Raw genomic sequence first — 144,179 nt, 5'->3', positions numbered from 1 at the left:
AATTGTCTAATTACCCAGCAAACTGCTTAGGGAATTGTCTATGCTAAATTCATTGTCTAACCAATGTGTATCGAATATATATTACTGCCAAAATGCCTTTTTCCTCCCTAACCTCTTTGATCCAGAAATAAAAGATTAAAGGTTCTGCTGTCGGTTATTGAGTTGAGAGTTATTGAGTCATAGTAATATAGTAACATAGTTGATGAGGTTGAAAAAAGACACCAGTCCATCAAGTTGAACCTATTTTGGATCTCCAGCAATCCTGCACTTATATTTGAAATTGATCCAGAGTAAGCAACCACCAATGTGTTTCAATTGTGAAAATCCCCCCAGACTCAATATTGCAGTCCTATTTTTACCCTATATCCAGTACTAGCTTTCATTTTTATCCCTGGATACAGTTTTCTGCTAAAAATTTGTCTAACCCCTTCTTAAACATATCTATTGAATTTGTCATCACAACCTTACCTGGCAATGAATTCCATATCTTGACTGCCCTTACTGTAAAGAACCCCTTCCTTTGCTGGTTGTGAAATTCCCTCTCCTCTAACCTTAGGGGGTGACCGCGTGTCCTGTGCATAGTCCTTGGGGTAAAAAGTTCCCATGAAAGTTCTCTGTATTGACCCTTACTGGATTTGTACATAGTAATCATATCTCCGCTTGGATGCCTCTTTTCTAAAGTAAACATGCCTAAACTGACTAACCTTTCCCCATAACTTAATGACTCCATACCCTTTATCAATTTTGTCACCCTTTTCTGAACCCTTTCTAGTTCCAAATTATCTTTTTTATAGAGTGGTGCCCAGAACTGTACTGCATATTCAAGATGAGGTGTTACCAATGATTTATACAGTAGCAAAATTACTCTGTATAAATTGTTGGTAAGACCACATTAGTCCTACCAGTACCATTGCTCCTTTGTCACCAATATTCCTTCTCAGACCAACTGAATAGGAATTGCGAGGAAGGAGGAAGAACAACATTGAAGAAAAATAAGTAAGTCCTTACATTGTAGTCACTCCATTCCTACAGGGTGTTACACTCAGTAAAGAGAGGAAGCCTGCACCTTGATTGCAGGGCCAGATCACTCAATGGGCAACCTAGGTGTCTATGTTTTGTTTTTTTAAATTACAGACCAGGTTTATTGGGGCTGGGCCTGGCCTAAAGGGGACGTGTCCTGCCATTGCTTTGCTTATTATGTGCTGCTCCACAGTTCAGCAATCTGTTCCTCCCCTTACTTCCATCCCCCTTTTTCCTGTCTTCAAAGCATTCAAGGATTGGAAAGTGTCTTGGGGGGATTAATATAAAGTGGGGATTGATGGTGGCAGCATTATTGTTATGTGTGGTGCAACAGCTACGACAGACCCGCTCAAGCCCAGAAAATCAGAGCTAAGGCCACTTCGAGCATGTATGGGTTAGTGCATGTGAAGTGAGGCCCCACTTTTACCAAAATGTTGTCAATAACACTTCTAGTGAACACAAATTTAGGATAATTCTTATTGGAAGGGTCTTGTATGTGTAAGCTTTCAATAAACTGCAATTTAGTATTGAGACTTGCCAAGTGTTTTTGGTTCTTATTATAGTGGGATTCGTAACTAATAATCGTACCTCTGATAACAGCATTGTGAGCATCCCAAATTAATGAGAATCAGTTTAGCGTGTATGGTGACACAATGGTCAAATGTCGTACCAAAGTGCTGATTGTCTGCTTATTTGGCTGGTCGTACTGTTTCATATTTTCTGACCAATCTACCTAACGATCATGTAGTGTGTATAGCTTTCCGATCGATCCATGACCAAGTGCCGATAGTTCCTCGAGCTGCAACTCCTTTGGGGGCGTGTATATGTTAATTTCTGATGCCTCTACCAGTCCCACATGGTGCGGTGTCCATACGTCACTCATTTTGCAATTAGGGGCTCCTAGCAGTAAAGCAATAGCAGGTGGGTCATTCCATATCAGATCACCCCAAAAAAATGAAATGTCCACCACCCATCTCAGATTTGTTCGAAATTTTTTTTAGTTAAGAGAGGATGTCAAAACAACTATTTCTGCAAAATATCTCCACTGTCTGACAATTAGTTGATTAAATATTGATTTTTCAATTTCTTAAATAATTTACTAATCGCAGCTTCGTTGTCTAGTTTATTTGAAGTATCACAAGTGTATATTATGGAATCACCACAACATTTGGACCCCTAAGGTAACTCTTCCTCCCGAATCCAAAAATTCAAACCAAATTACTTTATCTGCCTCGTGTTTTTGCGTAACGGCAAAAACCCACGGTTTTCGAATAGACTTATAAACGCTAGGTATACATTACTACCACAAAAAAAAAATCACTCGGGTACTCTGTTTCATAGTGAAGAAAAAAAATAATGAAGTTGATGCTCGATTACTGTAATTTACATAATTTACACATTGTTAAAAGCCATACCAAAAAAGTGAACTAAACTGAGGCAATGGAATAAAACTCCCATACAGGAAATGAAACAAAATGATGGGAAGGGGATTTCCATTAGAGAAACCAAAACTGAAACTTTCCAGAGAAAGAGAGAGGGAGAAACAGAAAGATAGTGAGTCATGGCAGCTGCTCATGAAAAGTACACATTTGGTAGTCTTTTAAATACGTACAGCCATATTACTGTCTACTCAAAAACCATTGGAGTACATAGCCGGGACCAAGTTACAGGTGAAGAAAAATAACTTTTGATTCTGAGAACTGAAGTTTTAAATGCAGTAACCAATGATCCTGGAACCTCAGTCTGTTACCATCATGAAAAGCTTGTGCTGCTAAGATAAGAAGAATTTCAGAAAATATGCTGTAATTCTTTGTTGTCTCACAAAAAAAGAGCCAGAAAAAGTTTAAAAGTTGTGTCAATGAAGTGGGCCAAAGACATGGTGACTGTCAGCTTCATGCTGTTATGAAGCTGACAGTCACCAGACAGTTTCAGGACAGAAACGTTGCCCAAAATGCAGAATTCAACTGCTACACTGTAAAGAACAAACAGACATAGATATGCCAACAGAAATGGAATCACAGGCGCAGCAATGGCGCCACCCAGGGAAAGGTGGGGGCAGGTCAAGAGGTGGGACGGAGCGAGGGTATTAAGAGGGGAAGGGGGGAGGAAGTGGGTACAATCGTTTTCAGTCTCCCACCCAACCCATACAGTTGTATGTGGTCAAAAAAGAAAATAAATAATAAATAAAAAAAAGGAAAAAAAAAAAAAATAATAATAAAAAAAAAGAGAAAATGAAAATAGGAAGTTTATCTATGTTGTGGTCTATAAGCACAGTAGAAAGAACTATCTTTCAAGCCATTTTGTCACAGTTGGAGGGGCAGAAAAGCGGTGAGCAAGGCTTAAAAAAGGGGGAGCTAGCAGCCTGGGTAAAGCGCCGCACGCCTGGCTCCAGCTTCAACGGTTGGGCCAATACGGGCGGCGTTCCAGGTTTTCCGATATTGGAGAGGGCTGGTCTCTGGAGGACGTTGTTGCGGTGCCTACAGGGTAGGCAGAACACGTCCTATTTATTCTAGATGGAATTTTACCAAATAGAATATTTGGTAAAATTTTAATAGCCTTGGACGCCGCTTGTCTGCCGGATACAGGAATGTTTAATAAAGCTGTGACTGGAATAATTTTTGCCAAAACAATTGTCTCCGAGTTTTCTTTGAGTGCTATGAGTGGGACGCCGGTGGGTCAGCCTATATCCCTTATAAGTTGAATCCCCGATAGAGGGTGTAACTGAACCAGCAGAAACAGATGAGCTGAATGAAAGTATTATAAAGCTTGGTTGTTCACCAGTAAAATTGCATGGGGTAAAGAGAAGACACCGGGAGACATATGCTAAGAGAAAGAAAGAGCAGCCAAGTACAGTCATTCAAGAGAACCTTACTGAAATGTTGTCTCTTCCTAGCACATCACTAGAATCACCCCAGTAAGCAAATGTTCAGGTTGTGATGATTTACAGAGTGTGATATATGAATTAAAGCAAAAGTGTGAAGAGACGCCACGACAAGAAGTAATAAAAATATTACCTCTGGCACCAAACAGCTGGACAGTTAAGCAGACTGCAGAAGAATTTAATGTCTAGAAACAGCAAAGACTGTGGCAGGAACACGTTCTCATCACAGATTTCGGCCTATTAGTAATGATGAGCTACACATATATCGATTGTCATCAGACGACATAAAGACAGGAGGAACCAGAGTTAGTGTCACTATGACCAGTTACAAAAAATGTAGACAAAAGTGATCTGCAACTTGGAACATACATAGCAGCAGTGTATAACACCTGGTACATTGGGCATATCATTCAATGCAATGAGGAGGAACAAGATGTACTGATACACTTCATGAAACTAAACCAATCAACAAATGTGCTGTCCTGGCCTTCGAGAGATAAGTGTTTTGTTCCTTTTATTCACGTCCTCTGTGTAATGGAAGTGCCCACTATCCAAGGAGGTACTGGAAGGCAGTATAAACTTTCTGCTGACACTTTAAGGAAAATTACAGACCGTTACAACAAGTTCCAAACAAGGGAAAAATAATGAGATTGTTGACTCAAATTCAGTTATGGACTAAAGTTATGTCAAAGGTTAAAAATTTCATGGTTTCTTGTGTAAATTATGTATGCGGTACAACAGTAATCGAACATCAACTTCATTATTTTTTTTCTCCACTATGAAACAGAGTACCCTGCTGTTTTTTTTGTAGTAGTAATGTATACCTTTTTTAAACACTCCCCAAAAAAATGGTATCCCTAATGTTGATTGAACCTAGCATTTATAATTGTATTCGAAAAACGTGTGTTTCTGCCGTAACGCAAAACACGATGCAGATAAAGTAATTTGTTTTGAATTTTTGGATTCGGGAGGAAGAGTTACCTTAGGGGTCCAAATATTGTGGTGATTCCTTAATAAACACCCATGATACTTCAAATAAACTGGATAAAGAAACAGCAATTAGTAAATTAATAAATTGAAAAATTAATATTTAATCAACTAATTGTCAGATAGTCAAGATATTTGGCAGAAATAGTTGTTTTGACAACCTCTCTTAACTAAAAAAAAAATCAAACAAATCTGAGATGGGTGGTGGACACCCCTGGTTGAACTGACATGGAATGACCCAGGTGTCTATTGCATTAATGCATATAACATATGTCTGCCAGTATAACTATAAACTTTGTCAGTCTAGTCTTATAAAAATCATTTCATTTATATGTGTATTGCTTATGTCTGCCTCCTTGATTATAGCTAATGCTATATGTCACTTTATTGTACACTAAATACACATAAATACGTAGAAGTAGTAGAAAAAAAGTTAAATATGTGTATTACATTTGTCTGCCTGCATAATTAAATATATATTTGTATATAACACACGTTTTTGTGTTTCCAATAGATGTGTATTTTACATATGTCTGGTTGCATATTAGTACACCTGTGTAAACAGGGCCATCTTTTCCATTGGGCACGATGGGCAGCTGCCCGGGGGCCCCACGGGCTAGGGGGCTCCATAGGCACGGCTCTTAATGAGAATAAATAATCCTGCAAAAGGAAAAAAACCTGCAAAAAAAACCTTCAAGGGTCACTGAGCAAGTACATCTATCTATCTCTATCTCTATATATCTATATCTATATCTGTATTCATCTATATATCTATATCTAGGGGCCCTGGTGCACTGCTTTGCCCGGGGGCCCATAATGTTGTTAAGATGGCCCTGTGTGTAAATTGTTCTGCATCTTGCACTTGTGTTCTGTAAAACCCTTAACATGTACATTTAAAATGTTTTATAATTGAACCTTTATTTATTAATGCATGTATTTGTAAAATACACAGAATAAACCACACATTGTATATCTAACAGATTTATTGTTGAATTATGCTTCAAAAAATAACATGTGAAAAATAATAGCAAAATAAAACATTTAAATTTTTTTTTTATCATTACTATAACATTTTACTTTTTAATGCTGAAAGTGCCTAGTGCTTTGTGGCATAAGCTTCTGAAAAAACTAAACCTTTTCTATTTTATTTTTTTTACATCATTGATGTTTATCAAGCTTTTCCATCTTCTCTACCACACCCTGCAAAAGACTACTAACATTCTTTTCTCCCTCAGAACTTTTGTCCGATATGACAATGGTATCTACGAGAAAAGGAAAAAGAAAAGTTTAGCATTTAACTTCTATATCTGTAATAAAGTTTAGTTCGTTTCCAACACCAAGTAGAGTCCCACTATGCTCCACTTCTACACTGCTTGCAATAACTTTATTTTGCAGTCCCTCTTATTGTATTTCTGCAAAGGTACACTTTACCTCTATAGGTTCTGTAAAACAGGCGCCATTTTGGTTATTATAACGGTATAAGTTTCTTGCCAAAACATTTTACAGCCTCCACATGTGACTTTAAATACCTTCTTTTAATACTTTTAAATCATTTATTTTTTCTTCTACTTCGGTATCTATTTTTCAGCTTTAATAAGTACATGTTCAGCTTTAAGATTTTCAGTACCTACGCAGCACATGTCATTGTGCATTCTTCTTTCTGGAAACAATACAAAATCTTTAATATACTATTGTCAGTCATTTATCAACAAATTCACTTACAAGTCCTTCAAACAGTCAATCTCACTTTTTTTTAATGTTTCTACGAATTTGCATCAGTCTCCGTTGTTCTTTATCTTTTAGGTCTGACCAACGCTTCTGTACTTCAAATTTATTTATTTTCTTTCCAAATTTCTCCTTAATTTGTTTTAGTAATTTCTGCATTATTAGTTCTGGTATTAACTCTTCTGTATTTTCTCTTTTGGCAGTCGTAGTACTGGTAGTCGTAGTACTGGTCCAGTACTTTTACCATCATCTCCACCTTTCTCAGGCTCATTGCCTTTGATTTTTAACGCCCGTATATTGTATTTCTTCTTCTCCACCCCCCTCCACTACTTCTACAATTTTTTCTCTACTTCTCGCACCCCCACCATCTGCCCGTCATCTGCCATCTTGTGATACCCCTCGGTGCTAGACAGGCTCCTAATTAATTTTATACACTCAGACATGGGCGTTCGTTTCAGTTGTGGACCAATGGTGGTACCTGTACAGAATGGAGCATTGTGGGTGAAAGCCATTTGTGTTTAATTACCTTGTGTTTGGCGAATATATCAATATATTTAACCCCTAGTGGTCTGAGAAATACGAATGGATAATACGTTTGATTTACACCTTGCATCCATTGCCATACAAGGTAAGTTGTGATTATGAATTTTTTTCTTGTACAATTTGTGCTTATCGTAACTCTGCATAAATATATAATTTGTGAATGGTAATATGTATATATGCAAAATACTTTGGTTATACTTATTAGTATTATTTATGATATACTAGTACATAACATAGTACTGAAAATATTTTATAAATATAGTACCATATATTGTATTTTTCTTTAAATTATCAATGAACAAAAGATGAACATGACTCTTTCTTTTTATTTTTAAACAGAACTTGAAATTGTCATATGACCGAAATGTTGAGTTCATGAGGGATTTCACTGACACTTATAGGGCGCACCCCTGTTTGTGGAAAATAAAATCAAAGGAATATTGTAACAGAATCTTACGTAATCTGGCTATGCAAGAACTTGTGAAAGTGTGTCTGCCACATTACCCTGGAGCAAATTTGGAATGGGCAAATAGCAAAATGCAGAACCTTCAGACTGTATACAAAAAAAAACTAAATAAGGTTGAGGCCCCCCCAAAAAAATCAGGGGCAGGTGCAGATGATGTTTATGTGCCAATGCTGTGGTACTTTGACCTTCTGCACTTCATTCATAAAAATGAAATTACACGCCAGTCCACCTGCAGCTTGGATACGGACAGTAGTTCTCCTACTGATGTGGTCCAAGCAGATGATATACTCCTAATGTAACTGTAAGTAAAGTATACTTTGCTGTTGCTGTGTAACAGGTTTATTACAGTAGAAGTACATAACAGAAAAGTTTGCACACATAACATGCTTATGCACAATTGTTACATACACTCATTCTACCATGGCACAGAACCTTCCCCATTAAAATATTTAAGGTATGCATCCCTGTTTAATTTTGCACTGGCACTTGCATTTCTAAGGTGGCCTGACTCTAGAGGTGTCAAGCCAAATGCAGATTAATAGCAGAATGGGAAAACTTTGAATCTGCTACTGAGAATTCCAAATGCATTATCAACAACACGCCTAGCTCGTGACATTCTATAATTAAATGTCCGCCTAAAGTTTCAATACATTGTTGTGCAATGCAAAATGCTTCATCCACCACAAACACAAAATTTAGTTCATATGTTTGTATTACTTCTGGTTGGAATATTAAGTTCATAGCTTTTTAATTTTGCATGAAAAGGAGTCTGCTCCAATGCACCGCATCATCAGACACTTTCCCATTTTTACCAATGTCCACAGACTAGAATTCATAATTCACATCCACTATAGCCATCAGAATGATGCTGAAAAATCCTTTAATTATAATAAAAAGATCCACTGTTGGATGGAGGCATAGTTCGGACAAGTTTCCCATCAATGGTACCACCACAGTTTGAAGAATTCCAGTGCTTCTTAAATTCGTCACTTGCCATTGTTCTACCGTTGCAGGAAACTGAAACATAAAGATGAGTGAAAGAGTTGAATTACATGCATTTAATATTGTACTCTTTTTTTTTTTTTTTTCTCATCTTTTCAATGCTGAGCCAGCTGACCTGTCACAAGATCTCATGATTGAATTTGCTGACCAAGAAGAGACAACTACAGCTATTGTGCAGGGAACCCAGGTGACAGTCAACAGCCATGATGTACTGTAATTCCACTACAAACGCAACAGAAGAGGAAAAATAAAAGGTTCCATAAGGTTGATGAAAGGGATGTGCTAACTACAAAGATGGTGGAATGCGCAAACACTTCGATGGCCAAAAAACCTGAACCACACACTTTTGACCTACTTGGATAAACGCTAGCAAGCAAAATGAAAAGTGCTAGTAGACCGATAAAAGTGGAAGTGGGCCATTTGGTGTGCGACCTCTTGTGTAGGGCTATCAAGGAACATTTACTTTCATAGCTCCCGCTGCTGGAACTTAGGTTTGCCATGTCAGCATGGGAGCAAGCGAGAGGAGAGGAGAGAAACCTAACAGCTGGGACGCCGGCACCTCTCTGCGCATGTGCACACCACCGAAGAAGACGCAGCGGTTTTCATCGCAAGTTCCATTCAACACTGCCCCCTGATCCAGAGAGGGGAGGTAAGAAACCTGATCGTGGCTCACTCAGCAAAATGTAAGTCCACCCTCTACCCAAAATTCTTTGCTGCCTGGACTTTACAGACTGCCCGCTGCCGTGTGCATATACAAACTTTATGTCAGAAGTAGACAACCTACAGATTTGTATCAGGCTTTTTTCAGACTACAAGCCATTATTGCTTATGTCCAACAAGCATTACTGCTCGTTGGACATTTCTGGGAACCTATGGAACATTTACCATGTCATTGGGACTGTGACAGCTCCTGTCCAACCTGCGTTATTTCCACAAAGGACTTTGCCTATATATCATTTTCCGTTGCTACAGGCTTTGGAATGTGTAACATATAACACACCAATATATACTTTTTTGCCTGATTTGTCTCTGTATCTATGTTCTGGCCAGAATTACTAATTTATATTGTATATATTATTGAATTAAATTATTTTAACACTACACTACTATAGCGCCGAGGACTCCTTCACCTTTCATATTTGTCTCTAGGGACAGGGGTTTCCCTATTTTTCTCTGACAGCTTCATCTACATACTAGGAGCACTGCACTCTATCCCATATTTTTTTGCACCTAACCCAAGACTCTCTGTTATCTTTACTTGAATTTGGGGAATCTTTAAAGGTATTTCGCCAAGTCTCCACGGAAACTTGACTACAGGGCCCTCCAGGCGGCTATGGAGTGGTCAGACCATCGGCTAGTGTGTATTGTGGACGGCAAGAGGTGGCGCGAGAGAAGATTGCACCCCAGCAACATATCAGTCCTCAAGTAGGGTTTTGTCTGAGCATGAGTAAAAAGTATAATCACGCATAGTTGGATTGAGAGTTCAATAGGCATCAAAAAGTCCAGACTCTTTCAAACTTAATGAGGTCTCTGCTAATGGGATGAAGAGCTGCGAGTGTTATGGGATCTGTCTAGAACTTGGTCTAGAACGGTATTCAAGTCTCAACCCAGCCAGACATAGACCCTTGGCCACTTCCTGGGTACTGAAGAAAAGGCAATGGCCAACATTGGATGCATATCAGTCAGCTCGAGTAATCAGAGCCTAGACTCCTATGAGAACGATATATCTATGGTCAGAATCCAAGGAGCAGTAATATAGTTCAAATGGAGGTGAATTGCGGAGCAATATTGCAACACCGTTGTGTTTGGTTTGACTGGAGTAATAGATGGCTGCATGAAAGCGCTTAGATGCTAGTGAAGGATGAGCAGTAACGGTGTTTGAAATGTGTCCCCTTGACAGAGCCGGATTACCTCAATGGGCTTTCGGGCTACAGGCAGCTGGGGAGCCCTAAGGAAGATTTTTATGCTGTATGTGGCCATTCCCGTCAGGCAGCTGACAGCAAATCTGATGCTGTTAGCTGCCTACTGTCCCTGTTCCTAACATCTCTATGTCATAGTCTCACGTGACCTCCTCACTAAGAATCGCACTGCGCACCGCGTCCTCACTGACAGTGCAATAAGAAGAGGTGCCGCCCAGAGCCTGCTGCAGCGAAGAGGAGACAACCAAAGAACACAGCAAGTAGGTAAGTGCTAAGTTAAGGTAAGTATTAGGAGGGGGGACATGTTTAATATTATGAGAAAGGGGACAAGTAATATTGGATGGTGTCTTCAAAGTACCCGTAGCCCAGGGGCCTATAATTTCTTAATCCGGCCCTGCTCCTGGATGAGGACTATATTGGCTCGTAGTGTATGTAGCAATGGATAAAAGAGTGAACTTTATTTAGGCGAGTTCAGGCCTTTAAAATTAAGGGTGACACTTTTGACCAGCGTGAGGATCAGCTTTAAGTTCTATTTAAGTCTAATTCTCCTTTGATTCTCACTGATTCGGGTGATGACAAGAGAACCTGACTGTAAAGTGGGTCTGTTGTGCTGGAAGGATGAGTAAATGCTACGGATATTGAGTGTGTCGGAGTTCAGAGAGGAAGGCTTCGGAAAGCAGAGAGAAAGACTGGCAATGCTGAGGAAGGCTGGGTGGGTTAGGATTGTGTGTTCAGTCTAATACCTCTTTGACCAGAGAGAAGATACTGCTAACCTTTTCTTCATGTGTCTCGAAGACTGAAAGTGGGTTCTCACTCGGAGAGGCACCCTGAGAGGTTTGAGATTCCAGAGTCCCAAGTGTAGCAGAGTGAGGTAACGCTGGTACCGTAAAGCGTGCGATTATGCTGGTGTGACTACAGCAGTATAGAGGCAGAGAAGTGAGGGAGAATGACAATCCCACTGCACAAGAATATCAGGTCTTATGCCAAGTGAAACTACTGCCTATGCAACTAAGTGAACTGTGCTAGAGAGTAATGTTGGAAGATGTAGTTAAAGATCTACCTCATCATTTGTTTTCATCAAATGAGATGGGCTGGTGCCCATTTATTTTGACTCTGATAACAGTACACTGCTACTCCAGCTGCACTACAGATACCTTGCTGCATGTGCAGGGACACCTGTTTGCCTTAGATGAGAGAGACTAAGCTACACCCAGGTGGTTGGTGTAAACGTACTACAGAGGTAGGTGTAGTAGAGAGATACACCACCATCTTATGATATGTGGCTGCGTCAAGTACCTTGATGCGGCCGGAGTAAAAATTAGAGATGTTCACTGACCCCTGTATTCTGGTTTTGGTTTTGGATCTGTATTAAGTTCATGCTTTGGTTTTGATTTTGGCAAAACCGCCCTTGCATGTTTTGGATCCCTATTTTTTTTGTAAAATCCCTATTTTTCTTTCCTAAAATCACATATTTTGCTTTTTTTCCCCCCTACATTATTATTAACCTAAATAACACAAATTTCAAGTCATTTGCAGTTAATTTTGACCATCTCACTGGTCACAATATTATTTTCATACACTTTCAAACAAAGACTGCGGCGACCTGGCTGGATGCTAAGCGATAGAGCAATGACTGAAACACACGGCAGAAAACATTGGCACACAGCAGTGGCAAAAAAGAAAAGTGGTGCAAGATGGAATTGTCCTTGGATCAAGAAACCAGTTATGGTTCATTTGATCGCTCCACGTGTTTCTTGGATAACTGAGGAATTTCTACAGCTAATACATGGCAACGAGTGCTGACAGCATCTCCTGCACGTCCCTGTCATTTTTTAAAAAGCTCTGGACCACCAAGTTTATTGTGTGAGCAACACAGGAAATGTGATGGAATTCACCCAGCTGTAATGCTCTCACAATATTAATGGTGTTATCAGAAATTACATATCCTGAGAAGAGTCCAAGCGGGATAAGTCATGTTGCAATGACATCCCTTAGTTTCTGTAACAGATTGTCAGCTGTATGCCTCTTAGTGAAGCCGGTGATACACAGAGTAGCCTGCCTCTGACAAATGTGACGTACTTCGGTACATGATGCTGCTGTTCCTGCTGGTGAAGTCGAATCACCAACCCAGTGGGCTGTCACAGTCATATAATCTTTAGTTTGCCCAGTTCCACTTGTTCACATATCTGTGGTTAGGTGTACAGTGGGTAGAATGGTATTTTGTAGCCCAATAATTAAATTTTTACGAACCTTCTGGTAGACGTGAGGAATAGCTTTTCTAGTAAAATGATGTTGTGATGGAATTTGGTAACGGGGACACAAGACCTCAAGTAACTGTCTAAAACCAGCTGCATTAATAGTGGATATTGAATGTATATCTAATACTAGCATAGTAGCCATGGCGTTTGTGATCCGCTTTGCGACCGGGCGACAGCTTTCATACTTACTTCCTCTTGCAAAGGATTGTTTAACAGTCAATTGTTGTAAACTACTAGTAGTCTTCTTCTTGGTCTGCTTCTGGGATGAAGATTCACCCCTAGCAGCAGCAGCAGTGGGAGTATGCACACATCTGCAGAAATGCTGAAAGGAGCCTTCTTTATGGGTACACTATCACAATGCTCAGAATTACGCATAACACTCGTGGATAGACTCTCCTCAGGGATTTGTGTCATTTCTGAATCTGAACATACATATTCCTCTAATGCCTTACTATTTTCTTCCAGCTCGGCTTTTACACGTAATTGTAATTGAACACCACTTCTGGAGTCCGAATGACAAGGTCTTGCTTGGTCATGACTAACCTTACAAGAAGATGCCTCAGTGACAGTTGCAGAACTAGCACTCATAGAGAAAGGCAAATGCATCATTCTTTCCTTGCCACTGCGGGTGTAGAATGGCATGTTGACAATTTTATTTTTTTCGGCAGATAACTTTGCCTGGATTACAGGTCTTTTTTCGTGACCAAGGTGAAAGGTGTTTTTTTACATTTTTGTTTTCCTGACTTACAAGCACTAAGCACTTTGACATAGGCTTTACCAGATGACGTAGAGGGATTCTATCATCATGACTGGTGCCAGCAGCTGCTTGGTGCTCCTGCTCTTCTGTGTACTGCTGTGAATTCATATTGATAACACCGTACACTTTGACTGCAAATTCAGAAGACCAAGCCTGCAAGCCTTAATATTTCTATTTCAGCAATGACAATTAGCAATGGTGCAATGAAGCTCTCCTCTTTGTGTGTTACCTATATAACACAGTATAATGTGACTGCAGATATACACCAAGACTGGCAGCCCTATTATTTGTATTTCAGCAATGACAATTAGTAATGGAGCAATGGAGCTCTCCTCTTTGTGTGTTACCTATATAACACAGTACAATGTGGCTGCAGATTTACACCAAGACTGCCAGCCAGCCCTATTATTTGTATTTCAGCAATGACAATTAGTAATGGAGCAATGGAGCTCTCCTCTTTGTGTGTTACCTATATAACACAGCACAATGTGACTGCAGATTTACACCAAGCCTGCCAGACCTATTAATTCTATTTCAGCAATGACAATTAGCAATGGACCTCTTCTGAATGTCACTGAAGACTTTGAAGAACACTGCTACCCCTCCTCTCTTTCTTTTTTACCTATGATGCTGCCCAACTGCTCTAGAGACTGCCAAGAACTGTGCTACCCCTTCTGTGTCCCTCTGTGAAATGACGCTGGATTGCCATGGAGGGCGGTACTTCTAGAATCCAAAACTCGCGAGATCCGACGACGTAACAATGACGTTTTGCCTCATTTTCAATTCCGATGGCGCGAAAACACCGAGCCGCCATCTCGGCTCGGTAATCGGATCTGGTAAATTCGGGTGTGTTCGGTTCTCGGGGACCCGAGCCTGAGCATCTCTAGTAAAAATATGTAACCAGCTACAATAGCCTGGGCTGGTTACCAGGGTTAAATATGGGCATGGGCTCCGCCTGAAAAGCTGCAACCAGCACCAAGCTCTGCTGGTCACACTATAACAGGGAGTGGTGAATGCCAGTATAACTGTAGAATGTCACAATAGATTAAGTTCTGTTGTGGAACTACAAGTCCCATAAAGCTATGGCAATCATTGACTGCTATGGCATGGTGGTGCTTGTAGAACTACAGGCACCAGCATGCCTATGGCTGCCACGGCATGCCTGGACTTGTGGAACTAAAAGTGCCAGCAAACCCATCTAGTGACAGTTGATAAAACTAATCTAAATTTTTATATAGCTTCTGTATTAGAAGCAAAGGTTAATCCACAAGTTAGTCAAGAAGCCCCTGTCTTTTTCCAAAAGTTATTTAGATTTCTTGATAGCAAATTACTCCGGTGCAGATGAACCTAATTAAAAAAGGACAATAAATAGAGTGTACTGTATTAATCAGTGCACCAGTATTATTTGTGCAATTGTACAAAGTTTATTCTCACCGATAACGGGTGAGAAATGTGTTTTTTAATCAAGTTAAACTTGTTATTCCTTCATGACGTGTTTTTGTGTCTTTTACTCTAGAACCATAAAAGAAAACACAATTGAACCTAAGGTGGTACAAAAATCAAAGACTGCAATTTTTAAATTTATTTTAACAAAAAAAAAAAATCCTGAAAAGCTTTTTCTTCAACCCCTAAATCTTCTGACTTCATTCCTGAAGTAGTCCAAAAGTTTTAAAAATACAAAACAAAGAACACAATAATGTTGCATAGTCCTTGTAGTGCCACAAAGCAAATTAATTGACCTTAAATGGTCAATACCCTTCAGTCAATAAGAACAGGCTTTCCCACAGACCAGCTAATTAGACGCATGCCTCTCTGATTGGAATTTGTATTGCAGCTCCACAACGAGTGTCATTTTATTATGATTTTATTTTTAATCCCATTGAACCTCAGGAAAGGAAAAAGGATTAAAAATATGGTAGAAGTAGGTATGCGCTCAATTGTACCAAATAAATGAGATGAAAAACCTAATGAATATATTCAAATAGGAAATGAGGGAGATGTTGTTATGTAGATATAATGATAAGTAAATTGATGAGGGAAGGGGATAGTGGCTTAAATCACACACAAATTACATAAATTACATTTAAAGGAATTACATAAAACCATAAGAGTATATAAATGCAAAACAGAAGGTATCTTCTAAACCAATGTGAAACATAAAAATATGACAGCTAAAAACAATCACTAAATCACTATATTGGTCTATTGCCACAGCCAACAATGATAATAACAAAAATCAGAAAATATGAGACACAAATCACTAACAATACACAATAAAAAAAATGCAGAAATGGTTATCTAAACAAAGAACACAATTCAATGTCTCTCAGGATGTGAACGGATGATGTATCCGAGTGGCAGGTATAATGTCTTATAAGAGAAGAATTGTGGTCTGTGTTATAAATACGTTCTATGAATGTAGTCATTAAGGGTTTTGATCAACCCTTTAAGGATGATGAAGGAATTTATAAAATCCATGATGAAGAGTATAAAGTATCCAATGTAACGTAGATATGAAGCTGATTGAAACACTCAGGTTATTATGCTTTTTATATTAAAAAGATTGTAGACACTTGCTGTTATGATGAAGTTACATATGAGCCTGAGGCCCCAGCGTGAACGGCTGTCAGCGGTATAAATCTTGGAAGGCTGTCAGTAATAAGGAGAGTAAAAGATCCACAGCATACGCGAAAGTAGGAAGAACAATGGTGTCGTGTGCGTTCCACCGTGGAACACACGCGCTGCTATGTGTCCTGTTTCTGGTCGGAAAGAAAGGGGAGTGACCAACGCGTTTCGTCCAATAAGGACTTTCTCAAGGGCATGTGATGCTCAGTTGGAGTTGGTAATGTTTATATACTCCTCCTATTCGGCTGTGGACATTACCTAGTGGTCCTTTTGTTTGACAGACAGACTGTATAAATTATCCTGCGGACATACTAGGAAGGGATACACTTGGTTTGCTGCTCTTGCACTTCTGAGAGAGCGCATCCCCTTCACACTCATTTTTAAGAAAAAGAATTGCCTATGGCAGTGAAGGGACCCCTGCTGTAACACATACCTGCCGACTTTCTTCAGCTCCCTTCCGGGAGCCAGCCAGTGGAGGTGGGGCGTGAGGGGGGCGGGACGACCAAAATCGCGTCATTTTGGCCCCGCCAAATGCAGCGATTCACCGGGAATCGCGGCGTTTGGGATCTCATTCTGCCCACTTCACTAGGTAGTGGGCAGAATTCAGGAGATTTCCACACTCGCCCGGGAGTCCGGGAGACCCTCGCAAAATGCGGGAGTATCCCGGACATTCCAGGAGAGTTGGCAAGTATGCTGTAACAGGCTTGCAGGTTTCAGGTGCGCTCTCTCAAATGCCTCTTTCTATCCAGCACTACTTTCAGAGCAATCAGCTGTAGTATTGTCACTCACCGGACCGTGAGTGCCTCTTCCCGGACATTTAGGAACCGTGGCCGTCCTCCATCCTGAGGGTCTGCGCATGCGCAGCCCTTTCCTATACTTCAGTGTATGTCCCTTTAACTCAATTGGCAGATCAGGCAACACTCCCTATATTAAGCACCTGTGGTCAACACCACGTTGCCTGATCTTGGAGTCTCATTCCCCATGAGTCTCTGAAGGTGTTCCTATGTTTCCTCGTGTATTCAGCGCTGCTGATTCCTGTGGTTTCCAAACCACTTCTACCTCTGTGGTTTCCAAACCACTTCTACTACTGTGGTTTCCATACCACTTCTACCATCAACTGTATCATCGTGACTGTTGGCTGATTCCTATCCGCTGCCTCCGTGCACTACAGTCTTCTATACCACTTCAACGCTATCATATTCCATTGTGACTGTTTGCTGATTCCTATCCGCTGCCTCCGTGCACTACAGTCTTCTATACCACTTCAACGCTATCATATTCCATTGTGACTGTTTGCTGATTCCTACCCGCTGCCTCCGTGCACTACAGCCTTCTCTCCACATCCACTCACCTGTTCATCATCAAGTCTGTGAGCTGATTCCTATCCGCTGCCTCCGTGCACTACAGTCTCCAGCTTGCAACTCGTCTGTGTTCATCATCGTGACTGTTAGCTGATTCCTATCCGCTGCCTCCGTGCACTACAGTCTCCAGCTTGCAACTCGTCTGTGTTCATCATCGTGACGGTTAGCTGATTCCTATCCGCTGCCTCCGTGCACTACAGTCTCCAGCTTGCAACTCGCCTGTGTTCACCATCGTGACTGTTAGCTGATTCCTATCCGCTGCTCCTGTGCACCTCAGCCTCATCTCATCTCTCCCGTGTTTCCTCGAGACTGCTGCTATTATTACCATCTGCTTCTCTTCATGATCAACAGCTCCTGGTCTACTCTGCTCTCCCGTGTTCCATCGCTATTGGTACCTGTTGGTTGCTACTGGTTACCTCCGTGTGTCCGCAGAGCCCTGCTGCTGCTGTCAGCGCTATCGTCCACCCGCTGCTGATCCGCTCTCCACGCCTTCCTGTGTCCTGCTGGTCTCTACCCTCCTGTCAGCATTGGATTCGTATCTCATCAGCTACTCCTCTGCTAGATCATCTCCATTCTCCTGGGTCCTCCATGAGTCCAGTTCCACGTTCTACTGATTCCTGTGGATTCGTGTCCCTGTTGGTCTACTTACCTGTGCGCTGCACCTACTAGACTCTTCCTCCAGGGACTTCTCATCCTGCCGGCCTCCTGCCGCTCAGGTATCGCTGCACTCCTATCTGACTGCCTACTTCTGAACCACGGTATGCATACTTCTCATTGACTGTGCTGGTGTATTGCATACCTTGCTGGACTGTGTTGGTTCTCCTCTGGAGTCTGCTATCCGCTGAGTCTATTGCCATCATTGACTGTGTTATCTTGTGCTGGATTACTTCAAGAGACTTTCTATATTTGCAGACCTGTTCAGTCATTTATATATATTGTGCATATTATTGTGGATCGTGTTTAAGGTGCCCGTGTACATCCTGTGTTGCAGTCTCGCCCCGTACACCTCCTCACATATATATTCAGTGGTACAACTTGCTGAAGGCAGACCACTGATCCCTGTTTCCTGTATCACCTGTTCCAGTATCCTCTCACATAGCAGTGGTACAACTTGCTATCGCAGACCACTGACTACCCGGATACCTCCACTTGGATTCCATTCCTTCACTCAGACAGCGGTACAACTTGCTCTCCGCAGACCGCTGACTCTCATCACCTCCTCGTTGCTGTTGGACATTCCTCCTCACTATAGCAGTGGTACAACTTGCTATCGCAGACCACTGACTACCTTCACGTGTCCTTGTCCATACAGTTCCTCGTGTATTAATACCTCCATATTACCAGTGCTGCTAGTCATAGACTTTCCTGAGCATCTCATCATCTACCATTGCCTGTTCCGTGATCACCCTGCTACCAGAGTACTCTATTACCATCTACATTGCTCTGGTAAGCCTACCACCTGGTGATCCCTGGGTAAAGACTCCTAGTGCCCGTGACAGTAAGATCAGGCCATGACAGACCCAGATACGGAACCTACAGCCAAGGAGATGCTGCAGCATCTGGTCAGCCGTGTGGAGCAACAGGATGCCCGCCAACAGCTGTTACTTCCGTGTTATCAGTCATTAACCTCCCAAGGAACATCTGGACAGACTGTGACAGCTACTCCTGAGGCTCCTGTGCTTTCCTCCGTTTCCCCAGTGCCATCCCAGGTGTCTACAGCTTCCACGCTTCACCTGCCTACTCCGTCAAAGTACGATGGAGACCCCAAAACTTGTAGGGGTTTCCTGAACCAATGTTCAGTCCATTTTGAGCTCCAACCTCAAAATTTTTCTACCCATCGTTCCAGAGTGGCCTATCTTATCTCTTTGTTTTCAGGACAAGCCCTGGCTTGGGCCTCCCCTCTGTGGGAAAGAAATGATCCAATATTACAAGATAGTGCCAAATTCATTTCTATATTCCGAAGTGTGTTCGATGAACCAGGTCGTGTGACCTCCGCTGCTTCCAGCATCCTCCGCCTACGACAAGGATCTCATACAGTAGGCCAGTACGTCATTCAATTTAGGATCTTAGCCTCTGAACTTCAGTGGAACACTGAAGCCCTAGTTGCCGCCTTCTGGCAGGGGCTCTCCGATAAAATTAAAGATGCACTGACTACTCAAGAGCTTCCTTCATCACTTGAAGATTTGATCTCTCTATGTCATCGTGTTGATATGAGATTTCGTGAAAGAGAGGCTGAGAAAACAACTTCTGCTAAAGCACCTCTTCGTTCTAACCCTCAATTTCGTCCAGTTTCACCCTCTGTGATTCCCATGGAGATAGGACGTTCTAAATTATCTTCCGAGGAGAGGAAACGAAGAGTAAAGAATATACTCTGTATCTATTGTGCTGATTCCACTCATATTCTCAGCTCTTGCCCTAAGAGATCGGGAAATGCCAGGCCCTAACTAGTTCTGGAGAGGTGAAGTTAGGGTCCCTGGAGTCCTCTCCATCTTCCATGAAATCTAAAGTCTGCGCTTTTGATGTTACGATTTCCTGTGCTACCAAAACCTTTGAGTCACAGGCATTGATTGATTCCGGAGCAGCAGGAAATTTTATTTCCAAATCGTTAGTAAATCAATGGTCTCTACCAGTGATCACCTTAAAAACACCCATTACTGTGACGGCTATAGATGGATCACGTCTCATCAATGGTCTCATCACCCAGAGTACGTCTCCAGTAACACTTCAGATTGGTGCCCTGCATCATGAAGAAATATCGTTTTTAATCCTTCCTGTTACGACAAGTCCGATTGTCTTAGGCCTTCCATGGCTTCAGTGTCACTCTCCCCAGATTGACTGGCGCACCCCTCAAGTTACGTCTTGGGGGCCTGAATGTCACCATCGTTGCCTTTCCCAAGTTATTCCTCTCAAAGTACAGCAATCTTCCATCTCATCTACCTCACCGGGACTCCCTCCTCAATATGCTTCATTTACTGATGTGTTTGATAAAGCTCAGTCTGAACGTCTTCCTCCTCATCGTTCTTGGGATTGTCCGATCGACCTTCTACCTGGCAAGACTCCCCCCAGGGGCCGGGTCTATCCACTTTCGTTACCTGAAACTCAAGCCACATCTGAGTACATACAGGAGAACCTCCAGCGTGGGTTTATTCGACCTTCCACCTCTCCCGCTGGAGCTGGGTTCTTCTTCGTCAAAAAGAAGGATGGATCATTACGCCCTTGCATAGATTTTCGTGGACTCAATGCCATTACTATCAAGAATCGGTACCCCATTCCGCTGATTACTGAGCTATTCGATCGCATCAAGGGAGCCCGTATTTTTACTAAGCTGGATCTTCGTGGTGCCTACAATTTAATCAGAATCCGTTCCGGTGACGAATGGAAGACAGCGTTTAACACCAGAGACGGGCATTACGAATATCTGGTAATGCCTTTCGGGCTGTGTAATGCCCCCGCTGTTTTTCAAGGCTTCATCAATGAGATCTTTCGGGACTTATTATATGTATGTGTCGTCGTCTATCTGGACGACATATTGATCTTTTCTCAGGACCTGCCTTCTCACCACCAACATGTGGCAGAAGTCCTCTCCAGGCTACGAAAAAATTCATTGTTCTGTAAATTAGAAAAATGTTCATTCGAATTGCCCCAGATTCCATTCTTGGGGTATATAGTTTCCGGAGTTGGCCTGAAGATGGATCCAGACAAGGTGAATGCTGTACTACATTGGCCCCAGCCAACTACTCTTCGTGCTATCCAGCGTTTTTTAGGTTTTGCCAATTACTATAGACGCTTCATTCAAGACTTTTCCTCCATTGCATCTCCTATTGTGGCCCTGACTCGGAAAGGGGCTAATCCTAAGCAATGGTCGCCTAAGGCTCTTCAAGCCTTTCAAACACTAAAAGAGTCCTTCTCTTCGGCTCCAATCCTTCGACAGCCTGATGTGACACTCCCCTTCTTTCTAGAAGTAGATGCCTCTAATGTGGGCTTAGGAGCCATTCTCTCCCAACGCTCTGAACAGCAAAAATTCCATCCTTGTGCCTTCTATTCTCGGGGTCTTCTGCCCGCAGAGAAGAATTATACTATCGGGGACAAGGAGTTACTGGCTATCAAAGCGGCATTAGAGGAATGGAGATACTTATTGGAAGGAGCTCGCCATCCGGTGACGATCTTCACGGATCATAAGAACTTGTCATATCTTCAGTCTGCCCAATGCTTGAACCCTCGTCAAGCAAGATGGTCTCTTTTCTTTTCCCGTTTTGAATTAATAATAACCTTCAAACCAGCTGCCAAGAACAAAAAAGCTGACGCTTTATCTAGAGCTTTTGTGACGTCCTCTGATATAGAAGAGGTTTCCAACCATACCATTCTAGACCCCAAATGTATCTCACTGGCTGCTTCATCCACCAAAACGCTACCATTTGGGAAGACCCTCGTGCCTCCTACTCTAAGGAGGAAAATCCTTTCGTGGTTCCATGCCTCTCGCTTTTCTGGACACGCCGGTGAACACAAGACCTTTGAGATTCTCTCTCGAAGTTACTGGTGGCCTTCAATGAGGAGAGACGTCAAAGAGTTCATTGCTTCCTGTGAATTATGTTCCCAATTCAAATCCTCCCGCAGAACTCCAGCAGGGTTGCTGCGACCACTACCCATTCCGTCCAAACCGTGGACCCATATTAGTATGGATTTCGTTACTGATTTACCACCTAGTAAGAATCATAACACTATTTGGGTGGTGGTGGACCGATTTTCGAAGATGGCTCATTTCGTCCCTCTGTCTGGTTTGCCTTCTTCGTCTATCCTGGCTGAACATTTCATTAAAGAGATCTTCCGCATCCACGGATGTCCGTCTGAGATTGTGTCAGATAGAGGAGTACAATTCATTTCCAGATTCTGGCGAGCCCTTTGTAAAACCTTGGGCATACGATTAGCACTCTCATCGTCTTACCATCCGCAATCTAACGGACAAACTGAACGTGTCAATCAAGATCTTGAGACTTTTATAAGGATGTTCTCTTCAGCCAATCAAGACAACTGGGTAGAGTTGCTTCCTTGGGCTGAATTCGCCCATAACATGTACCATGAGTCATCATCCAAAACTCCATTTTTTGTGGTTTACGGTCACCATCCGTCTTTTCCGGAATTTCCTGCCCTCCCGCCCACCCAAGTCCCTGCGGTGGAGACTGCTTGTCAGACCTTTAAAAATATCTGGTCTCAGGTCAAAACCTGTTTAAAGAAGACATCTATCAAATATAAATCTTTCGCAGATAAGAAGAGGCGGGCTATTCCACCACTAAAAATTGGAGATCGTGTCTGGTTATCTACTAAAAACATTCGTTTGAAGGTTCCATCTATGAAATTCGCCCCTCGTTTTATTGGTCCATATAGGATCATTCAAGTAATCAATCCAGTATGTGTGAAACTTCTTCTTCCTAAGAATCTTCGGATTTCTAATGCCTTCCATGTGTCTTTACTCAAACCTCTTATTATCAACCGTTTCTCAAATCCTCCCTCAGCTCCGCAGCCAGTTCAAGTTCATCAGGAGGAGGATTTCGAAATTACTGAGGTACTAGACGCAAAAATTTCGCGAGGAGTCCTCCGTTTCCTCGTTCATTGGAAGGGCTTTGGTCCTGAGGAGCGCTCTTGGATCAAAGCTGAAGATCTTAATGCTCCTGCCCTTTTGAAGAGGTTTTATTCCAAAAATCCGGACAAGCCCGGTTCCAGGCGTTCTGTGCCCACCTTTAAAAGGGGGGGTACTGTCACTCACCGGACCGTGAGTGCCTCTTCCCGGACATTTAGGAACCGTGGCCGTCCTCCATCCTGAGGGTCTGCGCATGCGCAGCCCTTTCCTATACTTCAGTGTATGTCCCTTTAACTCAATTGGCAGATCAGGCAACACTCCCTATATTAAGCACCTGTGGTCAACACCACGTTGCCTGATCTTGGAGTCTCATTCCCCATGAGTCTCTGAAGGTGTTCCTATGTTTCCTCGTGTATTCAGCGCTGCTGATTCCTGTGGTTTCCAAACCACTTCTACCTCTGTGGTTTCCAAACCACTTCTACTACTGTGGTTTCCATACCACTTCTACCATCAACTGTATCATCGTGACTGTTGGCTGATTCCTATCCGCTGCCTCCGTGCACTACAGTCTTCTATACCACTTCAACGCTATCATATTCCATTGTGACTCTTTGCTGATTCCTATCCGCTGCCTCCGTGCACTACAGTCTTCTATACCACTTCAACGCTATCATATTCCATTGTGACTGTTTGCTGATTCCTACCCGCTGCCTCCGTGCACTACAGCCTTCTCTCTACATCCACTCACCTGTTCATCATCAAGTCTGTGAGCTGATTCCTATCCGCTGCCTCCGTGCACTACAGTCTCCAGCTTGCAACTCGTCTGTGTTCATCATCGTGACTGTTAGCTGATTCCTATCCGCTGCCTCCGTGCACTACAGTCTCCAGCTTGCAACTCGTCTGTGTTCATCATCGTGACGGTTAGCTGATTCCTATCCGCTGCCTCCGTGCACTACAGTCTCCAGCTTGCAACTCGCCTGTGTTCACCATCGTGACTGTTAGCTGATTCCTATCCGCTGCTCCTGTGCACCTCAGCCTCATCTCATCTCTCCCGTGTTTCCTCGAGACTGCTGCTATTATTACCATCTGCTTCTCTTCGTGATCAACAGCTCCTGGTCTACTCTGCTCTCCCGTGTTCCATCGCTATTGTTACCTGTTGGTTGCTACTGGTTACCTCTGTGTGTCCGCAGAGCCCTGCTGCTGCTGTCAGCGCTATCGTCCACCCGCTGCTGATCCGCTCTCCACGCCTTCCTGTGTCCTGCTGGTCTCTACCCTCCTGTCAGCATTGGATTCGTATCTCATCAGCTACTCCTCTGCTAGATCATCTCCATTCTCCTGGGTCCTCCATGAGTCCAGTTCCACGTTCTACTGATTCCTGTGGATTCGTGTCCCTGTTGGTCTACTTACCTGTGCGCTGCACCTACTAGACTCTTCCTCCAGGGACTTCTCATCCTGCCGGCCTCCTGCCGCTCAGGTATCGCTGCACTCCTATCTGACTGCCTACTTCTGAACCACGGTATGCATACTTCTCATTGACTGTGCTGGTGTATTGCATACCTTGCTGGACTGTGTTGGTTCTCCTCTGGAGTCTGCTATCCGCTGAGTCTATTGCCATCATTGACTGTGTTATCTTGTGCTGGATTACTTCAAGAGACTTTCTATATTTGCAGACCTGTTCAGTCATTTATATATATTGTGCATATTATTGTGGATCGTGTTTAAGGTGCCCGTGTACATCCTGTGTTGCAGTCTCTCCCCGTACATCTCCTCACATATATATTCAGTGGTACAACTTGCTGAAGGCAGACCACTGATCCCTGTTTCCTGTATCACCTGTTCCAGTATCCTCTCACATAGCAGTGGTACAACTTGCTATCGCAGACCACTGACTACCCGGATACCTCCACTTGGATTCCATTCCTTCACTCAGACAGCGGTACAACTTGCTCTCCGCAGACCGCTGACTCTCATCACCTCCTCGTTGCTGTTGGACATTCCTCCTCACTATAGCAGTGGTACAACTTGCTATCGCAGACCACTGACTACCTTCACGTGTCCTTGTCCATACAGTTCCTCGTGTATTAATACCTCCATATTACCAGTGCTGCTAGTCATAGACTTTCCTGAGCATCTCATCATCTACCATTGCCTGTTCCGTGATCACCCTGCTACCAGAGTACTCTATTACCATCTACATTGCTCTGGTAAGCCTACCACCTGGTGATCCCTGGGTAAAGACTCCTAGTGCCCGTGACAAGTATAAGCCTGAATCTTGGAATGTGCAGAAACATCCAATGAATGCTTGCAATACTCCCACAACAATTTATCCACACTTCAACAACTTTCTGATAACCACAATTGCACTACATGGGCCTGATTCATTGATAAACGCAGAACGAACGCATTGTGCGTTTTTTAAAAACGCCCCTACATTGGGTATATGCACATCCATATTCAACAAGAAACGCAACTGCAGATACATCTGTTGATGAATACGGGTCAAAGTTCACTATGCTCTAACAGTCAAGACACTGCAGAATATGCCCAACACATATGTGCAATATCGAGTGACAAAAAAATAAATAAATTGATGTCACCTGTTAATAATATATTCATTATTGACAAAACATTAAAAAAAAATTGTATTTCATTTTTTTCTACATAAAATACATTTATTAGGATGTTCTTAATGTTATCTGTACATAAAATACATCTTTACTGTTGCTTCTGATCACAAACTCATGTTCTAGCATTAATACAAAGCCATCATCAGGGCCGCAACTAGGGCTGTGCGACAGGGGCAACCACCCAGGGCGCAACGCTGAAGGGAGGCGCAACTTCGGTATATTTTAGGTTAATTTGGTTAAAATTGAGGGCTAGGGGGTGCGGCATTTTTCTTTCTCACCCCAGGCGCTAGAATTCTAAGTTACGGCTCTGGCCATCATCACTACTAATCGGCACATACACCAGACCTGTAGCTGGTGCAAGTGATACGACAGAAAAAACACGTACCTTAGAGACGCCTAAAGCATGAATCGGACACTGCTGTATGTGCTCGGGCTTAGCATGCCCTTCTTGTACACTGACTACGCCCATACGACCATTTCCTCCCTGCCTGAAATAGTCGGCTGTAGTAAGTGTCCTTTGAGCACGAAGATGAATTGGACGTTTCCGCGTTCTGTCGTAGACATGCGCAGAGTGATTGTGTGCATGAAAGCAGCGTATCACCATTTACGCTCTTTTATGAATCAGGCTCATGTGTTTTGGATGATATATGTGAAACAGGATGCATGTGCCCTTTTTTTTTTTTTTATTTCTAAGCTCTAAGTACATAATTCTGCAGCACAGCTTTAAGAAACAGTCTGTTTCAGCAAGGTCAATTTGCCACATTTCAACTATGGTTTAGCCTACTTTGCTTTTCAATGTTCATGTGAAGGAGCCGTAAGCTAAAAGAAACTATGTATATATTTTTTAATAAAATCAAAAGGAAATCAATTACTTATCAATACACAAAAATATGGATACTGCTGCTGTACAGATAAAGGTTTATAACACTCTATATATTTCTAGAAGGGAATGTCATGAAAATGACCACCCTCTATTGATTCCCACTATCAAATGTGTGGCCAACAGGTTTTAACCCTTGCAAAACTACAGCTACTCATTCAAAATGATACAATAGAGTGACTGTGTCCACTTTGCTACCTGATTTCATGCCCTAAACCATGTTAGGCCAGACGAAATACAATTGCAATTTGTGTAGGTACTAGAGATGGGCGGGTCCGGTTCTCCGAGAACCGAACCCACCCGAACTTTGGGTATCCGAGTACCGAGCTGAGCAGCTCGGTACTCTCCCGCCCCCGTCCCGAATCCAAATCGAGGCCGAACGTCATTGTGACGTCGTCGGATCTCGGGGCTCGGTTCTCGCGATACTTCAACTTTATAAATACACGCCTCCACAGCAATCCATCGCCATTTGACAGAGGGAGAGAGCAGGGTGTAGTCATAGGCTAATTAGAGCAGGGACAGAGAATACAATATTGTTCTTGCAATTGCTCTAACCAAAATCGCTAGTGCAGAGAGGAGGATAGAGGTTTATTATTTTTTCTTCATATTTGGCACTCCCCAGCGCTTTTGGGGTGTCCCCCATAATTGTGCATAAATATTTCTGGCTGTCAAAAGTCATATCTGTCAGCAGTATCTACTAAATAATTTTTAGCACTCCTCAGTGCTTTTGGGGTGTCCTCCCTAATTGTGCATTAATATTTCTGGCTGTCAAAAGTCATATCTGTCAGCAGTATCTACTAAATAATTTTTAGCACTCCTCAGTGCTTTTGGGGTGTCCTCCCTAATTGTGCATTAATATTTCTGGCTGTCAAAAGTCATATCTGTCAGCAGTATCTACTAAATAATTGTTAGCACTCCTCAGTGCTTTTGGGGTGTCCTCCCTAATTGTGCATTAATATTTCTGGCTGTCAAAAGTCATATCTGTCAGCAGTATCTACTAAATAATTTTTAGCACTCCTCAGTGCTTTTGGGGTGTCCTCCCTAATTGTGCATTAATATTTCTGGCTGTCAAAAGTCATATCTGTCAGCAGTATCTACCAAATAATTTTTAGCACTCCCCAGTGGTTTGCGCTCAGAATGGATTCAAAGCAGTCCACATATGATCTGAATGAGCAACCAGGTTCTGTCACCAGTCCTGATGTTAGTGTTCCCAGTACGTCATCTGGCCAAGGCGATGTCAAACAACAGAGTGTTTCCAAATTAGTGCAAAAAACAAAAACCCAAAAAAAATTTACTGTATTGAAGCGAAAAAGAAGTGTAACTGAGCAAAAGTTAAGTGACGATAAAAAAAAAATTGCAAGCATGCCATTCTACACACGCAGTGGCAAAGAGAGAATGAGGCCTTCACCTTTGGGTATTAGTGGCAGATCCCAAAAAGTTACCCAGCCTACAATTGGTGCACAACTACTGTTACGCGTCAAAGCCGAGCTGCAAGATAACAGTGAGGCATTACAGGAGAATATTTGCTCTGATTCACAAATGATAACAATCCCTGTGGAGAGTCCATCCAACAGTGGGATGTCTAATCATGAGCATTCTGCTGATGTGTGCCTTAATAGCCCGAGTGTAGCCGGTGATACCCAAATTGAGGATGCCACTTTGGAATTAGAAGAGGATGAGGGGGAGATTTATGTAGGCGACGAGGGCGCTAATGATGATGTTGATGATTATGATGCAGACAGATACCAAATTGCCTTTCTCAATTTCTATTTATATTCTAGATTATATAACGGCTGAATAGTTTTCTATTTTACTCCTAGTGGAGAGAGGATCTGATGCAGACAGATACCAAACTGCCTTTGTCCATTTCAATTTATATTGTACAGTATATAACGGCTGAATTTATTAGTATTTTATACAAGTGGAGGGGGGCCTAGAGAGACAGAAACCAAACTGGCTTTCTCCATGTCAATTAATATTGTACAGTCTATAATGGCTGAATTTTTTGTTTTTTTAAAAAAGTGGAGGGGGGCCTTGAGAGACAGAAACCAAACTGTCTTTTTCCATTTCTTTACATATTTAACTATGAGTGTAGGGTGTAATATACATCCAAAGACGATGGCTGCATTGCCAATATGCATAGATGGAGAGAAAGACAATCTGTTTTGTGTGTAAAATAAATGAAGGCCTACCAACGAAGAATTAAACAGTTTTTTTGGATGATTTATTACCTCAACAATTAGATTACTTATCTCTAAAACAGTTGGAGCACTAAATTGGGTTATTTTAGGCACAAAAACATGTATTTTCCAACAAAATAGCAAAACCAAACCAAACAAAACCAAAACCAAAACACGCAATGGCGGTTTTGCAAAACCAAAACCAAAACCAAAACACGACGGTAATCCAGATCCAAAACCGAATCCAAAACCAAAACACGGGGGTCAGTGACCATCTCTAGTAGGTACATCCTTTAGTGTTAATATAATGTGAAATCAGAGACACAACTTGATTTAATCCTTTACAAATAACGTTTTCTGAATAAGAAGCTGGAGCATGATTAAGAAGTGAATAAGAAGCTAACTTCATCCTCGTCATTAAACTATATAATCTACACGATGCTGTATATAGCACAATTATCTATGGAGATATGGTCTTAGGAACTGAGGGTTGTTTGTTCTAATTAGATGGAGTCAGGTATGAAACTCTGGGCGGGGCTGGGGTCATTACGTAAATGTGGGAGGATCCAATGATATCACGGGTGTTACTGTTGTGGGCGGCACCACAGGGCTTGTGATACTTCTGGTGTTTCTTCTAACGTCACGTGAGTAGTTGTGGCTGAAGTGGAGTCACGTGTCTCCAGCGGCTGCTCCGGGACAGTAACCGAGAATGGAGTCGCTCCGCTGCTTGTTCGCTGTGCTGAGTGTGCTGGCTGTGGCCGCCGCAGCTAATACGGGTGAGTATGTGAGCGGATAGCAGGGTGGGGGTCGTTGTTCTAACTTGTGTGTGTCCAGAACTCCAGTGCCCTCTCCTCAGGACTTAAGAGCCGGTGCTGCGAGACCTCCTATTACAACGCGGACGGACATGTACAACAAGTCAGACTAGGGGCACTTTCCTTGTACTTGTCGTTGGCACCCCCGTACCCCTCTCTGACTGCATACGGCAGGCATCCCCCCGCCCCCCAACCTTCCAGCCCCTCTGTCTGCGTACGGCGGGCATCCCCCCTCCACCACCCCTCCTCTGACTGCGTACGACGGGCACCCCTCCTAGACCCCTCTGACTGCGTACGGCGGGCACCCCCCTCCCACAACCTAATGACTGCAATACAGTTATACTAACTGTACAGTAATCCCTAAGTACACATTCCAAGTAACCAAATCCTTCTTACTAAAGTAAAATGATTTCATGTAATCCAGCTCTCCTTAGTCTTTGGGGGTGGGGGATAAAATGTGAAAGTGAGAATCCGGCAACAAACTTTTGTCTGAGTCCTTATCTTGCTTTTTTTTTGTTTGAAGACAATTATGAATGTATATGGCTTCATAAAGTACTTTGGATGAAACGTTGCCACTAATCCGTTTAATGGAATAAATATAGTTTTATTGACCCACACATGCTGTTTCCCTGGATAAAATGTATCTCACTGGTCTTGTGCCATTGAAATGCCCTTATCTAGTCAGCCTTTCATAACTTGGGCCATAAAGTAAACCCAAGTGAAATGGTAAATATCTGTTTAATACATGTTTCCCTAAAAAAAATAATGTATTTAAATACCAACTGGAGAGGGCTCTTGCGCTTTTTCTTTATGAAAAAGCCATGTTATCTGAAAATTTCCCAGGCCATAAAATCCACCCATACTACCTTTTTCTTCTACATATAAGATACATCAGTTATGGGAATAGCTTTCCACTTATCTAAGACTCCCATAGTCCTTAGTTTTACCAGGGTAATTAATCCCCCTCCCATTTTCTACCCAAAAGCTATAACTAGTATGGACTGAATTTTATAGATTTAACAAACTTGGGTCACATGGATGTTCCCCCTCCCTAGATCTTTAGTAATCCTGTTATTTTCCGTTTAGCAAGGTAAAATAAATTTTGTATGTTAAACATAACAGGTAGAAAAATGAGCCTCTCTAGGGGAAAACATCAACACATTGGAGTGCTACAGTAGGGGTAATAGCTAACCACGAAGGCACACCTTTAAAACTTAAGGCTGTGTTTTTGAGGTGTATCCTCCTCCCTGCCCCTCCTTCCTTAGTAGAACTTTGCTCTTATTCTTGATAAATGTTATTTAAAATGATCTTTTTTATTGTTTTTCTTTATGCTGTATGAAAAACCTCAAAACAAATTTTCCTGAATTAAAAACCAAAACAAAACCAAAAACCTTAAAGCTGTAACCCAGGGAGGGTGAAAAATAAATTACCCAGAGCCACAAGCGCTATTCCGTGTAGCTCTGGTTCGTTTCGCAACCATAGCTGAGATGTGACTGTGGGGGTAGATAAGAAGTTGCAATTGCGTAGATTGTGGTGGTACAAAAAATGTTTGTGGGTGCTATAGTATTTGAGACTGGAAAAAAAATGTCTGTGAGCCCCTCTTTCTCATGCAACATTAGGGGAGGAAGCTATGTATGAGCAAGAGTACCAGCCACTAGCCTTCAATTTTTTGTGGCATATGATTGGTCTTCCCTCCACACCTCTGTCCCTCTTTAGGTGGGTGGTAGTGCAGCTTTATGTAACTAGGCATTCTGAAATATCTTTAGTTGCTGGTATTTGGATAATCTCATTAAAAATAAACACGGCCTCACCACATTCCTTTATGAGTACATATTTAAATTCAAATGGCAAATTAACCAATACAGCAGTATTGCTTGATAGTCATTAGTCAGAAGGTATGTGTTGTAAACAAACTCCATGTCTTGCAATGTATAGATGTATAGGAATTTAGTGGACAGGCATAAGTAAGGGCAAAGTTAATAACTTTAAGTTGGGTTAAACATTGCACCGACTCATAAACCTCCAATGACAATACAAATATTCTGGCTATTCCCCTGAGTCATATTATACTTCCCATTAGAATAACTTATTGCAGTCTCTACTGGTGCCAAAGCAAAACAAACATTGGTATGATTGTTATTTTGTGCTCAGATTTACCAGCTGTTTAAATACATAACCTGATTAACAGGACTTTGTTTTTTTTAGATAAATCGCTCAAGTGCAAAATGTAGTTGGTACCTGTCATACTTTCCATGCAAAGGTTTCCTTATCTGATTTAGTTCACTCACTCAGTTGGCTATGTTTACAAATTGTCATGATTTAACAAATTTAGATGTATTACTGTATAGTAGTATTCATATAATTGACTAAAGCAAGACATGGTGTACATAACTTACTATAATTGTCAAAACTAATATTTAACAAAATGGAAAACACCCTAAAATAAATCAATTGGCTAGTTCAATGGTACGTATAGATTCAGATGCACATGTTTCAAATATCCCCTAATTGCTACACAAGCAGCCTCGGCCATTACAGGTACCCATACACTTAATCTTGTCTGATATGGTTGTTTTAGATGTGACTGGACACACATTGCACACGTATGGGCCCAAGAATTGCAGTAGCCTGGTCTACGTTCTGTTCAGATGTTGATCCAGGTGGCTGGCAAATCTGTGATGTCATGTGTGCACTGTCCTTGAGACTGTAGTAAATGTGCCCTCCGGTTCTGCTATTTGGCAATCTTACAAATCTGCTACTAATGGGTCAAACTGATTGGCCGGTGTATGGCCAGGGAAGAGCAGAAGCATGGCAAATATCAATTAATGGGGTTGTCTGGTGCATATAACCTACTTCTACTGAGACTGCCTCTATGAGCAAATGACAGTGGGAGGTGTAAAAGTGGCCCATGCCCTTTAGTGCCTCTCACAAAAAAACAGTATTTGTATGGCAGAGGTTGTTTTTTTTTTTTTGTTTGTTTTTTTTCCACGCAAAAAACCTAGTGAATAGCTGAAATCTATATACCTCTCAGATGCACTAAAATTCAAACCTTGGGATGACTTTTTCAATTTCCTTAATTGATCTGTAAATATTAAAGCTGCAATCCCACATAGATTTTTTTATTTTTTTTTTATAAGCATGGCTCTATTTTCTTAGCTATATTCTTTTAAATCATTATCTGCTTTTCATGATCTCTATGAAGGTTATACAATACGTCTGCCAGGCATTGTCTGCTACAGACTCGCAGCTCTCACACAGCATGTTATGTGAAGGCAGAGGGGGGACTGCCTTAAGTTGGTCCACACACTTTTATTTTTTTGGTTTAACATTTAAACTTGTAAAACATCTTGTCAAATATTTTGTACACATGCTGAAAGTTTTACTTCGTGTATGTTTTTTAGTAAAACTAATGTCACTTGTCCAGTTTGTGTGAAAGGGAAGCTGTATAACGACCGGAATCAGAATTCTCGGTGGCCTAGAAAATAGGCTCAGCAGAGTGATTGCGGCAGAGGTCCTGCTGGGTGGGACGTTTTTTTTTATTTTTTGGGTGCTTATTTGTTTTAAAGGGTGTGTCTTTTAATCTAATATTGTACACAGAGTTCTTTCTCTGAGATCCTGGGGCAGTTATATTTGAGGGTGACAGGGTCCCAAGAAACCCATAGCTCAAAGACCAGATTACCTATATGGTATCTGTTGGTAAAATCTTTACATGTACTGTATACGACTGGGAACATGCTACAGAAAATTTTTCCCACTCCGATATGAATTATTTTGTCTACGAATTAAAGTCCCGATCAGAATGCTGTATAGTGTGTACACACTATACATGTGTTACAAGATTTGCCTTAAGATCTGTGCACTTCATCTGTCATAACAAACTGTTGAAAAGATCGTGACTCTGTAAACTCTATGAAGATCTGCCTACACTGCTGGTAGTAAGTCAGTGGATCACCAGTGGATCCCAAACTTTCTCAGTTTGAGGCACCTGTAGGGTCTCCATCATTTTTTCAAGGCACCACTAAGTCACAATAATTACCAAGTAGTTGCCTGTTTTGCTTACTATGAGCCCTGGCCGCGGCACCCCTGTGAGATTACCGCAGCGCACAGTTTGGGAAACATTGCCCTCCATCGTTTAGAGATTTTTATTCCGTTTATAAAATCAAATGAAACCATATGATGCAATGTACTTTGGTATGATAAAACATGATCTGGGGAGTGTACACACTAATGCAATATAGGACCCAACAGTCTTTGTGTGAATGGCACAATAATCAGGTTAAAAAAAAAAGTGGGCACTGTTCATTGATGTATATGTAAATAATATTTGTATCATTGTAATGTTTGTCGTCACAATGTGCTAGCTATATGTTTTCAGTGTTGAAGCAGGTGTTTGTTCCCTGATGGTCTAGTAGATCCCTGAATGTGGGTCTTGGGTTATTTGCAATATCTTGGCACAGTATACAATATGATCTTGGGATGCATTGGTTGTGACGCCCACTCCTAGCAGGGTAGTGCAACTCTTTTTCTTTCTCGCTATAGAATGATGGCCTTCAGATGGCTTGAAAGTGTCCACAAAAACCTTTCCAGACTGATGAACAATAACAATTGTTTCTCAATGATCATTGCAGATGTCTTCTCCTGGGCATGGTGTTGCCTCAAACCTAAATACTCCAGACTTAAAAACTGCCAACGGCTCTTCTATACATATACTATGGTAGCACTTCCTGATCAAATACTGGAGGGCATTTAGATCAAATGACCTTCTTTTTTGATAGATAAGCAGTGAGGGTGCCATTGCTCCTTTGTTAGATTTTACTGTATTAAACATAAAATAAGTTGTTTGTCACATGAAATTAGATTGATCAAATATTACAACAAGTGATGACTTGGATGACTGCTAACTATGTTCTGACAAGTAAAAGAATATTATTTGAAATGTATACTTTTTTTTTTTTACATAACTAATCAGTATTTGGATTTTGGGATGTTTAGTTATTAGCAGCAGCACAAGTTAAGGCCAGATAATTAGTGAAACAAGTACACATTTGCTCTCCGTGGAGGTTGCAATACTGGGCTGCCTCCACTATGTGACTGTGACAATTGCACTTCAACTAATTTCAGTTTGTTATTGCTTAGACTCTTATATGTTCCTGGGTGGGGGTGTATTCCAGAGACTATCTAACAATTATATTTTAACAGAATATAAAACATGTCTGTGTTCTGCTCTTATAATTGTATGCTGTTTAAATCCCAGCTGCAATAAAATAGCTATGAAAATGTTTTTACAGAATGCTCCATGACCAACAACACAAGTTGTGAGACCTGTTTGAGCAATGTCAAGGTGAGTGATGGCTGTAGCTGTAGTAAAGGGATGTTACCCTAAATAAACATTGTAAAATCTTGTTTTGGTATTATGGAGACTTTCATTAAATACTTATTTCTATCGTTTAGATGCTTTGTTTATGTGATAAATACTTTTGTGTCAAAAAAGACAAAAGTATTATAGGAGTGATGCCATAGATTTTTCTGGATAACTTGGTTCTGCAATAATAAAAAATTTTTTTTTGCTACATATTTAGATGCTTTGTTTGATATTTATTGCTTGCTAAAGTGAACCAATTATGCTACAATTTATCATGCTCATTTGTTCTGTTTGATGCCTCAAAACCACTACCTTTTTATATTGCGTTAAAAAACACAAACCCCCACAAGTACAAATGGCAGTTACACAGTATATCAAATGTGGTTGTTAATTTTGTTTTGTTTTTATTCAGGGGGTCAAATATGTTCACTTTTGGTAAACTCAAGTGAATGGAGTAGGCAGCTTTTGAAAAATATGCAGTGCTATCAAATGCAAGTAACAATGTGAGTGGGTATGGGGGTCATTGTAAACAATGGTTCCATTTTCAAACCCAGTTACATGGATTGTACTAGTGTTAAACATTGGTACACAGCATTGACACCAGTGGTTATGAAGCCTTAGAATGTCTTGTTAATATAGTTGGGCATGCTTCACTGAAAGCCATATCGTCTCCTTTGGGGACATCTTAAGTCTAATTGTTCTAGTGATGATTAGTATATGAAAGCAAGGTTTTGTTTTTTTGCTGATGTTTCAAACCTGTTTAATTGCACCAAAGCCAGTGACACTTTATTATTGTTGCTCTTGGCTATGATGGGAAAATATTTCTATGGTACACATCCAATCTGATATAGTGCGTCAAATATGTAGCTAAAATAAACCATTTTTTCCCCTTAACTTAATGCATACCAACTTGTCCAATAAAACTTATATAAACACAATATATACTGCTGGCCTCTCTAGGCAATAGATGTTTAAAATAAAAACATTACTGCAGATTCTCTTTAAAGCTCTTTATTTTGTATAAATTGCAGGAAAAAAAACAAGACTTGAGTCATGTGCACCAATGACATGCATCCTGGTATTTTGGGAAGGCAGCATCAGGATGGGGACATGGCCACAACACAAATGTGGCGTGCTTGGCTGCCCCCTTCTCTCCACCCCTCTACACCAAACCCCTGTATTGTTCACTTCTCCTCACAGCACTGGGTTCATGAGTTCAATTCCCGACCATGGACTTATCTGTGTGGAGTTTGTATGTTCTCCCCGTGTTTGTGTGGGTTTCCTCCCACACTCCAAAAACATACTGGTAGGTTAATTGGCAGCTAACAAATTGACCCTAGTCTGTGTGTTAGGGAATTTAGACTGTAAGCCCCAATGGGGCAGGTATTGATGTGAGTGAGTTCTCTGTACAGTGCTGCGGAATTAGTGACTCTATATAAACGATGATAATTGCTGTGTGCCCGGCACCCGTTCACAGCTGCTTCTGCCATGCACAGAATGAACAGAATACTGCCCTACTTGCCCATTGCTCAGGACAAAGCTGTCCCAATCAGGATGGCAGGGCAGAGCCGTCAAATCGGCACTGTCCTACATCTGTATGGTTGAGAGGTATGCAATGAAATAGAGTGTTAAGACTGTTTAGATTGGTAAACATAACATTTACATTTTTAATGCAAAGCATTTGAATAACCTGTTTTTCTGAACTGGTTTTGAACACGGTCACCCTGCTGAAAGAGTTTGCAAGTTCACACTGACTACTGTGTGTGCTCTCCAAGAACTGGATACCTTCTATTAGTGTGATTCAATGTTCTTTAAAACCACCTTACAGGTAGCAGGCACTGAAGAATTATATGGCAGCCATGTTGTAGTCTAATTTGGTAACATGCAGAACACTGAAGCTGTCGCTATAGCACTTGGCATACTTAAAAGAAAATTTTGCAGCAAGAAGCCATAGCAATAATGTAACAGACTGCCTGCATACACACCAACAGTCCTGTTTTTCTGTGACTTTGGTGGGTGGTGCACTGGAAAATGTTTGTCCTCACCTGAAATGTAGAGATTTGAGTGGATCAGGGTCTGTCACTGGCTAAACTACATAGTGGGTAAACCTTCTGGATGGTCCCTTCCTACTCCCTCTTGAGTTGAAATGCTTTAGGCAAATGCATAAACACTTATGTTCACAATGAATTGTTGTTTCCACAACATGGCCCATAACTCATTTGCATGCTCTGATGCTATGGAGTAACGTGAGTATGATCATTAAATGGTAATGTGAGTTAATGTTGGATTAGTATACACCTGAAATATTGGGATAATAGTCTATATGGAAGGTGACACCCCTCACCCTTGTTGTATGTATTGATTTCATAATTGAAGCTATGCGTAACTGGCATTGTTCTTGAGATGAGCTGTATTACAGGGCTGTGTATATCTGTTGCTTGGTAATCTTTGCAATATTTTCTGAGCTGAATCTAGTTAAACTGTACTAAATTAGCTTGAGTAATCATATGCCAATATCATCTATTTATATAGCGCCGCAAATTCTGCAGCGTTGTACAGAGAACTCATTCACATCAGTCTCTTCCCCATTGGAGCTTACAATCAAAATTCCCTAACATACACACACACAGAACAAGAGAGACTAGGGTTAATTGGCTGCTGTTAAATTGCCCTATCGGTATGTTTTTTAGAGTGTTTGAGGAAACCCACGCAAACACGGGACATCATAGTATTTTATGGGAATTACAACTTCATAACAAACATCAACCAGTTGACGTGCCTCATGCTTCAACAATTTTTTTTGTGAAGTAAGAGGTTGTATCCACCTTGTGTGGACAAGGAGTATTCTTTATAGGTGTCTTATACTCATTTTATTCAGAACTGTTGCTTTCAGTTAACTACTTTCTAGCTGTTTGGTATTGTTAACGTGTGTCTGTTGTGCTCAAGAAAACTGAACGCCTTTTTTTTTGCAGTGTCTTTGGTGCAACACTAACAAGAAGTGTCTAGATTATCCTGTAAAGAACATCCTGCCTCCCTCATCGCTATGTAAACTGAGTGATGCTCGCTGGGGAATATGCTGGGGTAAGTAAATATTTGTGTCTCAGAATGTTGTGTACGTGTCCATTCTTATTGCACGTTTTGAACTTCTGGTAATGGTTTTACATATTTGTTTAATATTTACAGTTTGTACCTGCTTTTCTTCAACAATTTACATGTAAACCAACAACTGAACATATTTTACACCAGGTGCTGTGTATTACGGAGCTTAAATATAGCTAAAGTAAGTTTTTAAAATAAAATCCATCAATTAAAACTGCATTGCCCCAACTGTTGTCACTGACCAACTTCCTGCCTCCCTGCAGACTATGGGTTGCTCCATACAGCAGTTTCCCAGGGATTCATGATTTGTCTCAAAGCCCCAGTCACAAACTAAGAGGAGAACCAATCAGAAGCCACAATCGTAGAGTTTGCAGCCTATGATAGGTTGCCCTGCTCAGCTTCCACCGCCTCCCTTCAGCAGCTGTTTCAAAGTAACAGAGTTTGCTGGATCTTTATTACAGAAATTGGTAAACCCAGGAAAAATTACTAAATGGAGCACCCACAGGGCTGTGTGAGGAAGGAGCATGTGGTGACATTTAATGATTAGGGGTTAATGCAGCTTTAAGTGTTTATTGTTTCCTTCTTGAGTAGAAAGAGATAACGAACGGAACATGGTATTGAAGCCTAAAGCGTCAGTCTTGTTGTTGGCTCTGTCTCCAAGATAACTGTATTGCTCTGTAAACATTGGTGGTTCAAACAATGACTGCACATTTGAAGAACATGCTCTGCTTTCCTTTTTTTAACTTTAAGAACCACTTTTGTAAATGTGTAAATATTGGCGTCAAGCTATAAGATGTGTTATACGTTTTGTTTTGTAGCATAAATATTCACACTGCTGTTGAGTCACAGGACAGTGCGTTCTTTATGTAGAATGTTTGTAGATTTTTGCTTTTTAAGGATTTAGTTTGTTTTAATGTAAGTACTGCATATAAATTTGTCTTTTGTAGGCTTGTTTCTGGATTTGCCTACAGACATTTTTCAACTAAACCTTAAAATCAACATCTCGGTTGTCTGCAAGGTTAAATGTTTTGTTTCTGGTTTTTATAACCCCCAATTGCACAAAAGTCTTTGTTTCTTAGTCAGGATTGGCTCTTCAGCTGGGAATGTGCATGTGCTCTCATGTGACTTGTTTAGATTACAAGACCTGGCTTTCCAGTTCTATTAAGAGTTCAGAAAATGCATTGTATATCCAGTGTTGTTGTTGGACAACAAAATTGTGCTGCTCTTCACAAGTAAAACATGGTCATTTTTGGAACCCCATCAGCTCTCATAACATATACAGATCTACTTCACATACAGATTTCTGATGTGGATACTGTGGTCTCTTTAATCAACTTCATCTGTTTTGTGTGCAATTTGATCTCTTGCAGTGCAACTGCTGCTGCTAATCGTCATCTAATGATTACTTACAATAAATTCTTTTGTTGCAGTTAATTTTGAAGCTTTGATTATTACTTTGTCTGTGCTTGGAGGAGTCATCATCTTGTCCCTGATTGTCTGCTGTTGCTGCTGTTGTAGGAAAAAGAAGAGCAGGAAGTAAGTATCGTATAATTGCGTTATGACACTCTGAAGTGCAAAATGTTATCTGCAGCAATACTCTTGGTTAGCTGTGGGAGCACTGCTACTTTACTATTCTAAGATTTCTATGTCAACATGAGCAGCTCAAAAACTTTTTTTTTTACATTGTACAAAAATAACCCCTTTACAGAAAACTCATGGGCCCCTTTAGACATCACATTTTCTCTTCCTTTATTCATAGCAGCCAGACAATGAGTATGGAGCTGGGAAGATAAAATAGAGAGCCACAAAGAAATAATTTCCCAGAGCCTGTAAACAAGCTAACACAAGGCCTAAGTCAAGAGAGAAGTGGCCAAAAAGAGGGGGACACTCAAAACAATTATCCTAACTGGAAGAAATGAGGTGGAAAAGTTGACAAAGCTGTATTTATGCTGTGACAAGCATTGGCTGCTTTTTCATAGAACTTGGGGCCCAAATCAGAATGACTCTTCACGGACAGGGTAGTTTTGTAGGAGTCTTTATTTTTTCCCTCTAACCACTGTAATCAAGTGTCACAGAACTCTGTGAATCTGTCACTTGCAGAGATTTAATATCCTCTGTTCATATAGAAGTCCATTCTTGTATACCCTAGTCCTTTTTAAGGAGGGTGAAGGGGGAGATCTCCAACAAACCAGTATCCACTTCCTTTGATATTGAGGTATTTCAATAAATACTTACACTCTTTAATCTTCATCATACATCTCTGCAATCTCCTTCTATTCACACTTCAGATTCCAAAATCCTTTGTCGACTTACTTCCCTTTCCCACCCTCTTGCCTGCAAATCTGTTTCCTTGCCTAGGTAAAGACCATACAGCTGCTATTCTTCAGGGGCAGCATTGGTACATCATGTCTGTCACTCCAGGAAAGAAAAAATTGCATCTGTATCGGTCTTCTGCAGGCTATATTACATGTAACACCAATGGCACTCTAGGTGGATATTATGATCTGGTGGGACCAACGCAAACCTGCCTTGGTGTTGACTATTAGTCTGGGGGCAAATGTCTGTATCGCTACACCTCTGTAATGCATGGTACTGCTGGCTTGTGTATGGAGGACCAATCCCTTACACAACTGCACATTAAACATGTCTTTGAATACAAAACACTTAAACAAATGTGCATTAACAATTACAGGTGTATAGATATATATATTTTTTTTTCACAATTGTACATGTTTACATAAATGTTGATGCGGCTTATGTAAAAAAAAAGGTCGTGTTTTTGGTGGGAGAATATTAAACATTACTATTAGGATTGCTCCCCACATGAGCATTTAAGAAGCACTGAAATATAAATCTTAAGTGTCCTCATTTTAATTTATTAGCACAAGTCTGGAGACTGAGAGGTCCATAAGAGAGAAGGAAGAGAGACGAGTACATCAGGAAGAAAGGTAAAATGAATGTTACTTTTGTACTTCAATCAGGAATATGAAAACTCCTGTCCTTGAGGACCAGCATGATGTCTGCCTATTTGGGGGCAGCTGTCCTTTTCATGAACTTGGCTAAACTTGTACAGCTATGCATATAATTCCTGGTAACGTCCATATCTTGTACCACTAGAATTTGCATCTCCTGAGGGACATAATTATTTTGCCCTGTTTATTAAGCAGTTAGGAAAGAAGTTAGTGGGGTGGGTGTTGGCAAACTCATACACTTTAAAAGAGTATGTGGTGAAGACCTGTTTTTGTAACGTGTGTTTGTTTTTTTCCCCCCCCCTATATTTCAGGAGAACTCAAATGAAGAGCCGCCATGATGAAATAAGGAAGAAATATGGTAACTACTGCTGCATACACATGTCACATGTCTTGTGAAATTCATGCTGCTTAACAGCATGTCATGCATGATGCATGTAACGCTAGTAGAAGGGTGGGAAGCTGACGTGTTTCACTTTGAGAGGAACTTAAAGTTCCTAGTCTCAATGTGGAGAGGTTGTTTCCCCCCTGCCAGGAGAATCCGATCAAGGGTTCAGACACCCCAAAACAGTCTCATGTCTTCCTGAATTAAATACCCTCCTATTGGCTTTAGCCACATTTCTTTGTGCTGTGGCTTTTAACAGCTGCCTGCAATGAACACTATAAAGTGAGGTCTCAGGCTATTTAGTTAAAATACGTAGTGACAAAATAGCAATAATCCTCCCCCTGGCAAGTACTGCACATTATTCCAAACAAGGCCCATGATATCTTGTAGCCTCCTAATCAGATCGAAAAATTTGTCACAAGCCACCAATAGTCTTGCCGTATCGCCAATTAAACACTCATTTCATTAGCTGTACGCTGCAGGAAACACCTTAGTGCTGTGATTGGCTAGTGCACTAAAGTGCAACCTGTTGGTGAACTCAAATCAAAGTGCTTAGAATGACTTTCTATAGTGGATGCACCTGTTCCTGGTCAGCTGACTGATCAGAGATTTGGGTTTTCAATATTTGTGTTGTCCCCCCCCCCCCCCCCCCAATCTACCGGTACAGCAGTTTGGGTATATCTGGTAACCATGCAAATAAGATTTGAAAGCTGCTTCTCTTTTCTGCTGTCTTATGGTTAACAAAGAAAAAAGAACATTCTTCCATTGTCTGTGGAAACACTGGTACTATGCACATTATGTATTTTCTGGGTGGATGGTAGAAATGTTTAATTTCTGACCCTGTTTGTCTTTCCACTTTGGAAAGACTCCCATGTCGATTGCTTTGACATCTATCCATAGAGACCAGTGATATCTGTGAGCTTTCCTTTTTCCCTTTTGTTTGATATTGTGCCAAGTCTTACACCCTCTTCTCTTCCTCCTCCCAAAGAACTGTTTGTGTATATTACACATGCAGAGCTTAAATTCATCTTGTGACTGATAATGAATAAACGACACAAGATGTCTCGCTTTGTATCAACTGTTTAGTGCAGAAGTTTCAAAATTAAATCTTTTGACCTCCTTTATGAGGTGTAGTGCAAATTGCTTTGGTTTCCACTGTTGTCTTTCATGGTCTACACAGTGCACTTCAATATGCAGGCCGGCTTTCTTGTCTTCAGAGGCTTTTATGCAAACTAGGTTTGTGAGGAAAAAGTGGAAAAATCTGAAGACATGCTGCACAAAAGCTTAATGCTCCTCAAAAGTTCACTTTTGTCACTGTGGTACTATCAGAAGTTTCCATATGAAACTTCTCAGTCCAACACATGTCTTGGGCTACTGTGATGTGCTGTTAGAATTGCAGACTGATGATTGAGTTGAAGTAGAGTTGCTAAGTGATGGTGTAGGGGATTACTCTGTACAACAGACTTGTTTTTGAATTCTTTTTTTATACAGCAGGAAGCTTTGTTTAAAGGAGATGATCTACCCTTTTATACTAATCACTGCTGCTGGTACCTCTTGGTTGGTTGAATGGTTACGTCAGCTTATAGATGTATCCGCTGCAGTGAAAATAAAAATTCTACCTGCTGGCAGAAATTGGATGCCACTATTATGCTAAAGCATTTGATCAATGTCTCAGACCGACAAAGCTGGCATTTATCATAGTTGATTTTTAATCAAAGCTTTGCTATAAAATGCTTAGTAAGCACAAATAACATTTTATATACATGGATTTCTGCACAGTGAACCTTATTAGTTTTTTTATGTGCATGCAGGAGAAACATTGTTTTGTGTTTTTCCTGCATTAAGTTTGTTTAGCTTGTCTAAAGGCTTACAACTATTTTGACACTTCACTTCCAGTTCAAGAGTCTATACTGAGCACATTCTGCCACCATGTGGGGACTGTTGAGTACTAATGGTGGTCAAACATTTTAACTTGTAATTTGAGATTTCAAATAAAGCCATGGAAATACAAGTTCCAAGTCGTTGTTGAAGCTTGTTTGTGTGCGAGACTGCTTAACATTGTTTCACTACATAGCTAACATGGATAGTTGAGCATTAAGTGCAGGAATGAAGAGAAAAACAGTTTTGGTAAAACTATCTTGTATAAAGCCACATATGCTTTATTATGTCAGTGTCTACTTTTAGCTCTTGTAAATACACGAAAGCAACATTGTAAATTTGTAATTATTTCAAGACTATTGATGATCTGAAGGAGGGTTTGTCTTATTTCTTGTTCATACTTAAGCTGGCAGCATGTAACGTCACAAATTTAAATGTAAAGTTATACCAAGACTATAAAAATATAAAAGGGTTGAGCACAGTGATGCCAGTAGAAATTAAATAATCCTTTATTTCATCATAGTCCATCTGTTGCTGTTAAATGAAGTGAGACTGGATCGAAAAAAGGTTCTGTTTTTTACGGACTTTATAACTCAAGTTGGATTCCTTAACTTGGACCCATCTCCTACACACAGTAGTCTTCCTCTCTGACCTAATAATCCTGAGGACACTTGTTCATGAGCTTCTAGTTTGTAGTGAATTGATAGGCTACAGTTTCTTGAATAGCAGTTACAAGCACAAAATAGCTGTATCCACTGTGTACAGGTGACAGGTTCACTTTTTGGAACTTTATCTTACTGACAATGGTGTTCAGTAAGCACCGGGGGGCCATATATTTTCCCAGATCAATAAACAGGTCATTGAAATACTATAGTAGAAAAATTCTGAAGCCGCATCATAATCCAGACACTAACTTATATTTTATATTTTTTTTTCTTCCCTTTTTCTCTAGGTTTGTTCAAAGAAGATAATCCTTATTCCAAGTTTGATAATTAAGTTGTGTTTTTTTTTTTGTTTTTTTTTTGGATGATCTTGGTCTTTAATAAAAGGTTTTGAATTCTAGCCAATAAATGAAATCATATCCCATAATCCATAACCAGCAGTACCCGTTGAGGTGTGCAGGAATGACTACAACCTTTTTTGAACGAAATTCAGCCAAGTCACCAGCAAAAGAAAATTTGTGTCAACTATCTACTACTTCTGTACTTCTACAGTGCTTTGCAATTTTGGAGGGAGTGTGGGAATCTTAAGGAAAACCGTTATCCCTCTTTGCAGACAGACCATTTCAAGACATAGGGGTAAATTTATCAAGCTGCGAGTTTGAATGAGATGTTGCCTACAGCAGCCAATCAGATTCCAGCTGTCATTTTGTAGAAGGTAGTAAATAACTAGAATCTGGTTGACAGCATTCCACTTTTTCAAACCCACAGCTTGATAAATTTACCCCATTGTCTTTGTATTTAATGTGTCATATAACTAAAGAACGGCCTACTATCTTCATCTTTAAAGCCAGACATACCCACTTCAATCCATAGGTGTGTTGCGTGTGAGGGAGTTCAGTTATGTCTTGATTCCAGCTGTTCTCCATTCCAGTCCTTTTATTTGTGAAAATACTAGATGAAACGTCAATTGGTGTTGAGGCAAAAATCCTAATTCTAAATGTAAGATTCTTTAGTGCAGATTGGATATGTGGGATTGTTACCCTTGCTTCCTGGGTAGAAACATCCATCTTGTATGCAGGCACTGAACATTTATTGTAGACTGTTATTGACTAAAGAAGCACCTTATGTGAAATTGTTGTCGTTAAAATTTTGTTTAGTTTTTTTGCCAAAAAATGGTCCCAGTAAATGTCCACTGTAAAGCTGTTGTGTATATACCTTACTGATATTTAGTTGATGTTATAATGTGAATGCCCCTTGCTGGAGTTCACTGTTTCGGGGCTGAGATAATTATACATGTCTGCCAGGGGTTTTTTGTGTCCCGTTTCTCGACAACACTCCAGACTTTAACTGATCTTTTTTCTTTAATATTTAACTACAGTGTACTAAATTGTATCCAGAACATTTGTTTCTCGTCTACTCCCAGATATAATCTAACAAATGTACACTAATTTGTTAGATACCTGTAACATTACAATGGCCTTTTCCCCACTCGTGGTGAGGTGGGTCTGTCTTTAAACCAATATTTTCAATCCCCCTTTCTCTATGAAATTCCCATTAACATGAATGAAAACTTCACTGAAGTGAGACTTTAAACACGCTGCTGCTTGTTTGAAATAAGGAAGTGGCACTAAATTGTTATATCAGGTCTGTTATTCTGATCAAATCTATGAGTGGTGGTCAGGATTATTTTGGTTTTTAACACCATGCACCAACACCCTTCTATTAACTGAACCTTTTTATTTCTTGTGACTTAACTGCAACTTGTTTTGGACAAATGGTTAAGCATTGTTAGCAGACGTTGTATAATCTTTTGTGCACAACCCACTATGAATCTCTAGTGCCTTATAGAAGTGTCAAATATATAATCTTATTTATGAAAAAGTTTATATTGCTAGTATTTTGCCATTTATAGCAAGCTTCCTTATAAAATTGCCACATTGCATCCTTCAGTAAATAAGGACAATGGTGCTTATACCTAACTAGTAAACTTTGATTACTTTATTATGCTGTCTGACTGTAAAGTATAACTCCAATGTTATCTGTTCCATAAGCTTGATCAAAGTATATAAAAGGGCTGCTTGGTTGTAACACTAACACTTCTAGTAATGTTGTTTAACTATTCTGCTCATATCATTGTAACTAACAAGTGGGTTGTTTTTGTTTTTTTGTTTTAAATCCAATAAACAGTATTTTGCACACATGTGCTGTAAGTATCCAAAATCATTTTACTGATGCTTCTGATCAATAATTGTGCACTCTCTGCATTATCTACCCTTTTCATAGACATGCTGGGCCTGATTCATTATGGCACATAGTTGCTGATTTTGAGCAAATGATGCGCAAAATCACTACTCGTGCCCCGAACTGGCAGATACTGCCGTGAATGCAGGCCTGTTCTGCGCAGCAGCGTGTGTAAAGGACACTTACAATAGGGTACATGTTCGGGACGGGACCTGGGCGGGAAAGGGGCATTTTGCAGTAGTGAATTTACATTAGGGGCATGCCATACTTAAGCACATGTAGCCACAGCCGTATCCAGCTCTACGGACGTCAGAGTAACCTGTTTATCTGCCATATCTCTTGCACCAGCTCTAGAACTAGTATGTGGGTGTGGGGTAATGGTGTTTAATAAAGGGGAAAAACAATTTAAAACACTTTTACTTTGTAGAAATACAAGTCTTAGCCAGCCTGAGTTGCCATTAACAGTCTGGGTATGCTGTAGAACTACAAGCACCAAGCATACACATGACAGCCAGGGCATGCTGACACTTGGAGACCCAAAAGTATCAGCATGTCCTGACACCCAAGGCCCACTGTAGTAACAAAGTAAAATTTAAATAAAACACATCTCTTTGTAACTACATTATTTTATTAAAAAATAAAATAACTCCCTTTTGCTAAAACTTAAATAATCACCACTTTTTTTTTTTTTTTTTTAAACCACATAATTTTGTTAATGGTAAAACCCAAATATACTTACCATCTGTCTTCATCTGTAATGGATCCATTCTTGTAAGCTTGTAACCATTAACTCTTTAGTCAATAAACATCAAAATCATTCTAAGGTCCTGTAGTTGTCCATTAAAAAAAAAAAAAAAAAGATGGATATTATATAAAAATGTTGCATAGGAACGCTTTTCTTTCTTGGAGAACCCAAAAATAATCGACAGGATACTACTTGCCAAAATAGCAAATTTGTAAACAGAACGATAAGTACTTGGGTTCTTTACGGAAGAACATGCTATGCAGAAAGAAGTTGGGTAAGGTAAGCCCTTAAAGTGGGTGTTTTGTGTACTTTAGAATAGGTTACTTAGTACCTTTTTTATTGTTTACAGTACCTCTGTAGAACTTGTGCAGGGAAAAAGAACATGCAAAGTTAAGAATCGTGTGTGTGCAGCTTGCCGAAAGATTGCGTTGGTCCATTATGTGGGGCATATTCAATTAGCTTTTAGATTCGCGGTAACGCGCCGGAACAGCCGCAAAACGTAATACACGGTACCGCAATAACGTGGATTTTCGTTCGCAGCCCATAGGGTTGCGAACGAAAATCCGCGTTAATGCGGTACCGTAATACCCGCAAGAACGCGCACTTTTCGCGGCAACACGCGTTACCGCGAATCAAAAAGCTAATTGAATATGCCCCTGTGTGTCATCCACCCCTAAAACGGTGGAAGAGCCTGGCCCCCCAGAACAATTCAAAGGGGCATATTCAATTAGCTTTTTGATTCGCGGTAACGCGCGTTGCCGCGAAAAGTGCGCGTTCTTGCGGGTATTACGGTACCGCATTAACGCGGATTTTCGTTCGCAACCCTATGGGCTGCGAACGAAAATCCACGTTATTGCGGTACCGTGTATTACGTTTCGCGGCTGTTCCGGCGCGTTACCGCGAATCCAAAAGCTAATTGAATATGCCCCAAAGAGTTCTTTTTGTGGATGGTGAAGGCGATGCAGGATTTTCAGTCTCCAGAGCAGGGAGCAAAGAGGGGCAGGACTACAATAGGAGAAGATATGGAGGACGTGAGGCCAGAACAATCATCTGAAGCATTCAGTTCCCTTCAGGAGTGGGATTCTGAGTCGGATAGTGAGGCTGAGGTGAAGGAGGATCCCAGAATGTTTCATTTGGATACTGTGAATGTTATACTCAAGCATATTAGCAAATTGTTAGGCACTGAGGAAACGACAGTTCCGGTCAAACCACAGAATGCACTGGTTTCAGAACACCAAGTGAAATCTAGAGTGTTCCATACCCATAAGGTGATAAAGGACCTGATCTCTAAGGAGTGGCAACTTAGACAAAAGTCATCCTAACATGGGGAGACTGAACCACATGTATCCTTTCCAGGATGAGGAAATGCTGAGATGGTGTTTGGTACCTAAAGTGGATTCAGCCATAGCTGGCTTATCCTCAAGGACCACTCTCCCATGGGATGATGGGGGGCCATTGAAAGACGCCATGGATGGGAGAATGGACACTTCCTTCAGGAAATTGCACATTTCCTCAGGCATAACTCTAAAGTCTGGGATAGCTATGGCTTAGGAAGTGGGCCAGCACATTACATACAGATATCGAAGATAGAATAAGTAGGTTGTACCTTCCAAAGTCCTTAGAGCTTATGCAGAAAAGCATTGCTTTCTTGTGTGAAACCTCGTTGACTATGATTGTATTCTCTTCCAAGAGCATTGCCTTGGCAGTTGTAACAAGAAGAGCATTTGGTTACGTCCAAGGGCGGCAGATCACCAATCCAAAAGCCGTCTGACAACGCTTCCATATGAAGGTAATTTCCTGTTTAGGGAGAAACTGGATAATCTGATGCAGAAGCTAGCAACTGGCAGGGCTAATCGTCTACCACAAGAAAGAAAGGAGACCTTTCCTCTCATTCTCCAAGGTAACAGTTTAAAGAAGCCCGTGCCTATAGACCAGGGAGACAGTATTCCAGACATCAAGATAATATGACAGGACAGTACTTTTGGACCTTCAGATCAAAAAGGACGAAGGACAGCAAAAAACACAATGATTATCTGCAGATCCAGTATCCACTACAGTGGGCGCAGGATATCACGCTTTTCAGAATTTTGGCGTCGGACCACACAAGATAATTGGGTCCTGGAAATGGTTACAGGGGATATCGCATAGAATTTCATACCTGGCCAAAAGGAAACATTTTGTCCAGTCAAGGAAGTCCCACGTCCTTCTTAGAACAGCGAGCATTGGTGGAAAGACCTGGTGAAAACAAAAGCGATTGTGGCGGTGCCGACAAATCGGGAAAACATGGGGTTCTATTCCAAACTGTTTCTGGTCCAGAAAGTATCAAATGCCTTCAGAACAGTACTAGATTTACGCGCTCTTAATTGCTATGTGCAAGCAAAACACTTTCGAATGAAGTCTATCAACTCAATCCTCAAGGCGGTAGAAACAGGAGATTTTCTGACGGCGATAGACTTAAAGGATGCATATTTTCATATCCCGATCCATCACTAGCAATTCCTAAGGTTCTGCATTCAAAGACGCCACTTCCAATTTACTTGTCTTCCGTTTTATTAAATGTTCTTGGAGATGTGGAAAGGCCAAAGTCCTTATAGTTCTCATAGCGGCTCTCAGGGAGAGGGAAGTAGCTTTGTGGCCATATCTGGACAATAATCTGATTTCGACAGTCAGAAGAAGCGGCCTTACAGGTCACATCCCAAGTAATCTGGTTTCTGCAACAGCATGGTTGGTTAGTCAATGTATCAAAAAGCTATCTGATACCCTCGCAACAGCTTGTATTCCTAGGTGTGCAAATAAATACAAGAACGGACAAGGTCTGTCTGTCAAGAAAGATTGGACAAAATCCAGTTGCTGGTGCATCAAGTCCAGATTCAACCTCTGATTTCAGCACGAACCTGTCTCTACCTCCTAGGCATGTTTTCCTCAACAATAGGAATCCTTTAATCGCCAAGATGGCATATGAGAAGGCTTCAATTTAACCTCTCTGCAGAATAAGATCGTACAGTGGGGTCTCTAGAATCCAAAATCAACCTCTCAAGGTTGGCAAGACGGTCCCTATGTTAGTGTTAGCTCCAAGGCATGAGAAAGCAAAGTGTGACTCTCAATACCAGACTGGTGTGTTCTTACCACAGACGCCAGTTCAGTAGGTTGGGGTGCTCACATGCAGGCGATGTTCACGCAGGGCACTTGCCCTGGAGAAGTCTCTCTTCACCTTGACAACATCTTGGAGATGAGCGGTCTGGCTTGTAATCCAGTATTTCCAGTCCTATCTATGAGCCAAACATCTGCGAGTATTCTCCGACAACAGAACTGTAGCAGCCTTTATAAACAAGAAGAATGGTACCAAGAGCAGAGCTATAACCACACTAATGGCATGGGCAGAGACGAATCTGAAATCTCTCTCAGCCCTTCATGTGGCAGGAAAAGACAACATTGTGGTGGACTATTTAAGCAGACAAGAATCCATTAAGGACAGTGGGAGTTGCACGAAGAGGTTTTTCAACTCGTACGACACAGGTTTGGAACGTCAGAAATAGACCTGATGGCCACAGGGAGCAATGCCAAAGTACTCCTCTTCTACTCCTGTCAGAGACAACGGGGCCCTAGGGATAGATGTTCTGTCAATGCAGTGGAACTTCAAACTGGGGTATGTGTTTCCTCCCTTTCCAGTCATCTCTCAGGTACTCTGGAAGATAAGGAAGGAAAAAGTGGTGATAGCAGTTCTCCCAGCATGGCTGTGTTGCCCTTAGTTCGTGGTAGCATTGAGGATGCTGCTGGAACATCCATGGCTGTTATCAGTCAGACCAGACCTCATACATTAGGGTCCAGTTCTGCATCCAAATCCGGTCTCCCTTGGTTTGATGGTGTGGAAACTGAGCGGTGACTATTGAAATCCAAAGGTGGTTCAGATGAGGTAATAGAGGAATTATTTTTCCTTGCTTGAATTACTGTCTAATTTTTCCAAATTCTGTAATAAATCATAATTTGTTGGGTGGGGAACATGGTGAAGGATCCCATGTCGCCAGTGTCACAGATGTGTTAGATTTTCTTAAAGATGGTTTTGTTAAAGGACTAGCACCATCTGCATTAAAGGTGCAAATATCTGCTCTTAACATCCTTCCCAATACCAAGCTGTCATCTCAAGATCTCATCTTCCAATTCTTTCAGGTGCTGAAGAGGTTACAACCAAGAGTGAAACCATTCTTGGCCCATTGGAACATTAATATTGTCCTGGACGCCTTAATCGCTGACCCCTTTGAACCATTGCAGGATATTTCTCTCAGATGGCTCGCTCTGAAAGTGCTCTTTCTAGTGGCAATCACTTAGGCTTGTCTGATAGGGGACATACATGCATTATGGTGTGAAGAACCCTTCCTCAACGTTTACGAAGATAAAGTAATTTTGAGGACGAATCCGGAGTATCTACCCAAGTTTGTCTCTTCATTCCACATCAATCAATAATTGGTACTACTGTCTCTCTACCCTTATTCCACTAATAGGAGACACAACTCCATACTCTGGATGTGGCGAGAGCTATATCTAATTACATTATCAAGACGGAAACAATTGGGAAGCCAAAGCAACTATTTGTACTTCCTGAAGGTCCTGGCAAAGGACATGCCCCATTCAAACCCACATTGGCAAAGTGGATTAGATAAGTAATTGCACAGGCCTACAGGGGGAAAGGGCGTGAAGTACCTAAGATACTGAAGGCACACAAGGGCGGTAGCGACCTCCTGGGCGCATAGAACCCAGTCATCTGCAACAGACATCTGTAAGGTAGCTGGATGGTCGTCGATGCACTTTTTCTAAGCATTATCTGCTTGATGTATCAGCCTCTATGGAGACACAGTTTTGGAGAAAGATTCACCAGCAAACGGTGTAAATAAATTTTACGACTGTTATTAATGTGTTGGTTTTTATTGCCCTCCTGATTATTGTACTGCTTTGGTATATCCCACTGTAAGGGCTACCATGGACTAGGGAAAGGATAATTGAGAATACTCCATGGCAGCCCTATGTTTTCCCACCCTTGTTCTAATGGTTATGTTCTAAGGACGGCATTGCAAATTACAAAAGACATGGAGGAGGAGGGGCTGCCATTTATACGGTTCAGGTGGGACAAATTTTTCCTTTCTACACTAAGCTGATCAGGGTAATAACCCATTGTAAGGGCTACCATGGAGTATTCCAAGGAAAGCAAATTAACGGTGAGTATAATTCGCAATTTTCTGCCACCACGAAGGATTTATTATGGTGTCCTTATGTTCACCAAAACCACTTATTAATGTTTCACACTTAAATCACTTACACATGTAGAATGAGCCTCCCTGCACTTCGTAAGTTCACAAAGAATCATGGAGAATGTGCTAGATTAAATGTATTTAATCTGAAAAATGTTTTCAAGGCGTAGTTACAAAAAATTAATAAGACATACAATAAGATGCACAAATAAGTTTCAGGAAATAAAACCAGAGTCACTACTTACTAGTTAAGACTTGGGGCTAGATTTACTAAGCTGCCGGTTTGAAAAAGTGGGGATGTTGCCTATAGCAACCAATCAGATTCTAGCTATCATTTTGTAGAAGGTACTAAATAAATGAAAGCTAGAATCTGATTGGTTGCTATAGGCAACATCCCCACTTTTTCAAACTCGCAGCTTAGTAAATCTAGCCCTTGGTGTGTGTGAGGGAACACAATCGAGAAATATGAGATTTCATTCTTGATAGACCCCCCTCATGAAAATGCATAATATAATGTCTAAAACAGAAGATTTTAAACCCTTCTTACAGGCTCTTCACCCCCACCTTAGGAATTACATTTTCAATTAAGTCAGATTGATTCCCAAAATGAAAGAGCTTTCCAAAGTAAATAATCATTAAGATATATGTTTGGACACCTCAGAGCATCTTGAGATTACAGTGCAAGGTTACATACAATATACATTGTCATATCTGAATATTAAGGGAAAATAACAATAATACATAATTGTCACACAAGGTAGCTAAAGGAACGGAGGGGAACTAGTGATAGGAAACAGCGATAGAGAGGAAAAGAAAGAAGAGCACAGTGTAATAATAATAGTAATGAAGGGGCAGTGTGAGTATGAAGTTGCACAGTATAATGGTGAAGGGGCACAGTGTGGTGATTTTTGCATATATTGTTTTATTTTGTTTCCTCTTAATGATAGCTGTAAATTATTTGACAGAAATATAATTAAAAAAAAATATATAACAATATTCTTTTCTCTTGGATTATGTGTATTTTTGTAAACAACGTAATGAGTATTTCTGGCCTGACCTAAATACTTATGTTATTTTGACCAAATTAAATATAAAACAGGACTGCTCGGTAATTATTTTGGAGGGGTGCATTGAAAAAATTATGGAGACCCAAAGGGTGCTGCAAACGAAAAAAAGGCGCGAACACAGACTGTTTTCAAGGCCCTTTTCTTAAAGGCATCTCTTCCTTATATTTTAATCCAATGGCGTCGGTACTTTCGAATGGCTGTTCTTCCTCCCCATTCCCAATTTGTAAGGGCACAAGGCAGGGCTGTCCATGGTCTTCCATCTTCTTTGCCTTCATGCTGGAGCCACTTACAGCCCGATTTCCATAATCATCATCATCATCATTGATTTATACTCACATCAGTCCCTGCCTCATAGGAGCTTACAATCTAACTTCCCTAACCTACACAGATACAAATAGACTAGGGTCAAATTTATAACAGCCAATTAACCTACTAATATGTTTTTTGATTGAGGGAGGAAACCCACACAAACATGCGAAGAACATACAAACTCTGCACAGATAAGGCCATGGTCAGGACTTTAACTCATTAACCCAGCACTGTGAGGCAGAAGTGCTAACCACTAAGCCACCATGCTGACCAGACTTTGTATTAATTCAAATGTTTCTGGCATATCTCAAGCCTTCAAACTCGCACCTTATGGGGACAACGTCCTCCTCAACCTTGTAATCCAACCACTTTTGAGTATAGCTCCGTTAATATCCTGTGATGCGTTTCAACCTATGTGGTTTCACTTACTAAGCCCTACCTGTCTTTTAAACAATGGATGACCAATCAGAAGGGGGAAGATGTCACACCCCTAGAACATTACAGGAGATTGCAATCACGTGACTGCAGCCTCATTTGTGCATCCCAGCTGGGTATCAATGAAAGATACAGAAGCGTCCCTGCTGCCTAGGCAACATCCGGGACGCGGAGGGGAGGAACCGAAATATGAGTCGCTGCAGCAGCTCAGGTAAGATTGGAGCTATTGCAGACAGCGCGGCGGCTCGTAACAAATCCATTGTTTTACATTCACAAATCCCTGTGCCTAGTATGACGGCACAATCTCTTCCTCAGTAGTGGCCATAACAGGGCTTTTAGAGATAACATAAAATGCATTTATATAAAGAAATTATTAAATATGCTCTAAAAGCACTATATAGTATCTCCTTTGGAAGTATAACAATCTGCATTTAGATTAACAGAGTTGCGTATCTGATATTTAGTGAATATTGTCATTAGCAGCTTTACCACTCTGAGTGCAGATTAAATTAACCACACAGCCGATATTTAATTAGAAATGTCATTCCTATGTTCTACACAGTAATGCAATATTGATATTATTTTGCAAACAGTATCCACACAAGCAATTTCATCTTTTTATACTTCATTTCATAATTTGCAATTGTGTTTTATGATACAACAATGTTGATGAAAATGCATTTTATTGTAATAAATTCCCAATAAAGGTTGAATATATATATATTTTTTGAAATATACTGATACTGTGACCTGTGGCTTGGTTCACCAAAATACTTCTCAAAACCATGAATGGCAAAGCATATCTCCTAACTTTGTATGTGAGTGACTTGCGACACGCTATAATTCAAGATCCACAGGTGTGGCAATCTAATCTTCAAGAGCCACACATTAACCTTAATTTCAATAACAAAAAAAACAGCCTCAAAGCAACTATGGCACCCCTACATCACTCATCCCAAAATACACCCACATGACCAGAGTACTTCAAAACTCCACCACGACTGTTAGACCTCCCTGCATGTTCTTACACATAATTTTCACATGCCAGACACCTTCCCACACTTACCTGCACAGCTGGAGCCTGCAGAGCAAGAAAGCACAGGGTGCAGAATGCACTTCACTTAACACCTCCTCCAATTGGTTGTGCCGTGTGACCTCTCTGCTTTATAACAAACCAAAGTAAGAGGCAGACTGCTTGTAGGGCCTGTTGCTCACCACTGTTGTAAGCCCCTCATCGGGACAGATGGGCCAAGGAGGCGTGAGCACATAGTGATGGGGATAAGTCTATCAGATCTGTAGTGCTAGACTGCCCCATACACCCTCCAAACGTCCATTCATTGCTGCGAGCACAAGTGGCAGCTGCGTGCGGCAAAAATTTAGTAGGCAAGACAGCTTCTCTTAATAGTCACCTATCAACCGATTCAGATTCCTTAATTATAAATACACATAAGTGTCACCTTCTGTCCCTTAATTCCAATAAAGGATCAGCTGTCAAAAGTAAACAAATGAATGTAAGTTGAACACAAAAATGTGACTTTTGAATACATACAAAAAGTCAGTTTCTGAGGCAGTATTTTGGATTTAAATCTAGAGTATAGATTGGCACCTCCTTGTTGGACATATCACCTTGAAAATATGAACCTGGCCCAAATCACATAGCTGTCACCCCTTAAAATTCATATCATGAAGACACATGACAGTCAAAATTCTGTGCATCATTAAGGTGAGTGGTAGACTTGCATCTCCCTTACTATACTGAACTTACATGTGAAAACTTTCAATCTGCCTCTCCAAGTAAAAGATATGCTCAGCTCAAAATACAGCATCAAATGGACTTTGAACTGTAAATAAGACTCAGAATATTTCATTGATTCAGAGTTCAGTGCTGTGTACACGGATGGGGTACGTTTTTCCGGCTAGAATAATGCCGACAAAACTTACACCAACGTACAAATTCTGATTTGTATAAGGGTGACAAGGAGGAAATAGAGACTTACCTTATAACAGACAGACAACATTCACCACATGCTTCATTCCCGACAGATGTAAATTGTGACTATATAAAATATCTCCAGTGCGAATTACGTCACTTACAATGGCCAGAGTGAGATTGCCGGTTTTAAGGCGACAATGGGCCCACCTGAATTACATTATACAGTTGTATAATCCCCATATGGTCTCAATTTATTTTTTATTGAAATATACCGCTATTATGAAAGCCTATAAGAGGTTTAATTGAGACCTTGCCCAACTCGCTAGCTCAATCAGGTGAGCTACAACTGCAATTTAAAAAAACTGTTAAAAGCAAATTTTTCGTTACTAAAGTGCAACTTTAAAAGGCGTATAAATTCAAAAACAGTGTACATATCTGTCTAAGATTTGGGTGTTTTCTTTACACCCATGGCAGCATTTATTATACCAAATTTAATTGGTTTAGACACATAATGACAAACATTAAATTAATTTATATTGCAGTAAACTGGTTTTAATTTTCTCATGTGTTCAAATTGCTATGTTCTGCTACAACATTGCATATTACTGTCTAGTTGATATTTAAATAATTTTTTGTTTTCTCAAAATTTTTCATAGGCAGAATCAGTGCAGTACCTTCCCAATTCACATTCACCACCCTAGATCAGTGTAAGTGCTCCTTCTTAAAAAGGATTCACCACTCCTATCTACTATCTATCAGAATGAAACTCATTAGCATTCATAGAACACACACACACTTCCTGTATACAGCATCATAGTAAACTTATGAGTTATGTCTTTAAGCATCACATTTCTGTTACACTACAATCTGCTGTAATTACAGCTGCAGTGATCAATCATGAGGAACATCTATGGGACACCAGACCAACTATTTCCTTTAGAAACTAATCCTGCTGAAACAGTGGGAAGCCAGAGAAAACATCTATGTCACCCAATGGTCGGGCTACATAGAAAAGCTTAATCTTAACAAAATGAAGTCCATAATAATCTAAACAAAATATGGACTGTACAACTGCCCTTATTTAACAGCTTTGGCATTTGAAGTCTATGCACAGGAGGTACCCCTACTATATTTACTTTATAAGTCTTCTGAGTAATTTTTTTTCACTCTACCCAAGCAAATTATATGCTGTTTGTGGGACAGATAGGGCATTCATGTGAAACCACAATAAAATAAATATAGCTGTACTTGGGTATCAGAGAAAAGTACTTTACTTTGTCTCTTAGCTATTTTCTGGAACAGAAATCAAGAAATATCTCACTAATTATTTTCTGACACTACCAGTTAGATACCACACAAGTATTTTATGTGAGTTTTGGGCAGTTTGTTGACCATAACAAAATGAATATATAAGTGGTTGTGTTTCACTCCCCCCCCCCCCCTTCCTTTCTTTACCTGTTAAAATGGATTTAATATGCAATACAGTAGGCTTAGAACATGTAAATACATGTGCTTCCACTATGGGCACTGGACATTGATCTGGGTCAATCTCTCTCATTCCTATAGTAAACCCTGCTGACCACATCACAAGTATGCCTGCTGACAACAGCTGCTCACTGTGACACCACATGCCCTTTGAGACATTTTCTCAACACTTGAAGACAGGACACCTTATTTCCTACAAGTGGAGTAGCTCACTGAAGTTTTTAGGTGCAGCTAGTAACAGTGCTGATTGGTACCTGCCCCACTGTAGGAATTATGGCGATGGCATCCAAAGTGTGAGACGGCAATCACTAAGTATTAGTACAATGGCATTCAACGGGAGGAGAATGTATTCTTGACAGGGCCGGATTAACCCTAGGGCTAACTGGGCTACAGCCCAGGGGCCTCGGGCAACCGGGGGGCCCTTGAAAGTGCTCAGCAGCATTATTGATCGGTCGGGGGCAGGGGCGCCCCCAGGGCGATCAATGAGCTCAGCACTTTCACTGCGGGCCTTCCCCGGTGCGCTGTAGTCTCCTTACTGAGATCTCATGAGTCTCACTCTCACTAGATTTCCTCAGTAAGGAGCGTACAGCGCACCGGGGAAGGACTGCAATGCCAGGAGGAGGTAAGTGCCTTGGAGGCGGCTTCAGCTCACCGGGGGGAGCCCTCACGGGGGAATGGAGGCCCCCTTGGCCCAGGGGCCTCCATTCCCTTAATCCGGCCCGGATTCTTGATCAAACAGCCACTGTCTTTTTATTGTTATTTTCACACAAAATTACATTACATTTAAAATCCACTCTTTTTAATATATTTCTTGACACCAATGCATTGAAATACAAATGTACTACTGCAACTCAAGAGGCAGGATTCCATTGTCATCCACTAGCGCAGCGATTCCCAAACAGTACGTCGCGGCTCCCTAGGGTGCCACAGCCGGCAGTGAGCGGGATAGGCAAGCGCTCCCCTCATTAATTTAGGTGACCAAAAACTGCTGCAGCCATCAGTGGGGAATATACTTTGTACATATACAGCAATACTATGGCGACACTATTGTGGGGTGTCACCCTGCACTGTTCCTGCTATTTGTGTGGTGTTGCTTCTTAGAAGCGCAGTTTTACTTCTCGTATAGAAGCTACACAGGATTTGACTTGCATTAAATTATTTTTTGTGATTGCTTCAGGACAGAATAATTTTCTTGCACAAAAAATGGAAACATTTTTGAACACTGGAAAGAAGCGTGCTAGTGAAGAAAATGAGTATAAGTATTTCTATCCTGACCTTAACACTTGTTATTTTGACCCAACTACTTAAAAATCGGGACTAGCCTGTAATTATTTGGACTTTGGGGTGCCTTGAAAACATTATGGAGAGTCTAAGGGTGCTTCGAACTGTGAAAGTTCAGGAACCACTGCTCTAGCGTGTGTTTTTCCATTCATACAACTTTAGTCCTACTCAATACATCATAAAGGAATGTTTGCAATTTTTTTTTTTAACGATGCATTTATATAGGAAACTTAAATTGCATTGTGTTACCATAGCCTAACCTTTGCCCTTTTTGTATTACTATAATCCATAAGAGAACTAAACTATTCAAACACAAAGTCTATTAAACCTACTTACCTTTTTGTTTGAAGCAGCCAACCGGTTACTAAGAAAATTGAGGAACCTTATTTCTGTATCTAAACCCTAATAATGTTCAGTCTTGAAGACATGAAAACAAGGAGTTTAGAGTCCTCACTCCTGCAGTCAGTGTTGGGGGTCAAAAAAACTGTCTGTATGGGGAGTACCAAAAAAAAAAAAGTAATCTCAACAGGAGAAAGGAGCATTGTCAAAACAAGGCTGACATCACCAAGACATGGTGGAATATCAGACACCAGTTAAGTAATATTTTGTGATAGGGTACCTTAGGCAAAAGCATTTCACCAAAACTGGAATGGACCTTTAAGTATTCACAGCACTCGGATCACAACTGATGCTTATATCTCACACTTCACATTCTGACAGTTTTGTTTTATTGCCTGGTATGAAGATCAGGAAACAGATTGAGCAATGACACGCTGATATTAGCAAATAATGAGCTCAAGCCAGGTTGAGCAGTGTATGCCTTTGGTGTAGCCCATCTAAAACCCCCCATCCCCAATGGATGCTTATGTCTTTATGCATTAAATACAGTATTTATACAAGATACCCCTACCCTATGCATTGGGTGTGCATTCCTTGATTTCATTAAAAACATACCCATGTGCTCATGGTAAACATAACATTGACCTAAAAAGGGCTTTACTTTATATTGATGCAGAAGCATTGTGATGGTTTAAAAACAGTAACAAGACATACAGCAGGAACAGTATACCGAACCATTTACTGTTTACGGAAATAAAAACAAAACAATAAAACTGAACAGTGAGTTTTAGGACATCCCACAAAATCAGCTGGGTAACTAACTATGCTGAGTCATTCAACTGAACAGGTAAATAGCATTTAAACCATTAAAAGAAACACTAAAAACAAGTGAACAGACTAAGAAGACCTTGTGACAGTAACATACATATGTTACTGTCACCCCCCCCCCCCCCCATTAATACACACCCACAGTAACCACTGGAAAAATGGCTGCATGGAGGGAAGGAATTTGGTGATTAGAAAGCAATGTAGCTTTAAACAGTCATACAATAGCCAATCAGCCCAGGGGACAGCTTTATCCATGCATGTAAATTACATTTAGTAGTAAATCTGAAAGATTTGTCCATTTGGTGCTCAGGTCAAATGGATTGATCTAATAGGGCACCATTAGTGCAACAGACTGTAATCGCTTAACAGTCGATCCTGATCAACATCTGATAGATCAGTCAAAATCCTAGCAATTAGTCATTGGATGTGCCTTTGCCAGGTAGCCAAATGCAAGATATGGCTTCATTTATAAACCTATAAAAGGTTTCCTTCAGTGTCCTTCAAGAGCTGCATTTAAAATGCATTTCTACAACTTTTACAGCTTTATTTTTTTGTTACTTTAAACTATTATAAGAGGCAACCCGGTGCTTCAGTGCAAGTTCAAGAAATTACATTTGAGAGAACTTGCTTTCTGAAAAACTAAAAGAACAGTTTCATTAACATTTAAATTATTCACTCATGTACAATACAATTGTTACAAAGAAAAATAGATTGATGTCTCTTTATTTTGTAGTTGAAATAATATTTATCCAGCAGATATAGAAGGATTAAAAAATAAAAATAAAATGAGGCCACACTGTAGAGACTAATGAGAATGACAAAAAAGAATCCTACCACGAGAAAGTTTTAAATTACTCAACTGGCATGTAATTCTTGGTACTGGAATACAACAGTTCATTTAAACATTAGGATAACTGATTTCCAATTCGTTATTACTAAATGCCACTCAGATAGCCAAATACCATTAATGTCAAAGTTAAACCTGTGAGCACACAAATTGTTGTTCTGTATCAGAAACATGTTTGAACAGGAATTTTAAAAGAAGCGGGCATTTAAATAATAAAAAGGCATGCTACTGTACAAATGGAGTCAGTCTTAACTACAGTTCTCTTAGGATAAAAAAAAACCAACTGTTACTATTAGAGAAGTCTTGCCCTGAAAAGGTCATGTACAGTATGCATTTTTAGCATTTGAATTGGCTTGTATAATTAAGACAAAAGGAACTTAATAGCGTACTGGTTTTGTTTAGCAGCAGGTTCACTTAAAAAGGACCAACTATTGTAAAGGAAAAAACTTGATCGCTGCATTAACGAACAGGAACAATCTAGACAAGATTGGGCCAGTTTAATTACATCATCAATGATGGAAAGACATGGTTTTGAACATCTTTCATATAATGGCAGTATTATATTTGTGCAGCTAAACAATCAAATGAGAGCAGGTTGTATGCGTCCCTCAATATGTCAGATGAAGATCAGTACCCAAAATATCAACTATTCCTAAACCTGCATCAATATGAAGGTCTTTTATAGAGCCCATGAAATCTGACTCAAGTAACCCAAACGTCTACTTCATCATTTTTGTAATAAAAGCACATATTACCTTCCCATACCCTCCTTCCCAAACCAAGATCCTTTTCAGTTGACTTTGTGGGCAGACTAATGATTCCAACAGGGACCTTGCGCAACTATTTACATACGGAACACACAAACAAAAAAAAAAAAGGAAGAAAAGAAATCAAATTCCTCAAAACAGTAAAACTGCTGTAAAAAAAAAATGAAAACAGTGCCACACAATAATAAAATACAAGAAAACAAAACCACTTTATGTAGGAAATAATGATTCTTGATATTGGCCCTCTTTACAACAAAACATCCAACGCTTGCAGGTAGGGCAAGAAGAAAGTAGTTAAATCAGAAAAAAAAAAATTCTGAAGAGTCCACTAACGTTTCCAAAAATGAGTAATCAACATGTCATTGAACGAAGGGCGGAGGTGGGAAGTTAGGTGCACGAAGGCTTATTGGGCTCCTTCCATATTAATGAGAGAGCTTGCTTAGCACATGCCACCCGTCTGTTGTTGAAAGACATCAATAGTATCTTCATCTTCCATCTCCAGCTATGGGACAAAATCCAGACAGACATTAGAACAAAGCATGCTTCCAGTACATATCTAGGTTCTACCTCTTAGACAATATTTTCTATAGAAAATAAGAGAAATGAGTGCATATATTTTCACCCCGGCAAATACTTTGCAATCTTGGGCTCAGATCAAAGTCCTGTAAGTGTCACTGTTTAGCCCCGTGGAACTTTGACCGAACTGTCGGGAGCCAGGTGCTAACAGTGCTGCACTGTGGCAGCACCGCACTTATGTATTCCTAGGTTACGGGGAGGTAGCGGGTGGTGTTGCGCCATGGGCATTTGCACATCCCACATTAAGTTACCCGGGGGTATAATTCAGCAGTTGTTTTCACCATGTAAGTTGCATAGAATCTGTAGTGTTTAAACTACTGATGGATTATGTAATAAAAGTTTGACCTTCTACATTCGTCAATTGCAACTGTATGAGATGCAGCACGGTGGCTTAGTGGTTAGCACTTCTGCCTTACATCACGGGGGTCATGAGTTCAATTCCCCACCATGGCCTTATCTTTGAGGAGTTTGTATGTTCTCCCCGTGTTTGCGTGGGTTTCCTCCGGGTGCTCCGGTTTCCTCCCACACTCCAAAAACATACTGGTAGGTTAATTGGCTGCTATCAAAAATTGACCCTAGTCTGTCTGTGTTTGTCTGTCTTTCTGTGTGTGTGTTAGGGAATTTAGGCTGTAAGCCCCAATGGGACAGGAACTGATGTGAGTGAGTTCTCTGTACAGCGCTGCGGAATTAGTGGCGCTATATAAATAAATGGTGATGATGATGACTAAAGTGTTCTCCAGGTTAAATGAAGGTATTAGAAGTCAAATTTATACAAGGTTGTAGGTTACACTAGGAAATGTTATTTAAATATATCCTAAATAAATTTGAGCACATGGACAAATAGTCAATACCACCAATTCAGTTACAGTTTTGAAGTGACTGCAGACAACTTTAGAGTGCTGAATGTTACATCAGGAAAAGGGCAGATGTTTATAACTCTATATAACACTTATACAAGTTTCCCACTAAATGTTATCTGTTACAACAGAGGCCTCTAATGTATTTGTTTTGCTAGAAAAATGCAGCATGTGGAAGAACCATCCTGAAACTAAGCTTAGCTTGCATACTTACCAGAAAGGGAAAAGTTTAAAATATAAAATTTAAAAACTAGCAAATAAACAGGATACATAAATGCTTTTCAAAATGAATATAATAGGCAAGTTTACGTGTGTGAGCCTACACTGTTCTACAAAACACAGCATTAAAAAAACATAGGACCAAACAGCCAGAAATGCTGCAGTAGAATGTTAAAGCTTACATCCACTGACAAGCTAAATGGTATCATTACCACAAGAGAACCCCTGCCTCATAGGGGCACATTCAATTGTCGGCGGAAACGCCGAAAATCTCGCACTCCACTCACTATTACCAATATTGAGGTCAATAGTCGCTTGGAAAAAACGTTATTACGGTAGTTTTCTCGCTGGATTTCAGCCCGCAGCTCCCTGAGCCGCGAGTTGAAATCCAGTTTACTATTACCATAATAACGGTAGTTTTAACGCTGCAGGGAATTCAAAGAATTGAATATGCCCCATAAGATGCAAACAAAATAAGCAGAGTCAACCACTGTAAACAGACAAACAGAACTCCTAACACTATACGCAGAAAGATTATTCTTTCTTAATGGGCTGCAGTTCCAACCCAGCAGATTTAATAAAGATACAAATAATTTCAACAAAGAAAGAAATGTAAGAGGAAATCAACGATCATACCTGTGCAGGGGTGTCTGTTTCATTAATAGGCTGACCATCAAACCTGAACCGTATCTGTCTCATTGCCAAACCCTTCAATAAAAACACAAAATGCATTAGAGTTCACAAATCGGAAACAAAGATACTTGTCGGATGCATGAACTATGTTTTATATAGAGTTGTGGCCTACTTAGTTTGCAGTGGTACAGTTGCTAACTTTTCTAATTGACACCTTATTTATTATACCTAAAGCACAATTTTCTTTGCTGCAATGGTGACACTTTCGATAGCACATCTATTCAACTTTCATATGATCTTACAGTATAGTGGAGTAAGTCTCACCCAGGTGTAAATAAACATGCAGAGCATTGCTGTAACCAGTGATGCTCCCAGCAGTCCCCAAGCATGTCCATGTTACCAAGCTTGACAACAACTCATGTGACAAAGTGACATTTATAAACAACATTCCACAGATAACAGAAAAGGTGAAGTTGCCCATCGCAATTAGACATTTTATGAACTGTAATGACTTACAGATCTAATTGGTTGCTGTGGGCAACTACAATCAGGAAATCTTATGTTTGAGGAATTTATTGATACAGGTGAAAGTAAATTTGAAGCCATCAATAATTATTTCATCTGTCGCCACACAGAAATCCTCAGAAACATCTTGAGAAACTCTGGTGTAGAAGCAGAAAAAGATCCTGTTTGTTTGAAGGCTAGAACTACACTAATGATTTGTGTCATATGGAAATCACATTAAGTTTTTCTCCCACTAAAGTAAATTAGTTTTGTCAAAATATGAAGGGTAAATAGATGAAAATACAGTAAATAGAACACACACAGAACAAGGTAAAGTAGAGCAGTAAGCAACTGCCACAGTAGCACACAGATTTGCATGAACAGAAGAATATAGAGCTGTTTTACTGTTTTATACCTGTCTGTCACAGTATGCTTTCATTAACTTGCTGAGAGGAGTGTGTCGTTTTATTTTGAATTGGACCACAGATCCATCCTGTCCCGCCACTTTAAGGTTGATGTGGTCATTCTCAGTCTTCACACCTTCCTGAAAGGGGAAAAAAAAAAAAAAAAGAGTTTCATATATTTTAAGTAGGAGTGTGTCGTGTGTCATATATATATATATATATATATATATATATATATATATATATATATATATATCTCTATCTGGCACAACTTTACATCTACTGCGAGCTATATCCCCAAATGTCAAGCTATTTGCATAACTTCAGCACTAATCTAGTTGAGATTTCAGCAAGTGCTGCAGTGTAGTCCTCTAGAGAAGTCAAAATTGTGAGCCGGACTTACATTCACATGACATTACACGCTGCAAACAATTTCTATGCAAAGCCATCTCAGGTTCTTACCCTAGCCATCGATCTTGCTCCTGAAGAAAATTAAATTTTGAAAAGTCACAAGTGCTAAAGGCCTGGTAAAACTACTGAGCAGTTTCAGGACTGTTACACATAAAATACAATTATAAAGGGCTGCCCAGTTGTAAAGCACAGCTGTGGATAAGCCTAGTAGTATATTATATAGGCAAAATAACAGATTATAAAATATTAAAGTTAAGTTTAAGTTTTAGCATAAATACCTATTTTACATTTGTTATATTGCTAAAAGGTGGTTACTGCTTGAACTACCTAGAGACCAGAGGGCTCTTGCACCTTCACAAGCAGTCTAGACTGTGTTTTGGCTATGCACTCCCTTTCTGGGAATAAGGTTTATTTTTAGCCTATCCATGTATGTTTTATAAAGTTTTCTTGGACACACTGAGCTCTTTTGGTAGCACTTTTGTACAAGTGTGGAAAGCTGATCAATTCGTCTTTGCAGTGAAAATAATTATTTGCAATCTAATGGTAGATGGTGTGCCAGCTAGGAATAGGTCATATACCAGTGATCTATAACTGCAGAGTCAGAGAAAAGAGCTGGAAGGGCTCACCAAAGCTCAGAAATAGCCATCCCCAGTCTGAAAGGGCCTACAACTCCCACCAATGGTACTATTAGCTGGTAGCCACCACTCAAGCACAGATGGAATCTTTGCCAACTCCTTATGGATAAATTGGGCTGTTTACAGAGCAGGAACCAGCAAAGGCTTCCATTGTAATATCATGGAAACCTGGCGCTATGTTTACAGCCTGGGTTTTCTGTGCCAAGATCAAAGTGGAAAGTTTCCGTATTGGGGTACACAACACTTATTGTATACCATTTAATCTGGCTCCTGGGCACAGCAATGGAATCAGAAAACTAACTTGCAGCCAATTCCAGTAGCACTGGATATATGCTGCCATCGAATGTAGGGTGACAATTTAAGTACTGTCAACAGATACTGGCTCATGCATGACAAGACGTATTATAGACATACAGCAAATGATTTTTCGTAAATGAGTTCCTTCAACTAGCAACTGGTTTTCCTTTATGGCTACCGTGTCAGAGCTCCCCTGCTCCGGAGAGCAGTAGCTTTCACAGTTACGTGTATGTGCCTGGAACCTGAAAAATACTGCAAACAGTGAGTGGGTGGTCCAAGGAGCCACTCCAACCTGTGTACTGTTCAGAATAAAGGAGACCATGTGCACATAAAGCAACATTCACTAATATCTAAGGAGATGCTAAGCACCTGTGCATTACTCCAACAAGTACAGGTTGGCTGATGGCTAAAGCAAATATAATGGCAATTGTTTAAATATTAAATAATTTAACTGCAGTAAATTGGATGTTCTTCTGCAAATACCATGTTAGGATCAATTTTACCACCATTACTACACTACAACCCCCAGGGTTCCAGCAATGAAGGGAAGGGGGGATTATGCACAACCAGTTTTTCCTAGGCTGTAATATAACGTAATGTTTTCCTGGCGTATTAGAAGCGTGTTCTCAAAGACTTCATGCGCTGCACTATATGCTTTATGAGTGTTTACATATAGCTCCTTGATTTAAGCATTTTAGGCCATAAGCATTGAATTACAAAAATAATATGAAGTAATGTGTATGAGAATAAGCCCTTATACCTAGTTTGTGAAAAATGACAGCAGGTTATTTACTTTGTTTTAAAGTGTTGCTTCCCAACATCTTTCAGTTTACACAATATAATCTCCATGACCAGGCCGATTTGGCCGATTATTCGTCAACAACGATTGAAGCACACTTTATATACAACTTTCACATTAGATAATCCTTACAAGTCACTGAAACCAGTGTAAGGCATTCCTACAGGATTCTGCTGTGCTGGACGGAGGCAGAGAGGGAAGACTGCGGCGGCCTGCAGGGCGGGCACTCGTGTGACCGGGAAGCCGGCTTTGGCGCGCATTATCCCGGGACAGTGATAGATATAACCTACCCCTTCTGTAATCAAACCTCCCCTCACACCAGGTCCTCCCCACCCGAAACCAAGACCCTGGTTATTTCCCACCGCAGACACTATGTCCCTCCGCTCCCGGCCGGCTGCTGCCAAGTTACAGCCGTGCGGCCTACAGCCCGGCGGCGGATTCTCGTTTCGTTCGACTTAAGCTTTACCTCTCGCTCTGGACCTCATTACGTTATTCTAGGCTGTAACCGCAGCGCTACGGGCTTACCTTAGGCTTCTCTTCCGACATGGTTCTGTCTGTCTGTCTGTCTCTCCCGCTCTTTTTTCGCCGCTGGTTTTTTTTTCTTCTCTCCTCACTCCCTCTCGCTTATCACGTGCACGCGCGTTACCCCCCACATTATAACGCGCCGCAATTTGTGCTGCAGAATCACATGGTACCAGAGCGCGTGCACGATGCGCGTGCACGACGATCCCCTCCCCCTTCACTGCGTCACTTCTAGACTATACGCCCGCCCCCTCGCGCTGGTATCGCACGGGAGCGCGCTCAGACCGATGAGGGGGGAGGGGGAGACGATGATGCTGTGATGTAACACGAGGTGGGGGATGGGGATACTGTCCTCGTGGTGAGGGAACCAGTAGGACAAAGGCAGAGGGACCTCCAAATATGTCCAACGTGTGCACCAAGATAAAATAAAACAAATACATCTTCTAATAGTGGTAGAATAACGTGACATGGTGCCTATGGCGCAGTCTGCTGGCCAGTTTTGAACAGAGCCAATAGAAACTCAGGAGACTGTATGTAAAAATGGTGACACTTGCGCCACCTTATGAACAATTATCACTGACACCATTAGGACGATCGCTCTGCGCTTAGAATGCTGAGATATGTATTTATACAACATCGGCACAACTTCCATTGTGCTCTTCCTGACGCACAGGGAAGGGTCACATTGGCGCTTGTATGTGGTGCTTCCGATTGTAGAGGAAATTAATATATGGTTTCCAACAGAGAACACTTCCAGCACGTATTTATTACCATGAAGTCACTGTCCACGTTAATGCAATGTAATAGCTGTTAGCTTGATTGAGATATATATATATATATATATATATATATGTATGTATGTAATCAAACTGCTTGAGTTGGCTTCAAACTCTAAAATGCTTTTTGCTTAAATACAGTTGGTTAAATCGTGGTGTATTTGGCACATTATAGAAGTATACGCCGTAATGGACGATAAGAACGGTGTCTGGTTTGTGCTCATGCGCTCCCAGCCGCGGCTTACTTGCGGCTGCCTGACATTGAGCAGCAGCGCATGCGCGGTGGCCGATCAGTGCTGTGACGTGTTCCGGATTCGGTAATATCCGTAAATAAACAACTGAGGCGACCAGGTCCCGGTGATGGCGGGGACGGCCCTGAAGCGGCTGATGGCCGAATATAAACGTGAGTACTACCTGAAGACAAGGTGGAAATGACGGAGAGTTTCAGTGTGACATGACTTGTCATTTTCACTTTTTCCTCTAACACATAGAAAGTGTTTAGTGAATATACTGTGCTTATTCTCTTATATTAGCCACTCATTTAAATATTGCGAACGTAAAAAATAGTTCTCCAAGTCTTAATTATCTGCGTCATCTTCTCTGTTTAAAATACATTTTTAGTTATAGTGGAGCCAAACTCATTAAAATATTAAATGCTTCATCTATTTATACATGTTGACGTTATAAATGACGTTATACTGATCCAAATTAGCAGCCAAATAGATGTGTATATTATATAATTTCAAAACTGTTCCACATTTTAGTGATTACACTTTGTAAGTTTTGCCAGTGTAATTTGGCCTTAATTGTCCACAGTCCTACCCCTAATCAAATTACACAGCAAAGTGAATTGAGCACCCTTGTCCCAGATCTATTTATTCAGTGAAATGCAAATTTGCAATTGCATACAGAATAATAAAGTAAAAGAAGGACCCAAAGATTCTCTTTCGCTGTCTGCCTGCCTGTCTGTGTGTGTATGTTAGGGAATTTAGACTTTAAGCTCCAATAGGGCAGGGACTGAGTTCTCCGTACAGCACTGCGGAATTAGCAACGCTATATAAATGATGATGATTATTATTATCTTGCTGGAACTTCGCACCTTTGTGAAATGGCCTGGAAATGCATCTATGCAAAATTTGGCTGCGATTTCTCTAATTTCTACAAACATATATATTGTGAAGACAGCACTCACACTCTTGTAGTAGAAGAATGTGACAGCACTCCAACTTTGATGCAAAGTGAAGCTTTGATCTATTTGTGCATTGCACTCCTAATAACAGCGTACAGGCAAACTTTAGATTTGCTGCTTGACAATCATGTCTGCCTACAAAGTACCTATTTTATAGAGAACAGTATAAATAACCCAGAAGTTCGTTGGTGGGGGAAGCTGGATAGTTTTGAAAAAAAAAAAAAAGTTACATACTCACTTGATCGCGGCGCCAGCGTCCCTCCTCTCTGCTCCGTTCACAGTGAATGTCAGGCATGACATCATCAAGTCACGCTTCACATTCAGTGAGGTGCGCCGCAGAGAGGACCAAGCGAGAGAATAGAAGACAGAAGAGAAGAAAGAAGCTAACAAAAGGTAAGTAAAGGAATGGAGAAGCAAGGGGAGGAAAGCGGAAAGGCACAGTGTGATAAAGAAGGGGGGAGAGAGACACAGTGATAAAGAAGGACGGGGGAGAGAGGCACAGAGTGATGAAGAAGGGGAGGGGGAGAGAGGCACAGTCATAGAAGGGGGGAAAGCAGCATGGATGGCGCAGTGTTATCATAAGGGGGCACAGTGTAGTTGTGATGAAGGGGCACAGTAATGTGTGTGTGATGGCACAGGGGGCTTTTTGCAATGTGTAGTGTGTATGAGGTAGGTGATGTCTAATGGGTGCTATTTTGTTTGTAGGGTGATGGTGAGGCAATTTAATAGTGTGGACTATTTAAGATGGGGTGGTTTGGGGGCTATTGAATGTGGGGGTGAGTTTGGGGAGAATGAGGTATATTTATTAAATGTGACTATGAATTATTTAATGGCAGCGATGGTTGCAGGAAATAGATATATTTATGAAATGTAAATACTATTTATTGCTGGGGCTGTTTGGAGGGAGGGAAATAGGTTTATTTATTAAATGGGCATACTATTATTTTAATGTTGGGGCTGGAGGAAGACCTAATTATTACTTGTGGGTGCTATTGATTTATCATCGGGACTGGTTGTAATTTTCTAAATGTACCCATTTTTTATTTTTTTTTGAAATGGGCCCCCTAATATTCCAGGATCCAGAGAAGCCGAAATTAAAGAAAGCAGCAGCCACAGGTGGTGAAAGTGAGAAGAACAGTTAGGAGAGTCTGTGAAATGGTGTGATTCTAGTGGGACAAACCCGAATCTTGGTGTGTGTCTTGCCCAATGTAAGGGGCAGGCCAAGACTGTGAACTGTTTATGTACACACTGCATTCTTTCTATACTACATTATGGTGCTAGATGTCCTGAAAGTCAGGAGTGCTGGGACATATGTCATGCTCCGGCAAGCAGGCACTGCACATTTGTGTCAATGGTGTACACAACAATGCAGGGTTTTTTTGTGTGTTTTTTGTGCACTTTTCACGTGCTAGCCACGCCCCCCATGATGCATGGCCATGCCCCAATAGTATGACCACACCCACAGCAAAGTTTGGGCTGCAATTTTTTTTTAGCATGCTTAACTATAAGGGGGGGCCCATGAAATTGTTGTACCAGGGTCCTGAATTCCTCTTAGCAGCCCTGTCCGGGACATATAATCCTGAAATAGTGGATACATCAATCAAACATATTAATACTATATGGATACAGGAATCATGATCTCCATCTACCTTGCAGGATTACTTTTTTTAGGAGAAAAAAACGCATAAAAGGAGGGTGTTCATAGTACGTAGATTGATGAAGGATTTTCTGAATAAGGAATGGGATCAGTTGAAGACACATCAAGCTAATATCAGAAGATTGAACACTATGGGGGGTATTCAATTGTTCCTCCGGGCGCCGCTGGAACGAGCGCGTTAAAACTATTACCGTTTGTACGGTAATATTGCGCGTAATTACCGTTCATACGGTAATTTACTCGCTCAATTTCAGCTCGCTGCTCAGGGGGCTGCGAGCTGAAATTGAGCGAGTAATTACTGTATAAACGGTAATAGTTTTAACGCGCTGGTTCCGGCGGCGCCCGGAGGAACAATTAAATACCCCCCTATGGGGTAGATTTATTAAATCTTATTAGAACGAAGAGTGGAGGTATTGCCCATAGTAACCAATCTGACTCTATAATTTATCTTGTATGTTATAGAAAACTATAGCTAGAATCTTTTTAGAAGGTTTGAGAAATCTACCCTTATGTATCCTTTCAGAAAGACTAATAATTGAATTTAGTACCTAAAGTGGATTCTGCAGTCTCTTGTCCTCAAAAACTAGCATACCAAGATCGAGGCTCATTTACATATCCAATGGGAAATGGAGAAATGCTATAAAAAGTGGAATGTTTCTGCAGGAACTACAATTAAATTAATAGTAGCCATTGGAGTCACTTTTCATGGCAATCAGAACCTGTATTGGCAATCTATATCTGATACTTAAGAAAAAGTTGGTAGACAATACTTCCTTTTCTCATAATTGCCACATTGTTTAATAATTGACTTCTGTGACAGGATGGACCGTCTATGCCACCCTGTCTGTTGTTGCTGGGAACCGGCTGGGCTTACTTTGCCATCGTTCCCTTTCATTATCCAAAAGCGCCCTCTTGCCGCAGTAGGAGGGGCTTACAAAGGCTGCCACTACTGGACTCCTTACCGGCATCCAGTACTGGATTTCTTCTGGGTAAATGACGCTGCTAGCGTTTCTCGTTGCTGGTGTACCTGGGCTGGTCCTCCTGACCTCTTACTATGGATCAGGGATGCTGTGAATGGATCCCCCCTGGCCTATCACATGGACCAGGGCTGCTGGGTAGCAGACAGAGTGGTGGTACTGAAAACGCTTGGGTCCAAAACCTCAGAGACAGCCGTAGAGCGGATTAGCTTTAGGGTCTAATCTGTAGATCACAGGAATACAACCATATTGAAGATGGTTCCAAGCAGGTCTTTGAAGCAAGATGGTTTATTTGCTCACACACACTGGTGGAAGATACCAGTGTGATCAGGTCAGATGAAAAATCAGAAGAACACTTTTTAGAAACAGGATATACTCTATTGACACAACCATGAATTTACATACATTTCAATGCTAACAAAATTTACACTTATCTATGAAATTCACTCTGGCAAAAGGCGACACAGTAACGACCCCCTGCTGGGCCTTTGGCCAGAGCAGGCATGACACTTCATCACAAAACTTCGTTAGCACTTTCTGCTATCAGACTTCCTTGCACATGCCTAATTGGAGGTTTCCAAATCCTAAACAATGACACTTCATTACTAAATACATCCCAATACTAGAGATGGTCACTGACCCCCGTGTTTTGGTTTAATATTCGGTTTTGGATTTGGATCACCGTCGTGTTTTGGTTTTGCAAAACCGCCATTGCATGTTTTGGTTTTGTTTGTTTTGCTATTTTGTTGGAAAATCAATGTTTTTGGGCCTAAAATAACCAAATTTAGTGCTCCACCTGTTTCTTGGATAAGTAATGTAATTGTAAAGCTAATAAATTATCATAAAAACAGTTTAATTCCTGGTAGGTAGGCCTTCATTAATTCTACACACAAACCAGATTGTCTTCCTCTCCATCTATGCATATTGGCAATGCAGCCATCGTCTTTGGGTGTATATTACACCCTACACTTATAGTTAAATATGTAAAGAAACGGACAAAGGCAGTTTGGTTTCTGTCGCTATAGGCCCCCCTCCAGTTGTAGAAAACACAAAAAAATCAGCCGGTATAGACTGTACAATATTATTTGAAATGGACAAAGGCAGTTTGGGGTCAGTCTGTGTATGACACCCTACCCATAATGAGAAATTGCCAAAACAGCAACCTTTCAAGATGGTACGTGATATGGAAATGCCCCAAGTCCCTTTCCTCTTTGGGGGTAGATTGAACCCTAGACTTAAATAGAAAGTTTTAAAAAGATGTTATCGTCATCATCTGGATCTTCATCCTCACCCTCATCAGTGTGTACGTCATCATCACAGACTATCAATTCATCGCCGCTTGAATCCACTATTAGAGAACAGTCAGTGCTTGGATGTCTTTGATGGTGAAGGCCTTCCTCGTGGAAGATGTAGTTCATTTTTATAAACATCATTTTCTCCACATTTTTTGGAAGTAGCCTTCTACGGCGATCACTGACTAAGTTCCCGGCTGTACTGAATACTCGTTCAGAGTACACACTGGAGGGTGGGCAGATTAGGTATTGCAAAGCAAGTTTTTACATGGGCTTCCAAATGGCCTGCTTTTCCTCCCAGTAAGGAAAGGCACTGTCTGACATTTCCATATCAATTACCTCTTGAAAATAATCCTCCACCATCCTTTGCATGTTTATACTCGTATTGGATGGAGTTATGGGCAAGGTGACACATTTTTTAGAAAAGTCCTTCAAACCAGCCCAGATGTTAAATTGTTCTGGTCTGCCCCCTGCGTCTTCCCAGCTTCTTTTATGGAAATTTAATTTTTTACGAGCAGCAGCAGCTTGAGAAAGTGAAGGAGGACACGTTGTCAAGCCGAGGCCCAGTTCAGCGGCCAACTTGCTGAGCAATAGCTCCTTGCAACAGTTCACATCTCGTTCATTTACAAGTAAAGACTCAATGTAGGTCTTAAACCTTGGATCAAGCACAGTGGCCAAAACGTACTGATCCGAGTTCAAGATCTTAATAACTCGAGGATCATTGTGAAGCGAATGACGTACTTGATCGACATGGCCAACATACTTTGCTGAATTGCTTGCTTTCAGCTCCTCCTTCAGTTTCTCAAGCAGCTTTTCCAATAGTCTAATTAAAGGAATGACTTGGCTCAAACTAGCAGAGTCTGCACTCACTTCACACGTCACAACTTCAAATGGTTTCAGCACCTTGCACAACACTGAAAGGATTCCCCACTGTGCAAGACTGAAATACATCCCCCTCCTTTCCCAATGTCATGGCTTGTGCAATATGCTTGGATGGCTTTGCGCTGTTCCTCCATCCTCTGAAGCATGTACAGGGTGGAATTCCACCTAGTTACCACCTCTTGCTTAAGTTGGTGGCAGGGCAAGTTAAACTGCTCTTGGAGCTGCTGTAATCTACTACATGCTGTGGCTGAATGCCTGAAATGACCTGAAATTTTACGGGCCACCGAAAGCATCTCCTGCACCTCACGGTTATTTCGTAGGAAGCTCTGCACCACCAAATTGATGGTGTGAGCAAAAATTGTTGGCGTTATCAGAAATGACATATCCTGGGGAGAGTCCAAGTGGTGTAAGCCATGTATCAATCACATCTCTTTGTTTGCGTAACAAATTGTCAGCTGTATGCCTGTTAGTGAAGCCGGTGATACAAAGAGTGGCCTGCCTGTGACAAATGTTACATAGTGGTGTACATGCTGCTGCTGTTCCTGCTGGTGAAGGTGAATGACCAACCCAGTGGGCTGTCACAGTCATATAGTCTTTGGTTTGGCCACTTCCACTTGTCCACATATCTGTGGTTAAGTGGACAGTAGGCAGAATGGCATTTTTCAGCGCAATCTCTACATTTTTACACACTTTTTGTTATAGTTGTGGAATAGCTTTACGGGAAAAATGGTGTTGCAATGGAATTCTGTAACGCGGACACAATACCTCAATTAACTGTGAAAAACCAGCTGCGTTTATTGTGGAGATTGGACGCAGATCTAACACTAACATTGCAGCCATGGCGTCTGTGATTCGCTGGGTGACTGGTGTCATATTTGCTTCCCCTAGCAAATGATTGTTTCACAGTTAATTGCTGAAATGTAGGACTGCTCATTTTCTTGACCTGCCTCTGGGCTGACGATTCACCCCCAGCAGCAGCAGCAGTGGTACTAACGCTTTCTTCAGAGGAATCAATAATAGTGCAGGAGTCATCCAGCCTTAATAAGTGGGATGCCGGGCTAACTCCAAGCGCTACTGAGAATATTGATGAGGATGGTGTGGTGGGTGTATTTTGTAGCCGTAGGGATGTCGGTGACCGGAGGGTCTTAGCTGATGATTGAGTGCTGGTTTTTTTTTTTTTTTTTTGAAGAACTTTCAGCTTTTCCCAACACTTTGCCATGAACTCTAGTTAAATGGCGTAACATAGACGAGGTTCCAAGATGGTTAAGGTCCCTCCCTCGACTGACTGGCTTGACATACACTACATATGGCTAGACAATTGATGTCTGGATTTGGGTAGAAATAATTCCACACATAAGAAGTGGATTTTTTTGTTTTATGGCCTGGCATGACAATGGACTTTTTCTTGTCATGTGCCAGAACTGCTGCAACTGGTGCAAGACTTACACAAACAACCTCATCCTCATCAACATCCTCATTAGCGCCCTCGTAGCCTACACAAATCTCCCCCTCATCCTCTTCTAATTCCAAAGTGGCATCCTCAATTGGTGTATCACCGGCTACACTCGGGCTGTTCAGGCACACATCAGCAGAACTGCTGAAAGGGCCCTTCTTTATGGGTACACTAACAGAATGCTCACATTTAGACATCCCACTGTTGGATGGACTCTCCACAGGGATTGGTGTCATTTCTGTTTCAGAGCAAACATCCTCTAATGCCTTACTGTTATCTTGCAGCTCGGCTTTGACGCGTAACAGTAGTTGTGCACCACTTGTAGACTCTGTAACATTTTTGGATCTGCCACTAATAGAGAAAGGCGAAGGCCTCATTCTCTTTTTGCCACTGCGTGTGTAGAATGGCATGTTGGCAATTTTTTTTTTTTTTTATCGGCACTTAACTTTTCCTCAGTTACACTTCTTTTTCGCTTCAACACGGTAAAAAAAATTTGGGTGTGTGTGTTTTTTTGGCTGATTTCAAAAGACAGTGTAGTTTGACATCGCCTTTCCCAGATGACGTACTGGGAACACTACCATCAGGACTGGTGACAGAACCTGGTTGCTCATTTTGCTCATATGTGGACTGCTTTGAATCCATTCTGAGCCCAAAGCACTTGTAGTGCTACAAATTGTTTTTGACACTGCTGCAATATAGTACTTTTTTCACAGCCAGATAAATTTCAGCAAAAGAATGGGCGACACCCCAATAGCACTTGGAGTGCCAGAAACTGAACAAAAAACCCTCCTCTCTTCTCTTACTGCTGTAACAATCTGGTATTAAGCTTTCAATGCTGTTGAATACAATCAATCACTGTCCCTGCACTGATATAGCCAGTGTGACCTAACCCTGCTCTCTCCCTCTGTCAAATGGCGATGGATTGCTGTGGAGGCTGGTATTTATGCTTTTTAAATCTCGCGAGATCCTAGCTCAGAAATACGAATCCGTCACGATGACGTTTTGCCTCGATTTCGAAACCGAATGGGCGGGAGAGTACCTAGCGTACTCGGATACCCTAAATTCAGTAGGATTCGGATCTAGGAGAACCGAGCCCGCCCATCTCTACCCAATACACACAAGACCTCCATCCACAAAGGCCTATTGCATCAGAACTAAGGTATATCCTTTAGTAAGGGGAAAACAGGAAAGACCAACTTTTCTACCCTGGTCTCAGAGGTAAACGACTTCCTATCTTACAATAAACAAAAATAAGTGCCTATGCAATTCTATAAATATGCGCCCTGCGCTATTTCCTTTAAATACATTTTTACCAAAATTTATTTAATAGTGATCCAGTCACACCTCCTTATGTTAGACATCACTGGATACTGTCACACTTTCAGCTACAAGTGTAGCTTCCACATTGATGTCCAGAAGAGCCCTTTGCTTAACTGCGCTAATTTTCAAAGGGGGTTTCTTATTGGTAAAAAACTGGATATGATGATTCAAGATGGAACAGAGATTAAACTACATTAGTTACCTATGACTATTAAAAAAAAAAAAAAAAAATGTTTTTGTTTTTTCTTCAGTGCAACAGTTCAAGGAAGCCAGAACTTATGGTGTTGGCAAATAGTATACCAGACAGTATGTGGGCAGTCCATTTAAGCAGCCCAATCATTCCTTTCTATGGAAGGAAGGAAGACAACAAAATAAATCAACAATGACTAGTGACTAATTCAGTCTCCAACAAACCCAGTGGGTGGCTGGTTTTCAGGGCATGTGGAGGCTTGGACACTTAGTACACAAGACCACTGGGTCCAGGACATTGTAAAGCAATGGGTACAAAATAGAATTTCAGATAGTGCCCAAGAAAAATGTTTCTTGTGCACTCTCTGAAAATCATACAATCTTTGAAAAGCATATAATCTCTGGTGCAAAGGAAACCCTTATGCAGCAGTCTATCACTTTTGGACAAACAGGTAATTTGTCCAGAGCTTTCAATTCGGATGGGAAAATAATTTTATTTGAAACTATACCTGTTAGAGAGCAGTCAGAAGACTTTCGAACTGTTCTAGATCTAAGTTGTCTCAATCAGTTTGTAAAAACATGACCGTTCAGCATGGAGTCTGTTAATTTCATTTTCAGGGCTTTGGAGGGAAGGAGATTTCCTGACATGAATAGAATTACAGGATGCTTACCTTCATTTCTTCAGATTCGTCAGTATGGGATACCATTTCCAATTAATGTGTCTATCATTTGGCCTCTCAACCTCTCCCACCCATAACACTTACAAAGATGCTAGTGGTCCTGATGTCTGTTGACAGGAAACAGGGAATTGAAGTTGCCTTATCTGGACGATATTCTGGTAATAAGAAAAGGAAAACAAGGATACTGAAGGTAATTCTGTTTTTGTAGACCTATGGCTGGATCATAAACTTCAGTAAGAGTCAACTTGTGCTATCTCAGCAGCTGCAATTTATGGGAGTACAAATAGATACAGCAAGAGACAAAGTGTCAGCATCTTAAGAGAAAACAAAATTCAGCAACTGATTTATCCAGTTGGATTTCAACAGAAGTCTTCTGTGAAGGACTGTCTCAGGCTCTTAGAAATATTTTTATTAACCATAGGTATTCTCCTATGGGCAAGCTGACACATAAGGAATCTTTAACCAGTGATAGAATGAAATCATCAACCTCTAAGACTTGCACAGAACACCCAAAGGGCTCTGGACTGGTTTAAAGATCCAACATTAAAGGAAAGGGGAATACCCCTACCAGAACCAAACAATGGGGAGCTCATCTGAACACAGAAGTAATACAAGGTGTATTAAGTAAAAAAAAAAAAAAAAAAAAAAGAGATTGCATACATTTAGGTAATATCACATTACTGTGTAATAATATATAGATTTAAAAGCTTTTTGCCTCAAATGCAATACAAACATTTAAGAATCTTGCCAGACAATTGGACCATGGTAGTGTTGATAAACAGACAAGGAGGCACCAGGAGCAAACACATATTGGAAGAGATAAAAGCAATCTAAAGACGCACACACACTTCATGTAGTGGGGAAGGACTACAAGATGTCAGATTATCTTGGTATCAGATCTATCCAGAAAAATGGGCATTGAACATAATAGGGAAATTTGGGATCCCACGGTGTTGATGGTGATAAGCCAAAACCCCAAAGTAACAAGATTTTACTCATTGGGGGGTATTCAATTGTTGCCGTTAACGCTCTCAAACGAGCGCTCTAAAAATATTAGCGGTAATTACTCGCTAAATTTCATCTCGCAGCTCCCTGATCTGCGAGATGAAATTCAGCGAGTAAACTACCGTGTTAACGGTATTTCCGCGCATATTACCGTATAAACTGTAATATTTTTCGAGCGCTCGTTTGTTTTTTGTTTTAGCGCGTTAAAAGCAACAATTGAATACACCCCCCTTATGTGGGAGTAAAAGAAAAACTGTGGTTTGCAGTAGCATGGAAGATACTCTTGAAACAATCATGGCCTCTGCCAACTCAGCTCGACCATCTACATCAGGGATCAGTTTTTCTCCAAATTTAGAGCGGTCACTGTTAAAGAGTAAAGGTATCTCAGACAAAATTAATGAAGTATTACTACAGGCAAGAAAAAAGATTTATTCTATAGTATCCTGCGGAGTTTGGAAAATATTTATAGATCGGTTGTAGGACTTTCTTCAAGAAGGTTTACAGTGTCGGCATTCCTGGACACAAGATTAATATCAAGAGGGTCTTTTTGAACCCTTACAGAGTTTCACTTAAATGGCTGACATGCAAAGTTGAAAATTTTGATAGCCATGACATCTGAAGAAGAAATATGGGAGAACTTCAAGTTCTGTGATACAGATATAGGGCCATTTGTGAACATACACTCCGATAAGGTGGCACTATGAACAAATCCTGTATTTTTTCCAAAAGTAAATTCGATTAGATCTGGTCAAAGCAATATTTGTCTATCTCTCCAGAGTAGAGGATGTCAGAAAAGCAAAGTAAGGTACAAACCACATTGTTGGTTTCTTACGCTAATACTGACTGGGCATAGCCACAGCTCAGTTTGTGTTTGAACTGTTCCCAATTTGTTATTGCAGTAAAGAGGTTTCATAGCGCTAGCAACGTTGAGTTCTTCTGAAGTAGAAGTACATTTCAGTGTGTTTGTTCGGCCCATCTGACAAATGATTGGTTCTGTGCAATTTGGGCTTCCATGTGAGATATGGTTATTTGGTGACCTGGCTGAACCAACAAACCTGCAAGCGAGATTATTTGTACAATCGTCAGACCTTCTGTTGCCTCTAAATATAATATATTCTAAAAAAAGCAGTTATCTAGATAATTAAATGTTAACAGTACCGATACTGTTTACCTGGATGGTAACTGCTATCATGCATACTGCACTCTGTGTGAGTCCCATAGCATTACTCATGCTCATCTTTGCTACTTATGTATATTACCTCATCTATTTTGTTACTTGCCTCTGTATTCGGTGCTATGGAATCTGTGGTACCTTTGAAATAAATAATATTAGTGGCATTATGTATGTTGTTCTTGCCAGATAGTCACTATGCAGAAAGTCATGGCATATTGAGCTACTGTCACAGTGGCCCGTGGTGGCAAGGGGCATGACCCTGCCTATATTCTAGCTGTGATAGCATTGTGCTTAGAACACAGTGTTTTATTCTTTTTTGTTTTTTTTCCTCTCTGTAGAATGATTCTTACCATGCGTGATACTGATACATGATACTGATCTGGAGGAGAGCCAGGGAATTGATTTGGAATTTATATTATTGCAATACTCTGGTAAAACTGAATAGATAATGATTTTAACCATACTATGGACACATTCAAATGAACAGAAATTTGGAGCTTGAATACTGAAACCTTTCTCATAGTTAAAGAAAGCAACAACTGTTTCCATTCTCTGTGGGTTAGGCCGCCTGCACATGTTTTTGGAGGTAGCTTCTGTCCTTTTTGGCACATTTGGTCAAGTTGTCTTAAGTTGCTTTGATTTTGATCATGTACCACATTCTTCAACTTGTCACTGGATCTTTATTTACCTGAGGTTAAACATTTGACAGGTAATTTTAACCTGTAAAGTGCAAACTTTGGGAAGAAATATATCTAATTTCTATACTACACCTCACACCACTAGGTGAAGAGGGGATACTTTGAAATGAAGGTTTTAATGATAAAGATAGGTTAGTAAACTAGATTTGTTTACTTTGGGGAGGGATAAACTTTGAGTTGCATAAATATTGTCAAGGTCAATACAACTGGCAATGTTTTGGTACCAAGGACTATATAGGGCAAGGGGTAATCAGTTGGGAAGAAAAGACTGACAGTGTCGCCATCAACATAGAAAAGGGTTATTTACTGTAAAGCTGTGGAACGTCTTTCCACAAGACATTGATAGCAAATTTAAAATAATTAAAAATAGTTTGAATGCCTGTGTTAAAATAAACTGTATCTGTAGCTAAAATTAGTAGAGTACATTGCAGGGCATGACATTTTTTTGCTATTACTAGTTTTTTTTAGATGTTTTATCCTTTTAATTAGAGATTCTCTCATTTTTAGGCCTCATTCACTTGAACGTTTTTCTCCCATATGTAGGCATTACACATGGAATTTGCATGGATCAAACAAGGTGGAAAAACCCATGATCCCAATATAATTCTGTTTCTCTTTACAGATGAGCGTATGGGGATTTGGACCACTAGCAAAATGCTACAAACACTGTTTTGATGATCTGGCTGAATTTTGTTTTATATACGAAAAGGATTCTATCGCACAGATTATTAGGGGGTCTACCCTTAAATTCTTTGTGAGTCTCCTCTAATTGGAAAAACAAGAGGTGCAACCTAGGGTAACAAAAAACAGTATACTAGAAACAGAGAAGAACCAGAAAGTTGTCTCTGAAAAGGTGCGCATAAACCCCTATGAACAATGTAAATATAGTCAAAGGGTACCATAAACAAGAATACTAAAACATAACTTTTATTAATTGAATAAAATAAAACATTTATAAAACTAGCGAAATGAAAACCGTGAATAAGTAATTTAAAACTCGCTTGAGGCTCTATCCGTCCACGATCAATGTAGAACTAGCAGGTAAGTAAATCTATGATGATGAAGGCTAGTAAGGTACCTATATAATATTAGGATCCATATAGCAATAAATATACTCCTATATAACAATAGGCTGCTAATATAATAACTCAGGAGGCAGTAAGCATATGCGTGTGCTGGTAATGATGTAAACTCTTCAAGCATATAAAGATAGCCAACTATCTAATAGTATCTAAATGACAGTAAAAGATACCAAACTTCCACAATGTATCTAAATGAAGATGCAGACCGATCACTCTCTAAATGACCATACACGTCTGATAGGGTGCATAGTCACTGCCCAGATCTTATGTCAGGCACGGAGAGCATGTGTCTTGTCTGTCTGTTTAATGATCTTCTGTCTCTAAATGAGAAAGGCTGATGGTAATAGTGGCTGAATATGCTCGCTATAACTGTCTAATACAATGCCGTCTGAAGATGTATGACGATGGATACATTGATTGAAATCTGTCTCTCTCTCTAGTATAACATGAACTCGTTTCTCATAGGAGTCTAAGATTCCCCATTAAATAACGTGAACATAGGTAATCATTTTCTCAAATACACATGGACAAATCAACACACATGTACTCATTCCCTAAGATACCAATTATGGGAGGTGTATTGCTGACTGCCTATCTTCTGCTCCACTACCTCTGGATATACGGAGCCTATAAAATAGCATTGATATCCTGCTTCTTTATATTCTGGAACAAAGTGCCAACAACGAAGACGCCAATGCGTGTTTCGCTAGGCTTTATCAAGGCAATCCGACTTGTTCTCCTTACATGTTTTCATATCCAACAGGACACACACCCACTTCATAACGTCATGTGGCTTAACCAATAGGACATAATGTCACCTTCATTGATTGACACTAAAGTCAACCTCTCAAATCATGGATACAGTTAGACCTGCCCCTAAGAGTACCCTATTGGTCCATATACAATCTCATTCATTCATCCAGATATGAGGATAAGGTACCGTGATATAAAATTGTCATTTATGATGAAATTCTATTGAAGTGTTGTTATTTACATGGAATCAGCTCTATGTATTAGTGTAGTTACAAATCACACCATATATCTGGACCTGATCTTATAATTCATGCTAGTATGTGTCTAACATAACATATATAGAAGAGTGGAATAGCGAGAAAAGGGAGGAGCATATCCGTTGTATAACAAGTGGCTCCGTCGTGCTAAATAAGTGGCTCAGTCGTGCTAAATAATAAGTTCACGTGTGCCCTTAATAACATGATATCGCATATTCAAATAATACCATTCACTAAAGTTATGAGTTGTAAACAAAATTAAACCTCATTAATATAATATGTGTTTTAAACATAATAAGCATGGGGCTAAATTCCCTAAATATATTCAATAAAAGCCCATGGGTCAATGGAAATTATAGACAGTTTATATGAAACGAAATGTATAAACTAATTTGTGTGTAAACGCATAAAGTTATAAAATGTGTTACAACATCCATGTTGTCAAATAATATATGGGAAAATTATAATCATGGATATCTTATGTGCTCCCCAAATGAAAGCCATTGGTGAACAGGATAAGGACACTGAGTTTTTGAAATTTTCTAGTAACAGAAGTCAATTGATGATACAGGTAACAGTTGTATTCATCTCAACATAGCTATAATGAAACTTTTCAGGGTAATTTGAAGTTATTATTTTAGTTAAACTCTACAAAAAAACTGTAAAGTTGTTGTTTTCATTAAGGCCTTTTGGTTGTACTGTATCCATCAAAAATATCATTTTAGATTCTTTTTTCAGTAGTTCTTGTTTCAAATGTCCTCTAATGCCTAAATTTATCTTCTCCATCCCAAAAGCCGTAAGACATGTAGAATTACCATTATGTTTATTGCGAAAATGTCTTGCGACTTCTACGTTTTCTCACATCTTGTTCTGCATTGCGGATATTCCCAACATGTTCCAAATTTCAAAGACTCATAGGGGGGTATTCAATTGTTAGCGAGTTCGCTAAGATACTCGCGCTCGAAAAATATTACCATTAATACGGTAATCTGCGCATTAATACCGTAATTTACTCGCTGGATTTCAGCTGGGGAGCTGCGAGCTGAAATCCAGCGTGGTATTACCGTATTAACGGTAATATTTTTCGAGCGCAAGTATTTTAGCGAACTCGCTAACAATTGAATACCCCCCATAGGGGCATATTCAATTGTCCCAAAGTTTGAGTGCTCAAAAAATATTACCGTTAATACGGTAATCTCTTGCTGGATTTCAGCTCGCAGCTCCCTGAGCTGCGAGCTGAAATCCAGCGAGTAAAATACTGTATTAACGGTTTTTATGCGCACGATTACGTAATATGGGTAATCGTGCGCGGTCCGTGGGATTTTCGGCAATCCCGCGGACAATTGAATATGCCCCATAGTCCTTATCCTGTTCACCAATGGCTTTCACTTGGGGAGCACATAAGATATCCATGATTATAATTTTCCCATATATTATTTGGCAACATGGATGTTGTAACACATTTTATAACTTTATGCGTTTACACACAAATTAGTTTATACATTTCATTTCATATAAACTGTCTATAATTTCACTTGACCCATGGGCTTTTATTGAATATATTTAGGAAATTTAGCCTCATGCTTATTATGTTTGAAACACATATTATATTAATGAGGTTTAATTTTGTTTACAACTCATCACTTTAGTGAATGGTATTATTTGATTATGATCATCACTATATTCTTTAAGAAATCGTGGTGCTCTATAGAGATGATAATCTATACGATATCATGTTATTAAGGGCACGTATGAACTTATATAACACGACAGAGACACTATATTTGAATGAATGGGATTGGGTTTGGGTTTTGAGCTTTTGAAAGTGAATCTAATTGGACACATACTCCCAGCTCATATTTTGTGCCAGTCTATAATTAGAACATCATGTACTTTTAGTGGAGTATTAGATTGTTATACAATGGATATGCTCCTCTCTTTTCAGAAACTGCATTGATCAACAGTGAATTACATTCTCCTTTTCTCGCTATTCCACTCTTCTATATATGATATGTTAGACACATACTAGCATGAATTATAAGATCAGGTACAGATATATGATGCGATTTGTAACTACTAATGCATAGAGCTGATTCCATGCATATAACAACACTTCAATAGAATTTCATCATAAATGACAATTTTATATCACGGTAACTTATCCTCATATCTGGATGAATGAATGAGATTGTATACGTACCAGTAGGGTACTCTCAGGGGCAGGTCTAACTGTATCCACGATTTGTGAGGATGAGTTTGGTGTCAATCAAAGATGGTGACATTATGTCCTGTTGGTTAAGCCACATGACGTCATGAAGTGGGTGTGTGCCCTGTTGGATATAAAAAACCTGTAAGGAGAACAAGTCGGATTGCCTTGATAAAGCCTAGCGAAATGCGCATTGGCGTCTTCGTTGTTGGCACTTTGTTCCAGAATATAAAGAAGCAGGATATCAATGCTATTTTATAGGCTCCGTATATCCAGAGGTAGTGGAGCAAAAGATAGGCAGTCAGCAATACACCTCCCATAATTGGTATCTTAGGGAATGAGTACATGTGTGTTGATTTGTCCATGTGTATTTGAGAAAATGATTACCTATGTTCAAGTTATTTAATGGGGAATCTTAGACTCCTATGAGAAACGAGTTCATGAGATACTAGAGAAAGAGAGAGACAGATTTCAATCAATGTATCCATCGTCATGCATCTTCAGACGGCTTTGTATTAGACAGTTATAGCGAGCATATTCAGCCACTATTACCATCAGCCTTTCTCATTTAGAGACAGAAGATCATTAAACAGACAGACAAGACACATGCTCTCCGTGCCTGACATAAGATCTGGGCAGTGACTATGCAAGCTATCAGACGTGTATGGTCATTTAGAGAGTGATCGGTCTGCATCTTCATTTAGATACATTGTGGAAGTTTGGTATCTTTTACTGTCATTTAGATACTATTAGATAGTTGGCTATCTTTATATGCTTGAAGAGTTTACATCATCACCAGCACGCATATGCTTACTGCCTCCTGAGTTATTATATTAGCAGCCTATTGTTATATAGGAGTATATTTATTGCTATATGGATCCTAATATTATATAGGTACCTTACTAGCCTTCATCATCATAGATTTACTTACCTGCTAGTTCTACATTTATCATGGACAGATAGAGCCTCCAGCGAGTCTTAAATCACTTAATCACTTTTTTTCATTTCACTAATTTTATAATTTTTTTATTTTATTCAATTAATAAAAGTTGTGTTTTAATATTCTTGTTTATGGTACCCTTTGACTATATTTCCATTGCTCATAGGGGTTTATGTGCACCTTTTCAGACACAACTTTCTGGTTCTTCTCTGTTTCTTGAGTTTTGTTTTATGCCTGATCTTTGCTTGCACCATTTGGAACGCAGTGTAACTTGCACAGGAAAATACGTTCATATGCATGACCCATTTATTGGTAATTGTGTGACTATGGATAATATTTACCTCTGAGCAAGTAATTCTGGGTCTCTGAATTCTAGTAAATTCCACCTCCCCTTGACTAATACTATTAGCACAAATACATCATGACCTTTACTTGTCATAATGACCCCCACCTCCATGTTTCTTCCAATATTATAGTTATGATTTGTTTTTATAATGTTTCAATATTTCATTTAGTGCAGTACTTACAGGACATGGTAAAAATTACACAATCTTAAGTACAAATATAAAAATTATTACCAGTATTCATTTCACAACACACAAAATTGTAAAAATTGTTATGGTTATTAAGATGTAAAACACATTTAATTACTAATGGATCAAACATGTCACCTGGGTGTGCTGGAAATATGTTTTAAATTGGCTCCGTATAAATAAAAGTAGGGATTAAAAAAGCATAGTAAAAGAAAAAGTAAAAGCTATTCTATTTATCACAGAAATATATTTGTCCCTTAAACATAAAAGTAAAAAATAAGTTAGATTTTACTAAAAATAAATGCAACATTTTAATATAAATGTTTATTAAAAGTTGAAGATCTTCCACTCCCTCTTATAATTTTGCATACCTATAGCATCACATATGTTTTGTGCACACCCTGTAAAGTTAACCTGTATAGTGCAAACTTTGGAAATAAAATATATGTAATTTCTGTACTATTTGAAACAATGTAACGTTATACCACCAGGTGGAGACATTGTCCAAAACAACATTTAGGTATATGTCTATTTATATTCAGTACTTCAACTAACTTGTGAAGTTTGCTGTATATGATGGCAATCCAGAGCAGCTTATTTATAGCAGTGTGGAATAAGCTTAAAGACTAAATTAAATTTTGCCCCAACTTTCTTTTTTTAACACAAGTGCAAATGCCTGTCTAAGTAAAACCCATACATTTGTATGTGTCCGGACCAATTGTGTATTGATACTTGTGTTTAGGTAATTCTGTTTCTTCTTTTTTTTTTTTTTTAATGCTTGTTTTATTTCAGTGCAGATAAAGCATGTCACAACACTCGCAAAAAGTCCATTCTCTATGGGTGCGCATTTTGAACATACACACTAGGATATATTTATCAATCAGAGGTTACAACAAATGCTGATTCTCAGCAGTTTGTCATCATTATTTAAAACAGCAATTTTATTAAAGGCAAGCTCATCTGGTTTTGCCTTTAATAAAATATCAGTTTTAAATATTGACTGCAAACTGCCAAGAATCAGTGATTTTACATAACCGCTGATTGATAAATTTACCGCTAGGTGTTAACACGAGTGGCTTAACCCACGCTGATGTGTATTTTTCCTCTTCATGTTAAAGGCCCATTCAATCTCATGTCACATTTATTTCAATGGATTTATAGAAACTGCATTAAACTGAATGGGCCATAGCCATGGGTTGAGCTGCTCTGTTAACAATTTGTTTTCTCCCATCATTTTATCTTCTACCAATGTGTGATCAAAAAATGTAGTCCCTGGGACTCCCCTCACTGTTGGCCAATCACAAGCACCCATTGATCCGAAAAACCTTTTGTGATTGGCTATTGCCACAATGGTCAATTGATGTTTACTAATTCTCTGGGGGATGGTTATGTTCTCTGATAGGCTTTTTTTCTTTCTTCAGTGGCGTAAAAGAAGAATGTTAAAAAGTCGCCATTCCAGAAGTCCCAATATTCCTCAGCTCAGGGATGTCAGAAAAGGCCCATTTCATTTTAGCACAGTACTGGTCGTCTTTGTGAGGGGTCTACAATGCTCATTGTCCCCATGCTTTAGTGGAAACCTGCCCATGCCTGGGCTGGTTGAGGAATTTGCTGGTGGTCATACTAGTGTTTATTTATTTTTATTGTACAGAGCTTTTCTGATTTATTTCAGTTAAGTTTCTGCACACTTGAAACCCTATTGAACTGAATGGAAAAAGCTTTGTGCCGCATGCGACTGGACATGATCAGTGCGTAACCTGCCTAAAAGCACCAGCATGTTAGAGTAATTATACTTCAAGAAAATGTTCATATAGCATTTGCTTCTATGTAGCTGTTACAAGTTACTGATGACTACATGTCAGCATTGTTTCCAATTATTTGCTTTTAAGCTGGTTGTGTTGGAATGGATGACACAGTAAAGCCATCTATTTGTTTGCACTTTAATGGACAATTATACTGATCCTAACCCTTATATATTTTGTATTTTTTCTAAGTGTATTTACTGCCATATGTTAATGGTTTGCTTGTGTTCAATGGAGCCTGTGTAGTTTTTACTTTAGGCTTTAACCAAAGGGTGGGAGCACTAGTTGTTGGAAACTTCTTAATATGAAGCCATTTCTTTTGGAAGTTTCTATTTTTGCAGATAACACTAAACTCTGTAAGGTAATAAAATCAGAGCAAGATGTAGCTTCTCTACAGAGGGACTTAAATAAACTGGAGGATTGGGCGGCTAAATGGAATATGAGGTTTAACACAGATAAATGTAAGGTTATGCATTCAGGGATCAAAGACAAGAACGCAATCTATAAATTAAATGGAATTTGGGAGAATCTATAATGGAAAAGGATTTGGGAGTGCTCGTAGACAGTAGACTTAGCAATAGTGCTCAATGTCAAGCAGCAGCTGCAAGGGCAAACAAAGTATTGGCATGCATAAAAAGGGGCATAGATGCAAGGGAAGACAGTGTAATTTTGCCACTGTATAAATCGTTGGTAAGACCTCATCTTGAATATGCAGTACAGTTCTGGGCACCACTCTATAAAAAAGATAATTTGGAACTAGAAAGGGTTCAGAGAAGGGCGACAAAATTGATAAAGGGTATGGAGTCATTAAGTTATGAGGAAAGGTTAGCCAGTTTAGGCATGTTTACTTTAGAAAAGAGGCGTCTAAGGGGAGATATGATTACTATGTAACAGAAACAGATTGGCAGTTGCTTACTCTGGATCAATTTCAAATATAAGTGCAGGATCGCAGGAGATCCAAAATAGGTTGAACTTGATGGACTGGTGTCTTTTTTCAACCTCATCAACTATGTTATCGTGATTTTATTTTTTTATTTTGTTTGTTTTTGATCCTTAGAATTCATGACAGCTGCTACCAAAATGCTTATAAATGTAGGGAACCTACAAATGTATTTGTGCGTTCCCTTTCCGCCTTTCCTAAAAAGTTTAGAAATGTGCACAGAAAGGTTTAGTCATCGAACAGTTTACCTACCTACTGTTCCTGTATGATACCCCGTTTACACTGCCTCAAAAACCTGGGTTGTTACCGGGGTGAGCCCCTATGACCCGGGTCGAGGCTGAGAGTAAATGGGGTTACTCCTGGGTCCGACCTCGCCAGATGCCAATCTGAACGGTGCGACCCACGATTTCCAACTCTGGTCCTTCCGACAAGTGTAAAAAAGCAGGGGGGTGGGGAGAGACATCACAAGACGAGCCAAAGCTCCTCTTGTGATGTTGCCAGGAAGACCCGGGATTACCTGAAAATTTGCCGGGATGGGAGGCTCTGTCACCTGGCAATATCCCTGGTTCATATACCTGGGATATTCCCTGGGCGGCAGTGTGACCGTAGTATGAGAATAAGAATACTATACTATTTTTTTATTTTTTTTGTAACCAATACAATACCATGTTTATGTATTTAATATGATACCTTTTGTAAAAAGGTTTGTTTGCAGCAGGGAGCTTCAGCTGAACACTTAGCAGATTTACTATTGAAAGATTGCCCACTGCTTTATATACAAACTAGGTAAAGTCACATTGGTGTCTTTCTACACTTGAAGATATTTCACTGTTAAAAATATAATAACCTTTAAATATCCCTTGAGCTAAATTTGCCATCTAAAGCACCACTATGTTTCTATTAAGCAGATGGGCAGTTCATTTATATAGGTTTTTGTGAAGGTATTTCTTATTTGCATGAAATTTAAACCACAAATCCCCTGATACAATAACAAATCCCCTGATACTACTTTCTTGGTTTTCCTCAGGTTTCACATCCCATTCTGTTTTATAAACGTTGATACCTAATTTTGTTTTTATTCTGAACTTTTATCTCTGTGTTTATCCCCTTCTTTTTAATGGAAATATTGTATGGAGACTGGACATAAGTTAAGATATCCTTAAAGCAAATTGTAACCTAGCGGACAGTGGGGAGTGCATCTCAAGCACTCAGGGGAGATGATGTTGCTACTGTTTGCTGTTAATAGAGTGGGCTGGTATTGATAATGGATTCAAAGTGCCAGAAAGGTTAACAGAGGGGAGCTAGGTGCTTCCTACTCAGAAATGTGACGCCCACCGCTCACCTAGTTCTGACCCTCCAGAACACACGTTGTTTCCTCCAATTTAGTCTGTGGTTTTACTGTAATAACATGGAGGACAGTGTAATGCGTGTATGTGCAATGGGAATGGGGAATGTAGCACAGGCAATAAGGGAGGGACTGAAGTGTGCTGGATTTTTTTATTTCTATTTTGTACTCAAAGGCTATGGGGCTTATGCTCTCTCTCTCTCTCGCTCTCTCTATATATCTATATCTATATCTGTGTGTGTGTGTGTATATTTATACATTTTTATTTACTTCTTTTGTCCCAGTATACTCTTATATAAACTCTACACTCTTGTGTTGTTTACTATGTTCTTTTTTTTTTTTTATAAGATAAATCTATTCCTAATTGTATATAATATAATAAAACACAAACTTTTCTCCAACATGTGTGGGGTTACAAGTTTAATGTATTCCTCAAAGCAAGAACCTTTGCTAAATGGGCTGCTTTCTATTGATTATTGCTAAATGATCTATGTCCTGAGCAACTGAAATGGCATTATCCTCCAAGTCGTGATCTAAAGAATTAGAAAAGCATCTGCTTCCAATTGACGTCTTTTAGTAAACACATTTGATTTTCTAATTTGTCTCTTCACATTTCTCGTTGTGTTAACATAGTGAAAATACTCCAAATGTGTTTTGTAAATAAATATTACAGAGCTCCATCTTCACTTAACACGAGGCATGTTTTCTGCAGAAAATCTCAGTAAATTGTGTTGCATTATGTCACTCTCCTTGCAATGCCACCTCATTTAAACTGTTATTAAGTGGGAGCAATGTATTTTTATATAATATTATATATGTTGCCATTAATTTGTTATAATGGACCCCTGCTATGTTACTGACTCAGGTCCTCTATACTTGTGCTCAGGGTCAAAGCCTGACTGCAGGTTGATGGGGGAGGGAATAGGAGAGGGATTGGGGCCTTAACATCACAAAGAATCTTCTTGCTGATGGATTAGTAGGCTTAAAGTAGTGTTTTGAATCCAGGGAGCTTATGACATGAACTCTTTAAAGTAGAATCTCTCTAATTGGAATGCTTTTTAGCAAAACTTTGCAGAAGCAATGTTACACACACAATTATCCTAACTACAGTTTCACTATTCATTTTCCATATGGTCCTGCCACTCTCCCTTAGGCTTCATACCAACTGGTGTTTGTTTTGCATTGAAAAGCTGAAGTCGCTAGCATTTTTACTTGCTTGCGGGAGGTTATTGGAGGTCACCTGAGCCTCTCCAATGCATTCAGTAAACGCAAGTGAAGAGAGCAAGCAGCACTAGGAAAAATGCAATGCTCACCAGCTTAACAATGCAATTTTCTATGGTGTCCAAGGAAACAATAGGTTTTATTTCCAGACCAACTTGCATTCATTGTGCAAGTGTTATAAATGCCAGTACAACACTCGAAATTAATGCCAGACTGTATGAAGCCTATAAATGCATTCAACATGTTCTAAGGTACTTGTCAAGTTAATGCATAGGGCTATGTCCTTAGTACTACATAACAGTCTTACTTTTAGAAAGGTGATCATTAAAACGGTTCCAAGTATTTTTTTTGTTTAAAAGAAAAAGTTCTCATCTCACAGTCTAAATGAATGACCATAGAGTATTGGTTGTGTAATCTAGATAAAGTATGCTATGTTTAACTACTTTGTTTTTGCTGGAATATATATAGCATTGCTGTTAGGACCAGATTGGAGTGCTCAAATCTTGCTGCTACAATATATTCAAGTGTAATTTTATGTTGTTTATAAAGCAAAGTTGTGCTCTGTATTTGATGTGTCTACACCTCCCTAATTGGAATGGACAAGCCCCCTCTGGTGGAGAACCGCCACTTTGTAGCAGCTCTGACTATTCTATATCCATGTGGCTTTTAGCAATGTTGGGAGGTATGGCAAAACTACAGAGAGGTAAATGCTTTGTATTTTACATGTTTAAGCAAGTTAAGTTTAATTGTGGCCCCTTTATATGAGTATAATCTCATATTCCTCATCCTCCTCATTTATTGATAAAGCGCCACCAATTCTACAGCTCGGTACGGAGAATATCTGTCATTCACACCAGTCCCTGCCCTATTGGAGCTTACAGTCTACAGTTACACACAAGACAGACTATGGTTAATTTTGTCAGCAGTCAATTAACGTATCAGTATGTTTTTGGAGTGTGGTTGGAAACCGGAGCACTCAGAGGAAACCCACGCAAACAAGGGGAGAACATACAAAATCCACACAGATGAGGTTCTGATCGGGAATCAAACTTATGACCCAAGTGCTTTGAGGCAGAGGTGATAACCACTGAGCCATCGTGTGGACTCTGATCAATAACGGTTGTGTAACCCTGTTTTAATGAATGATTGTTAGGTAAGAATTGGAACTCCTTTTTTTTTTTTTTACTAACATGATTGAGCTAATATAATCTAAAATCCTCCACCCGTTAAAAAAAAATATATTTCTGAGGACATCCTTTCTCTTCCCAGCAAGAGGAACTGCAGGAGTCCCATTTGAGACCCCTGCACTTCAATAGAGATTATTCCAGTGAGTTGCCAAACAGTTTAATTTCAGAGTGCTCTGAAACAGCAGAATTTGCACCTTCACCTTCTTATTGTTGAGGAAAAAACATTATATTTTAAATATGTTATACTGACCCATTTCAGTCTGCAGTTAACTTGTATTCTCCATTTTCTTTTTATATAACCCATTGGTTAGAACATGGTAGATTGGTAGTAGAGGACCACACTGTTTATCCATGAGTCGTTTTTACAAAGGAGAGGACAAAATTCCTATTGTAGCCCCTTATAATTAAAAGGCTGACTCAGACGAATGTTAATTTCAGGTCAGCCGTCTTTTTTGCCATCTGTCACGGACTGCTGCGTTATATCTAAAGGTTTCCCATCTGGAATAAGCGGTTACATTTGTAAATGTGCAGCCTTGTTGCACCTTACCCTCTGAGTCACAGGTCTGGCACTCATGTCCTGCAGCTGAGTGACAAACAGCTGACTGTACCACTTGCCCTGCTTGTTTATCCTACTCCACTATTCTCCTGGCTATTAAGTCACAACATCTCCAAACTTCAAAGATGCCTGGTTAAGGTTTGAAGGTTATAAACCGCATGAACACAAAACCCTCCACTAATAATGCATGTAAACAAGGCTCAACTTCAAAATAGTAATTATAAATGGGATGTGGGTAGAAGAGTAGGCTCAAGTCTTTGAAATCTCTGTGTTCTATGCCAGCTCATTATCTAGCGAGACACTATGACAGCAGTCTAGTTTCTGTGCATCCACAAATTGCAGTGTGTGTAGACAGGAAACTTATATGTAGGGGTGTACTTTTGTATGTTTTTTTTTTATTTCACCCCAGTGACTTAAGCAATTCATATTTAAATACATGCTTTGCTTTTATATGGGTTAGAATCCTGAAATTGTGATCATTCTTCTGCACAGCATAGATATTGATTATCTAAGGGAATCTGTAAAACGTGAAACTCTTTATTTTATAGTGTATAGAAGCCACTGTTAAATGGAAATAGTACTCAACATTTACCAAAGTAATTTTGTTTTTCTTTCATATTTTGGGATACTTGTATAAGATTTTATTATTCCTTTTACTCTAATGTTATGTATGCTCATATAATAGTAAAACAACAAAGTGTTGTCCGCTTTTGAACAACTCCACCTTGATATCACCTGCTGAAAGTGGGAAACCATTATTAAGCACAACAGACTAACCGAAATACAGAAACCTTTACAACATTAACAGGATTAGAGAAATAAAATAAAAGTAGACTGAAAATGGATGAATGGAAAGAAAGTAAATGTAAAGCCTAATAAAGGATCTAGGAAAGAAAGCAATAAATGCATGTTGTTGGAGCTTTCATCTTGATGTGAGATGTGCTAGTTGAGCCATTGGAGCATGTTTTAGCCTATTCTAAACTGTCTTGACTGAGCTGATCCCAACCAGTTTCATTTTTTTAAGGTTTTTTTTTTTATTATTTTATTATTTTTATTGAGAAGTTATTCCTCTCTGGAGCTGTTTTATATGGTATCCATACTTGGAGGTTAAACATATAAATAGTAATTTGAGCTTCACTAGGAGCAGCATTGGAGGTTATGTATTCCTTTTTAGTGACTGCACCTAGATTTTGCCAAAGCTAATTGATTTATGGAGAGGCAGAAATTTAAAGTGGTAGAAGGTTAGGAGGGCTTTGATGTGACATTTAGACTTTTCCCTGTGTAGTGTGTCATATTGTAGCGCCTGTAAATAAAAAAATTATGATGGTCAACGCATTTGTGACTGCAGCATGTCCCCCAAGCTCTGATTCCTGCCTCTTACTTTAGTAAATTGCTCTAAAAATGGATGTCCTGAACCTGGGTTTTCAGAAGAGATAAGTGGACCGAAGTGAAGGAGTTGCGCTCTACTCCTATTGTTGCAAGAGCAGCATTAACACAGGGTATCCATCCCTACAAACTGGTAATATAATAAAAGATAAGCACTCATTGACTTGTGTGTTAATCCAAGTCTAAATTGTTTATAGTAATACATTCTGCATTCCAAAGTTATGAACGTTCTTTATTTAGATTTATACAGGGTCCACAGTACACCATTTACCATTATTTACTAGTAGCTAGACTTGTCCAGGTCTATATACACGTAGGGTTGTACTGTTTTTTACCTAACCTTATGTATGTAAATGGCAACCATGTTTGTAATAGGATAATTTAATTGTTTATACAATTCTATTTATGTATTTTAACTTGGCCTTAATAAATCATGATCCAACCAGTATTAGATGTTAATTTCAGACTAAGCCTATAGCTCACAGCATAACCCATATATGTAGGGATTCTCATTTTTTTTGACATCCTAACAATATCAATGTTACAAAGAATGAGTTCATATCTTTCTTGTTTGTATATAGAACTGATGATGCTGGTTAATACTCCTCCTATAAGTGAGGATCCCTGGTTGCTTAATACGTTAGTGGGTCTCTTTCTCATCAGGGTAACCACAATGCTCACCTTCATCCAATGTATAGTCAAACCAGTATGCAGGAGGGACGGTGTTCCTACCATACTAGGAGTTCTAGGTAGTCCCCTAAGCTGTTACTTACCTAGCTCCGCCCTGCTTGGCTTCCAAGATCTGACGTGTTTGGGCATAACCAAGGTAGTATGACTGTAGATTACATGTCTCTCCTGCAACTGGACTAAAATTACTGACCAATAGGTAAACGGTGAACAGTTGTGCCCAATTTTATTGGCGTCAACCCCTGAGCGCCAATGTGAACAGGTTCTAAAGCATCAATATATAGATAAATCAAATTCAACATTGAATGGCCTTAGTTTCTTCCCTATTTTTGTATGAGGTTCCCTCCTCTCCAGTTTTTGGTGATTCTCTTGATACCGATAAATGAGGCTCCCTTATAGGTACAGTTATGGGTTTATTTAAAATGTCTTGACAAATGATAATTGTCAAACCCTATGTTTATATTTCTCAGATGTTCTCTCACTCGAATTTTGAGTGTCCTTTATCGTCCTACCAATATACTGTTTTCCGCATTGACGTTGTACCAGATAAATGACATTTATACTATTGCATGTAATGAAGTCATGAATTTTGAAACTGTCCACTCGATGTGGATCGGTACTCCATTACTGGTTTTGTGCTTCTGCATCTTAATGCAACACAATTGGAGCACAAACCACAGTAGAAGAAACCTTTCTTAGGTGTTTTCTCCTCCAACCAACTGGGTTTATTCATGACTGTTTTACTAGGAATATTGTTGAATGTCAGTGTCATTTTTAGATCTGGGGCTTTCCTAAACACTATTTGTGGATACTCGGGTAATTCGGGCCCTAGTGTATCATCCTGTTTGAGGATATGCCAGTGTTTCCGAATGATTTTCTTAATCTGGTGGGCTTCATGAGAATAATTCGACACAAAGTAAATAGGGTTAGTTTGCATTTTAGCTAGTTTCAGTTTTATATTTCAAAAGTGTTCCTATCAGTATTTTATAGTTTAGAGTAGGCCTGATTTAACCAACTCTTCGTTATACTTTTTCTCTAGAAATTGTTGTTTCATGCTTTCCCCTTGTATTACATAATCTTGAATGTCAGTGCAATTTCATTGTACCCGTCCGTGTAAACTGGCTGAAGGGGTGAACTTTTGTGCAAATCCAGTTTTGCAGAACAGGACATTTCACAGAGGTGTAAAGTTCTACTTTTGCTATTCTGTTCCGTGCTGTATGTAAATTTGCATTACCCGCAATGCAGCAGGCACGATAACAATGTGTGCTATGTTTGGGATAGTACTGAAAACACAAGGCCAAATTCTGCCTTCAAAATGTGCAACATTTTACTGCCAAACGTGGAACGAGGCAAATAATTCACAAAGTGACGATCAAATGATTAAAAAAAAAAAGGGGGAAATGCCACTACCGAAAAATGTATTTAATTTTTGCTGTTTGTAAAATCTGTTTATTTTGTTGTGTAAATGTTGATTTTAAAGCTCCAAAGATGCTCCGTTTAATGTTTTCTGAACGTAATCGCTCCCCTGGAACCGAGGATGAGCTTTCCCCATTCACTTCAGTGCATCAACACTGAGAAATTTAAGTGCTATAAATGCTAGCATTTTTCTAAATTGAGTAGTATTAGCATTCAAAGCACCTGTCTGTCTCCAGCCAAATTGTACAGAATAATAAATAAATATAATATAAATTGATGATTATGATATACTATGTCATTCTAAAATAACTCCTCTCTCACTCTGTTTCTGTCTGTATTTCAGAGCTGACACTGAACCCACCAGAGGGAATCGTGGCAGGTATGTCTTCACAATTAATCTTGCTTACATATTTACTCCAGGGCATTACTGATAACAGGCCCTCACCAATATGTTGATGTTAATATTCTCTAACATAAGCAACTTGGGAATTAAATGTGGCCACATTTTTTGTTTCTTCTCCATTCAGGTAAACTTCTCTAATTAATGATTGCTAATGGTTTTTTTTTTATGTTAACCCCCATACACATTTTTGTTTCCCCAGAGCTGGAAAATCCAGCTAAAGGGGACATACTTTTTGCCAGTTGGCACCTTTCAAATAAAAAAAAGAGATATCATGGCAGTCTTCTCTTCCCACTGTTAATCACCCGACTATCTCTCCCACCCTGGCCAGATGGTCAAAGCTGCGCTCTATTCCAAATGTTTCCACAAAACACTCACCCTTGATGGCACTTTTTAACAACCCAGACTTCCCTCCTGGCCTCTCAAGACAGTCTTTTCAACATTGGATCCAAGCAGGGATAACCTGCGTTGGCTAGCTGGTGGACATGTCTGGAGTCATACCCTTTGCTGATTTACAGGCAAAATGGGGCCTACTCAATGTGGAAATTTGGAGGCATTTCCAACTGAGACACTTTGCTTGTTCTAGGGGAATCCGTGAGGAGGCAGGCAGGACTCGCACACAGTTTGAGGCCCTTTGTACTGCGGCCCAACGCCCTAGGCACACTTTATCATCTATATATAAGGTTTTGATTGTACATTCATTCAAAGCGCTACCTAAATTCACTAGGGACTGGGAGCGGGAGTTAAATATAGACATACCTGAATCAGAGTGGGGGGACATATTTCAGCGCATTCACGCTAGCTCAGTTAGTATAAGAGTGGTTGAAACACATTATAAAATATTGGCTAGGTGGTACTGGTGTCCCAGTCTCCTGGCAAAAATGCTTTCCGGGGTCCCGGATTTCTGCTGGAGGTGTCAGGGAACTTCGGGCACTCCATTACATATTTGGTGGGAATGCTCGGCAATCAGACCTTTCTGGGATGCGGTCATTCTCCTCTCCAAAACAATTGTGGGAATCGAATTACCAAACTGCCCGAGATTTTGTCTACTCAATGACACTAATATGCCAGTCTCCCAGTATAAAAAGTCCTCGGTAAAATATGTCAATGGCGCTGCTAAGGCTGTGATACCGGTCCACTGGAGATCACCGTTAGCCCCCACTATAAAAGAATGGTTTGCATGAATAGACTTTTATATGGCAATAGATGAAGTACTCTATTCAGCAGAGGATAAATATAGAGCATTCTACATGCTGTGATCGGAATGGATCGAGTTTAAAGATAATGTGTTTGCTCAGTGGAATGTATGAAGCCCAACTCCCCCCCCCCCCCTTCTATCTCTCTATCCCCTATCCCCCTTATTTTATTTTCTCTTTTAAGAAGGGTTAAGCAGATTCACACCACCTTGGGTGAACCTGCAATTATTGTTGTGCAACGAAAAGTCTAAAGTACTATATTTTTATGCAAATATTGTTGCATACATATGTATACGCTGTTTCATTTCAATAAAAACAGATTATATAACAAAAAAAAAAAAAGATAGGAGCCAGACTACATTGCTAAGTGGGTACTTGAGAATATTGAGTCATGTCATGATGGTATCTGATGCTGACATCAGAGCTTGAGGGGAAATAAAAGACTTGACTTCTGCTCATAATTAAACCCCAGCAATCCCTCTTTTTTTGTTTCTGTGAAGTTATAGGTGCGCTTAAGAGGACACCTTAATTGGCTGCATTAGTTTTCTCCTAATGAGTATTTATTAGTATGAATTTCAGATTGCTTTGGCTTAAATAAAAATGAAACCCTATGCCCCGACTAGAAAAATGATAGGATCCCTGCCATTCACTAGATATTTAGCACTATTTTGACCAGCAATTCTGCCAGAGTATGAAATTCAGAATCCAAACCAAGTGAGGCATGGGCAGCTGCTGTTATTGTTATCGCTTATTTATATAGCGCCAATCATATTACCCAGCAGTGTACATAGGTTATGTAATCATTCACATCAGCCGCTGGCCCATTGGAGCTTACAGTCTAAATTCCCTACCATACACACACATATATATATATATATATATATATATATATATATATATAAAAGGTCCATTATTGGCGCGTACATTCTAAATTGCAATTCAGAGGCATAGATTAACATCAAAAGGATTCACAGTGTCTGGTGGAAGCCAAGTTTATTATATCTATTCCATGTGTTGTGAGCAGTAACCCCCCCCCCCCTCCCAATTTTTTGTGTGAATTACTTTGATGTTAATTGCCATCGCCCAGTGGCCCATTTAAGACACTGATACGATTGGGAAAGTTCACCCCTATGATTGCATGTGAGTTACATTAAATAGTCGCAATTCAAATTTCTATTGAGTGGAGACATTATTACTGTATATATTTATAGGAAGACCATAATGACATATATTTGGGATTAAATATAAATGTGCTATGCTGTCCTGCATTTTGACATATGCAGCATGGAACATTTTGGCTGTAGAATTTCAGTGACTTCTGTTGATAGAAATCATTCCTGTCAATGTGTTCGAACTCCAACAAGGCTTCTAGTGAACTTGCTGAATGCATTTCTTTAAAAGGTCTCTAAGTTATAGCTTTCTTTTTCCTGGTGTATTTTTCGAATGTAAATATAATGGAGTCTTGTTATAGCACTCCAGTAGTTCACCATTCTATACAGTTGTCATTTGTCTTTTACCTATAATACCTTCATCTCATCATCATCATCATTTATATATATATATATATATATATATATATATATATATATATATATATATATATATTTATATATCTCCTCCCAGAGGAAATTCGTTGCAAATGGTGATTTGCTTCCTAGTCACAATCCTTAATTTAGGTTTGTAATATGAAGATGTGTTTTTGTTGACTTGATTAGATGGAGCTCAAATGTTGTTTTTATTGACTTACAGGCCCCATTAATGAAGAGAATTTCTTTGAATGGGAGGCCCTGATCATGTGAGTATTTCTTAAACAACACTGTGTTATTAAGCGGAACAGTAACACTATTGTGCACACAATACCACTGGGACTGCAGAGTATACTTAAGCAGATACATCCTTTTTGCTTGAAATAATCCCCAAACACTTTCATTTTCTCTCACTTTGCCTATAATTTGCAGGGCACATCCTATAAATAGGCCTTACCTGTAAACCTAAAGGAGAATATTTTTAGTGGCTAGTAATGTCAGCAATAAGGGATTGGCAGTTATGTACAGTTCACATCTGCTTGTCTGAAGGTGGTAAAATTATCTGTTTTTCCCTCTCACTTAGGAATTCCCCTCTGCTGGAATCTTATATTTCTTTTGCTTTTATTGATTCAAATTCTTTATAAAACAGGGAGGAGAAATAAAAAAACTTTTATTATCTTTAAAACAATCATTATGCTAGTTGCATCCTATGTCTTGTTTCTCCTCTGTATTTAGAATTAAATTGTGCATTGTTAATGGGATTATTGTGGTAATTAGAGTTCGTGTCTGTACAGCACAATTGTTTCTGCAGTGACTGTACCTGTGAATCTCAAGACCTTCCAATGTGTTGTAGTTTTTTTAATATTCATTTTCTTAATATTTTGTTTATTGCATTTCTTAGGAGACCAGATTATACAATTAATTGGTGACACAAGTAATGCTGGGTACACACTATACAAAATTTCTCTCGATGCAATATTCTTTTACCAAAATAAAATAAAGTAAAATGTACTGATCAGCAGGCTGATTCATGTTTACACACTATACACATTTTACATGATTTACCTTCAGATCTGTGCTCCTCATCTGTCATAACCATCAGCTATAAAGATCGTGACTCTGCACACACCATAGAGATCTATGGACCGTGGCGGTCGTGAATGCATGCAAACTGCAGAATCGGCATAACATTGTTCCATCATTGAACAAGATTTTTAATCCGGTTTAAAAATCAAATGAAACAATGCAAACTGCTTTGGAACGATAATCGTTTATCGATGCAGCGTACACACTAATGCGCTAGTGGGCCGAACAGTCGTTTATCGTTTGATTGGGCTGATTATCGGCTGAAAACACTGTAATGTGTACGCAGCCTGAATGAGTGCGGTGTAGATCGAGGACAGTTGATTATATGTCAAGATCAGGAATTGTATGTGAACAGCGACATCTGTCAGGCAGAACATACGGTTGTAGTGTTACAACAGACTGTATTCATAATAACAATTATGCTAGGACTAGATTGAATGGTTTTTGTAAATTGGTTTGTTATGTATTTAACAAAGTATATTGCTGCAGGGTGACACAGTGGTTCGCATAACTGTCTCATAGCAGTGGGGTCATGGGCTCTACTTCGACCAGGGTCTTATCTTTGTGGAGTTTATATCTTTCCGTGTATCTTCTCCTCGTATTTGCCTGGGTCTCCTCCCACAACCAAAAACATACTGGTAACTGGTAGGTTAGTAGGCTAATGACTAAATTAACCTTACTGTGTGTGTATAGTAGAGAATCTTATCTCTAAGCTCCACTGGGCCAGGGACTGATGTGAGTGATTAAACATTACTTACGTGGTGCTAAGACATTACACAGCTCCTTACCCAAAAAAAATAATCATAATGTCTGTGAAATCGTTATATACAAGACATACTTTTACACTGGTGTATAATATATATTTTTTTTTTTAAGGTCTTTGGGAATAATGGTATTATTTTTTGCCTTAAGTCTGCTTTTACCGTAATGTGTCTTGCTGTATTTCACTTTAAGCTATATGTGCTTTAAACATAGTTCTACTTCCTGCACTATTTTCACCCCTTAAGAGTTTTGGACCAGCATTGTGCTAAATAGCACTAATCTTTGTTGACAGTTTATTATATGAAATATCTGTCCACCTGAACAGATTGTGCCAGTTCTTCCAAACAGCTGCCTCCCGCTTGCATGACGTGTATCCTTTAAGACATGCCTTGCAGGCAGATAGTTCAATTATAGCCTCACACACCCTGCCTATTAAGAGAGCGCCATGACCTTGCCATTAGAGCATGCTTTGATTTCCTATGCTGTGTTGTTTTGTTTTTTGTTTTTTTTACCCCTTATCCTAAGTCCTCTGTGTAACAGTCAAGACTTTGAAGTGAGTGTTTTTAACTGAAACTAAACTGCTTTATTAGCAAGAAGGTCCTCTCCCTCTTTAATTAGTAATATGCGAGACTGGCCTCCACTATCAATGAGCTAGTGACATGAATAATAGACTACACCAGGCAATGCATTCACACCTGGAGATTAGAATCCTTGAAACATTAAAGTTTTCCTACGATTTTGTGCAGAACATGTTTTTGACTCATAGTATAATTATGGATTCCATCAGATGAAAGTATGAAGTTTGTGTGCTTTAAAAAAATATACACACACACACAAAGACTCCTACCTTTTAGTCTGTTTAACACTTCCTTTATGGCACACACATAATCTCACCTGAAGACTATCTTATGAGCCAGTATGTTTGAATTTCATGTTCGCTTATTTTAATATCATTTTAAATAACAATATACCATGATATCTGTACACAAAATATCAACAAGAAGTAATTATTCACTAAAAAAAAATAAACCTTTTCATTCCAAGTAAAGTTAAACAGCAATTTCTGAGCTTCCCTATAAATATATGAAAAGCAGTCATACATAAATTGGATTGCTAATTTTCCATGCACATAAAACCAGTTGTAGTGATGTTAGAAGACAGAGTTGAAGACTCGCACATCATTTTCTTGTCTAACAGACACTTTACAAACAATAAGATATATATGTAAGGTCAGAGGTCAAGCAAAATGGTTGTCCCCTGCAGCTTTTTTTTTCTGTGACTTTTGCTTGCTTATCCCTTTTCACGCTGTGTAGATTTCTAAGTTTCTCTCTACAGTGGTCTCAGGTGACCACACAGTGAATATGGAAAGGCTACCCAAGAGGGCCAATAATGAATCTTGGCAGAGTCTCCTATGTTTCCCCTTTAGATATAAGGCATTTTTTTTAAAAAAAATTAAAAACAATATATACACTTGTGTTGATGTTTTATTAAATAGATCAATGTCTTTTTCATTTGGAACCTGAGTTTATTTTATTTTTGTGCATTTGAAGTGTATCCACCAAATACATATAGATAGATATAGAAAATACTGAATGGTCTCCATATACTTGGATGAATACAAGTGCCAAAAAATGTTTTGGGGCATATTCAATTCTGATCCCGATTCGCGGGAACGCCCGCGAACGTAATCCGCGGTACCGCAATAACGTGGATTTTCGTTCGCAGCCCATAGGGCTGCGTCCGAAAATCTGCGTTATTGTGATACCGTATTACTGGCAGTACTGCGCATTTTCCGCAGTAACGCGCGTTACCGCGGATCGGATCGGAATTGGATATGCCCCTTTTTGTGATGTTCATTTTTATTTTATTCTATAAAGCTGCAGTAAAAACCATGGAATAATTATGTTCTGGAAAACTCAATCCCCAATATATTTGCTTTTGCTTAACGTGAGTGGAACCCGCAACACTGACCAAATAAAGTGAAGCTTCTGCTGTAGACTGCAATAGAGTACTGCTAGAGACCAGAATATCGTGAAAAAGATGAGATTACATGTTTACCTTTATAAGAAGTGCCCAGAAACCGTCACTTGTCTAGAAATGGAAATGTTCTGAATTGACAGAACAAACAGATTTTTCAGATGTAGGACATTTGTAAGATTATTGACTACTTATTTCTTCAAAGTTCATCAGCACTATAGATTATGGAAGTCTTTGTTTAATAAAGGCTTTTCAGATTCTACTTTTATTTCTACTGCAATTGATCTTTTGCGCTTAAGTATTGATAAACTTGTTATCTGTATCCCATTATCCTGGTTAATGCTGAGGTACATCTGCAAGCTTTATATTATTGTGTATCCAGTGAGTTCCTGCTGCATACAGTGCGTGCGACTGCAAATGTGAACACAACTCTAAATCAGCCTAGCAAACCAAGTTACACTTCAAGGGATGCAGATGGAAACTTTTTGTGCTAAGAAGGGCAAATACATCATGGTCTTACATGTTGCACACAGACACTGGCTAGCTCTATTTTTACACTACATGTTAGAGTTGAGCTAGGCTGTGCTCACCCCCATTCACAACCCTAAATCAAGATGTGCATTTTGCACTATCCCCATGCAGCATAACACGTTTTTTTCAATGTAATATAGCTCAATAGATGGATTTGCTCCTAACGCTAAATCAGCCTCATAATCTGCATCCTGTGCACCTTTATAATTTTATTGTGGAAGGTAACCAGAACAGACCTGTTTTCATTTTAAATCAAATATTTTTCTACAATCCTGTATCACACCTAAAAGGTTAGAATTTTTTTTTGACAAATATTTTGGTATTTCCTTTTCTGTCTTAGATTTAATAATGAATCAACAACCACCTGAACAGAAATTACTGTTTACCTATAAGGAGTATGAGTTTGGTGTTAACCTGTCATCAGATGGTGACAGTATTGTGTGTTCTAAGGGAAAGTTTACACTGGTTGCCTGTATTTTACCAATTCCAATATAAAATACTTTTACTACCCTTCAACAAAGCTGCGCCATCATAAATCTCACTTGTCTCAAAATATCTCCCAACTCTACACCTCCATTCTGCACAAGATCTGCGTGTCTCATCCACTCTCATCACATCCTCCCTTTACTGTTTACTTTTTTCTGGCTGCACCTACTCTATGGAATTCCCTCCCTCGCACAATAAGACTTTCCTGTGGTCTACAAACTTTCAAGCGTTCTCTGAAAACCCCATCTTTTCAGACAAGCTTATAATATTCCTCAACCACCCTCTTAACCTTACAGAAAAATAAATATCTGCGCAAACACCAGTATAGATAGGTGATGGCTGCCAAAATGGGGACAGTGTAAACGGGGGGGACCCCTCCCCCCTGGTTGAACTGTAAAAAGACCACAAGAAAACTTGGGGTAGTCCCCAGGCGCCTGTACACAAAAACAGTGGAGGTGGATAAATAAATGAGTATTTATTTGAACATAATCACGGTGGTGAAATGGAGGCATAAACTTCCACCTTCTTATGCTGCGATAATATTAAAACAAGCACAATAAACATTCAGCAATCTTGCTGGTATGTAAAAAGTCTCAGAAACAGACAGCCGTCTGTTTGATTTCCTTCTAATAGAAAGTGGTTGCCAAGTCTGAAAACAATAATGAAATCGCCATGGGCATAAAGCCCAAACAACAATGGGTATTGTAGTCTCATCGACTGTAAACAACGAGTTTCCGTCCAGATAGCACAATGTACAGTCAATATAAAGTCAATATAGGTTGGCAAATAACTCCAAGGATGCTAGCAACTCCGGTTCACCACATTGGGGATAAGGAACAGAGGGAGGAGTTAACTCACCCCGCTTCTGCAGGATCTGTTCCACAGGTGTCCGTTCGGGGAAGCCGCTGTGCGAGTCTCCGTCCGTGCTGTTAGACATCCAGCTGCCGAGTGAAAGTTGATAGTTTGCGCATGCGGTTGTTTGTGTCCGGTCTGTGTTAGCGTGAAGCCGGCTTGTCAGTGAAAAGTATACCGATAATCAGCAGCATCTATACTTTTCACTGACAAGCCGGCTTCACGCTAACACAGACCGGACACAAACAACCGCATGCGCATGCGCGAACTATCAACTTTCACTCTGCAGCTGGATGTCTAACAGCGCGGACGGAGACTCGCACAGCGGCTTCCCCGAACGGACACCTGTGGAACAGATCCTGCAGAAGCCTCTTAACCCTCTTAACCTCACTAGATTACCCTATTACCACCTGTTACACAATCAACACAAGACAACAACCCACTGACAAACATTGCTGTGTGACTGGATCATATAGCATATGAATCCCTTTTTTTTTTTTTTTTTTATGTTTTTTTTTTTTTACTTTTGCAATCTAGCTGGACCAAAATGCAATATGTAGACTTAACCTCATGTATCCAACTCCCATTGTAAGCTTGCGAACAGGGTTCTCTTACCTTCTCTGTTTTACCCAGTTTGTTTATTACTTTGTTTGTCCCCAATTGTGAAACGCTTAGGAATATTTTGGCGCTATATAAATAATGATGATGATGAATATTTGGCAATAGACAGCTGTTCGTATTTGTGGTCCACTCTTATGCGGGTAAGTATCACCTAACTGGAAGATGTACCAGTATGCAAAAAGGATCAAATGTGAGCTAGGAAAGTATAGACTGGGAAACCTGACCTTAGTAGTGGTTAAAATATTTGAATGCTCTTTATAAATAAATACAGTGATAGCACAATGTCTGCATGGGTGTATGGATGGAGATATTGCACCGATAACCCACACAGTGTGTGGTCCTCCAAAGAAATGACGTTATATATATATATATATATATATATATATATATATATATATATATATATATAGATCTCCTTCAATGAACAGTTACTTTTCTTCAAGGCAAATTGACAAAGCACACTTTATTTTCTGTTATCCCAATTCCACACGAATGCACAACACCATGTACAACCCCGTTGTGCTCTCTATTCCTCTTAGGCTTAAGCAAAAGTCACTTTAATAAAAGCTGGCTCCTCACCATGCAGTTGTATGGCTTTCTCACATTTAGCAGCAGATAATACCAAAGTTAGTGCAGTGTCTTACGGCTTAAACTCAGTCTCATTCCTCTAGCTGACTGTCTTTGCGCTTCACCCTGATTATTTTTCAGTCCAGCAAAAGGACAAATTATTCTTCAGGCCTCCCCACCTGTTCCCTAGCTGACTAATAACATGGCTCAGTTGGATCATATGAACAAGATAACAAACACTGGTACTTATCAGACTTTCTCTCTCCTTTGTTCAGATCTTTCACAGAAGTCCAACTTATAGTGTCTCCTGCTATAGCACTCTTCTCTGCCTATACAGCGCAGGTCTCTCTCATCACTGCCGTAGCCCTTGCTCAATACTGTTTCCTCTCCTCCATGCTCTTTCTCCTCTTCCAACTAGAATCTCTACCTGCTGGTTTCTAACTGCTTCTTCACCAGCTCCTCTTCCCCACTGCATGCTTCGAGATGCTGTTCTCTGTCTGCAGGATATATATCTACAGTGCACGTGTGGCCCGCTCGGGTCATCAGTGCTACACTTGTAATATCTCTTGAGATTTTCAAATAGTTATTTTCAAGTTGTTAATCTACAATGCTAGTCTGTGAATTAAAAAATAACAACCCTATATTGGTAAAATTAATGAGGATATATGAGAGTGAATATTTGTGATATTAGAACAAAGTCTCTCAAAAGTCCAATTGCAGTGCATTTTCAGAGATTTCATAATAGTCCTCCCATTGGTTTGTTGTTTCTAGGAGTTGTGAATGGCACCACAATTTGGGAGATGGACATTTGAGTGTTCCTTTTATAAACTATATGGGTATATACTTAAAATGCATTGGAACCTTGGGCTTTGAATAATTAAAGTATTGTGTTCCTTTTAGGGTTTTCTATAAAGACCATACTATATTTGCCAAATATAAATGTTAAAAAAAGCTGACAAACTGCATTGTGGTTAATAACTTTTAATAAGGCTTAATGAATCCAGGTCTTCATGGCGCCCAGCTCCAGTGAGTCATGACATTATACATCCTCTGAGAACTGCTGTGTCACTTCTAGGCTTGGAAGAGATGGCTCAGTATATAATGAGCTCTCTGCTCTAATCCTTGACTTAGGCATCTAATTGACACCCCGGAATGCTGTGTGCATGGCCTGGCATTCTGGAGTGCCAAATTTAAACTTGCTCGAAGTATATCTCATAACAGATCTATTCATCTCTGATCAAGAAGGGCATGGTGGCATCGAAGTATACAGTGGGGAACTCATGTACATGCAGAGGAACAGTGTTACAGTGAGTGGTTAGAGGAGGAGTTACTAACAAAGAATGAGGTTCATGATGGAGGGATTTAATGATAGCAGGTTAATGAAGGAGAGCTAATAATGCAGAATGGAGATTTTAATGATGTTGCGTTAAGAAGACGTTAATGATGACACTGGAGGGGGGGTCATTATGATTATAAATGGGAAATTAAGGTTGCAGGGTGTTGATAATAAGGATTGATTTTATTCACTACTTTGTTAAAAGATGGATTTAACATAGTTGACAGATTTACTTATTGAAAGAAGCTGGTTACAGTAATATAAATATTGAAAGTTTTTAATCTGTGGATCCATGGACTGAAATTGAAAATGTCCAATTGTGTCTTAATATCTTTGTTTACCCACATTTCCAATCAAAAAAGTAGCTAGTCTCTTTAGTATGAGCGTTATATGACTGGAAAATAGCCCTGAGGATTCTTGACGAGTATCTGGGTGAAATGCTTCAGTTGTTATAGCACACATCATGCAACATCTGAGAGTACGCTTGTTTTTATGTGGTTACACGTGTGGCGTCCTTGCCTTCTGTATGCCGCATCTTTGCAGATTTACTGTCTGTCAACCAACACTTGCAAGCCTGGTTCTTGGTGAGAAAGAGGTTGGATCGATATGACATTGGGGAAAGCCATGCATAGAGGGATATCAACCAGGTCATATGTATTTATCATTTTGATTAATTGTGGAAGATCCTCTTGTATTGGTTTATGTGTGTGTATATGTGTGTGTGTGTATATATATATATATATATATATATATATATATATATATATATATATATATATATATATATATATATATATTTATATATTAACGGAGACTACTTTCAGTGTTGGCTCCTTTTTCCTGGTGGTATTATGATTTTGAATGCCACTGACTTATGTGATCTTTGTAAATTCGTTGTACAGACAGTGCCTGAAGGAAGGTTAGAGCACCCTCTTAATTGTTCATGAGAGAGATGCATATGCAAGTGACCATTCAGGTTCTGTGAAACATTAATAGAAAGTAAACCACATACTCCACTAAAAGCCATTGAATTCACTTGGCTGAGAATTCGAAAAGAATTTGTAAATGTTGGAGAAAATTGAAAAGCCCGTAGTCCAAAATTGCAGTGCATACTGACCTACTATTATGGTTACTTTTTTGAGAGACAGAACACAGGGTATTTGACAAAAAATGATCATCTCTTAAGCATCTGCCTAAGAAAGGCAAATGTAAAAGCAGAAATCTTTAAAATTGTATATAGTACAGGATAGGTGGCAGAGTGATTAGCATTTCAACCTTACAGCCCTGGAGTTATAGGTTTCATTCTGACCAGGGCAGTATCTGTGTCAAGTTTGTATGTTGTTCTCGTGTTTATGTTGGTTTCTTGCTGGTGCTCAGGTTTTCTCCCACAAACTGAATGAACACCCTCAGGTGAAGTGGCTGCTAACAAAAATGTACCTTACTCTGTGTGTGTTTATGCAAGACATGCCCTGTGAATGAAAGACTATACAGAATTCAGAATTCAAACATACAGACCTAAAGAAGAAGTCTACCTTTTTATCCAAGCGATTTGAAATGTTCATACTTCGAAACTTTTCAGAGAATGGTCGAAGAAGACCTGAGCAAACTACCAGCCGAAGAAGAAGACAGAACCTAAACAAATCAGAACAGTTAGCATTAAAACAACTGGGGCGAAACGCCAATATTCTCAACAAACCTGCTGACAAAGGTAGTGAGTAACCTTACTGAATAAAACGTATTATCTACAAGAGCTACAGAGGCAGTAAGAAGACCAGACTACTTATGAATTACTTAACAAGGACCCCACCGTATCCTTTAACAAAGAATTAGGCTCTTAAAGGATGCCTTTACTAAGGGAATCCTGAACAAATCAGAACTTGAATTTCTACACATCAAGAATCCTACACCAGTGATATACTGCTTATCTAAAATACACAAGACTTTAAATAAACCATCTGGCAAGTCTATTGTATCTGGCATCAACTCACTTAGCTTCTGGTCTAATGTACTTTGAGATATAGAATGTAAGGTACATAGACCAGAAGCTATCGTAAAGCACACTAATCATGTCCTTGATATCATTTAACGTCATTTCTTTGGAGGACCACTACATTTTGACATAGAATCATTATATATCATCATTGATCATACCACCGGTTGGGACTATAACAAATACATACTTAACAACGAATCGGACATTCCACCAGAGTAATTTGACTATTGTTGAAGCCATAAAATTCACTTTGGAACATAACTATTTTTGGTTTCAAGGATCGTACTATAGACAGGTTCACGGTGCAGCTATGGGCAGTAAATTTGCCGCTAGTTAACCTGTTCATGGCGCTCTGGGAGAATACACACATCTAGACCAATAATCCAAATAAGGATTATTTTTCTAGGCTGGCACAGGGACATAGAATTCATCCTGAGAGTCTGTCCAGATACATAAATTGTCGTCTTATGCTTTTTACAATACATCAGTACAAACAGTTCAAACCTACACTTCACAGCACATATTATTGAAGAAAAAGAATTCCTTAACCTAGATATTTATGTGGAAAAGGGCGGACTCTAAACAAAGACCTTTATGAAACAAGTGAATAGGAACACCTATATCCCCATTTCTAGCAATCCCCATAAACAATGGCTAAACAATATTCCAAAGGGATTGTTCATGAAGTTGAGGAGAAACTGCTCAGACCCTCCTGTGTTTGAAGTCCAAGACTGCTCCCTTAAGGAAAGATTTAAGGAGAGGAACTAAAACAATGAGGCCATAGAAAAAGCCTACAAGGAAACTAGATCATTGGACAGAAATGTTTAATAATAAAGTCAAAGCCCTAGAGGGTATCCCTAAGAAAACATTGGTCAATTTTATTAAAAGATGGCAAACTTTGCAGAATGCTCCCAGGTAGACCACTAATTATCTATTTAAAAAAAAAACCAGAAAATTCAAATAACAAGTTCCATCTCCCGAAATACCACAAGGGAATAAGCCCAGGCAAGAGTTAATGAATTTATCGCTGGTTGATAAATCATCTACAGGCCTGCAGAGCACCACAATGTCAAGGACATGGTTGTGCAGCCACTATAGCTGGTTAAACTTGGTTGTGCAGGAGCAAATGAGGCCTGGAGCGTATCCATGCAAGACTTGTGTTATTTGAGCCATTTCTTTTACTACATTTCCACTCATTCTGATCCTACAGTGTTGTGGTTGATAGTGGAAAGTCAGCGGATCTTATGGCCTGTATAAAATGGCAGGGCTAGGATGTGGATTCTCTTTGCCTCTAATTGGCACTGGAACCTTTGGGTTAAATAGTTTACTCTGTCTTCACTCTTCATGAGAGGCCTTGCAAGTAAGCGACTCTGTTGCAAAGTGGCCACAGGTCATGGCCACCAAATGAGTCTCACCAGGAGGCTGATGAAAAGAAGAATGTGGGAGTCCAGTAACAAGCTGAAGGTCAGGGGCAGGCAGCAAAGACCAAACAGAACTAAGCCAATATCCAGGAAGACTGGTCTGGATATGCTTATATCCTAATTGCACAGCAAGAAAACTTGTTGTACAATCTGTGAAACACTAAGGGAAAAAAAACAAGGTAATTAACAGACTCCATCTAATTTCACCACACAGCAGAGATTACTAGATTACACGAGTCACTTTTTAGTGGATTGCCCGATTACTGCACATACTGGCAGACTATATTTATCGGTTGACTGAATTATCAGGCAATCCAGGTTGATATATGCATATTGATCTCATCTAATATTGGTTGTTTCAATTTGCTGCATGTGTTGGCATCTTTTCACTTGACTATTACTATTAAAAAGTTGTGATTTACAATAAACACTATTTCCTGTCTCAATTATTAGCAATAATACAGGAAGACACACACAAATATTCTTCCCTCTTCTTGTACCATTCCTGAGGACTTGTCAAATTGCAGCATCAGTAGTACTTTGAAAACATTTCGCCGGCATCTTGGTTGTAGTTTTTGTGTGACAGTACAATAACACTTGTTTGTGTTCTTGTGGGAGAAAACCTGAGCGTCATTAAAACTGTAAGTTCTTTGCTCCAATAGTCTTGCATCAATGCAGTTATTTACATATATATTCATCTAATACTTTTAGCACGCCTGCTCTATGCTGGCTCACATTTAGTAACTAGGAGAGCATATTTCTGTTAGCTGTCATAATACCACATTGGCATACTTCAACCACTTTCCACTTTTCCTAATTAATTGCTGTGCCCACACATTGAATATACCTTTATATCTATTTATAGTATGGCATTTAAAGTTAATGGTGTTTTTTCTTCTCAGTTTCCATTTGCAAATCCAGATAGGTGAGGACAGGGGTAGATGGTAGTCAGAAACTGGAAAAGCCACAGGTCTACAAAGATTGGAGGAAGTGGTGGGGAAGGTTGTCGTTTATTGCCATATAGTTTATTCCTACGGTGTTGGGTTTTGTTGGTTGTTTTATTGTTTTTATTTTGCACTCTTCTTTCCTCTAGACAGAAGCTCATTTGTCATATGCGTTTTTAAATAGTCATGCTTTTAAACACCGTTTTATTAAATTTTAGTTTTTTTACTCTGTGCAGGGGCCCAGAAGACACGTGTTTCGAATGTGGAGTATTTCCAGCAATCCTTAGCTTCCCTCTAGATTATCCATTAAGTCCTCCTAAAATGAGGTTTACCTGCGAGATGTTTCATCCAAACAGTAAGTGGCTTTAGAAGAAATGCAAAAAAGTAATTCCCCTAATTGCTAAACTACACAAAGAGCGCGTTCACACACATGCTGGGAAATTGGCTAAAACATATCAAAACTAAACCAATGAAATGGGGCTTATTAAATGCAGCACTAAGAATTGTAGTGCACATTGGTGGGGAGGGGGGTCCTATTTTAATGTGCTATTCAAGTGTCTTAACTCTATATATCCAGAAATAGAGAGGTGTAAATAGGCCCTTATGGGATGTACTCAGCTAAATACTTTCTGTGCTGTGGATATTACCACTTGCTAATATGTGATCCTCAGGGGTGCTCTGGCATTGTGATCAATTATTCTGATGCTAGCTCTATTTTCTTGATACAGTTCAGTTAAGTGCTGGTATCTGATGAAGCCCTTAATGAAATACAACCAATTTTTAGTGCTTTAGTACTTCTTAGTACTTAAACACAGAGAAACCATTTAGATTTTTTTCAATCCCAACTGAATCTTTGTGTTGCCATAGCTTAAGTAATAGGTAAAATGTAGTAGTATTCGATGTTCCGTCCTGATAAAGGTGCCTTGATAACTTGAAAGAACCCTGTTTACTTTGTTTTATACATCATTTGTTTTAAGTAGTGGGTAAGTTGTTTTTTTGTTTGTTTTTTTTTTGTTATTTTTTTGTTTTGTTTTTTTTTTTTTTAAATTAAACCTTGTGCTTTACTGCTTTAAGAACTATGGATATAATAAAGTGGCAATGAAAAACCATTTTAAGACCTATTTTAACAGGTTTTTTTTTACTGGATCATGCGGAGATCAAGACTCTTGGCAGCTATGATCTATCATAGATAAGATACCTTGAAATTAGAAGTTATGGAAATCCCCTTCTGTCTTGCTTTAACTTTTCATAAGAAGTCATGGAAGACCATTTCCTTTACATACCTCACTCTCACAGCTTATTCTGTTTACCATTTTGTTGTTGTAGTATACCCAGATGGCAGGGTGTGTATCTCCATCTTACATGCTCCAGGAGATGACCCTATGGGGTATGAGAGCAGTGCTGAGAGGTGGAGTCCTGTGCAGAGCGTAGAGAAGATTCTCCTGTCCGTTGTGAGCATGTTGGCAGGTACTGTTCACTTCCAATACATATTACACCAATGGACATATTCCTTCTGACTTTACATTGATCAACTAATTAAACTTTTATGAGCTTATGTATGTCAGCAATATTTTTAAACTAAAATTATATTTAAGAACACTTCTCAATATTCTTTTATTTAACATTAAATAGTTCCGTGGGCCTGACCGTCTTACTGCATCATATTGTTAAGGGTCTAATCCTTAAAGGGAATAGAGTATGTATTATTGTGTAAAAGAAAAACAATCATTGGATTCAAAACAAACTCACCTACAACATAATAAAACAGCTGTGCACATAACTATTCCTAGGTGTCATATCTCGCTAAAGGAGGAGTAATCTAATATGTCCACTTGCTTATAAAGTGAATGACTGAACTTGAAAGCCAACTTGTTTGTAGCTTACTTTTCTCACAAGAGAATAGAAGTATTGCCCACTCTAGCTTTCTCAACGTTGACTTTTATGAAGCCAGTTGCTTTACATGGGACCTCCAGATTCCAATAGAACTTTTCTGCCATTTATAGTGTGTTTCCGGTTGCACTCCTTAACTTAGAGCTGGGGTGACGGCTCTAACACTTTCTGCACCTTCTTGGCTCTACCTTAGCCAGACAGCTGGGTTGACCCAATGATCCAGTAGATGCATCATCTAAAATCTCAGTATTATTGCACTCAGGAATGATTTTACATTGCATTAGGACTTTTGATGATTCTGTCATGATGATGATGGAGGTAGGTCAACAGTTTCCTGGGCTAAAATTCAATTTTCCCCTTGAAATCAGACAACACGGCTGTGTAGGCAGGCTGACTAGTTATGTGGTGATTGAACCAAGTACATTTTAAAAGCGGTCACAGGAAGATAAATCTGTAACCAGACAAATCTCGTAGGGGCAAAAGGGAGTTATAAAAACAACTGAATTAATGGTGGACATCTCCTGTATATTTTATTCCCTTTGCAGAGCCCAATGATGAAAGCGGAGCTAACGTGGATGCCTCAAAGATGTGGAGGGAAGACCGGGAGCAGTTTAACAGGATCGCCAGGCAGACTGTGCAGAAATCATTGGGGTTGTGAGGAGACACATCAGTATTGCACATGAACAGAGATTTATGTGCTTAGATTACTGCCTCACAGATGCTTACAAATAATCCTTGCGATGCTGGGATCAATGACCTTTATTTTTTTTGAGTTGAAGGTTTCTTCCTGACTGCATTTGTTTCCAATTGGAGTGCTCCATTACTGCACATCTCTGCATCTTGTTAAATGGAGAATTTTAATTGGGCATCTCATAGTTGTATGTATCAGAATCTATATAAAACATTGCACATCTAAAAAGCCCACATTTGTACAAGGACTCTGGACTCTGTACCTTGAATATAATCTATAGTACAATCCACCACAGTATTTTGTAACTGTATATTCTTGTCTAAATATATTTGAAACTTGCTTGATTCTGCTCTGAAATTTGGTCCATAAAGTCAATTTCTATTGATGTAGTAATCTGATTTTTGGAAGTGGGCACTATCTGGAGAATTTTGTAAATCATGAAGTAGGCATGGCTGGAATAGGAAAATGTTCCTCCCATTGTGTATGCTACAAAACACATGATCAAGCTTTGCAGTTGTTTATAAAAGGGTCCTCAATCTCCTATATAGTGTTAGTGGCAGGTTATGGTCAGATAAGCATTTTATAATCCAGCGTTGCTAATGTGGTCAGATCTGAGCAGCTACATTAACATATTCTGCTTCCTTTTTGTTTTGTTTTTATTCTAAATTTAGTGTTATTAAAAATGTTTGTCTATACTTGTCTGTCAAAAATAGCTAAGGTCAGGGGATGCACCTTTTATACATTGCTATAAATATGAAGTCTTTATTTTGCGTTCATCTGTAGTAATTTACTTGAGCTAACAGATTCATATGCTGAATTTGTGTATGAGATTTTCCAGTGACCTTTTAAAGGTGCACTAAACACCAATATGTAATTGTTCACATATGAAACATGGTGGTAAGATCTACTGCACCTCTGATAAAAGTAAAGTTTGACCTCTCCACTCCATTACAGACAGCGGAACCTACTCCCACATCTTTAGACAGTATAAGGATGGAATCTGATGATCAGCTCTGATAGACTTGCAATGAAATTACTGGATTTGCGCACATGTATAAGTCGACCAACCCACACTGCATTTCTGCAGAGCAAGTCTGCCTAGCTGTCAGTCTCTGCTTGTTTAGTTACGATAGCACCTCCTGCTGCAGACGAGTGAGCGTGTCTGATAGACATATTTAGTTTAGTTAAGTAGAAACACTCCAGTTACTTACTTTATTCAGATCCATAATACACATACTTTGATATATATTAATGTCAAATATAGTGGCTTTAGTTTTTAAACTCTGTTTGTGAATCTAATTCCTATTTGAAATGATAACCATGGGCTTAATATCACAAACCTAGCATTTTTTAGCATAGTAGTTGGTTAACTGTGAATGATTATGCTCCTCATATTTTACATAGTAACAAAGCCATTTCTACGCTGCCTCAGACCAGTGTCTTCATAGATTTTTATGACATAACTGGTCATTTACAGTATTGTATTCATTGTTTGTGCCGAGTTACATCTGAGAACCCTATTTAATGGAATCTCCCATATGTACTATTTAATTCTTTAAAAAAATGTGCATGTATTCAGTCAGACATGAAAACAAAGGCTATGGAGGGCCCTGTTCATGAGCAAGTTAACAGTATAATGGGGAAAAGGCCACAGCTGAGACAAGAGGGTGAGTATGGTCCAGAGTTGTGAGGGGGCACCAACATGAGTAGTATAGGTGGGAGCAGAGGAAGCTGTAATACAGAGGTAGGTTTTCAGAGATCATGCTCAGTCATTTTATAATCAGTAAGGTGCAAATAAGGAAAGGAGTTCACACAAATAACAGGTTTCCTGTACCCTCCTCTATCAGACAGGAGCATTATATCCTGGCATCAGACACATTTGGGACGTCAAGGCGAAGCTCAAAGAAATGTTATAAAAGAAAATCTTCTACTTTTACACTTTCCATTTATGGTACAACAGCATAACACCATACATGAAAGGAATTTTAATCGAACAGTTCCCTTTTGGAGTAAAGGTAATCAATCCAAGGTATCCAGTGTATGTTTATTAAACACACAAACTTCCTATAAAAAATCTTTTCAGAATATTTTACATGGAGAACATGTAAATGCAGATTCTTAGTTGGGGACTGCACATACATGTGCCCTACAAAAAAAAGTCTACAAGAAAAATCATTGTAATTATGGTAGAGCATATTTTATTTTCTCACAGTATGAGAATCAATTGAGCAGTTTAAGTACAATGATTTGGAAGAGTAGCTTTTAAGACAAAACTACATAAGAGCATGTGTGTACACAACATTATACACACAGGATGTATACACATGACAGTAACATCTGTTTATCACACCCTCACTATGGGCCTGATATAGAGTGGAACGTAAACATAACTTGTGGTTGTAAAACTTGTATGCAAGTGCATGCGTATGTACGCCATATTCACAGTTAAAGATGCGTCCACTTGACAACAGACCCACCCGTCAGACATTTGTGTCCAACTTGCACAAAAACCTTTTCTCTTATGTTAAGAGCGCTATTGCTGTGAAGCAGCTTTTAAACTTTAATAACCTTGATAATAACAGCAGTAATAAGTTCCTGACATTTACAAAAAAAAAAAAAATTCTATCTTTGCTACAACACACTATGCATTCTCCCCTGTCACGCATCTTAAGATGTAAGGAGTAGTAAGTGGCAGGTCGTCTGAATAGCTGCATTCACTTTCCGAGCATGCGCAGTTCAAAAAAACGCAAACCTGCACAACTCAAACGTCTCGCTCCGAGTCAGGCCCTATGTGGGCAATCATATATATTTGGGCACTGGATGTATACAGATGAAACGCCACAAAATAAGGTGAACTACGATATGACCCTCAATGTCTCGGGCAAGCAGAGGATGCCTGAAAATAGATTTGACATGTGTAGTACATCGACAGGCTTGTAGATCAAATCCAACTTAATACATGTGGAAACCTTCTCTTTCCCATTTAAACATACATGACAGAGTGGTAAATAAGTAACGCTTCCCAAGCTCAGTGTAAAACTGACAGCTATTTTTCATCCATCATATTATTTGAATATTCATTTGGATTACAAAATTATGACCTCTATTAAACTCTCGGTGGTTAACATTTGCTTCAGTTAAAATTAATCAGGTTTAACTATTTCTCATCAACCCTGATTAATGCATCTAAACTCATAGCATGGCAGGTTCTGAGAGTGTTGTGCAATCTGTTCTATGAAAGAATTCCTGCTGATCCATTAATAGGTATTGTTTATAGATGCAGAATTATGCTAAATATTGGCAGTGTTTTTGTTGTTAAAATATAATTGGTTATCTTTTACTTTTTTAAATGACGGCCTGCACCCTCCAAATTTTAATGTAAGCATTGTAGTTTATAACACCGAATTATGGAATGCCAATAAATACTTTAGAAGATTAGTTCATTCTTGAAGATCAAGTAACCACTACTCACCATTTAACATAGAGGTAGAAGACAAGGAAACTGAAATCGCAGTATAAAGCCACCTAATAGGGTCTTGGGCCACCACATATGATATGTATGTGCTGTCACATTAAGTCTACCACTGACTGCAGGATCCATGCAGCACCATTCTTCAACAAGAAAGTCACTCAACTGTTGCCTGGGTTATGGTGAAAAATCTGGTGGCTGGGAAGGCCATGACCAGTATAACGTAAGTTATGTGTTAGTCAAACCATGGGTGACCACAAGTTGTCTGTGGATGTGGCATTGTCATCCTGGATGACACTCTTCTGGTCAGGAAACACATGCTGCAGCATGGAGTGATGCTAATCACGTACCATTAATAAGGCGATTAATATGAACTATTTCTTAGGGAATGACTGCATCCACACCATGCCAGGTAAATGTACCCCACAACCTTCTGAACCACCAGAAACCTTGACTGTTGGAATCAGCACTCGGGGCTGGATTGCCAATAACAGTATACACTATTATTCCTTGTTTATAGATTGATGGATATTTGATTTTATGTATTTTAATGTTTTAATATTAAATCTTATGTAAAATCTCAGGAACAATGTTATAATATAATTTTGGGAACCGTTTGATCTGGTCCAATATTTGCTGACAAAAGTTACCATGTATGATCAACTGTAACTTTAGGTATAAAACTGCCACATATCTAGTGACTCACCTGTTGGGCTGAACACATGGATTTAGCATGTACACAATAATCTTCCTTGTTCAGTAGAAAGATGATGCCCATCCTTATATACAGTCAGGTCCAAAAATTTTGGGACATCGACACAATTCTCACATTTTGGGCTCTATACACCACTACAATGGATTTGAAATGAAACTAACAAGATGTGCTTTAACTGCAGACTTTCCGCTTTAATATGAGGGTATTTACATCCAAATCAGTTGAACGGTGTAGGAATTACAACGGTTTCTATATGTGCCTCCCACTTTTTAAGGGACCAAAAGTAATGGGACAATCAACTTAAAACCTATTTCATGGACATGTGTGGGCTATTCCCTCGTTATTTCAACATCAGTTAAGCAGGTACAAGGTCTGGAGTTGGTTCTAGGTGTAACATTTACATTTGTAATCTGTTGTTGTCGACTCACAATATGAGATCCAAAAAGCTGTCACTATCAGTGAAGCAAGCCATCATTAGGCTGAAAAATCAAAACAAACCCATCAGAGAGATAGCGAAAACATTAGGGGCTAGATTTACTAAGCTGCGGGCTTGAAAAAGTGGGGATGTTGCCTATAGCAACCAATCAGATTCTAGCTTTCATTTAGTTAGTGCTTTCTACCAAATGACAGCTAGAATCTGATTGGTTGCTATCGGCAACATCCCCACTTTTTCAAACCCGCAGCTTAGTAAATCTAGCCCTAGGTGTGGCCAAATCAACCCTTTGGAACATTCTTAAAAAGAAAGAACGCACTGGAGAGCTCAGGAACACTAAAACACCTGTAAGACGACTGAAACACAACTGTGGTTGCTGACAAGAACTTTTTCCCTGGGGAAAAAAAACTCCTTCACAACAGTTGGTCAAACCAAGAACACTCTCCAGGAGGTAGGTGTATATGTGTCAAAGTCAACAAGCAAGAGAAGACTTCACAAGAGTGAATATAGAGGGCTCACCACAAGATGTAAACCATTTGTGAGCCACAAAAACAGGAAGACCAGATTAGAGTTTGGCAGACAACATCTAAAAAAGCGATTACAGTTCTGGAACAACATCCTATGGACAGATGAGACAAAGATCAACTTGTATCAGAGTGATGGGAAGAGAAGAGTATGGAGAAGGAAAGGAACTGCTCATAATCCAAAACATACCACCTCATCAGTGAAGCATGGTGGTGGTAGTGTCATGGCGTGGGCATGTATGGCTGCTAATGGAACTGGTTCTCTTGTATTTATTGATGATGTGACTGCTGACAAAAGCAGCAGGATGAATTCTGAAGTGTTTCGGGCAATATTTTCTGCTCATATTCAGTCAAATGCTTCAGAACTCATTGGACGGCGCTTCACAGTGCAGATGGACAATGACCCGAAGCATACTGCAAAAAGCAACCAAAGAGTTTTTTAAGGCTAACAAGTGGAATGTTATACAATGGCCAAGTCAATCACCTGACCTGAATCTGATTGAGCATGCATTTCACTTGATGAAGACAAAACTGAAGGGAAAATGCCCCAAGAACAAGCAGGAACTGAAGACATTTGCAGTAGAGGCCTGGCAGAGCATTACCAGAGATGAAACACAGAATCTGGTGATATCTATGCGTTCCAGACTTCAGGCTGTAACTGACTGCAAAGGATTTGCAACAAAGTATTAAAAAGGGAAAGTTTGATGTATGATTGTTTAGTTTGTCCCATTACTTTTGGTCCCTTAAAAAGTGGGAGGCACATATAGAAACCGTTGTAATTCCTACACTGTTCACCTGATATGGATGTAAATACCCTCAAATTAAAGCTGAAAGTCTGTAGATAAAACACATCTTGTTAGTTTAATTTCAATTCCATTGTGGTGGTGTATAGAGGCCAAAATATGAGAATTGTGTCAATGTCCCAATATTTATGGACCTGACTGTATGTATGTTATCTGCCACCTGGATTTCTCATTCTGTTCAACTGATAATGATTTTAAGTGGATCTAATTTTATTGGATGATGTTGTCATCCAAATGGCCATAACCTGTACAATGTCTGTATGTGTATGATGACCTTAACTTGCACTAAACTCATTAAAGCTAATGTGCACCATGTTACTACACCGATAATGGTGCATATTCTTGGCTGTCCTAATTACTCAAACAATATGTCATAATTCTGAAGATTTATCTAAAGAAATCTGTCACATAGCCACTTCTGGATATCGGTCATCAATTACAATTTATGTCCAATTTGACACATATGAAACATACTTTCGATACATTGCTCCACCCTTAAGGTAAACTAGAAAAATACTATTTTTATTGAGGATTTTTTTAACCATAATTACACAATATATAATAAAATACATCCATATCTGGTTCTCTGTGCTTGAAAACTTTTATGTACCAGATTCCTACTGTAAATACATACTACTACACCTATATGCATTTATAATGCTTTACAGAGGTAAAATTCACAATACTGTAAATCTGAACATGAATGTAAGAATAAATACAATATGCAGCCAACATGAAAAAAACGAATACATCTTGGACATACCTAGAACTAACAGCAAGCCAACATTTTTAAAATGGTTTTCTGCCTTTAGATGACATGAAATGACTGCATCACCAATATGCGCCTGCTACACGTAAAATGACTGTTGACAGTTGTTACATATGTCTGGAAAAAACTGAACAAGTATTGCTTTTATTGAAGGGTAGCCATGAATCTCTTTCTGCAAAAAACTCAACCAAACAAAAAAAACACCTACAGCAGTACATCTTAGGTTTGCAAAGTTCCATCTGCATTAAACAAGACTTCTGAAACTATGATCTCTGGACAGACAAGATGAAAGTGGGCTTGTTTGTATTAATGTACAACATCATGTTTAGTGAAAACCAACCTTGTGTATCACCATATGTGTTTTATACCAACCATCTATAATGGTGGGTGACTGGTGATAATTTGCCTCGTTTTGATGTCACGACCTGGACACCTTGCAGTCACTGAGTACATCATGAACCTTTTATATTGGGGTATTCAAGAGGAAAATGTGAGGCCAGCTGTTCAACAACTGAATTATTGCCAAAATTGGATCATGCAACAGGACAATGATCTTAAGCACACCAGCAAATGTACAACAGAATGGCTAGGTTCAAGGAATCAAGGTTTTGGAATGATCAAGTCGAAATCCAGACCTCCGCTCCATTGAGTTCTAATGGGATCTTTAGAGAGATGTGTTTAAACAAATGTCCTTGGACATCAATTAAATTAAGCTGGAAGGAGAAATGGGTAAACATTCCTCAATATGATGTAAGAGACTGGTAAATGGTCTTTCTTTTTAACTTGGCTTCTTAATGTTGTGACTTATTAGCCTTTTTGTACATTAATTCCACAATGCAGGAGTTCAATCTAAAAAAGCAAGTTATATAAATTTATTTGACACAAATGGTGCTGTACAAAAGGCTGTATTGTACTATATTGCTCTATTGTTATATATACAGCTAGGTCCAGAAATATTTGAATAGTGACACAATTTTCATAATTTGGATTTGAAATTAAACAATGGAGATGCTATTGATATGCAGACTTTCAGCTTTAATTCAAAGGATTGAGCAAAATATTATATGAAACATGTGTACACATTTTATACACAGTCCCCTATTTGCAAGGTCTGGAATTTAATTGGACAAATTAACAATCATTAATAAAATGTTACTAATAGTTTGTCACAAAACCATTGCAGGCAATGACGGCCTGAAGTCTGGAACCCATGGACATCGCCAAATACTGTGTTTTCTCCTTTGTTATGCTTTGTCAGGCCTTTACTACAGATGTCTTCAGTTGTTTTTGTTCGTGGGTCATTCTGCCTTTAGTTTTGTCTTCAACAAGTGAACCGCATGCTCGATGGGGTTGAGATCGGATGTTTGAATAGACCATTGCAGAATATTTCACTTCTTTGCCTTAAAAACCTCCTGGGTTGCTTTTGCAGTGTGTTTTGGGTCATTGTCCATCTGTGCTGTGAAGCGCTGTCCAACCAACATTGCTGAATTTGGCCAAATCTGAGCAAACAATATATCTGTATATATTCTTCAGAATTCATCTGACTGCTTCTGTCTTCTGTCACATCATCAACAAACACTAATGACCTAGTGCCATTGGAAGCCATGCATGTCCATGCTATGGCAATGCCTCCACTGTGTTTTACAGATTATGTGACCTGTTTCAGATCATGTCAAGTCTTCTCTATTCTTTGTTCTTCCCATCATTCTAGCACTCAGTAGATCTTCGTTTTATCTGTCCAAAGAATGCTGTTCCAGAACTAGGATGGCTATTACTATTTGTGAATTTAGGTGTATACAGTAAAAACATTCTGTTATGTGTTTTTTCTTCCTAAAATGTTCATCTTAAACCATTGATGTTGGTTGTTTGTGGTCACTAATGAGGTACTTTGTGGATGTGTGGCACTTTTTTTTTTTGCATGCATTTATAATGGGTACTGTGTTATTATTTGAGTTAATTTATTTCATACTATAAACCTGCACATAGAGTGATAACTTATATCGTATGGGATTTAGAGGTCAGTATATATTTATTTTTTTATTATTATTATTTTTTTATTATTATTATTTTTTATTTATTTGATCTAGTATAGTTTGCTATGGCCTATTATAATATTACATAAACTGATGAAATGTTTGTTTATATTGAGCAGTGTCGCTGAGTTTTGATGTTATTCTTTATACAGAGCTTTATACACATAGAGTATGAAATAATGTTAAGATTTAGACAAAAATTATACTCAGTTTATACTGTAAGATTACTATTATTTTTTTATGATTGATGTGGGTTAATCAAGTTCATATTATTAGTTATTTTTGTTTGGGATTTAGGTTTAATATTTCGTTTTATTTGTATATATTTTATAGATATATTTGTAATAATCATTATGTTCAATATTCATGAATGGGTTAATACACCCGCAGATGAGTTTCATTCTATTAATGCTTATTTTCTATAGTACTTCTGCTTTATGGTTTAAATTTTGTATTGAATTGTTTTAATTAACTCGGCATGTGTTTAGATCTTAATAATGATTATTGGAAGAAAACTGGTATAGGAACATTTGAATGTGTTATTGATTGCTAATTTTTTATGTCAGTATAATTATGTCCGTAAGTGTAATCCATTCATTATTTAGATTTAAGATTCCAAAAATATATATATTTTTTTTCCTTTTTCTTTCTTTGTAATTATCTTAGTATTGGTCTGTGAAATGGCTTATGTGTATGCTTTTAACCAAGTGCAGCTTAATGCTAATATGGAAATGAGCAGTGGATATAAAGCTTTAGGAGGTTAGCTTCACACAGGGTCGGACTGGCCCGCTCGGGACCTGGGGTATCCCCCATTAGGCCCCGACGCCTGATTGCTCCCTTCTTCGTTGGTGGGGGGAGCGGGTACTAAAAAAATCTGTTACCGCGCCGCCGAAGCCCTTCCTCCCGCCTCTCTGCTCTGCTTGCACTGAATGTCGGACATTCAGTGAGGAGCGGCGCAGAGAGGAGCAAGCAAGAAAGAAGACAAGAAGAGAAGAAAGAAACCAATACACAGGTAAGAAAAAGAACAGAAGCATGGGGAGGAAAGCAGGATGGTGCATAGTGATGAAAGAAGGGAAGCAGCATGGCACAGGGTGATGAAGGGGGGAGCAAAAGCAGCATGGCACAGGGTGATGAAGGGGGCAGCAAAAGCAGCATGGAGGGTGCATTGTGATCATAAAGGGGCACAGCATGGTGATGAAGTAATGTGTGTGTTATGGCACAGGGGGCTTGTGGCACTGTAGTGCGTGTGAGGTAGGTGGTGGCTAATTAATGGGTGCTATTTTGTTTGCGGGGTGATTGTGGGGCAATTTAATTTTATAGTGGGGACTATTAATTTAAGATGGGGTGGTTTGGGGGCTATAAATTGAATGTGCGGCTGAGTTTGAAGAGCATGAGGTCTATTTATTAAATGTGAATATGAATTATTTAATGGTAGTGCCGGTTGCGGGAAATAGGTATATTTATTATTATTATTAATATTTATTTATAAGGCGCCACAAGGCATCCGCAGCGCCGTACAGAGACAAACAAAATTACAATACAATGGGAGACAGCACAGTACAGTAAACACAGCAACTTAGTAAGCTCAATGCACAGCTAGAGAGGGCGGGGAAGGGGGAGGGAGGATCCGCAAACGACGGGGCCCAAGAAGGAGGGCGCGGAAGACAGGGAGACCCCCAGGGGGGAGGAGGGAGCGAGAGTGGACGTGGGGTGGAGGACCCTCGAGGAGGAGGGCTAAGTAGCTGGAGAGCAGAGTTAGAAGTGGTGGAAACAGGAGGAGAGATGGCCCTGCTCAGAGGAGCGTACAATCTAAGGGGAGGGGTGGACAGACAGACGCAGGGGAGAGAGGGAGAGTAGGGGGACAGAGGCAGAAGATAAGGTAGGAAGTTAAGTGGGAGACAGAAAGGCTTTAAGAAAAAGGTGGGTTTTTAGGGCCCGTTTGAAACTGGACAGATTAGGGGAAGTTCTGATGGAGGGAGGGAGCTTGTTCCAGTGGAGGGGGGCAGCGCGGGCGAAGTCTTGGATACGCGCGTGGGAGGAGGTTATAAGGGGGGAAGAGAGGCGACGGTCAGAGGCAGAACGGAGAGGGCGGGATGGAGCATGAATAGAGAGGAGGGTGGAGATGTAGGGCGCAGTGGAGTTGCGAGGGCCTTGTAGGTGAGTGTAAGGAGCTTAAAGAGGATTCTGAAGGGGAATGGGAGCCAGTGAAGGGCTAGGTAGAGGGGGGAGACAAAAGAGGAGCGGCGAGAGAGGAAAATAAGCCTAGCTGCAGCGTTAAGGACGGATCGAAGGGGATCGAGATGAGAGTGGGGGAGGCCAGTGAGGAGGAGGTTGCAGTAGTCCAGGCGGGAGATGATCAGAGAGTGGATAAGGCATTTGGTGGCATCTTGGGAGAGGAAGGGCCGGATGCGAGCGATGTTGCGGAGCTGGAAGCGGCAGGATTTAGCAAGAGAGAGGATGTGGGGGCCAAAGGAGAGAGAGGAGTCGAGGATGACACCAAGGCAGCGAAGTTGGGGGACAGGGGAGATAGAGGTGTTGTCGATAGTGATGGAGAGGTCAGAAGGGGATGGGGTATGAGAGGGAGGAAAAACTATGAGCTCAGTTTTGGCAAGGTTAAGTTTGAGGAATCGAGAGGACATCCAGGAGGAGATGGCAGAGAGGCAGGTGGACACCCTAGAGAGGAGGGAGGGAGAGAGATCAGGAGAGGAGAGGTATAGTTGAGTGTCGTCAGCGTAAAGGTGGTAGCTGAAGCCGAAGGAGCTGATGAGTTCACCCAGGGAGGAGGTGTATAGAGAGAAGAGTAAGGGTCCCAGAACAGAGCCCTATGGGACCCCGACTGGAAGGGTGGATGGGGGAGAGAGAGACCCAGAGGTGGTGACAGAGAAGGAACGGTGAGTAAGGTAAGAGGTGAACCAGGACAGGACTGGGCCGGAGAGGCCGAAAGACTGGAGGGTGTGAAGGAGGAGGGGGTGGTCAACGGTGTCAAAGGCTGCAGAGAGGTCAAGGAGGATGAGAAGGGAGAAGTGGCCCCTGGCTTTTGCAGAGAGGAGGTCATTGGTGACTTTAGCCAGGGCAGTTTCAGTGGAGGGGGCGGAAACCAGACTGGAGAGGATCAAGGAGGGAGTATTCAGAAAGGTAGGAGGTGAGACGGCTGCAGACGAGCCTCTCGAGAATTTTGGAGGCAAAAGGGAGAAGAGATATGGGGTGATAGTTCGAGAGAGAAGTGGGGTCGAGATTAGGTTTCTTAAGAATGGGGGATACGAGAGCATATTTAAAGGAGGAGGGGAAGATGCCAGTGGAGAGGGAGAGATTAAAGAGGTAAGTGAGGTGGGAGCAGGTTGTGGGGGAAAGGGAGCGAAGAAGGTGGGAGGGGATGGGATCCAGGGGACAGGTAGTGGGGGGGGAGGATGAAATGAGAGAGTGGACTTCCTCGCCGGTGGTGGGACGGAAGGAGTGGAGGGGAAGGTGGTAGGGGGGGAGGACAGAAGAGTGGGAGGGGTGGAAGAGAGAGTGGCGGAGGAGATTTCAAGTTGGATGGCCTCGATTTTAGAGGAGAAGAAGGAGGCGAAATCAGAGGCAGTCAGGGAGGAGGGAGGGGGGGGGAGGGGAGGGGGCCAGGAGAGTGCTGAAGGTGGCAAAGAGGCGGCGGGGGTTAGAGGACTGGGAAGAGATGAGGGATTTAAAGAAAGATTGTTTAGCGAGTGAGAGGGCAGAGCTGTAGGATGAAAGGATGAATTTAAAGTGGAGGAAGTCAGCCAGGGAGTGGGATTTTCTCCAGTGACGTTCGGCGGAACGGGAGCATTTTTGGAGGAAGCGGGTAAATTTGGAGTGCCTGGGTTGGGGTTTGGAGCAGCGGGGGTGGACGGAGTGGGCAGGGGCGACCGCGTCCAGAGCGGAGGTGAGGGTGTGATTGTAGAGGGAGACCGCCTGGTTGGGGCAGGCCTGGGAGGAAAGGGGAGAAAGGAGGGTATCGAGAGAGGAGGACAGAGAGGCAGGGTCAAGAGCGTCGAGGTTGCGTATGGACAGAGTAGGTTTGGGCAGGGGGAGGGGAGCAGGAGAAGAGGAGAGAGAGAAGGAGAGGAAATGGTGGTCAGATAGAGGAAAGGGAGAGATGGAGAAGTCGGAGAGATTACATAGTTAGGAGAAGACAAGATCAAGGGAGTGACCAAGGCAGTGGGTAGAGGAGGAGGTCCATTGGGTGAGACCAAGGGAGGAAGAGAGGGTGAGCAGTTTGCTGGAAGCAGGGTAGGTGGGGTTGTCGATGGGGATGTTAAAGTCACCGAGAATGATCGAGGGGAGATCGGAGGAGAGGTAGTGAGGAAGCCAGCTAGCAAAGTTGTCAAGGAAGAGGGAGGTGGGGCCAGGGGGGCGGTAGATGACAGTGACGCGGAGATGGATGGGGTAGAAGAGGCGGATGGAGTGAGCTTCAAAAGAGGAGAAGGAGAGGGAGGGTTCAGGTGGAATGACACGAAAAGTACAGATGGAGGAGAGGAGGAGGCCAACTCCACCGCCTGGGCGGGCACCAGGCCTGGCGGAGTGGGTGAAGGAGAGGCCACCATAGGAGAGGGCAGCGGGGGAAGTAGTATCAGAATCGGAGAGCCAGGTTTCAGTAATGGCAAGAAGGTTAAAGGAGTTGGATAGAAAGAGGTCGTGGATAGCAGTCAGCTTGTTGCGGACTGATCTGGCATTCCAGAGGGCACAGAAGAAAGGGGGAGAGGAGAGGGGGGAAATGGGGATGAGGTTAGCAAGATGAGCAGCGCGCGGAGGATGGCGGGGAGGAACGGGAGAGGTAGGGCAGGGGGAGAGTATGGGTATGGAGTGAGAGCGGGGAGGCATAATAGGGAGAGAGAGTAACAGAACAGTGAGATAGTGGGGACAGTGAAAAACAGGTAAGAACAATGGTAGGAAGACAATGAAAAGGTAGAAGATAATAACGAATTAGGGCGTGGAGGGCATGGAACAACAGTACAGTGAGATAATAAGGACAATGAAGACAGGTAAGAATGATAGCAGAACAGTAAGATAATAAGGACAGTGGAAAACAGGTAAGAATAAGCAGGGAGACAATAGCAAGATGGAGGACAATAACCAATTAGGGCGTGTAAGGCAAGGAATAATAGAAGGAGAGGTAATAAGGACAATGGAAATAGGCAAGAATAATAACAGGTAAAAGTAGTTGCTGGTAAATATAAAATCAGGAAAAACAAGATAAAGGCATATAAATAGTAGAATAATAACAGGTAAAAAGTAGTTACTTGTAAATGTACAATCAGTAAAAACAAAATAATGGCATATGTTTTATATGCAGTTGCTGCAGATAAGCCAGGGATTCGGCAGGAGAAGGGTTAATTGACAAGCCGGGTCGGTACACAGTAGATCAGTTGGTGCAGATAAGCCAGGGATTCAGCAGGAGAAGGGTTAACTGACAAGCCGGGTAGGTACTTAGTAGATCAGTTGATGCAGATAAGCCAGGGATTCAGCAGGAGAAGGGTTAATTGACAAGCCAGGTCGGTACACAGTAGATCAGTTGGTGCAGATAAGCCAGGGATTCAGCAGAAGAAGGGTTAACTGACAAGCCGGGTCGGTACAAAGTAGATCAGTTGATGTAGATAAGCCAGGGATTCAGCAGGAGAAGGGTTAATTGATAAGCCGGGTCGGTACACAGTAGATCAGTAGATCAGTTGATGCAGATAAGCCAGGGATTCAGCAGGAGAAGGGTTAATTGACAAGCCGGGTAGGTACTTAGTAGATCAGTTGATGCAGATAAGCCAGGGATTCAGCAGGAGAAGGGTTAATTGACAAGCCGGGTCGGTACACAGTAGATCAGTTGGTGCAGATAAGCCAGGGATTCAGCAGAAGAAGGGTTAACTGACAAGCCGGGTCGGTACAAAGTAGATCAGTTGATGTAGATAAGCCAGGGATTCAGCAGGAGAAGGGTCAATTGATAAGCCGGGTCGGTACACAGTAGATCAGTAGATCAGTTGATGCAGATAAGCCAGGGATTCAGCAGGAGAAGGGTTAAGTGTCAAGCCGGGTCGGTACACAGTAGATCAGTTGATGCAGATAAGCCAGGGATTCAGCAGGAGAAGGGTTAATTGATAAGCCGGGTCGGTACACAGTAGATCAGTAGATCGGTTGGTGCAGATAAGCCAGGGATTCAGGAGAAGGGTTAACTGACAAGTCGGGTCGGTACACAGTAGATCAGTTGATGCAGGTAAGCCAGGGATTCAGCAGGAGAAGGGTTAATTGACAAGCCGGGTCGGTACACAGTAGATCAGTTGATGCAGATAAGCCAGGGATTCAGCAGGAGAAGGGTTAACTGACAAGCCGGGTCGGTACACAGTAGATCAGTTGATGTAGATAAGCCAGGGATTCAGCAGGAGAAGGGTTAACTGACAAGCCGGGTCGGTACACAGTAGGTCAGTTGATGCAGATAAGCCAGTGATTCAGCAGGAGAAGGGTTAACTGACAAGCCGGGTCGGTACACAGTAGGTCAGTTGATGCAGATAAGCCAGGGATAGATGGCATGGCCTTGTCTTTGGAGTGATGATGACACTCCTTTGTACCCCCACAATAATTTCCCACTGTCTTCACAAGTTTTTAGATGTTTTATAATTGTGGACAGATAATTGTGTGGGAGGAAAGACACAGAGCTGATCTAACGTGCAGCCTTCTCCAACTGCCGCCCGCATGCACATTTATATGTAAATACTATTCGTTTATTGCTGGGGCTGTTTGGAAGATGGGAAATAGGTTTATTTATTAAATGGGAATACTATTACTTTAATGTTGGGGTTACAATCACGCAAAAAGGTACAAAGGGTTGAATGATTTATCAAATTTTACTAAATATTTTATAAATGCTCTATGTGCCCTCCACCTGCTGTACGGACAACATTGAGACGTTAGTTGAATTTGTCCCAAACGCCTCTCAGAGCGTCGTCTTCCACTGAATTTACCGCAAACCGTGATTTTGTTTTTGAGGTCGTTCAGATTAGTCGCTGATGGTGGCACAAAAAAACGGTTTTTGCCCTATCCACACAAGAAAAGTTGCAGGGTGTAATATCTGGGGATCTTGGGGGCCAAGAGTGTAGTGCAAGTCTTGGGGTCCCATGTAACCTATTCAATGTTAAGGCATATTGTCATTTAGAAAACGTTGAACCTGACAGTCCTATGAGGGATTGGAAATTCTCGGCTGGCATGACGGGTGGACTTGTGCTGAGCTACGCAGAATACTCTCTTGAATTCTTCTCACGTTTTCCTCTGAAGTGCATGGTCGCCTTGTGCTCATCCCCTTACATAAACAGCCTGTTTCCTCAAAGTGTCCAACGATTAATGCTCTTTGGCATTGGTGGATCAATACCAAAATGTTGTTGAAACGCATGCTGCTCCGCAATTACAGATTCAGTCTTACGGAACTGCAGAATGCAAAATGCCTTTTGTTGCAGGGTCGCCATCTTGCGAATGACTGAGGCTAGGGGCAGTTGGTGCGCTGGGAGAGCCTTATAGCAGTAGTAATTTGAAACTCTATGACCCGCCCTTTCAAGTGATAAGAGTTCCATTCATGGCCAGTGTGTGGTTGCAGAGATATAGCGATTTCAAATGGGGTCCATCTTTTTTAAACACCCTGTATACTTCTTTTTTTTTTTTTCTTTTACTTCTATTACTTTAATGTAGACTTCTATTCACGTATGTGAGCTGAGTTCTTCATGCCTGCAGGTGTGATAGATGGCTGAGATAATGTTTGAAGGGGTGGAAGGCTGGAATTATAGGGTGTGTAGAGTTTTGATTAGGAAGCCTAAGAGCTTAAGTAATAGCCTAATAAACTAATAAAGCAGGGAGCCAGGCCAAGCTATAAAAGGCATGAACACTATTACACCCAGAGATTCCCATCCTTTATTAAAACAGAAACAAGTATCAGGGGAACACCCAGTCTTGGCAAAAAGGGGCCTCCAGAAACATGAAATGGAGCATAATTGTATTGCCACAGGGCAAAATACAGTAACATTACACAAACTTCTGTTCTAACATGTATACAAAGTATCGTTGGCCATTACACATAACTATTGTTTATTTTGGTATTACAGTATATGCATGGGAATTTTGCTGTTACCATGATAAGTCTCCACATGTAACAAAGATCATGACCTTGTAATGTGTTGAAATGCGATCCCCATATTAAGGTTTGTAATACTGGTGTAATAGCTGACCTTTCAGCTGGCTGCCTGGGATACAAGTGTAACATAGAATCTGGGTAGAGAATAATGTAGGAATTGCAGATGACTGTTTTACACTGTTCCCTTACTCCGAGTGTTCTGTGCCATGCAGTGTAGTAATAAAGTACGCAGTACTGTTAGCAAAATGTAGCCTCTTACATGGGTTTCTGCAATCTTTGTGTAAATGTGTAACAGACTGCAGCTGGATGCAGTCATGCCGGGAGAAAGCAGAGGATTTTTCGGGAGCATATGATTATTGTACCTTTAACATTTTTAAATATAGAACGTTTTTATTAGAATTACCAAAAAGTTAAAATAAGTCGTGTTTACTGTCATGCACAAGTAAAAAACAAGGCAGCATAAAAGCGTAAACAATTGTTTTGTTTATCTCTAACTCTCAGGCAATCCAGGTTCTACTGCTTTGCTCCTTTTTTGAGAACAGTCTGCAGCACCATATTTGTTGATAGAAGTGCCTGGCAAGTATTTGGTATATACTGTATATTTGGATACCACTCGGAGTTAGAGCATACTTGATAACCTTTTAAAACTTCATTCCGGGAGATCCCGGGCAGGGGGGCATGATGAATTGCGGCATTTTGGCCCTTCCCTCGCGACAAAATGCTGTTTTTGTCACGGGGGCGGGGCCAAAATGACGCAATTCACTGCGAATCGCGTCATTTTGACAACAAGTTGCCGTTTGCGGGATACTTGCCTGCTCTCCCAGGAGACCTACCTGAATTTCGGGAGTCTCCCAGACATTCCGGGAGAGTTGGCAAGTATGAGTTAGAGCACGGGATAGTGTGCAAATGTGCAAGTGGCTCTGTATTAGGTTAAATTCTCCAATTCTCTTCTGTTCTTGCACCTGGAAAACACCAGCACTGTTGTCATTATAATATTCAAGGCAGGCTGGGCTGGGGGATAGGGGGGCATCTGCCCCCTGGGCCGGTCCCATAGTGGGCTACCTTGGGCTGGGTCACTGGGCCACCTGAATTTGTTTCCTTTAAAATAGGCTGCTGAGTTGAGTCTTTCCCCCCCGTGCTGAAATTTGCCAGCCCTCCCCTGATAATGTTGCTGGTGCTAGAACAGATGCCGGGTGACAGCTTCAGTTCTAATTTGCATACAATAAAAATAAATTAATAAGAACACAATCTTAATGAAATAAAACACAGATTTAATTTTTATTCTAACATTTTATGTTCAACAAATTTCAAGGTCCTATTTAAGAGTCAAAGTAGAAATTAATAATTAAATACTGCTGGAAGGGTATATAAATAGTGACTAGACACAGGGAAAATAAGAAAGAGGAGAAAGGGGGAGTAAAATTTGTCTTCACCACCTCGAGAGACCAACTCCATCACCAACAACCCACAAGGACATTTTTTGGGCCTGCAGGAAGCAGGACAGATGCAAGGAGACCTGGGATGCTAGGATACAATATTACTGTAGTATATCTGTCCCCAGTTCCTTATTATTTGTGATGACCAGGTTCTTATCTGTATGGAGTTTGTATGTTCTCCCTGTGTTTGTGTGTTACCTCCGGGTGCTCCGATTTCCTCCCACACTCCAAAAACATACTAGTAGGTTAACTGGCTGCTATCAAATTGACCCTAGTCTCTTTTGGTTTGTGTATGTGTGTGTGTGTGTTAGAGAATTTAGAATGTAAGTTGCAATGGGGCAGGGACTGATGTGAGCGAGTTCTCTGTACAGCGCTGTGGAATTAGTAGCACTACATAAATAGCTGCTGCTGCTGATGTCCTGAACTGTAGCAGGTCTCATTGTTTGGGTGGGGACTCGCCAAGTCCCAGGTTTTGATCAAGGACACATGGGTGTTAATATTAAGCACCAAGTATTCAGGACCTTCCAAGCTGGTGCAAGCATTACCGCATGATACCCCATTATTAGACATCTGCAAAAATGCATGTTGAGAAAAGATATTGCGCCTGATTCATTAAGGAAAGTAAAGCAAAAAGAATGAGCAACTTTGCACCTTGGCAAAACCATGTTGCATTGGAGAGGGAGGTAATTTTAAAATGTGGGGACAGGTTTTCAGTTGGGGTAGGGCATGTCCTAGATTAACTTTACATTTCAGTGTAAAAATAAAGCTGCCAAATATTTGTGTGCTATATGAAAAAGCAGCCAATATTTAACTTATGTGCAAAATAATAAACTCATTTGCACCCCTTGCATTGTAACATGGTTTGTACAGGAGCAAACTTACTCCTTATTTTGCTTTGCTCTCCTTAATGACTCGGACCCATTGTGTTCAGCTGAGCACATGCAAACATTTGTTTAACAAACTTCCATATTACATTTTTATTTTGTTGAACATTTTATTAAATGCATCAAGTAAATACAAAGGTAGTGAAAAATGAATGTGGGTTCTTCACAAAAGGCATCAATAAATATAAGGATGAACAAAGTATAAAATATACAATATAATACAGGTATATAATAAACAGCCTACAAGTGCAAGGGATGAAAAATATTCAATGCCAGATTTTAACTATGGAAATAGATGAGAGAGGAAAAGAGAGAGGGAGAAGGGACTAGGGATTAGGGGAAAGGAATCATCATGGACAATACAGCAACAAAAGTGATATTAGAGAATAGGCTGAATCTCTCAAAATACCGGTCATCCATTCCATGTCATATATGTACCAGATTTATTTCTGAAGGGCAGCCATTATGGGTGGGCCTTGCATTTTCCAAAGGCTAGCCATAAGCAAGTTGCCATACTCCAAATATGTCTGTTAAGCTTATTGGATTTTTTAGGTATGTCAAGGAAAAGATAGAGGAAGTTAGACAGGCATGAGCTGGAAGGGAATATCTGTATCTATTAAGGATACAGTAAGGGACTGAACCACAGAGCAGAATCTCTGAATGACAGGGCAACAACACCAAATATGCAAAACAGAGCCAGGCTCCTGGCAGCCTCTGTAGCAGAAAGGGAAGACAGTAAGATATATTGTATGCAATCTGATCAGATCCAGGTAGCAAGAGTACAAGAGTTTGTATGTGTTTTCTTTAACACGGACACTAAAGAACACGCGAATATGTCAGACCAAGCTTCTACATCCAAGTCCTTGACAACATCTCAAGGGGGGATTTCAGAGATTCGGTTTTGTAATACAGGGAAGATATAAGAAGCCCTTTAGTTGCGTGACTGCTGAGTCAATGATGTTCAAAGGAGGGCAGGGGTCCTGGCTGAGGATGTGTGAAAGAAATGCCTTATTTGTAAGTATTAGTGAATAATATTGGTGGGAAATAGTAATAGTGCCCCTTTCACAAGGTCGTTAGCAAATCTAATACCGCCCATAGACCACCAAGGAAACGCACCAGGATGGCGTCTATATATATATATATATATATATATATATATATATATATATATATATATATATATGTATGTATATATATGTTATCTTTTGAAGAAAGGTACCAAATATCAGTTCCTGATGAGGCGGCACTCAAGGATTTCAATCAGATAACTGTGTGGGAAAAAAAAAAAGGTGTTTTAATCCATTTTGATCCAACGTTTCAGTTTACAACTTACCTCCGGGACATAAGGACATGGCCTGTAGTTATAATAAATATTTTTCTGACTCTGATTTCACCTTTTACTTGCACAAGCTTTACATTTATTCAAATACTGCTACATTTAGTTAGCCTAAAAAGTTTTATATACTGTAGGTGTAATTTTATGTGCTTGGTGACACCTAGTATGTATGGATTCATTGTATGCCTAGTAGTTTACTACCTGAGATGCTGTCTTGATGATGTGAAATTAAAATGCTTTAAGTTACATAAGAATTAAAAATGAAGGAGCAGGAAGATATCCAGACAGACAGCAAACTGAATTCACTATGTTTGTCAATCAGAGATGTAGTTTCTGCCCTGCTCTTTCCATTTGGAGGTATTTGTGACACAATTAAAAATGGTATTTATTATCCTCATCATCACCATTTATTTATATAGCGCCACTGATTCTGCAGCGCAGTACAGAGAAATCATTCACATCAGACCCTGCCCCATTGGAGCTTACAGTCTAAATGCCCTAATATACACACAGACAGAGAGAGAGACTAGAGTCAATTTTGATAGCAGCCAATTAACCTACCAGTATGTTTTTGGAGTGTGGGAGGAAGCAGCATTACCAGTGTGCCGGGGAATACACCTTCGGTGTTTTCCTGTCGGCGTATCCAGTATCGGAGAGATGCACATCTTACAAAGGCACCCCACCCGTAATGAGGGGATGTGGGGTTGTCTTACTGTAATGAGGGAAGAAGGGGTTGTTTTAAAGTAATGAGGGAAGGGTGGGTTTATTAATGTAATGAGGGAAGGGGAGTGGATTTTTCTTAATGTAACGAGAGGTGACATTAATTTAATGATGGACTGTGAGTGGGGACTAAGTTTGGGGAGAAGGAGGGCTATTTATTAAATGTGAATATGAATTATTTAATGCTGGGGATAGTTGTGGGAAATGGTTATATTTATTAAACGTAAATGTTATTAATTTATTGCTGGGGCTGTTTGGAGGGAGGAAAATAGGTTAATTTATTAATTGGGAGTACTATTAATTTAATGCTGGGGCTGGGTAGAGTGAAATAGATCTATTAGTTAATTCTGTATGCTATTAATTTATTGTCAGGGCTGGTTGGAGAGAAAAGATCTATTTATCAAATACGAATACTTTAATATATTTTAATGTTGGGGCCTCATTGTTAAATGTGGGTGCTGGGGGTGGTTGAAGTTTTCTAAATTAAATGTATATATTTTTTTTCAAAATATTTTTTTGTGGGCCCAATCTCACTAGTAAATTCAGCCCAATCCATGCTGTACAAGCTGGGACTGTTTCCCTGTTATAGGGGGACCAGACTAGCCTATAATACCCTACTAATGCTAATGGATTTTGTGGAGGGTGGACACGCAGTTTGTATCCTTGCTGTATGTGGCAACCAGCCCAAGCTATGAATGCTGGTGCTTGGATCAGTTTTGCGGAGGACACATGCGTTTATTTATTTAATTTTTTTTTTTTAGCATTTAAAAGGTCCATGCTGATGAACAACTATAAATAAGCCCCTAGATCTGTTATTTTTCTCCCTTAGGTATTGGTTTATTATAAATATTAAAAGATGACTACATCATAATAATCATGTTAGTTATTTAACTAGTTTTTATCAAGTTGTTACTAAGTCTGCTTGTCATCCAGTCAGTCTTTGAGTATGTATTCAAGGGCGTATTTCCTTCTGTAGTGAGATGTAATGTGTTATGTTCACCTGACCTCAAACTTGTAATTTATTTCTAACTATTAGCAATATGTTGTCACTATTTCTGTGCTTTAAAAAACAAACCTCTGTAAGGACCAAAACTGGAGCAAGTAGTCTTTAGAGCACATCTGGTAATTGTAAATTCTGCTTAAGCTGCGTTCTCCACCCAATGAACACAGAGCAGTACATTGCACCATCATCTGATGACATGGGTCCTGTTCAGCAATATTAAAGAGAACTATATGGATTCAGTCCCCCTGTGGAAAGGATGAGGGGGGGGTGCTGTCAGGCAAGGGGAGGCGTGCTGGGGGAAAGTTGTTTCACTACATGGCGGGACAGGTCACCATGAGGATGTTAATGGGACTCTTGTTTAAAACCGGATGATTTCTTTCCTTTTGAAGTATTATACATTTCACACAGACCTGAATAGCCGACTCAATCATAAAATTGCTACAAATCTACACCAATTGAATGTATTGTGTCCTATAAATGGGTTGCACCTTACCTACAGTACCATGTATTGTGTAATAAGAAGGATATTCTACCTATGTACCGTGTTTCCTTTCATGTCTTGTGCAAAATATTTAAATACAAATAAAGTTGTTGATGGATAAACTGAGACAAGTGGTGTAACATTATTTGTATGAGTTCATTGAGCAGTAGAGATTACTACTGGACAATATGGGCAGCAGATGCTGAATGCGCCATAGCACATGGCATGCCAGCACTGAGAGCATATGGTCCAGTCCATAGCTGAAATGGACCTTCCAATGACCCTACTTCCTAATAAGGAAGGATACAAGGATATGCCCTGTGGCTGGTGGCACAGATTCCTGTACAGCTAAATATTTTAAATGACCACTAAACCTAAAATGCATATTGGCTTCTATAAAAGAGCTACTAATAAAGGTGCTCATACGCACTGTAATTGTGTCAGCTCATTACGTAATTTATGACCACTTTATGACCCATATAAACAGCAATTTGGCCACAAATTGCAGTGCATATTGGCCTACAAAGAATAGGGATATGAACAAGATTGTTCAGGTAACCAGCAGTATGGCTGTTAAATCTGGTCACATCTCACCATGTATGTTGTCATCTGATCATGCTGTGTCTTCTATGATCTGGCCGTGTGGCTCAGACACTAAATCTTGCAGATTTGGTCTCACACATACATGGTTGAATGTGACAGGTACAGGGGTCAGATTGCTCTGCATATAGGCAGCTTAACACTCACCAATCCATATGCAATTATTTTAGGATCTAATCAGAATGGAAGATATTTTAGTTGAAGCTGTAATTGTGGAGGAGAGATCCAACCTATTCACTATGAAAAATATGCCTTAATGCAGAAAATCTTGTATGGAACAATTACTTTTTCACTACACAGTATACACCGGTCAGCCACAACTTTAGAAGCACATGCCTAATATTGTGTAGTTCCCCCTTGTGCCACCAAAACAGCTCTGACCCATCGAGGTATGGACTCTACAAGACCTCTGAAGGTCTCTTGTGGTATCTGGCACCAAAACCTTACTAGTAGATTGTTTATGTCCTATAAGTTATGAGGTGGGGCCTCCATGGCTCTGACTTGTTTTCCCAGCACATCCCACAGATGTTCGAGCGGATTGAGATCTGAAGAATTTGGAGGTCAAGTAAACACCTTGAACTTAGACTACAAATATGTTTAGGTAGGTGATACGTGTCAAAGTAACATCCACATGAAGGCCAGGACCCAAGGTTTCTCAGCAGAACATTGCCCAGAGCATCACACTGCCTTCACCGACTTGCCTTCTTCCCATAGTGCATCCTGGTGCCTTCAATTCCACAGGTAAACCATGCACATGCACTCAGCCATCCACATGATGTACAAGAAAATGTGATTCATCATACTAGGCTACCCTCTTTCTTTGGTCCATGCAGACCAGGTGCTACCATTAGGCAGCTTTAGGTAGCTGCCTAGGGCGCTAGGCTTTTGGAGGCATCCCTGACGCCCAGCAGGAGGAAATTTCTCTGGCGCTCATGATTGAAGAAGCACACAGAGAGCAGTTGGCATAGATCACACAGCCCCTACCTGTCCCCAGGTAACTGCTCACGCTGACATGAAGTGTTATCACCTTGGCCTGCAGGGTGACCTGTGGAAGAAAAAGCACACAGACGAGAACTGACATGTGATCAGTTCACCTCTAGCTATTATTGGGAGGATGGAGCAGCAACAGGTAAGTGAGGATGGAGGGGGGGATTTACTGTATTTTGTGGGAAGTTGATGTTGAGGGGATTGGCATAATGATGGAGTTAGTTATGAGGTTGATAGTTTGCCTAGGGTGCTGAGAAACGTTGCACAGACCCTGGCTCCATGGTCCAGTTCTGACGCTTGGCGGTGGACAGGGGTCAGCATTTGCACTCTGTCCTGACTGTGGCTACACAGCCCCATATGCAGCAAGCTCCGATACACTGTGTGTTTTGAGACCTTTCTTTCATACCCAGATTTTCAGCTCTTTCTGCAATTTGTTCTACAATAACTCTTCTTGCTTCCAACACATCAACTTCAAGAAACTGTACACATTTTGCGTAATATATCCCATCCCTTGATAGGTTCCATTGTAACGAGATAATCAATGTTATTTACTTCACTTGTCAGTGGTTTTAACGTGGCTGATCGCTGTATAATTATGTAAGCTATTAGTAGATCTGTTACATAAAGAAACTTATATTTTAGATTGTGATCCTTTAAAACATAATTTCCAAAATTGAAAATGCATGGATCTCTTTTGGGACTGTGTATTACATATTCCACATAAAACTCAATGTTCTGTTTAGGATGGAAATATCCTTTAAGGAGACTAATGCCAGAGGGTAATTTTTAAATGTAACTCAATACATATAAGACACAATTTATAGGAAAGATCCCCATCCAGTAATCCCTAAATCACAAGCATTCTGGATAATAATCTCATACCTGTACAGTTTTTCTCTACTGATGCAGAAACTGCAATACAGCATTCAAATAGAGCATTATATTACTGGCAATCTACTTACTTATATCGACACTAAGAAACAGGTGTTAATGGGATAGTGAGTACCCTCTGCTATTTATGCTAAGTGTAGATTAGTGTATTCTGCCTAGACTGGAAACATAATATAATTCTCAATATTGGCTGGATTTTTAGCATAACTACAATGTTTCATTTCCTACTAAAGTATTATCATGTTTTCCTGTATTCTCAAATCTCACAACTGCAGCAGGATAAGACCAGCATGTGTATTGTATTATCATCAAAGCAACAGCTGGCCATGATATTGAAGTTAAAAACTATCCACATCTAATACCGCCTATGGCGTTACCACCTAAGTAAAGCTATGTTTGGTACAAATGAGTGTGTGCACAGTCCTCTGTGTGACTGTGAGGTTTTATATGTCATCCTCACCCTCTCATCATCTATACCCCTGTGTTTACCTCACCCTGTACCCCAAAGGCTACATCCAAATCCTGAAATCTTACAAAATGTGAATATCAACGTAGCCTTAATTTACAGCTTTCACTGACATTCACCTAAACCACTAACTCCTGTATGTGCACTATAAGAACCAAATTCTTTGTAAACATTTATTCCTACAGCTGAGCTCCATATCAATCCACTATTTGTGTATATGATACTTTGTCATGGGTGGGTTTTAAAGCTCAAGATAAGGCTGTGTCCCTATTTTTGTATGTGTCCCCTTGGTGGCAATAATCTGACATGAAATGTATATGATAGATTCACCTTTTCTACATATTACTTTTCTTAAATAGATGAAATAACAACATAGATCAAGTGTAAATACAATTCACATCATCTGCATTTATTTATATAGTGCCAGCAAATTCCATAGAGCTTACAATTCCTTACTTGCACCATTAGCTAGATACACTTTCTAGTGTATTTACCAGTATGTGAGTTATCTGAAAAAGAAGAGCATCATTTGATTAATGACCTTTTATACAAACTCCATGTCACCTGCGTGTGGGAGGGACATGGCAACATAATGTGTGTGTGTGTGTGGGGGGGGGGATGGCAGAAAATGTGTTTATGGAGGGGCGGAGTATGTTAATATAATGTGTAAGGGAACGGGGGTCTTAATATAGTGTCGGAGGTGGGCTATTTATTGGTGGGGGCTAATTATTTAATGGTTGTTATTTGTGGTGTGATGGTGGGGATTTTTAATAGTGGGGAATATTAATTTAAGGTGAGGTGACGGGACCTTTAATTTAATGCTGGGGTGGTTTGGGCTATTAATTGAATATGGGGGTGAGTTTGGGGAGGAAGGCTATTTATTAAATGTGAATGTGAATTATTTAATGCCGGGGAAGGTTGTGGGAAATGGTTATATTTATTAAACATAAATACTATTTAATTTATTGCTGGGGCTGTTTGGAGGGAGGGAAAATGCTTATATATTAAATGGGAATACTATTAATTTAATGTTGGTGCTGATTGGAGGGAAATAGGTCTATTTATTAAATGTGTTTGCTATTAATTTAATGTCAGGGTTGTTTGAAAGGAAATAGATGTATTTAGCAAATGTGAATATTATTTTTTTAATGTCGGGGCTGGTTGGAGTTTTCTAAATTTTATGTACCCTTTATTTTTTCTAAATAGGGCATCCAACATTCCAGGAATCAGACACACAGCAAATAAGCTAAAGACACCAGCAGCCACAGGTGGTGGAAGTGACAAGAACAGGTAGGAGAGAGCAGGACAGTCTGCCAAATGTTCTGAGTCTGGTGGGACAGTTCCAAATTTGGGTGACTATCCCACTTATTCAGGATTTGGTCTGACTGCAAGGACAGTTGGGAGGTATGTTCTGCTTCACACTGTACTGCTCGTGAAGGCAGAACTGCGTGCACCTAACAGTACTGCACACAGTATTGCCTGTGTATTTGTCTAAAATTATAACCATGTTACATCATAAGAAGCCCCTCATGTCTAAAGAACCCCATGTCCCCCAGAGCCTTTTGATAAATCCCATTATATTCAGCCAGGTATGTAAACAAAACAAAAAAGTGCTGTAGAGAGAAGGAACATATAAAATAAAATGCAATATAAAGTGAGGTGTGTTTTTTGTAGAGATGGGAGAGTCCGGTTCTCCGAGAACCGAACCCACCCGAACTTTGGGTATCCGAGTACCGAGCTGAGCAGCTCGGTACTCTCCCGCCCATTCCGAATCCAAATCGAGGCCAAACGTCATTGTGACGTCGTCGGATCTCGGGGCTCGGTTCTCGCGATACTTCAACTTTATAAATACACGCCTCCACAGCAATCCATCGCCATTTGACAGAGGGAGAGAGCAGGGTGTAGTCATAGGCTAATTAGAGCAGGGACAGAGAATACAATATTGTTCTTGCAATTGCTCCAACCAAAATCGCTAGTGCAGAGTGGAGGATAGAGGTTTATTATTTTTTCTTCATATTTGGCACTCCCCAGCGCTTTTGGGGTGTCCCCCATAATTGTGCATAAATATTTCTGGCTGTCAAAAGTCATATCTGTCAGCAGTATCTACTAAATAATTTTTAGCACTCCTCAGTGCTTTTGGGGTGTCCTCCCTAATTGTGCATTAATATTTCTGGCTGTCAAAAGTCATATCTGTCAGCAGTATCTACTAAATAATTTTTAGCACTCCTCAGTGCTTTTGGGGTGTCCTCCCTAATTGTGCATTAATATTTCTGGCTGTCAAAAGTCATATCTGTCAGCAGTATCTACTAAATAATTTTTAGCACTCCTCAGTGCTTTTGGGGTGTCCTCCCTAATTGTGCATTAATATTTCTGGCTGTCAAAAGTCATATCTGTCAGCAGTATCTACTAAATAATTTTTAGCACTCCTCAGTGCTTTTGGGGTGTCCTCCCTAATTGTGCATTAATATTTCTGGCTGTCAAAAGTCATATCTGTCAGCAGTATCTACTAAATAATTTTTAGCACTCCTCAGTGCTTTTGGGGTGTCCTCCCTAATTGTGCATTAATATTTCTGGCTGTCAAAAGTCATATCTGTCAGCAGTATCTACCAAATAATTTTTAGCACTCCCCAGTGGTTTGCGCTCAGAATGGATTCAAAGCAGTCCACATATGATCTGAATGAGCAACCAGGTTCTGTCACCAGTCCTGATGTTAGTGTTCCCAGTACATCATCTGGCCAAGGCGATGTCAAACAACAGAGTGTTTTCAAATTAGTGCAAAAAACAAAAACCAAAAAATTTTTTACTGTATTGAAGCGAAAAAGAAGTGTAACTGAGCAAAAGTTAAGTGACGATAAAAAAAAAATTGCAAGCATGCCATTCTACACACGCAGTGGCAAAGAGAGAATGAGGCCTTCACCTTTGGCTATTAGTGGCAGATCCCAAAAAGTTACCCAGCCTACAATTGGTGCACAACTACTGTTACGCGTCAAAGCCGAGCTGCAAGATAACAGTGAGGCATTACAGGAGAATATTTGCTCTGATTCACAAATGACAACAATCCCTGTGGAGAGTCCATCCAACAGTGGGATGTCTAATTGTGAGCATTCTGCTGATGTGTGCCTTAGTAGCCCGAGTGTAGCCGGTGATACCCAAATTGAGGATGCCACTTGGAATTAGAAGAGGATGAGGGGGAGATTTGTGTAGGCGACGAGGGCGCTAATGATGATGTTGATTATGATGCAGACAGATACCAAATTGCCTTTCTCAATTTCTATTTATATTCT

At 40.1% G+C, this 144,179-nt stretch overlaps 3 protein-coding genes across 4 annotated transcripts; 2 read left to right on the top strand and 1 right to left on the bottom strand.

Moving 5' to 3' along the window:
- The first annotated feature begins 29,400 nt into the window (after window positions 1-29,400).
- On the top strand, window positions 29,401-46,173 carry PTTG1IP (PTTG1 interacting protein). Its single transcript, XM_075180261.1, has 7 exons — window positions 29,401-29,582; window positions 34,907-34,959; window positions 37,953-38,061; window positions 39,510-39,615; window positions 40,962-41,027; window positions 41,363-41,409; window positions 44,264-46,173. Exons 1-7 carry the CDS (start codon window positions 29,516-29,518, stop codon window positions 44,305-44,307), a joined length of 492 nt encoding a protein of 163 aa, XP_075036362.1. The 5' UTR covers window positions 29,401-29,515; the 3' UTR covers window positions 44,308-46,173.
- A 14,413-nt stretch (window positions 46,174-60,586) lies between these two features.
- On the bottom strand, window positions 60,587-67,525 carry SUMO3 (small ubiquitin like modifier 3). The gene is made up of 4 exons (XM_075180252.1): window positions 67,354-67,525; window positions 64,698-64,826; window positions 63,782-63,853; window positions 60,587-61,995 (listed from the first exon to the last, which is right to left on the bottom strand). Exons 1-4 carry the CDS (start codon window positions 67,372-67,374, stop codon window positions 61,933-61,935), a joined length of 285 nt encoding a protein of 94 aa, XP_075036353.1. The 5' UTR covers window positions 67,375-67,525; the 3' UTR covers window positions 60,587-61,932.
- An 858-nt stretch (window positions 67,526-68,383) lies between these two features.
- UBE2G2 (ubiquitin conjugating enzyme E2 G2) lies at window positions 68,384-115,614 on the top strand. Of its 2 annotated transcripts, none has more exons than XM_075180250.1 (6): window positions 68,384-68,529; window positions 97,294-97,329; window positions 100,296-100,341; window positions 112,885-113,003; window positions 113,975-114,115; window positions 115,084-115,614. In XM_075180250.1, the coding sequence occupies exons 1-6, from the start codon at window positions 68,487-68,489 to the stop codon at window positions 115,194-115,196; spliced, it is 498 nt and encodes a 165-aa protein (XP_075036351.1). In that variant the 5' UTR covers window positions 68,384-68,486; the 3' UTR covers window positions 115,197-115,614. The 2 variants fall into 2 exon arrangements, with proteins under 2 accessions (XP_075036351.1, XP_075036352.1); XM_075180251.1 differs by lacking the exon at window positions 68,384-68,529 and adding an exon at window positions 81,477-81,495.
- Window positions 115,615-144,179: the final 28,565 nt, after the last annotated feature.

This window comes from Mixophyes fleayi, chromosome 7 (genome assembly GCF_038048845.1).
Source record: "Mixophyes fleayi isolate aMixFle1 chromosome 7, aMixFle1.hap1, whole genome shotgun sequence".
In the NCBI taxonomy this organism is placed as follows: Eukaryota; Metazoa; Chordata; class Amphibia; order Anura; family Limnodynastidae; genus Mixophyes; species Mixophyes fleayi.
This window is presented reverse-complemented; position numbering and strand designations above follow the sequence as displayed.

Excerpts from the sequence above, each read along its gene's own strand:
- PTTG1IP (XM_075180261.1), top strand. The coding sequence starts at position 29,516 with ATGGAGTCGCTCCGCTGCTTGTTCGCTGTGCTGAGTGTGCTGGCTGTG. Across the intron at positions 38,062-39,509 it reads TCGCTGGGGAATATGCTGGG|TTAATTTTGAAGCTTTGATT; the intron begins GTAAGTAAATAT and ends CTTTTGTTGCAG. Across the intron at positions 39,616-40,961 it reads AGGAAAAAGAAGAGCAGGAA|CACAAGTCTGGAGACTGAGA; the intron begins GTAAGTATCGTA and ends TTAATTTATTAG.
- SUMO3 (XM_075180252.1), bottom strand. The coding sequence starts at position 67,374 with ATGTCGGAAGAGAAGCCTAAG. Across the intron at positions 63,854-64,697 it reads AAGCATACTGTGACAGACAG|GGTTTGGCAATGAGACAGAT; the intron begins GTATAAAACAGT and ends TTTTTATTGAAG. Across the intron at positions 61,996-63,781 it reads AAACAGACACCCCTGCACAG|CTGGAGATGGAAGATGAAGA; the intron begins GTATGATCGTTG and ends TTTGTCCCATAG.
- UBE2G2 (XM_075180250.1), top strand. The coding sequence starts at position 68,487 with ATGGCGGGGACGGCCCTGAAGCGGCTGATGGCCGAATATAAAC. Across the intron at positions 97,330-100,295 it reads ACCAGAGGGAATCGTGGCAG|GCCCCATTAATGAAGAGAAT; the intron begins GTATGTCTTCAC and ends ATTGACTTACAG. Across the intron at positions 113,004-113,974 it reads CGAGATGTTTCATCCAAACA|TATACCCAGATGGCAGGGTG; the intron begins GTAAGTGGCTTT and ends TTGTTGTTGTAG.